Below are 144,179 nucleotides of genomic sequence, written 5' to 3' on the forward strand. Positions count from 1 at the left end.
CTGCTATTCTGGGTTTTTATAGCTCTTAATACATCGAAGATGTCTAAGCGCTTCTTAGATAAATCTCTAGTATAATGTTGCCAATATTAATTCTCAATAATACACTGTTGACCATATACTTGGAAAAAATTCTTACCTCTTTTCATGAAATCATAGTGACAATTTAATTAATCCTTGATATACAAAGTTTATTATCTTCTCAGAACTTTATTTATCAATCTATACGACCCTTCAGATTGATAAATAAAGTAGGATAGGAAAAATAAACTTTACTACTGGAGATTTTAATTAGGAAACTTTAAATTGTAAACACTTTTTAAAATACACTGCTTGCAGTGTTTTAGTTCAAGGTGTATCCTTCACGGTAACATAACATGTACATTGACTGCATTCCTATATACCCTGTCATTCCGTTATCCATTTTTCATAATTAATAATGACCTACTTACATAGATAAACTGCAACAAATTTGTATCCCTTTATCATGTACATATTCATTTAAATAATATGTGAAGGCTGACTATTAAAGCCGGTATTGCGTGGGCCTAATATTTGCAAGCGCTCGATTAAAAAAATAGATCCATTCAATTTCATTCATGTATCAATGTCATCATTTCGATACATCTATTTCTACACATTGTTATTAAAAAGTGTTAGAAGAAGCAGCCGGCAATATTCTTTCAACACAAATACATTTATATTACATTTTCACCCGGGTATAGTCAAGGATGGAAAGGGCGTAGGCGTTGGTTTGGGAGCGAAATCAATAGAATCAAAAGATCTATGCAACTTTTCTCTTACATTACCTAAAGCTGATAAAGGGAAAACTATTATCGTTTCATTTTCACCTCTGCATTCATACTCAATTATGTGAGATGAGAAAAGTGCATTCACCCTGAGTGCATTTTTCACCTTTTCTTCTGCATGAGAGCACATTATATTATGTAGCATGGTGAGTGACGTATATACATAGATGTAGTTCGTGATGATCAACTTATCGCTTGAGATTTCGGTGGAAAGCGCTTCATAAGCACCGTTTTATTATTATCATTGTTATTATTCAGCTAAGAATAGCAAGAAGCGGTGCGTTGATTTTTTGTTTATAAAGCTTTCTTTTTTCTTAGGTGTTCGGAGTATTTTTATTTTCTTTCTTTTTTCCGAATGTACCATTACAACTGCAGCAATAACCAAGTGTGAAAGGAGTTCATCAGATTTTAAGGTGAAAAAGGTTCTGTCATGTTATTCTTTTAACAGAAAATGTATAGGTTACTGCACAGTTAAAATTAAAATTCTGTTCGCTAACAGGCCTATATCCAGAATCCTTCCTTTCAGAAAATACATGTATCTAAAAAAAACTCTTGGCACATACAAAGTCATGTCCAACTATGAAACTTCCTCTTAATTTATTTTCAAACGCAGGTGAAAATAGCTGACGTCCAAAGAAAAGGGGACAGAAGTGTTTGAAACCGATTAAAGTGGAAAACTCTCGATAATGAATCTATAAATCGTCTTTTTTCAGGTCTGCTTGTTTTATTTCACTCTGGTGTCCACTTTTTATTCCATTAGCAAAATGAACAAAATAATAATAATTACCGCGTGGATTTAAAGTTTCATTAGAAGTAAATTACCTTGAAGAAGAGGAATAACGTTTAAATTCTTCTTTCATTATATCAAGTCTTTACCAAAGTTTATTGTAATCAAAGAATATTGCTCTTGACAGCATCAAACGGATCAGCTCGACTGATCAAGTTTACCTACCTCGCCTTCTCATAATGGCAAGGTCCTTTTCCTCTGTTAGGCTTTCGGTAGATATCTTGATCTAGAGCTTACATTTCAGAATATCAATTCACTTACCGGCTTTATCATTATTTTCAGGGAAATCCTTTTAGGTATGTCACGATTGAACGTATAAATAACTTGCCTGTCTTCTCTGGGATTATATTGATTAGGTTTCGATAGAAATGGGTTTAAGGTGGATTTTGAAATCGCAATTATTTCATTAGGCCATGATTTCGTTTGATTAAGAAACCACTTCACCTTTTGCCGATCCCGCCCTCCTTTAGCAGGAAACGTGCTTACAGCGTATGTCATCATAGTTGAGATATTCTAACTTTTAGTCTTTTCTGAGAGCGAGTATGAATACCCTCTTGTTAAGAAGTCTGATAACATATTTTGAAGCAAAATTGGTGCGCAAGGAAATTCCATGTAACGTGTGTTGCAACCACGAAGGCAAACTACAGAAGGTGACCTATACATTAGCCAAATACATGTATGTTAGGAAACATTTTTCCCCTGGAAATTAATTCACTTCTGTTCAAGTTTCGGAGAAGCTCAGTGCAGTATTCGAGATTTGACCCCCCCCCCCCTTTCCCTTGAAAATAACAACAAATTCATAAATAATAGTACTATCACAGATTATTCACTTTTATGTTGCTTTAACATACCAGTATAACACCAGTATCATCATTCACGTATAATGCGAGCATGTGGATGAAAATAATATTATAAAGAATAGTAATACCACACAGGCGCGTACACAGGGGGGGGGGGTTAAACCCCCCCCCCCCCTTTGGTAATTTTTTGTGTGTAAACCCCCCCCCCCCCCCCCTTTGGATTTTTTTTTTTTTATTATTATTATTTTTTTATTAAAAAAAAAAAAAAAAAAAAAAAATTCCCATGGTTGACCTAAAAAAGCTGACCTTACCCCCCCCCCCCCAACGGAGCAAAATGTCAAATTTTCAAATTTCGAGACCAAAAAAAAAAAAGTGTCCTCTTACCCCCCACCCCCCCCCCCCCCCCCCCCCCCCCCGCTCATTCAGCGGTCGGCTGAGTCGTCGGCCCGATTTCCCGATTTATAAATGTTAAAACCCCCCCCCCCCCCCCCCTTGAAAAAATCCTGCGTACGCGCCTGATACCACATATTATTAACTTTCATGTTGCTTTAGGTCCATGCTTTAACACACCAGTACAATACCAGGGAGGATGAAAATTATCTTACAAAGAATGCCTGTCATCAACTTCAACATTTATAATTAGAGCTTGTGAATATGAAGTCGATGTAACTCATGCTATTTAATATGTATGATAAGTGATAATGAAAAATAATGTATTGTTGATATGTAAGGGGTGGTAATAATGAGACAGGGTGACAGAAACGATATAAACATGCAAATAAAAGGGGGAAAGGGGCACACTGATCCCGGGAAAGTAAAAGTCTCTTTACAGCTGTTGCAAGAAAATAGCGGAGGCAAGACGGAGAATAACCAAATCTATGACAAAGTCCATGAGAAGGCCTATGTGAAATATTTGAGCAGTCACGATACATTCGCTGCTACCTGCGAATGCCCTTAGTACTGTTTAAGTCATACATGCCACCCAAAGTTATTGTATTCACACCATTTAATTGTCGATATGGTATGCGCACAGCAGCATTGTGTTCAATACGACATGAGCATTCAATTTCTGGCCAATGTGATTAAGAGAAATCGAACCGGAAAATTAGTTATTTTCCTTTCCTGTCGGTTGAGTCGCTTCACACTGTAGATACATTGGATATCGAAATAGAGAAACCTTCTAATAGCTTTACAATCGGCTGTAGAAGAAATTAGACATAGATATTAGACCAAGTACTAGCGTTATAAGGAAAAGGAATTATAAACACTTCCTTTCAGGCTTCTGATCAGCCATGCTAAACACTCATCCCAAAATCTTGCTCTCCTATTAATTTATTTCATTCATATCTAAATTCTCCCTTTTTAATCAACATTTAATTCATTATAAATTATCTATTAGCAAAAAGTTACAACTTTGTAATGCAACGCATACGAATGTTCTTGTAGATACGAGTTGCTAATAATATTCAGACGATGAATATAAACACCCTTTACATCTCTAAGCCCTGATTTCATGGGCAATATGACTTTCACATTAATCATCCTCTACAGTTTTGCGATAAAGTTCAAACAAAGGCAGGAAGACATTAACTCATATTTTGTACACACATTTAGTGCCTTTCTGTCTCTCAACAGGCGTATCAATAAACCTAAACAGTGAAGCTCGAAGTATCAAATATAAATGCCAGGAGCGAAAAGGATGTTAGTATGGCCATCATTATCCCAGAGAATTCAGGGAAACCAGTGTTGTTTCTCAATATTGCCTTACCGCATGATGTTCACGAATAGTTCAGCTCACTTATATAGTTTCATGATCATCAACAAATCATGTCCTTCAAACTGCTTGTGGACAAAATGAAACTTCCCTTTTGAAGAATAATCATGATGTGATATAATATTACAGGAAAAACTCGCATGTTCTCTTTCCGCTGTTATTTCCCTAGGATATCACATTGATATGCTGCGAGTTTTGTCTACACATAATAAATTATATCTTGATAATAATTATCCATATGATATTGAATTTCATATTGCGGTTGGCAAACCCATCTATTTTTGTATACAAGACATTGAACCATCGAATATCCTGCTAGTTTCGTGCGGATTCACTTCAACAGCGCATGAGCACTGTAAGTCTTTCAATACCTTCATTCGCTGTATAAAAGTTCTGATATCTAACCTTTTAAGTTATCGTCATTACCCATATTAGCATCGTGATGAAGATAGAATTCTAAATGAAAGTTTAGCACGAGAAGATGCTAAACTTAATGATTTACATAGCTCCATTACTTACTTTCAGTACTAATCATGGTAATGGATTAAACAAACATATTCTTAATTGAAGACGACACGTCCCATCCACATTTTGTATGGGGGTCGCCATAGCAACGCACATTCCGCCAATTGTCCACAGTGTCAATCATTGTTACGAGGTATCAAAATGGTTTCACCTGGCGTTGGATTAATAGACAATAATGATAAAAGATGTGTGAGCAAAGGTGAATGTTCGTCAAAATTGGTACTTTTATTGATTACGAGACAGAGCTTAAACGGTTACAGGTGTCAAGACACTGAAGGTCGATTGAAGATGACTTTATAAAGGAAAGAGTTTTTTTGTAGTGCCATTAAGAGCGTTTGTACATTATGGTGGCCGTTAATTGAAACAGGTGAAAGAAATAATTGTTTCAGACAATGGACATTTTGGAGAGCTCTGAACACTTCGGCATTTCCAAATATCTCTATTTGTAAATGCTAAATCTTGGCAATACTTGCGTTTTATTTTGTATTTCAGTGTATGCCATCTTGTAACCCACTGATTTATTATCGGTATACAAGTCTAAAAATGATAAATGAGTACAAATTTTGCAATGGGATAACAATTTATGATGGGAGATGTCTACAGTATACGCTTGGTGCCGCAGAAAGATGGAGTTTTAAGAATTTTAGAATATTCATCGATTCCCGTAATTAAAATCAATTTTCGATATTACCAATATGATTAGTTGGACCTGAACTTATTAGGAGGGGTGAGCAAGAAAAGGGGAGATCGCCCTTACATTAAAAAAAAAGTGTTTGGAAGGGCCGTACACCCCAGTCCCCCCCCCCCCCCACCCCCCCCCCCCCCCCCCCCCCCCCCCCTCCATCACATCCCTGAGCGAGTCCGGCAGCCAGGCTTGAGTATGGAGGAGCGTGAAGTGACAACATAGCAGGTGTTTGGTAATATTCAGTTGACTTAATTTTGTTCTACCATACATGTTGCAGGCTTATGTCAGAATTGAAAACAGGTGATTATTCTTTGATGCATTTATCATCCTGTTTGTGTTCCTTTCATGAAATCAATTCTGTTTCGAATTTTTACAAGCGCGTGTTCAATAATGATCGGCGTTAGAAAGAAATGTCCCTGACCTTCCTCCCCCTTAACTAGTTTCGTTGTTTCTCTCTGTTAATCTTGTAAAACAGTTTTTTCACCATCATTTGGCTTCCTCTACCTGCTCTTTTTTTTCTCTCTCTAGAGCTCTCTCTCTCTCTCTCTCCTCCCCTCTCCCGACTCTCTTTCTTCCAAACCCGCAATCGTCGATCTACCAGATCTAATTAATTCGATGTAGTTAGATTGTGATTTTCTAGATGACTTCCAAATCACAAGACATGTTACTGTCAATACGTGTGAGACTTCTTGCTCTTCGCAAGCCGATGCATCTAGTAAAGACAGATCTATAATAACCATGGTAACAGCAATTAAAGGTTTTGTTCAAAAACGGATACTGCAAGTAAAAATAGAAGACCAGTTTCTATGAGTTGAATGTCTCTAATAATCATCAATGATCTCTATTTCGTAAATAGATTTTCACTTACCTATTGTATGCACCACAGAAACGTATGTCCAGTTATATCTCAGTACAATATCCACCATAGCTTGAGCCTGAAGAGTATCCGACGGGCAAACTCTCAAGAAGTATTCATAGAGGGTCTTATCGCTCAGGTCACGACTAGTCGCAGAGTACGCAACCTGAGGAATATTGAAGAGCTGAAGGAGATTCTGGACCTGGATCGCAACCTCACTGGACCCTGGCCCTATCACTGATGTGATTTGCTTTCGGGAGCTTACGAACTCGTCGCCTTCCGTAGTCCCACTGCATTCTGGCCGGGTACTCTTCTCGTCCGGTCTCTCAGACTCAAGATTATCGCTTATGAATTGAAGACTCTGTTCAAGGGCCACTGAGGAATACCAGCAAGAGTCCCTGATCTCGCAACCCAAAGTGACGTCCTTGAGTATTTTAGGGTCCTTGTTGATTTTCGCTAGGGTATGAAGCATGACTTCTACTCGATGGATCCCGTACTGTTCCCGTACCCGGCCGCATTCGCGTGCCGTCGCTTCCACTTCGGTCGTCGGCGGGACATGGACCGAGAACAGTGCTCCGATGATCAAATCGCCGTCCACGCGGAGAACTTTCCGGTCGCTCCTCGCAACCCCAGTCGATGTCGACATCAAGGTACAAATCATGATCGTAGATATTAAACTCAGATTTATCCATCGGCAAACGTTGAAGGTAAATTCCATGTCGTCGTGAGATGACTATGAATCCACTCCGGAGAAAGTTTATTAAGAATTTAGCCTGAACAGATTGGGTGAAAGCCACATTCCTACTTCTGCAACAGTACGATTACTTAATATAGCGAAGGAAGCAAGAAAAGAAAAGAAGTCAAACCTACCGGTGCATAGAAGTTAAACTGTCATAGTCAGTCTGTGTCCGCAGGTGTCGCTCTGTCATGTTTGTTAGTAGGGCTACATTTTCTGAATTCCCAGCTTCCACCTATGTATACCAACGACTGAGGAAGTGTCGATGCATTTATTTCTCCTAGGACATTATAATCCTACACAAGCGGAAAGAAAGAAAAATCGAGCATGTTGTCCTCTCTTACTGAACCAGAAGAAGCGGAAATTTTGCCCCATCCGATTCCCTGGCGCGCTACGAAGTCGGAGAGCGAGAGCGCGGGCAATAAAATTTAGTTTGCTGGGAGAAAACTGTCGTCTGCTAGATGAGAAGCCAGACGAATGTGATTGGTTGATTGAGTACTGTGCAACCGACCGACAATTCCACTTGCAAGAGATGATAACATACAAAAGGTGAAATGAAAGTTGTCTTGTATCGCACTCGAGAGGGCGGCATCGGTTTCCTACGGACAGAGCCATCTATATACAGAGCCATCTATATAGATGGCTCTGCCTACGGCGGACAAAGCCGGGACAAAGTGTATGATCGAATCTCTTTGATAAACATAGCTATCCTTTATTAGATGGTTAATAAATATATATAGATAATTATTATTAAAAAATGGGATCTCTATGGTTATAATATCAAATGACACAGTAAAATGGCAATGTGTTAATTATTCATATGCATCATGAATTGAAAACATCCCTAAAATTATTCATCAATATGGAATCAATATGGAATCAATAATAATAATACAATGTATTTCATGGAAGTTCTGAAGAACGTCAATAAACACATTGACTTGTATAACTCTTTTGATTAAAAAAAAGTTACGCGCTAGGTTTGTAACCTCCTTCGAAGGAATTTACAAGGGACTTTACTTGTTAAAATCGTCAATAGCAGTGAACAAAATCAAACATCCGACCATTCTAATAATACAATATTTTTGGGATCGGGTTGAGTGATAATTATGTACCACTAAAACGAACTCTTTTGGGTATACCTTTCCCTAAAATAAACAATGCATCATATTAATAATGAAGGAATGAATACTTAATTAATTAATTTAATTTGAATATGATATGACAAAGGGAAATACTTGTACTTTGATAAAGTTGTTTAAGTAATGACACAGTACATCTTTCATCCAATAAGAGGGGACATTATAACTAGTTATCGTCATTTTAGCTGCAGTTCATAATTTAAATGGCATCAGCGGGGATTGACAGAACCTTTTATCGTTTTTCCCTTGAATGTCTTGAATTTGAAGAAAGAAATAATATGATGAAATTAAATTTGTACAAAATCATATATTACACATTGATTCTGGATTCAAAGATTTTCATTCAAGCTTGAGAGAGTTTATTGTTAGAACTGAAACAAATTGCTCATGGTAAAAACTGAGCTGTAATGTGATCATACATAATACATATTCCCCATGTTTGCGCGGACCCCACGCAACGAATCAGCCAATGTATGATGATGAATGATGGGGGTTTTTGTCTCTCTTAATATCAATTGTAAAAATACATTCAGATATAGACCAATCGGGTTACTGCGTACTTGTTGAAAAGGACCTATATTTTATTGGACGGGAAAAGGCAGACTGTAACATGAAATAAGTCTGCAAAACATTTTAAAGGTGCATGATGTCGATAGTTAATATGTGGTTTGGGAAATAACGTGAATTCTTATTCGACTCTATTGATGACAGAGCTACACCATCAGCGTGTCCCGGGGGTGGCTTTGGGGTTGAGCCCCTGACGCCCCCTCCCCCCCCCCCAAAAAAAAATGAATGTTATTTAGACACCAACGATTGTAGGACAAGAAGCAGTAAATAATTCGTGGCTTGGCAGTCTTGATTGGGTACTTGAAACAAATAAACCTGAGATCAAAAGGTCCCCTGTCAAAAATAAATAGCTAGCCCAGGCTCGCTGGATAGCCTAAATGAAGACAAGAATAGCTGAATGGAGCTCTATGCCCAAGCACGCTTGCCTATTATGTTGACCACTGGGTGATTGCAGACCAACTAGGCCACTTTCATAATGTAACCAAATGTATGCATATGCCTTTGTAAAGCGCCACCATACGAATTCTTTTATTCACCTGTTACGAATAAAAGGTATCTCAAAAGTCAGAATTCAAATTGCATATACTATTTGTTGCTACAATGACAACACGTCATATATAATTTGCACACTGCATGGCTATCGAAATACAATAATTCGTAACAGATGAATTGAATAATTTGTATCGAGGCACTTAGGTATACATTTGGCTACATTGCGAAAATGGCCTTTTTAGCCCCTATTGGAATGTCAGCTATAAATGAGGGTGGGTGGATGCTTTCAATAGACTTGAATGTGAAAGACCCTTTGTTTCCCTTTTTATTTGAAAAGTAAAACCCTGCTATATATGTTGCATGTTGAAAAATTGTTTACAGACTTGAGAAAATATAGGATGGGACTGTAGAGAGTGAATGAGACAAGTAAATTAAAGTTGATATGTAAACAATATTGTTAAAACTGGCAAGAGGGGACTCTTGATTGTATTTTAAAATGGGGCATAGCTTTGTGGCTAACGCTGACGACAAGCGCAGATAGCTTCAAATGTTATGCATACCTTTCACGCAAAGGTTGTTCTTGACAACCAGAGAGCTTGCCAGAGGCAACCAGTAATGTATGCAGACTGAATTCCAAGTATTCTAGTTCATTCATCAATAACAGGTTAATGGAATAACTCGACGTCACTAGGTCCCCAAGAAAAACTTCGATACATGCATGCATACAGTGGCGTACGCACGATTTTTTCAAGGGGGGTGATTTCAAGTAAAATGTAAAAATCGCGGCGAAAATTTCGAAACGACTAAAGCCAGCCGCTGAATAAGCGGGGGGGGGGGGGGGGGGCAAGAGCACATTTTTTTTTTTTGGGGGGGGGGGCTCCGGATATTGGAAAATTATGTCGTCAGATATTTCGTTCAGTGGATGGGGGGGGGACACTTTTTTTATGCCTCCTTTCGCACACACATTTTTAAAATATTTTTTACAACTAACAAAATTCGAGGGGGGTTAGCCCCCGAAACACCCCTCCCCCTCCTCCCCTGGGTACGCGCCTGCATGCATAATTTTATTAATAAAATATGTTATAAGTAAATGAATTAATAAACTGAATAAACGTAACTAGTCGTGTGCAATGACCTCGTTAGTATAAAGTTAAATTCGAACTTCCCCTGGATTTTAACTCATACAAAGAAAGACAATGATTTGTGTCCAATGCTGGAAATAGAATGAGGGTTTAAGTGCAATAAAACATTAATTGCATGGAGGACAACAATTAAAACCAAGAAGCTATCCCGGAAGCTATACAGTAATGTTTGCTTCGTATCTGTCATTAGAATTTTCTTTCTCGCTCGCATTTCTTGCGAGCCGCGCAAAACGATGAGGTGAAACAGTCATCTCCTAATCCAGCTATTTTTCACTAAGAATTACGGTTTTTCAAAACCCGTTCCATTTCCCCGATGACAGGTATTATAGGGAGTGATTCATTGACGGGATACTAATGTATTGATGTGGCACTTAGCTAAGACATCACTCATTCCATTCGTCTATAGATCGGGTAAAACTCCAAAAGAATTATTTTGAATGGAACAGCAGAACATGGCTCATTCAGTGAAATGTGCAGGTCACGTGACTTTTCTCACTGCTTTCAAACCAAGTATGACTTGACAATAGATAATGTATTTCGATTTTCCTAAGAGGTATGTCACGTTTGTCCGTGGCTATAGCAACGACATGGACTACAGTTTACAGCAAGGTTATGATAACGGCGCCGGGGTGCATCAAGGGTGCCCCCCCCCCCTAAATTGCAAATGATTGAGATATTTACATTTTATTTACAACGAGGAAGCAAAATGTTGCAAGCTCTTCTGCTCTTTGCAAAACGGGATAAGTACGAATATCAGGATATATAGAAACAATGATTAGAAAAGTCGCTCAATATAGTTTTCCCCCAGATAAAATGCAGTTCTTTTGGTTTTTAGGTGTAGAAGCCATCATGATAATGTTTGTAATGGCTCCCATGGTTGATAATCAGTTTTGATATCCGCCTCTCTGCGTGTCCCATTGTCATAACAGGATCTTATGACTGATCACTTTCTATTCTCTCACTCTTTGCAGTCTCTCATTTTCATAACGCATACAATGCTTCCAACTATTTTGCCTTTCTAACGTGATGGCTCCGGGGTTTCCCCTCATTACCACCATTTTTCTCTCTCTGATTTTTTGCTTATATGCGTTTGATTGTTTTTTTTTACATTACCCCGGAAAAGCGAAAAGGGATTTTTCTCTACTGCTCTCCACCTAACATCAAAATGTTTATTTATGATTTATGAAGCAAATCAGATCAAGGATAAGCCTATGAGGTAAGTAAAAGTGTAGTCATGATCGTGATTAAAATAGGGGAAAGGATTGGATGTATTGTAACATATCAAACTTCTTTCTTATATGTTTTCCCCCTTTTTTCCTCTGCCGATCCAATAAAAAAAATCTCTTGGTTTTATTAAATAATTAGAGCCTCTCGCACAAATGCACTAGCGACTTTTCAAATTTAGGAAAAAAACTTCCCTAAATATACAACTGCATTTCTGAATATTTATAAAAGGGTATCGGGTATACATTTCGTATTAAAATCACCTAAATATAGATTTATATTAAACATCGTATATTTCCCCTCCCACTCTCTCTTTCTCTCCCTCCCTTTCTCTCTCTCTCTCTCTCTCTCTCTCTCCCTCTACCTCTCTCTCCCTTCTCTCTCTTTCTCTCTCTCATTATCTCTCTCGACCTTCTCTCTCTTTCTCTCCGTTTGTTTTCCCCGGCCATTTAATAAGAAATTTGACGTGCTCTATTTTTGCTGTGCTTTTGGGAATTGTCATTGACAGGTTGTAGACTCCGTGGGGTCATGAATATTTCATTAATCTACCGACGAATAACGGATATAGCATGCATGTTAAGGTGACAACTTATTTGAAGGAAGTTAACATCCTGCACAACTTTAGCATTATTTAATGCAAATTTTACAAGAATAGTTTCGCTTTTTCAGTCCTTTATATCTAATTTATTAATGCATGGATGTAATTTTTTTATTTATGTTAAATAGTCATAAAACTATGATCATAATAATGCTGAGAGGCCCAAATGTTGTTTTGGTTCACAAGGAAACAGATTGGTATTAAACATTGGGTATACTATACTATAGCTTGGTACGAGCTCACTTATCTCTGAACCAACCTAATTTAAACTTGATTTCCCCCTATAAGATTATATTTTCCACTTTTAAATGACGATGAGAAATAGTTTATCAGATGATAGTGAAATGCCAACAGTTTGTACATCAGTAACCTAATGGGATTATAACTACCAATTAGCATCAAGTAAATATGTAGACATTTAAATTTCCATTTCTGTTTTTGCTGTACGTTTTCCCCTTTACTAAAAAACATAAAATCCAGGTTTATATGATTTATTTTATGATTATGCTTTATAGTCATAAACATGATGATATCTGACACTTCATTAGAAACTTTGAAAAACTTCATTAAAGAAGCCATAATGCTGAATCAAACTATTAAAATGTCCTAACTAAAACGCACACAACTTTGAGCAAGTTATGCAACCAATGAAATATTCTCGTTCTTATATTATGAGAAACTACACTTGAATTTTATATTTACATTTTTTCCAAAGGTTGCACAATAGCATATTAGGCATCATTATACTCATGGCAAATAAAAGATAAAGAAGCGCCTACCTTTTGCTGTTAATCCATTTTGTGAAAAATATGAGATATTCCGTGAGCATAAATTACCAAGAAAGTGTATTGTAAATGCCTGTTATTAATAATCCGTGTCTTGTGCACCTGCTAACAGCTTTTAGCGTTGCTATGATAAGTTTTGCGCGCCCTGTGACGTAATAATCACATCGCGCGCAAGGTGCTTATCTGTTATCATATCAAACTGCTATATTAGTTGGTAAAGGCAGAATGACTAGCTTGCATAATCATTATCAGTTTCCTCTGTTAATTGTACAAAGTAACATATGTATTCATTGTAGTCTCTTCTGCAATCATAATTGTTGTCAAATTAATTACCAACAGTGAAATTTATATATATTAAATCCATATTTCGACAGAAATTAAATGTTCTGTAAACTTCGCAAACCGACTTTTTGTAATATCATTATTTTTGCCATCTCTTTAGCTCTCATTTCGTTCTCTCTGTGTGTTTTTAATGGATAGAAGACGTGGTAAAATACTTGAAGATATTAGTTGGGGGCAGAATAAAGCAATGGATGATGGGAAGAGAAGCAGGAAGTTGAGATGACAATGATGAATGGGAAATGATTCGGCAGCGGCGTATCCAGAAATGGATAAACGGGGGCGGAGTCCTTTCCCTGCCAGATAGAAGGGGGCCAGGGGCGGTGTCCGGTGCGGGGGCGGTGTCCGGTGCGTGATATAAACAATGTAGACGGAAATAGACGAATAGAAAAAGGGTTGACAAAAAGAATGGTGACGTGAAGAACAGCGAAGTAGGTGAACAGTCGTGGTGATAACGACTCGAACGTCAAGGAAAACGCTACGAGAGCAGGAACTAAATGAATATTTAGTTTTCATAACATGAACGTTTCTCCATTCTCTGACACCCCCCCCCCCCCCTTCTCTTTCTCTCTCCTTCTTTTTTGTCTCTTCCCATCTCTGACATGTTTTCAATGTTTTTTTCTTAATTCCACTTTTTCATTTCCACTTTTTTCTTTTCTCATGCCTCTTCCTCTCTCTCTCTTTCTATCTCTCTCTCTCTCCCTCTCCCTCTCCCTCTCTTTCTCTCTCTTTGTTTAAAGAGAAATTGAGCAGCAAATCACAAAATTTAGGCAAATTCAGTGCTTTATTTTATTCTTTCAAATTGCAATTAATTTGATATATTCAACAAATTACCTTAAAAGTTAATATTTTCTACTTAATGAAATATGGTTTTTCATTTTTACTGAAGCACAATTTCTTGAAATGTCCTAAAAACAATGGTGTCACTAATATTCAACATTCATGGTTATAAATGTACATGATTATGATGCATACGAATTTGACATCTGGAATCAAAATCAAAATAACAATTGCACACATCAACATGCAGTTACATGTTTTTTTTTGTTAATTACGAGGAAGCAATTACATGTTGAACTATTTTTTTTAAAAAAACCGGTTTCTAGAGGCAATTTATTTCAAGATCTTGCATGAGTCAAAAACCTAATAAACCATTTTGAATGATTCATTTTTACATTCTGCATTATGCAACTGGTATGAAAAAAAGTTTTGTTTTTTTTTTGTTCAAAGAGAATGCAAATAAAACCATGCGAAACCATATATCAGTTTTCACACAAGTCATACCGGTATATAATTCTTTATCACATGTATACATCATAACTTTACCAGTCCTACTTGAACACTAATTACATTTCTTCAGAGTCAACTACATTGTTATAATAATCCATACACTTACCATATTATTATGATTACAAGCAAACAATTTTGAATTTCACAATGAAATGAACTCATGTTCACGTATTAACAATTTCAGTTTCATAACTCCTACATGTACGTAATCTTCTTTGCCTATTCAAAAAGGTGGATTAAGTACCAGAGTGTCAGTTCCTGTACAATACACATATTTATTTTTTCCATTCATTTCTGTACTCAATCTATGACATTAATAAATGATATAAGACATAAGCATACTGTTAAGCAATTCCAACTGAACTAATGAGGTATCAATCTGGAATAGCAATGTCCTCATGTGGGTTCAAATTAATCAAAATAATACTTTTTTTTCATAGCAATATACAAAAAGGTAGTAGTCCCAATTCAAATGTGTACATTTTAAAAAAGAAGACCATGCAATGAAGTATAAAAATATAGACAAATCAAAGACAATTAACAACATCACATCAGGCAAACTTATCACTGTCTAGAATCCACCTGTAGCACTTTGAATAATTGAAATATAAAATGGAATGCCAATACATGAATGATGTACATGAGATAAAAAGAAGTTGTTTAAAACGGGTGCCATGCTCGTCTCTATATGGCCTATGAATATATACTTCAATCATCTGTTGTTATTATTTGTTATGGTACACATACATGTATGACTGTTAGTGTTCTTAAAAGCACATCAGGTTTAAAGGGATCCGGTAACTTTATCTCAGATTCTGAAACAAAATTCTGGATTTAGCTCATGATGTAATGATAATTATAAACCTTTAGGTCAGTCAGGAGCCCCATGACTTTTACAAGCCGATCGTCTGTCTGATTATCAAGATATTTATGATTGGAATTACAAATTTTGAAAACCGTTCGCCTGACGGTTTTCATAACACTACAGTCTATTGGGGAAAACGAGTATGGTAAAACCGGTCACTCAAAGATTTTTACTTTTTTGAGGCACTTCTTGATCATTTTGAAGCGCAATTTTTTTATGGCTTCAATATTACACCATATCACAGACACTGATAACACTTAGGGCCGTGTATCTCAGATTTAACATTGTTAAACGATCCCTTTAATACATGTATAATTCAAAAGATGGTGCCTTATAGTCCATAAAATAGAGACTATGATTGTAATAGACAGCCTCACTTGTCCTGCCCCTTCTCATGCAATAATGACCAATCACTGCAGCACTCATTTGCAGTGGAAATTAAGCACAAATTACCCAACACAAAAGGAAGATATCCACGACAGGGACAAGAAATTATGTTTGCTACTATATACCACAATAAAGTAACATCGTTAAATACAATATATTGAATGTATATCATTTCCCTGAAAGAAAACAAATAGAGACAGAAGTGTTTCAGAAAACTAACATGCTTAAATTTTACTCTGGCTCACTAGCACATCTAGCGATCAGGGCAGAAAGAGGTGTGGGAACATGGCCAACCCCCCAGGTGAGGGGGGGGGGGGGGGAGGGTAATGGTCACTTGCCATAAACTGCACTTGTTTTTAATCTTTATAAATATGATTAGAGATATTCAGTATCATGTGTAGGTAAATAAATAGTGGTACGTGCCTCTTGGAACCTCTTCTAACTTTCCATTCCACCCCCCCCCCCCCCCCGAAAAAAAAGAAAGAATTGCCCCCATTTTAGATTGCCCTTGGCAAGTGGGTTAGTAGCACCCTGTCATGTACTGGTGTTTGACTGGTATAGGATCCATTGATATCAGGTGTAGAGTGATCCTGTGTCTTTCATGAAAGATGTCAACTGCTTCTGCTCAGCTGCAAGTTGTTGAGATACGTCCTACACAGAAACAGAGAAAGAAGCAAGGAGACCAGTATGATGAGGAAGAAATAAATTTGCAACATAATGAGGTGAAAAACAAAGACAGGATAGAAATTTGATAGACTAGGGGGTGTTCCACAAAGATTAAGATCGACTTTAAGTTTGACTTAACTATGGCAGGCCATTCATGCCACTGTTTGCTCTCACCATTTACTGGCATTCGTCTCTCAAGGAACGTACAAATAATGGTCACAAATCTACAGAATTTATATTTTTAGATAATTCATTATTATTGAAGGAAAAAATATATTATCTAAAGATCATAATTGAGAGACCAATGGTGAGAGCAACCAGTGGCATGAATGGCCTGCCATAGTTAAGACTTAAGACCAACTTAAAGTCGATCTTAGTCTTTGTGAAACACTCCCTGGATTAATATGATGAAACAGCAAGAAGAGAAAATACAATTACTTGCTGCTTGCTAAACTTTTGAATGTAGACTATTTACCTTCGTGAAATTTGAAAGGATACGGGGAAACATGCTGAATATTCATAAATGAGTGGCAAAAGCAAATCAACTTTCTCAAATTTCACTCTGTTTAGCATAAAAAGATCATATAAAAAGATCACACCTTTATTCTTCAAGACCACTTACAATTTGTCTGTTTTGTTCCTGCTAGGAATGCTCACAACTGTTACTTCTACTAAAAGACATGCTTTAGGTAACGTTTTTTTGTTAAGAACAATATCGGGTGAAATTTGAATAATAATTTATTGTATATTTACCTTTATGTATGGCTGAAGAATAGAGCAAGACAGTAGAGGCATAAAGGATGCAATAAGAAGAGCCAACGGTTCTCTATCAGATACAAATGTGACGTACAGCACCCCTGGTAATCGGCTTACTTCACAGTACGTCAAAACTGAATAGGAGACAAAAATAAAATAAAAATTCATGATAAGATAAAAGAAAAATTAGAAGAGCCAATGGCTCTCTATAAAATACAGAGTGAGAGATAACAAGAGAACTAGTGTGATGTACATGTACAGAATCCGTGGTAATCGGCTTAATACTTTACAGTATGTCAAAACTGAATAGAAGATTAGAATAAATGAAATTCACGATAGGACTAAACACAAATCTTAATTGATATTTTTAAAATAGAGCAAAATATAATGTTAAGGTTAATCAAATATTTTTGTAAAGTTGTCTTATTTTGTATACGGACTTGGTGAAAAACAGCTTTGCGCCTGAAAGCAGGGTTTTTTAAAAACCTCTATGGTGATACGGTGGCACTGAAATAAATGAAATTGAATAAATTACATACAATCCTTTTTATGTTACAGAATACATCACAAGGAGGTGGTAATAAACAAATAAAAAAATCAAAAATCAAAAAAAGCGATTAAAATTCAGATTAAGAAAGAAAGGATACCTGACAGATAGAAACAGATCTATATAAAATGTCATTTTCCACACAATGAATCAGAATGGGTGCACAAAATTATTACGATACAAAAAATAAAATTTGGCTTTTCTATGTATTAAAGCCTAGTGCTGTAAAACTCTATTTCCAGGCAATAGAACACTAACTGACATTTTACACAATAATTGGAGCTCTAGACAAATTGAACATTATTCTCTTTCTTAATCCTCTAATAATTATTATTTCAAGGAGGAAAAGACCCAAGTATTAATCTTGCTTCAGAATAGCTTTAAGCAATCAGCCTGCTAGCATGGTAGCTCCCTGCCAGCCATAAATGAAACTGATGATATAGATGGAAGATGATGGATTTGGGCAGCTTAAACAGATGATCCATTTCCCTTATTTGTCCAATGTTCATATGGCATAAGTGTTTTTTTGCTCTGGGAAGTCAAATGCGCATTGCACAGGTGCTTATCAAATACAATTCCCTCATGGTGCGTTCACACCAGATAAAGTTATCGTGAACATGATGGAGAAAAAGCACAACAGAAAACGGATGAACTAAAATGATTTTCTACTCAAGTATACATATTCAACATTTATTTAAAGGAAATATTATGGAGGGCAAATGTTGAAAAGTATCACCTCTGAAAAAAATATTTATTACCGGTATGTTATTTTAAAAAAAGTATAATTAATTTTTTGACATAAGTGTAATTCAAGTAATAAATGATGGGGGAAAAAGGGGGGAAAAAGTATAATTGTACGTGTATGCTGTCACATGTTGTTCTAAGGACAATAAACTAAAATTCTTTAATGAAATTTTTCATAAATTCATAGAGATGATGCACATTCCTCTTGAAACAGCAGTAGTTAAGCCCATTTACACTATAGTGCCAACATCGCAACTTTACAAACACAGCAATGTTATGGTGGATGTTGCTTAGCAATTACTTTTGTCTACCTCCAACGTATCATCAATACAGTAAAACCTGTATAGAGAGTTGGAGACCGCTCAAGGGAAACAAGAAAGGCAGTCTTTATGAAGCACGTGGTCTTGTATGAACAGGTTCCTCTTATACTGTTTCAATGAATGAAAATATGAGACACTCAGATCAAGGAAAAACAAAATTGTGGTCTTTATCAAGAAGCGTATTAGGAAAAATCATGTTTGTTCTGTAGTGTAAATGGGCCTGAGGCATCCTAATTCTCCATGAAATTCCTCTGGTGTGAAACCATCCGACACTTAAATAAATGGTACAGGTGCTTGTACTTGGAGAATTCCCTGATAGAGGGCTTTATATGATGGATGGGAGCTATCGTAAAGTAAAAGGACATGGCCAACGCAGGGTTAGTCGGTCCCATTTGCACAGTATGATCCATTATTCATGGTGTTCAGAGAAAGACAAGAAGGGGGGAAACAGAGAAGGAACACAGGTCACGCTGAAGAAGGGTAATTGTATTCATGGTTCAAGAAAGATTGCTCTGTAAATGCAAGGCTATAAAGTATTGATAAGTTACATTTTTAAATCTATAAAACGGTATATAATTTGAAAAAAGGAAAGAAAAAAATATGAAACCATTTGATAGAGGCAAGCCCTTTTTTTTCATAGGCAACATGTTTAAAATCTATGTCTATGAAAACTACAGATTTAATCTAAAATGCTGTTCTTTATATGTAGGATATAAGACACATTTGTAATAGGTTAGATTTGAGTGTATGTGTATGCAAACCAAAGACATATTATGTAGTTAAGGTATACTATTCAATATTTCTACGTGGTTATGAACATAAATTAAATTGTTAAATAAATTCATATTATAAATATAGTATGAGAGTAAGTATGGCATTTTACGGACAAAGAGGTCAGCCACAGTAACATCATCATTATTCATAATCTTAAAAAATAAGAAGAATTATATTTGTAACTAACAATTCATAGATATAATTTGTAGCTACCGGTAGACAAAAATAGGATTTTTAAAAAAATTTCCATGATCTTATCACTACCAAGGTTCTTGTCATTACATAGTAAAGCTTGGGCAAGTACTAACTAAGTAGGGTTAATACTCCCTGGCATACAACTGTAGGTACTGACTGACACATATGAGTCAATTTATAATTTTAAAGTGCCAAAGTAATCTGGTCCTCCAAACCACCCACTTGGATGCCAACAGCCAACAAGGCAATATTTCAACCAATTTGGACCCCCCCCCCCCCAAAAAAAAAGCCTTAAATTTTCTTCCCATACCCGTTCGATTGACTTTTAAACTGTATTTTCAAAAACTAAATAGTACTTTCAACAAATTATATTGCAATAGTAGTATGTTAGTTGAGTAACTTGAGTTATGCAAATGATGTGGTCACAACATATCTAGTCACTTATAAGTGAATATTCAAATCTCTAAATTGTATATTCTGTTTACTGGAAAGTTTATCTGTCTGGGATATATGGGATAGGCCATTAGTAATATAATTAGGAAGGCAAGCAAGTTTCATTTTCTGACTATCAGCACCCTACCCCTTACAACAAACAAAATACAAAAACAAAACAAAATCACTTCAAGGTTCTCTCAGATCTGGACACGAGAATAATCTGAAATACTGGTAGAGCAATCATCATTGTCTTTAACATTTTCAAATTTATCATCATCACTGATTGTAACAAGCATATACTTCACCACTCCTTATCATCACCAAAATAATCATCATTTGTCATTATCATCATCACTGTACTCTCCTCCTCTTCCTCCTCTCTCTTCCCCTCATCATCACTATCATCGTCTTGACTACAATCTCTTTTGTTACATGTATATACATGACACAAGAGGGGGCTCTTTCATTTACCCGACATCAATATTTAAAGTAAATCCAACCACATACCAACATACAGTGCATGTACATGCATTGACATGCTTTTAGAGAGGTCCTCCTACAACATACATGTACATGTACCAGTGCGAACAATGCATTTTCTCTCATTAGAGCTTTTTGGGGATTTACCTTGGAATTTACTTTAGGAAAGGTTTGTCTTCTTACTAGAAATGTTACTTGTAAAGAGATTACCAGATTAAATTGCTCACATCTCCCCTAGTTTGGCAAACTGAACATCTCTCATGTTTTGGGTGGCAAAACCCAAATGATCATTCCAACTGTGTATTGTTTGTAGTGTAATTCTGTCCAATTGTTTTTTATAAATATTCTTAAATTTAATTCTTAATATTCTTAGTTTCACAATGATAATAACACAAACAATTGTCATTTGTATTCCTCCATCTATCTGGAACTTGTATTCCGCAGTGAACAAAGAAAAATAGTTCAGAAAGAGTCTAAGTAAGTGCCATATTCCTGTGTCAAGCATTGCTAAATTAAACAATTAAAAAGGTAGGATTTCAACTTGGATTTGAAACTCTCTAATGAGGCCTAAAACAAAAATATGGTGCATTTCCCTTTAGGTGCCAAAACATGGCTCGGTCGGTCAGAAATCTGTTTTATTGTTTTTTAAACTTTTTTTTATATATTTTTAATTCCCTCTTTGAGCTGATATTTCTCAGTTTTGAATGCTTTAATAATTTTTTTTTCTCTAAAAAATGGTTTAAAAAAAATTCTTTTAAAAAGCCGACCGTCGATTTCAAAATATTTGGGTCGGTCGCAAAGGGCAATACAACATCTTTTTTTGTTTAGGCCTAAGGTTTCTTTCTACTCACCCTCTGCTCCTAGTCCACCCACAGTATTGGGAGGCTCTAGGTACGGACAGCACGCCTGAGCGGTCAGAGACGATGATCGGAGGGAGTACAACGGAAAACTATCTCCTCTGGAGAGAAGATCTAAATCCGTCTTCAGCTCTCCTACTCTATGGCTGTCCAGGATGATCACGGTGGAGGGCGCGGCGGTGGAAAAGAGCTGAAAACAAAAAAGGGGGAAAAGGGTTTGTGATGATTTATATTGTAGTAAACAGTGTCTGGTCGAGCATGCAAGCTTTTGTGTCACAAATACAGAGTTTGTTCTAATCACTCATCGTATATTGCATTAGATTATTAACCGAAAGTGCTTGATCCTTCAAGAATATTAATTTGTCTATCTTAATTTTACCAAGCACTCGTCTATCTGTAGCAGCAGTTCCAAAAGTTATAAGAGAATACAGAAAAATTTATATTAGAAATACACAAATAAAATGAATACAACACAAGTATATAAATTTGCCTAGGGCATCAACAAGTTTAATACTGCATCCATTCTGTCAATGTACAATGTATATATTTTTTTCTCATAATGTATGAAGCATTAGTCTTCAATAGTGAGATATATGTCTATAGCATCTTTTCTTCTCTACCCCAATCACTATACAGTGCAGTTTAACTAGAATTAAATTACCGTATATGTTTAATGAATCTTCAAAATTATACCTTGTTGAGAGTAGTCTGAACATTTCTGCTTTTAAAATAATTTGATAGTATTACAATAAATAAAATCCACTATAATTCACGGAAAGCTTTCAATACACTTTGATGCATATATATATAGAACAAAAGAAGAACATGTTCGGCAATTTTCTTTTCAACTTCCGTTTTGCTCCCAGAAAAGGAGATTGTCTCCAAGACTGGTCTTACCTGTTGCACCCATGAATATGTTTGTTGGCTTGAGACAGGCTGCTGGCATTGACACAACGCTAGCTCTGGCCTCCCCTTCCGTCTGCAAAATAAACAAGAATAGTGAGGTGAACTTTCACTTATATTTTTCTCTTCGATTCGCATCTAAAGTTTCTTTAAAAAATAATCAATAAAGAAGAGATGCAGTATAAACAGAAGAACAAAAAAAGTATATGAAGATGATGATGATATTAATCATTTCAATAACAAGAAGAGTGAAGTTAAAATCAATTCTTAGCACCCTTTGTAGCTTGTTTATCTTTCAAAACTTATGATACAATCATTTCTGTATCATCACTGATCTTTTGGTAACAAAGTACACTATGTTGTCCATTTGGAGCCTGAAGGGCATTCATTTACTCATGTACTTCAACACAGAGCACCCATCTCGCTCCAAACAGACGATGTGATCACTTTCATAAGGTTTTGATCCTTCATGTTTTTCACTGTCAACAATTACGATGATTCATGCCTGTATAGACTAACATACAGTAGTAAGTGCTAACATGACTAACAGTGATATAGTCAAAGGTTGCATTTTTCTCCTATTATACTGTCTATGCATCATAAAATAAACTTCAGTCTCTTCTCACCTCCAGACAAAAGCTGATGAATCAGAGGGAGCTGTTTGTTCCCTAGTATGAGATTGTGCATCACTCCCTCCACATGAAATATTGCACAGCATCTCCCTCTCATCAGGACCAAACAGACTGTCAACAAAACCTACATACAGAGTGAGACATAAAGTAGATTATTACAACATTATTACAACTTGGGTTGCCAACTATCACTTTACAAATGTTATACTTGTATTGTCATATTATTTGACAAAGAAAGTACAACACAAATCAGAGGAACAAAAAATTAAGAAGCATAAATAATACAAGTCAACTTTGAGACAAGCATAATATTATCTTTACTGTAAAACCGGAAACTGGTAAGTGCAAGAAACTTTTGTCAATTTTGCAAGTGCTCCAGATTAGTGGATGATGTAAAATTATGGAATAAAAACACAAAGTCACTAGGAAAATTAAATTGGGCAACAACAAAGTTGCAAATGCTTCAGATATTACGTTGCATATTACCAAGCATAATGTAGTACAAAGAATAAGCCAAGAAAAGTTTACAATCACATTAATGCATTTTTTTAATCATTATTTGTTTTACCCCAAACTACCAGTACTGAAAGTGGAAAGAACGCTCGTGTAGATGTGGTTTGCTGGACATAAATGTACTTGGGGGTAATCTTAAAATGAAAGAATGGCTAGATACTGTATATACCAAATTCAAGATATCAACTTGTAATTGTAATTGTCAGAAGTGTCAGTACATCACAAAAATGATTTGAAATAAAAGTTTACAAAATGTCTGATGCCAAGACAAAAAAAAATCTAAACAGTATTTGAATCAACAAATTGGAAAACTTGTACAATTGTCGATCTACAAGTAACTGCTTTTTACAAATTTACTCAGACAAGAAATGATATTTACCTGTTGCAACTGGGCCTATTGCAATCAGAAGACATTTACACTCCAGCTTTTTAGCACCATTGAGGAGCTTCTCGTCCCATCTAAACACAGGAGCCCTGTATTAATAAAATAATAAAAAAAAAGCAAAATAAAATCAATGAATATCACAAATTTTGGTCAATAGAAATATGATTGACACATACATGTATGCTCAATGAATCATCCTCACATTTCAACCCGTCTCTCCCTATCACTGGCTGCCATTCGTTTAATGATATTACACAACCTCCTCCCTCCACAAATAGCAGTAACCATGGAAGAATCCTGGATCGATGAACAGGCTTAGACCTACTGTACAACATCGTAGTAAAGTAAAGTAAGCAAGAGATTGGTGCTAGAAAGCTTGCAATTTTTTGTTTGATCCAATACCAAAATCATATTACAGTCAAACCCTCTATTTGTTAGGATTTTTTTCAGCATCCTTAAAAGGTTAAGTAGTTCACTTAAGTTTAAGTCTTACGTAACTTTTTTTTAAGTTTGAAAAATTCTCATTTATTTGTAACGTATTGGCATTGCCATTGCACTTAAGTTAAGCAGGGCTATCAACCCTCCCGCATTTGGAGGGAGTCTCACGCCACCACGCTCATTCTCCCGCCGTCCCAAAAGCTCGTAGCGGGAGACTCCCGCCACCACACCTTCCTCCCGCTCTCCTGCCAACGATGTAGAATCTCCCGGTTTATGAGAAAACCGGTGCTTATGTAGATGCGTATCCGTTTATATCAATTTTTTTTTAGCAGGTTAATATCCATTCTTAGCAAATGAATTTTAGCCCAATTTTTTACTAATCTTAATCATAATCATATATTGCATTTTCCACCTGAATTTGGATCACACCCGACATCGGGAAACCTCCGTTTAGGGCTTCGATGTCGACGTCGTCGCTCAGTACAGTCTTTACGCGTTTACGCTGTAGTCGTGCACCTCAAACTGAAGCTATCAGTCCAAAATTATGCAGACTTTTCGTATGATTTATGGTATCGTGCATGCGCGTAACAAAGAGCTAAAAATCTTAAGAATTAAGAGATCGGGAGGCGAGAGGGCCTTGCCCCTCCCCCTCCCCCCCCCCCTCCCGCAAGAAGAGAGAGAGTAGGAAAAGAAGAGAAATGGAAAGAGGAGATAACGGGGATGGAAGAAGAGGAAGAAGAAAAGAAAAGGAGGAAAAAATTAAGAGATCGGGGGGCGAGAGGGCCTTGCCCCTCCCCCCTCCTCCGCTAAGAGAGAGAGAAAGAAAGAGAGAGAGAAGGAAAAGAAGAGAAATGGAAAGAGGAGAGAACGGGAAAGAAAGAAGAGAACGAGAAGAAGAAAAAAGGGGGCAAGAAGGAGGTCCTTGGGGCGAGAGGGCCTTCCCCCTCCCGCCTCCCCCCCCCCCCTCCCGCAAGAAGAGAGAGAGTAGGAAAAGAAGAGAAATAGAAAGAGGAGATAACGGGGATGGAAGAAGAGGAAGAAGAAAGAAAAGGAGGGAAGAATTAAGAGATCGGGAGGCGAGAGGGCCTTGCCCCTCCCCCCTCCCCCCCCCCCCTCCCGCAAGAAGAGAGAGAGTAGGAAAAGAAGAGAAATGGAAAGAGGAGATAACGGGGATGGAAGAAGAGGAAGAAGAAAAGAAAAGGAGGAAAAAATTAAGAGATCGGGGGGCGAGAGGGCCTTGCCCCTCCCCCCTCCTCCGCTAAGAGAGAGAGAAAGAAAGAGAGAGAGAAGAAAAGAAGAGAAATGGAAAGAGGAGAGAACGGGAAAGAAAGAAGAGAACGAGAAGAAGAAAAAGGGGGCAAGAAGGAGGTCCTTGGGGCGAGAGGGCCTTCCCCCTCCCGCCTCCCCCCCCCCCTCCCGCAAGAAGAGAGAGAGTAGGAAAAGAAGAGAAATAGAAAGAGGAGATAACGGGGATGGAAGAAGAGGAAGAAGAAAAGAAAAGGAGGGAAGAATTAAGAGATCGGGAGGCGAGAGGGCCTTGCCCCTCCCCCCCTTCCCCCCCCCCCCCCTCCCGCAAGAAGAGAGAGAGTAGGAAAAGAAGAGAAATGGAAAGAGGAGATAACGGGGATGGAAGAAGAGGAAGAAGAAAAGAAAAGGAGGAAAAAATTAAGAGATCGGGGGGCGAGAGGGCCTTGCCCCTCCCGCCTCCTCCGCTAAGAGAGAGAGAAAGAAAGAGAGAGAGAAGGAAAAGAAGAGAAATGGAAAGAGGAGAGAACGGGAAAGAAAGAAGAGAAAGAGAAGAAGAAAAAGGGGGCAAGAAGGAGGTCCTTGGGGCGAGAGGGCCTTCCCCCTCCCGCCTCCCCCCCCCCCCCCTCCCTCCCGCAAGAAGAGAGAGAGTAGGAAAAGAAGAGAAATAGAAAGAGGAGATAACGGGGATGGAAGAAGAGGAAGAAGAAAAGAAAAGGAGGAAAAAATTAAGAGATCGGGGGGCGAGAGGGCCTTGCCCCTCCCCCCTCCTCCGCTAAGAGAGAGAGAAAGAAAGAGAGAGAGAAGGAAAAGAAGAGAAATGGAAAGAGGAGAGAACAGGAAAGAAAGAAGAGAACGAGAAGAAGAAAAAGGGGGCAAGAAGGAGGTCCTTGGGGCGAGAGGGCCTTCCCCCTCCTGCCTCCCCCCCCCCCCTCCCGCAAGAAGAGAGAGAGTAGGAAAAGAAGAGAAATAGAAAGAGGAGATAACGGGGATGGAAGAAGAGGAAGAAGAAAAAAAAAGGAGGGAAGAATTAAGAGATCGGGAGGCGAGAGGGCCTTGCCCCTCCCCCCTCCCCCCCCCCTCCCGCAAGAAGAGAGAGAGTAGGAAAAGAAGAGAAATGGAAAGAGGAGAGAACGGAAAGAAAGAAGAGAACGAGAAGAAGAAAAAAGGGGGCAAGAAGGAGGTCCTTGGGGCGAGAGGGCCTTCCCCCTCCCGCCTCCCCCCCCCCCCTCCCGCAAGAAGAGAGAGAGTAGGAAAAGAAGAGAAATGGAAAGAGGAGATAACGGGGATGGAAGAAGAGGAAGAAGAAAAGAAATGGAGGAAAGAATTGAGAGATCGGGGGCGAGAGGGCCTTGCCCCTCCCCCCTCCTCCGCTAAGAGAGAGAGAAAGAAAGAGAGAGAGAAGGAAAAGAAGAGAAATGGAAAGAGGAGAGAACAGGAAAGAAAGAAGAGAACGAGAAGAAGAAAAAAGGGGCAAGAAGGAGGTCCTTGGGGCGAGAGGGCCTTCCCCTTCCCGCCTCCCCCCCCCCCCCCCCCTCCCGCAAGAAGAGAGAGAGAGTAGGAAAAGAAGAGAAATGGAAAGAGGAGATAACGGGGATGGAAGAAGAGGAAGAAGAAAAGAAAAGGAGGGAAGAATTGAGAGATCGGGAGGCGAGAGGGCCTTGCCCCTCCCCCTCCTCCGCTAAGAGAGAGAGAAAGAAAGAGAGAGAGAAGGAAAAGAAGAGAAATGGAAAGAGGAGATAACGGGATGGAAGAAGAGGAAGAAGAAAAGAAAAGGAGGGAAGAATTAAGAGATCGGGGGGCGAGAGGGCCTTGCCCCCCCCCCCCCCTCCTCGTAAAAGGGAAAGAGAGAGAAGGGAAATAAGGAAACTAAAAGAGGAGAGAACGGGAAAAAAGAAGAGAAAGAAGAAAGGTAGGTGAGATCAGTTACAATTTTTCCCGCCAACAAGGTGCAGATTGGAGGCTGGCAGCCCACTGGCGTACTAATAGGGGAGGGGGGGGGGGCTTGGGAGTGAGGGGGGGGGGGCAGTTGCCCCTAAATTTTCCATGAGGCATGAAATGTGCTTATTTAGAGGCCTACATTTCAGGGTTCCGGGAGCAATAGAAAGAGAGAAAGAAAGAAAGAAACGTGACCTACCAGCGTCACAAAATAATGAGGTATCAAAATATGCTCATCTAACTGTAATTAAACGCCCACCCCCCCCCCCCTACCTTCCGGGGGTTTGCCTCTAGACCCCACGCCAATTTACTACGCTCTATCTGCTCGTAAATACTTTATCCCCCCCTAAAAAACGTTCACCGGGCGGGGCCTACATGTAACACGTCTTTGTTTTATTATTATGTGTATTATGAACACATGTATTATTATTGTTATTATTATTATATTGTGCATTTTCTCGACTATAATAAGGATATAATTTCTTTCTTGCTTTCGTTTATTCTTTTTCGGACTATCTTTCTTTCTTTCTCTCCTTCCTTCCTCCCTTCCTCTCTTGCCTTTTTTTTTTGTTATTCTCCTGAAACAAAGACGAGGTGGAGGAGAAAATCAACTACAAAAATATGAATTATGAAATCTGAAATCACCAGAAAATGATGAAAATGATGAGGATGTCTAGACAATGACAACACTGACGACGATGATGATGAGGATGATAATGGTGTTGATGATTCTAAAGAAGAAGAAGAATATTAAATAATAATATGATGATAATGACGAATAATAATAATGAAAAGCTGTCAATAATGAATAAAAAGAAGAAAGAAAAAAAGATGAAGAAGATGGTGGTTGTGATGGTGATGATGATGACAGACGCGGATCCAGGATTTATTGGGGGGGGGCCAAAATTTGAAATATTGGTACGTTAAATGGTGACGTGTGCTGTATCTGGCGCTTGGTCTCGTTTAAGGAGGGGGGTGTTGCGAGAGGGGGCAAAAGCATATCCCACGCCTGTCATATCGAAAAATAAAACCCACATCTGTTTCAGAACGTGGGAAGGGGACGGCTTTCACCAGGCTTTCACTCCCATCGGAGGAACATTCAGAGATTTATAAGTCCATACTGAGCATTATAATGGCTATAACAAAATTAAAAAATCGGAAGAAAATGTATATTTACACCTATGGAGTCGAGGGGCTCCGTATACATGTTTTGTTTGGTAATGAATTAGGTTACTTTATGTTGGTTTCATCATGGTCATGTACGCTAACTACCCACTCGCGTAGCTAGGTTTTTATTCTAGGGGTTAGGGGGACTTGTAATGAGCAATCACTTACAGAGCTAAGCGCGCTCCCTAGGGGTTGGGTCCAGGGACCCCTCCTTGTCTGAATTTTCAAAAAATGTTTCTTTGTCTGCTCCTTTTTCTTCCTAATTTTTGTCTGTTCTCTCTCTCTCTCTCTCTCTCTCTTTCTCTTTCTCTCTTTGGCCGGCGTTTTTGTTTTGGAGGGGGCGACCCTGGCTACGCGCCTGTAACTGCCTCGAAACCCGCCCTAAACGCTGAGTTGTGTGGATCCTTCCAAGTATACGTCGGCTCTTGCAGGAGCCGTAAGGGTTCAATATTCATCGGCGATCATATCAAATAGTCGTGTATCTCAGATGGCGAGATACTGGAAATCAATAACAATTTTCAATACAATTAATAACTATTTCAATAGAATCAGACTTAATATTTTATGTGTGAAAACAAGTCATTGTTCGATGTCGTACGTGATAATAAAAATGTCGGGCTCGGTATTAAGTTTTAAAAGTCGACTTTATTGACGTGTACTATGATAACTAACTATAATATGTTTTATACTAGTTGTGTTTTATACCCTTCAGAACCAGAGTGAAATATGCTCATCTGACTGTAATTAAACACCTGAAACCCCTGAGCTTACGGGAGCTCCACCGAAGAGCTCACCAGGGGCGGCCGATCGACCTCCAAAGTGGGGGGGGGGCACCAAGAAAAAAGAGGCACTTTCTGGAGAAAAAAAAGGGGCACCGACAAAGTGAAATCTCAAAGCGAAAATATACAATTTTGTATACATTAGTATATACCCCTACATTGTTATTACAACAATCAGGGATGATTTCAATATTTGTTTGACTGTATACACCGTACAAGATATTGTTTAAGCATCATGCTTCGCAGTTGGGTTTGATTTGATTGTCTAAAAAATTGCATGCGAGCGAGGAAAAATGTTAAGATGTGTGATAAAAAACCCAATCCTAATCTCATAATGGAAGACTGAAAAGACCTTTGCCAAGTAACATAAGTATATCATCTATAGATGCGTAGCGGGCGTAGCGAGCAAGCTTTGGGGGAAATTGCTCGTATAGTCCCTTGAAATTATCTAGGGCGCGTTTAATGATGAGAGGAAAAGGGACACTTATAAGGAAAGAAAAGGAGCATGTGCCAAAGTACAATGAGTAATTATCATAAGTGAAAATGGGGCACTTCTTACACCCTCAAAAAGAGGAACTCACCAGGGTGAAAAAAGTCAGTCATGACAATAGGAAATGTGCATTTGTAGACGGAAAAGGGGCCCCCATCAGATTTTGATAGTGGCATTTCTAAGATATTATTATATATTGTTAAGAGGAAAATTATCAGAGGTGAAAAGAGGCACTTATCGTACCTGAAAAGGGGTAATGTCCAGATATGAAAAGGGGCACTGATGTGAATGAAAAAGGGGCACTTGTAATAAAGGAAAAGGTGCATTAGTTATGAAATAAAATGGGCACCGATCCGATTTTAAAGAGGCATTTATCGGAGGTGAAGGGTCACTTATCTAAGGTGAAAAGGAGTAACTTCTCGTACCTGAAATGGTTCATTTACCAGAGAAGGGGCAGTTATTAGTAGGGGTAGGGTGTCTTTTTAATGGGGCACTTATCATTAGGAAAAGGGGCACTTATTAAAAAGGAAAAAGGGCACATGTGAAAATATGAGGTGCGCTTATCCTAGTTGAAATACGTGTAGTTATTAAAATGGGAAGGGGCACTTCTTACAAAGGAAAAAGGGGCATTTGTCCAAGGAAAAGAGGCACGTATCTCTCAAATTTAAATAGGACAATTATCTAAGGTAAAGGGAGCATTTATCAAAAGTGAAAAGAGGCACTTCTCGTACCTAACTAGAGGCACTTACTAGAGAGTAAAAAGGGCACTTATGAGAATGGAACATGGACCCCTATTGCAAAGGTTAATGGGAACTTGTCGAAGGAATAGGGGCACGCGTCCAAATAAAAGGGGCACTTATCAGAGTTGAAAAGGGGAAGGGGCACTATTCCTATGTAAAAAGGGGCACTTTTCGGGTGCTTGAAAAAGTGGGAGCACTGTGCCCCCCTGCCCCCCCCCCCCACCCGAGAGGACCACCTCTGGACCCCACCAAGGGCCCTAAGGCCCCTGGATCCTCATCTGATGTGACCGTAATTGAATGCCTAAAACCCCTAAGCTTCCGAGGGCTCCATCCTTTGACCACCCCCCCCCCCCCCCCCCCCCCCCCCCGCCGGGTCTCTGGACCTACGCAAATTTACGCTCCACTCGCTTCGCTCGCTACGCTCTATCTGATCGTTAATATTCCACTTTAAAAAATGTTCCTCGGGGCCTGCATGTACTCTATGTTAGAGTGGTGGTGGTGCATAGTTTTCTTCTGCCCCCCCCCCCCCCCATCCAAAATCCCAAACTGCTTCCGGCGCCTGCTAGTGCCTTGCCGTGCGTGCCCCATCTGTGATCAAGTTTAGAAAGGATGTAGTTGACATGATTAAAAACAACATAATTTTATTACTGTATAAAAGATTGAACAAAAATAAAAGAGTATTCGACAAGGCATTTAACAAAAAAGAGCACCTGAAATTGCATCATGTACATCATAAGTTCACAACGCTTTCTTTCATACAAATACACAAAAAAGTGCAAAAAGCTTGAAGGCATACTATTTTTCAAGATGTAATAAAAACAATATTAATAATGGCGTATTATGATACACTTACATGCTAATGCAAGATAATTTTTGCGTTCTTTCTGCCTGCAAAAAAAAAAATAATATCCATGCTAAAGTTTATTGGAAAAACATGAATATTTTGAAGAGATGCTGGAATTTTAATTTCCGTTATCTGTTAAAAAAAAGTGGGAAATATTATTTGTCTAAACATTGTTTTGATTCATTCATGATATTTATTAACAGTGTCATGAACAGGTAATCTAAATATTATGTTCATTCCTTGGTGGTTATTTAGATACACTCAATGTATATATATTATGATATTAGAAATATGCAACAACATTTCCTTATAAAAAGATATATCGCAACTGAACTTTTTCCATTTTCCTCCAGGCCTGTCTTCTCCCTCTTATCTTCTTTTTTCTTTTTTTTTTCTTCTTCTCACTTCCCTTCCCTTTCCCTTCCTTCTCTCATTTTTTAGTGGCGAGGGGGGGGGATACGCAAGGGCCTTTCGACCCCCACTATCCTTGTTTTCCCCCCTTTTCTTTTCTTCTTCCTCTTCTTTCTTTCCCTTGCTCTCCTCTTTCCCTTTCCCTTCTTTTCTTTTTCTCTTTCTATCTATTTTTTGGCGAGGGGGGGGGGAGGCCTCGGCCCCCTGGATCTGCGCCTGGATGATGATGATGACGAAGATGAAGATGAAGAAACAGAAGAAGCATCAGAAGTAGGAAAAGGGGAATAAGAAGATGAAAAATGAGAAACTAAATTTAAATGCTGATAATGATGAGGTTGAAGGTAATGAAAGTCGAGGGAGGAGTTAGAGAAGGAGGTACCAGCGATGAGAACTTTGATGGATATCGACCCATTTATGTTTGGCCTATCCCTGACCTCGTTGAAAATGGGTCAATCATTAATATTTCCCATCAAGAGTCATACTGGGAAGAACAGAGGTTTCAGTTTTAAATAATTGTCGGAAAGATCAAAGTATAAGTAACTTGAATGATATGATACGCATGTCATCCCGAAGTCAGGGATATTCATCAAACATCAACCCAATCATCGATGGATTTCTGTAAACAGACGTCAGTGATTGGTCAAACGAAAAAAGAATATGCTTGACTATTGAATAAAAATAAGTTTCACGTGTAGACATGTGCACTCCTATAGAACAATCAGTGAGAAGATTTTTGTTGTGTGCTTCTATTATAGTCGTCTTTTTTAAAAATATTTTTATAGAGAAATTGCTCCTAATGCTGGTTGACATAATTAATATTTTTTGCTCATGGTTAGCATGCATAAATTCACAAAAAAGTCCTACGCAGTTAATGTGGGGTCTGCTCGCTGTGCAAAAGAACCGCTATTCATAACGCGGAACTTCCCATACCTGTAGGACCGCTGTTCATAAAACGAAAAGGGGTTCACTGTTCATAAAGAAATAAAGACCGTTATTCATAATGACAGCTATTCATTATGTGAGATTATGATGACACGACTTAGAAATAATCTAGGCGTAAATAGTCAAATCTGACTGAACGCCATCAATATAACCAACAACATTATGTGAGATGAGGGTCGCTATTCATAATTCACATTGAGGGTCATTACTCATATCATAAGGACCGCTACCGCTACTCAGAATACGGAATGAGGGTCGCTATTCGTAAAATTAAATAAGCAATAACAATAATAATATGCATTTCTATAGCTCCGTCTACCTAGATAATTCTATTCCGAGGCGCATTTATTATTACCCCGGCTTTAGCCTATAGCTGCCGTTTATACAGCGCTCCAGCATTTCAAGGAATTAATTCATACCAGGTACCCATTTTCATCACCTGGGTTGAGTGTGGCAAATGTAGATCAATGTCTTGCCAAAGGACATTAGTGCCGCGGCGGGACTCGAACCGCGGCCTTACGACCGACAGTCCGGCGACGTATCCACTCGACAAAGGGAAATATTGGAAGGGGTACACCCCCACAGTAGGGGCGTCACACGGCCCCGAAAATTTGTCTTATTTTAAAAGTTTATTTCCCTCCTGTGGTGACGTAAAAGTTTGGTAGCGCCCAAAGAGGTAATGCAATCCGAATATGAACCAAACATTTATTGTCCTTTTTAGATTAATTAATATGATTACTAGGATCCTGAGGTATGATAATTCATGGAAAAAAGAAAAAAACTGAAACTCTTCATTGGCTGAAGAGCTTCTGAGTGCCTGGATATGGCTAAGGTTATATATTTTTTAGGTCCAGAAGTCCTACTGAAAGCTCCTTTCTACAAAACATTATTGCCGTATAAACTATTACTAGTTTCTAAAAGGCTATGATAATGAGTCGTAGTCTGGATAAGACAACCACTGGAGAGGGTGAAGTATATTAGCTAGATTATGGGGATGTCTCTATATAATTATCAAAGCTAACAAGTCACATATACTTTTAAAAAGACATAATACAGGGGACGCCACGGTTCGCATAATGACTTACGGTCAAAAAAAAATCGTATCTCATTTGGCTTAAAATCTTAACATCTAAATTCGTTACTTAGGCTATATCGAAAATATATCGTGCAATTTCCTATATTTACGAAAAGCTTGAATATGGTATATAACTTGAGTCCTTTCAACCCCCTCTCTGTCGATTCCTTCCTTTGATGATGAGGGTGAGGCGTGATAGATCAGCCCCTTGATGGCAACGCTGCTACAGCGACACCGACCCCCCCCCCCCCCACCCAACTGTGAAACACACAGAGGCTATACGCCATCTATGAACTACTTGGATGAAAGTTGTCGGTAAATGTATGTACTTATGAAAAATACTACGGGGAGGGTGGGCCGGAGGTCGCAGCGTGGTCGCATTGATCGGGGTAGGGGTAGGGGGGGGGGGGGGGGGGGGGGAGAGATAGGTCGCGTATATTATTGGGGTCCTCATTTTTTTTCTTTATTTGTACACAAATGTATGTTTTCGATAAATGTTTTCTACAAATATTTGGGGCCATGTGGCGCCCCCGCCTACGCCACAGCCGTCGGGGTGTTCAGTATCCACCATTTTGCTTTCTTATCATCATTTTATTTATTGCTTAATATTTAACTTTTTTTTACGAGTAGCAACCCTCATCCCGTATTATAAATAGCGACCCTTTTCCAGTATTATGAATAGGGACCCCACTCTCATGTTATGAATAGCGTTCCTTATGAATAATGGTCCTTTCGAATTGCGAGGTGCCCCCGTTAATGTTATGTAATATAAATTTGTTATTTAATATTTTATATTATTTTTCTTACATAATAATTATTATTCTTATTTATCGGATATTAATCGGATATGCCTCGAGAGTTAAAGCCAATGAGTACCCGTTAAACGAAAACCTCATGGATCAGGTAAGCAATATTAAAGGCCAAGTCCACGCTAATATCAGGTTGATTTGAATAAACATGTCAAAACCAACAAGCATAACAGTGGCAGTAATGAGTGAGCCGATGATGTCACACACTCACTTTTCCTTGTACGTGTTTTATCATATATTCAATTTCAAATATTTAAATTTTCTCTCCGATAATGTAAAACATGGTATGTCTCATCGTGGGAACATCTAAAATAATCATTATTTTAACTTATTGTCATAAAAGGGAGAGCTTCTTTAATATCACGTCTATCAACATTGAAATACATTTTATACATCAATGATCAACTTGATATTATGGGGACTTTGGAGTAATTCTCTCGACCTATGAAGAATTGAAGACTATTGCGCTGCAAGCCTGCTGCCAGTTAAAAATAAATCAATAAACAGTTGGATGGATAGATAAACAGATAGATAGGCAAATAACTATCTAAATAAAGGAATAAATAAACATATGAATAGATGAATATATATATATATATACAGTATATATATATATATATATAGAAAGATAGATTGATAGACAGATAGATAGATATATACCTAAAGAAGCAGACGAAGAGAGAAATTAATGGACAGATAGGTTGATTGATAGATTAATAGATTGATTGACAGACAAACAGATAGGTAGAAAAATAAAAAAGTTACATAAATAGGTAGATGAATCATTATAATACACAGAGAAGAACATTTTGATAATGTTTAATTAAGTCCTGGACTCGTACCGCCTCTGTACCCGTGGGAACCTGTCGAACGAGAAATGTAACACATTTGGCGATGACGACGCTGAATTTGGTGAGAATCGTACCCTCTTCCTGACCACTGATGCGGCGTCTTTAAATCAAAGGAAACTGATCGCCTGGCGAAAATCATCCAATTACGATGGGAACGAAAATTAATCTCAACAACAACAATAACAAGTCTGGAACTCTTTCGAACAGTAAACTTCCTTTTAATCAAAGAGACCGATGTTATGGTTCGGAATCAGCAAGGTAAGTGTATTACATTTTTGAAATAAACGAATGCATCAGTCTTCAGGATATGGTGTATATATAGCCGAGATTCTGAGTTCTTTGCCAGTTTGTTCGTCGAGCAATATTATCTATAACCATGGCTGCTGCTCAACCTCAACCTTTGCCTGTCCAAGATGAATTTGACTCCATCTCCCTTACTGAGATTGGGGCAAGATTCAAGTACGACAGGGCCGCTACCATCGCATGGTGCCGACGATATGGCCTCCTAGCCAGAGACATGGTATGCCCCGACTGCGGAGCTGCATGCCATGATCAGGTTAGAAACAGGGCTATCGACAGCATAACCTGGAGATGCTCTTACAACCAATGTAGGAAGGTCGTCAACATCCGAAAGGGCAGCTTCTTCGAGATGTCACATCTCGAGTTGTGGCAGGTGATCGGCCTGTCCTACGAGTGGGCGTCGAGCGCCGGGTCGGCCAGGGGTTTATCACAACTCAACATGGAGAAGGAGTTGGGGATCTCCAGCCACACGGTTGTGGACTGGAAACAATTCCTGAGGGATGTTGCAGTCAGCTACTTTACCAATCACCCCGAACAGATCGGTGGCCCTGGAGTCGTCGTGGAAATCGACGAGTCCTTGTTTTGCCGCCGCAAGAACCATGTGGGGCATTACAGAGAGAATTTATGGGTACTTGGTGGCTATGAACAGGCCAGAAAGAGAGGATTCTTAGTCCGAGTGGACAGGCGGGACGCAGCCACATTGCTACCCATTATTGAGCAGTGGGTGGCACCGGGATCCATCGTGTGGACTGACATGTGGGCTGCCTACAATCAGCTACCCAACCTGGCAGCTGGGTACCAGCACGGTACCGTGAACCACACCCTCCACTTCGTGGATCCCAACACGGGTGTGTGCACCAATCGAGTAGAGGCCATGTGGTCACGGGCCAAAGACAAATTCAAGGCGGGAAGAGGGCCGACCAACCGGGACATGATTGCGGACTACCTTGCAGAGTTCATGTGGGCCCAGCGGTTCGGGGAAGGATCTGCCTTCTACCATCTCTGGACGCAAATCGCCAGGGACCTCTACCCAGTGTAGAAGAACAAACCCAACGGCTCTTTTCAGAGCCACCACACACTCAAGAAAGATCTCAAAGATTACTCAAACAATTTATATATGATGATGATGATGATGATGATGATGGCAATAATAATAATAATAATATCATTATAACATAATAATATAATTTTCTTCTTCTTATCCTCCAGCTCCTTCTTCTTCCTCTTCTTCTTCATCATTATTTTCATCATCATCTTCTTTTCCTCTTTTCCTCTTCTCCTTCATTATTTCCATCATCACCTTCTTCATACATGTATCATCATTAACACCATTATCATAATCATTTCGTCATCGTTGTCATTATCCAGACATCATCATCATTTTCTGGTAATTTCAGATTTCGTAATTATTATGTTTGTTGTTTATTTTCTCCTCTTGCTCCCCTCCACCTCAAGCCCCCCCCCCCCTCCCCACCCAGGGGCGTCGCTAGACCTTTTTCAGTAGGGGGGGGGGGTGTAGAGGCCAACGATTACCGATGAAACTAGTCACCAATTACCGAAAAATATATTAATGCCAATGTCTTAATGACTACAAATTTAACCCTATAAACCCGTGTCCAGGAGCTAAATTGTTTTTCAGTTCCTCCCCCCACCCGCGCAAAGCGCGAAAGCTTTGAAATTTCATTAAATTATTAGAGAAAGAAGACGATTCGTTGTGTTTCGTTTTCGACTCTTAATCCTTGACTGAATTTTCAAAATGTTTCTTTGTCTGTTCCTTTTTCTTCCTATGTCTACTTATTTTCTCTCCTCTCTCTCTCTTTTTTTTTTTTGGGGGGGGGGGGGGGTTGGGCGACCGCCGGGATATGGAGGGGAAATGCTGTAGTTGTCAATATCGTTTTAATGTGTAATGAGCAAAAGAATTTTGTGGGGGCGGGGGCGGAACAAAAATCTGCATCACCACCACTCTTACAATTTACATGCAGGCCCCGCGGAACGTTTTACAAAGTGGGGAGAGGGGGAGCTAAAGTTTACACGATCAGGTAGAGCATAGCGTACTTTGGCGTGGGGTCTAGGAGCTGAGCCCCCAGAAGCTCAGGGGGTTTGAGCATTAAGAAACGGTCAGATGAGCACCAGGGGCCCCCTTTCTTTCTTTCTATTTAACATACTTTTTTTGAAGAGTGGGGGGGGGGGGAGAGCTTGAGCCCCGCTGTTCCGCGGGCCCTGACATGTATGCTTCTACGTAAGCCCTTTTTTTGCATGACTGTACATTTTGGAATTTGCCTTTTTCTAACAATAAACAAGTATAAATTTCAAAAAAGTGAGAAAAAGAATCCCGAAACAATCATGTAATTTCAGCTCATCTTGGATAAATCACTGTTACCAAATTAGAAATAAACCAAGTTTGATTTTATTTAGGGGGAGCATCTGTACGCCAGTAAGACTAAAAGTTAATCAGCCGACATCGAATAATCAAATAATCAAATAACTATATATTTGTTTATATAGATAGATAGATAGATAGATATATAAAGATAGATATATAAAGACTTTCAATTAATGTCTATTGTTACACTCCCCTCACTATTTCCCGGCCCACTGTATTATTATTTTTTTTTTCTTCTTATAAAAAGGCATTCATTTTCTTCATTCATTTGTTTCTTTCCGTTGGCTTACTTTTTATCATAAAAGTCGGTGTCATCAGCTAAATTTAACTGTTTTCGCTTCTCTCTCCCCCACTATCTATCTTAAGCGCCGTTGATATTGACATTTTTTTCCTTCATTCATTTTTTTCTTTCGGAATGCAGCGTATTGTAAATATGCTGTTTACACTTGTTGTTCGACATTGAGTTCCAAAGTTGCCAGCTGGTGGTATACTTTACAGGGTAGGTCCATTCTGAAACCAATCGTCTGAATTCTAGACTAACCCAACGCTCAAGTCTCAAGGCGTAAATATTCACTTCTGAATGACAAACGCCTATAAACTAAAACAACAACAACAGCTCGCCTAACTGTGCCAAAGCTCTGTTGATACAGGGATTAAGTCCTTAAAAGTCTTGTATTGACAGAGGATAAGTTCACCAGCCGAAGGGGGGAAGGGTCTTGTGTACTTAATGATAATGACTCAGAAAGTGCTTAAGCCCAAACTAAAGTCTAATTAACTGATTTGTCTCTAATGGAGAGTTTTCGTCATGTTCCCATCCTCTCACAATATGTGCACTATTTGCTAAATTGATAAATATAGTGGAATGCGTAATGTTTAGGAAATTAAAATCATGTTTAATTTTCTTTGAATGGAATATAATTTTAATGTGATTCAATTAAGGTTTTTATTATTTTCTAATTTCTTTTTGGTCAAAAAATACAAACCATTTTTACTGCTTTACTGCTGAGTTTTTCCGGGGGGCGAAAATGCGTTTTGCCCCCCCTCCCACACTTTGATTGGAGGGCGACCGCCCCCCCCCCACTCCCTGCCCTCTCCCCACCTGCCCCCTCCCCCCAGTGGCGGATTCAGGGGGGCATGGGGGCCCGGGCCCCTCCCCCTGGGAAAAAAAGAAATGAAAAAAAAGAAGGAAAAAAAAGAAGGGAAAAAAAGAAGGAAAAAAAGGGTGTAATAGATCATTTGCGGTTAATCCCGCCAACAACGTGTGTAAAAGGGTGGGGGCCGATAGGACCTTGCCTCCCCCCCCCCCCCCCCCCAAGCAAACCTATAAGAGAGAGAAGGAAGGGAAGGGAAAGGGAAAGAGGAGAGAAAGGGAAAGAAAACAAGAGAAAGAAGAAAGGTAGGGAGATCAGCTGCGATTTTTCCGCCAACAAAGTGTAGATCGGGGGAGAGGGGGGGGGGGGGGCTCGGGGGAAATTTAATCGTGGTTTATTTCTAATTCCATGACGCTGGGTTTACACATAACGCTGAAATGACATAATTTTCCGAGATTTGTTCTCATTTTTTAGTAAATTATACTTTTTGATTTGATGCGTTTGTTGTAAAATGACAAATTCCTAAATTTACAACCAGGCAAGAAATATGCCTCTTGAGATGCCTACATGTCAGGGCCCGCGGAACGGCGGGGATCAGGAGCTTACAGCTCCCCCCCCCCCCCCCCCCGAATTTTTTGAAAAAGAATATTAAAGAGAAATAGAAAGAAAGAGAGCAAGAAAGAAAGTATAGTTAACTGCCAGTGTCACAACAAAATATGGTATCAAAAATGCTCATCTGACCGTAATTAAACGCCTAATACCCTTTAGCTTCTGGAGGCTCCGCCCGCTTGAGCTCACGCCAATCAGTTTCCTGCCAGTGTCACAAATAAGGTATAAAATTATGTTCATCTGACCGTAATCAAATGCCTAAAACCCCTGAGATTCCGGGGTTTCCGCACCCTCGACCCCAACAGGGGCCCTAAGGCTGGACCCTGAATGCTAGTTATCTGACTGTAATTTATTGCCTTAAACCCCTGAGGTTCAGGGGGCGGACAAGGTATCAAAATATGTTCATCTGACCACAGGCGCAGAGGGGGCGGTGGGGGCGGCCCCCCCAAAAAAAACCGGCCAAAAAAGAGAGGATAGAAAAGGAAGAGGACGTAGGAAAAAAAAAAGGAGCAGACAAAGAAACATTTTTTGAAAATTAAGACAAGGAGGGGTCCCTACACCCACCCCCTAGGGAGCTCGTTTCGCTCTAGAAGTGATTCGCACGCTTCGCGGGCTCATTACCACCCTCCCCCCAATATATAATCCTAGCTACGCGGGTGGGTAGTTAGCGTTCATGATGACGGTGACACCCACATAAAGTAACCCGAAGTAACAAAACATGTAGAAGGAGCCCCTCGACTCTATAGGTTTAAATATACATATTCTTTCGATTTTTTTTCTTCTCCATTATAATGCTCTGTATGGACTTAAACATCTCTGAATGTTCTTCCGGTGGGAGAGAAAGACGTCCCCTTCCCACGTTCTGAACTAGATGTGGGTTTTATGTTTCGATATGACAGGCGTGGGAAATGCTTCTGCCCCGGCTCTCGCAACACCCCCCCCCCCCCCAGAAAAAAAGGCACTTATTATAATGGAAAATGGATAATGGAAAATGTGAACTTGTCAAAGGAAAGGGGTACGTGTAAAAATAAAACGGGCACTTATCAGAGGTGGAAAGGGGAAGGGGCACTTTTAAACATTAATAGGGTTCTTGTCAAAGTAAAAGGGACACTTTCCCTACGTATAAAGGGGCACTTTTCCTACGTATAAAGGGACACTTCTTACAAAGTTAAAGGGGCACTTTTCCTATGTAAAGAGGGACACTTTGGGGGTACTTGAAAAAGTGGGGCTCCGGGAGCGCCGCCTCTGCCGCCCCCTAAACGAGACCAAGGGCCAAATACACCTAGCGTCACCATTTTACGTAATTTAAATTTGGGCCCCCTAAGAAATCCTGGATCCGCGCCTGTCATCATCACCATCACTACCACCGCGATCTTCTTTTTGTTTTTCATCTTCATTATTGACGGCTTATCATTATTATTCGACATTATCATCATCATTATATTCTTCTACTTCTTCATCTTCTTCTCGGCTTCATCATCATTATATTCTTGTTCTCCTTCTTCAAAATCATCAACACCATCATCATCATCATCATCATCGTCGTCAGTGTTGTCATTATCTAGACATTATCATCATTTTTTGGTGATTTCAGATTTCATAATTCATATTTTTGTAGTTGATTTTCTTCTCCACCTCGTCTTCGTTCCAGGAGAATAACAAAGAAAAAAAGAAAGGTAGAAAGGAAGGAAGGGAGAGAAAGAAAGAAAGAAAGATAGTCATAAAAGAATAAACGAGAGCAAGAAAGAAATTATATCATTATTATAGTCGAGAAAATGCAGAGTATAAAAATAATAACAACAATAATACATGAATTAATGATACAAATAATAATAACAATACAAATAATTAAAAAAAAAAAACACAACCAGAGGCGGCGTTTTCGAATGCGAGAGCAAATCTGTATTTGTTGATATAACCAGTGGCGTAGCAATTTTTTTTTTTTTTTTTTTTTTAAACCACCCACCACTCTTACGTGTTACATGCAGGCCCCTCCCGCGTAACGTTTGTAGGGGGGGGGGGGGGTAAATTGGGGTAAAGTCTAGGGGTGGGCGTTTAATTACAGTCAGAAGAGCATATTTCGATACCTTATTTGTAACACTGGCAGGACACTAATTGGCGCATGTCTAGGGGCGGATCTCCTAATTCTTTCCCCCTTTTCCTTTCTCCTTCCTCTTTTTTTTTTTCTTCCTTTCTCTGCTCTTTCCATTTCCCTTCTTTTCCTTCTCTCTTTCTCTATTTTTGCGGGGGGGGGGGAGGCGGGAGGGGGAAGGCCCTCTCGCCCCAAGGACCTCCTTTTTGCCCCCTTTTTTTTTATCCTTCCTCTTCTTTTTTTTCTTCCTTTCTCTGCTCTTTCCATTTCCCTTCTTTTCCTTCTCTCTTTCTCTATTTTTGCGAGGGGGGGGGGAGCTGGAGGGGCAAGGCCCTCTCGCCCCAAGGACCTAATTCTTTCCCCCTTTTCCTTTCTCCTTCCTCTTCTTTTTTTTCTTCCTTTCTCTGCTCTTTCCATTTCCCTTCTTTTCCTTCTCTCTTTCTCTATTTTTGCGGCGGGAGGGGGAAGGCCCTCTCGCCCCAAGGACCTCCTTCTTGCCCACTTATTTTTTCTTCTCGTTCTCTTCTTCATTCACCGTTCTCTCCTCTTTCCATTTCTCTTCTTTTCCTTCTCTCTCTCTTTCTTTCTCTCTCTCTTAGCGGAGGAGGGGGAGGGGCAAGGCCCTTCCGCCCCCCGATCTCTCAATTCTTTCCTCCTTTTCTTTTCTTCTTCCTTTTCATTCATCCCCGTTCTTTCTCTTTCCATTTCTCTTCTTTTCCTACTCTCTCTCTTCTTGCGGAAGGGGGGGGGAGGCGGGAGGGGGAAGGCCCTCTCGCCCCAAGGACCTCCTTCTTGCCCCCCTTTTTTTTTCTTCTCGTTCTCTTCTTTCTTTCCCGTTCTCTCCTCTTTCCATTTCTCTTCTTTTCCTTCTCTCTCTCTTTCTTTCTCTCTCTCTTAGCGGAGGAGGGGCAAGGCCCTTCCGCCCCCCGTTCTCTCCTCTTTCCATTTCTCTTCTTTTCCTTCTCTCTCTCTTTCTTTCTCTCTCTCTTAGCGGAGGAGGGGCAAGGCCCTTCCGCCCCCCGTTCTCTCCTCTTTCCATTTCTCTTCTTTTCCTACTCTCTGTCTTCTTGCGGGAGGGGGGGGGGGAGGCGGGAGGGGGAAGGCCCTCTCGCCCCAAGGACCTCCTTCTTGCCCCCTTTTTTCTTCTTCTTGTTCTCTTCTTTCTTTCCCGTTCTCTCCTCTTTCCATTTCTCTTCTTTTCCTTCTCTCTCTCTTTCTTTCTCTCTCTTCTTGCGAAAGGGGGGGGGAGGGGGGAGGGGCAAGGCCCTCTCGCCCCCCGATCTCTTAATTCTTTCCTCCTTTTCTTTTCTTCTTCCTCTTCTTCCATCCCCGTTATCTCCTCTTTCCATTTCTCTTCTTTTCCTACTCTCTTTCTTCTTGCGGGAGGGGGGGGGGCGGGAGGGGGAAGGCCCTCTCGCCCCAAGGACCTCCTTCTTGCCCCCTTTTTTTCTTCTTCTTGTTCTCTTCTTTCTTTCCCGTTCTCTCCTCTTTCCATTTCTCTTCTTTTCCTTCTTTCTCTCTTTTTGCGGGGGGGGGGGGGGGGGGGGGCAAGGCCCGCCCGGCTCCCGATCTCTTGATCTCCTTCTCTCCCCTTTTTTCTTCTTTCCATTTCCCTTCTCTTCCTTCTCCCTCTCTCTCTCTCTCTCTTTCTCTCTCTCTTAGCGGCCGGGGGGGGGGGGGGGCAAGGCCCGCTCGGCCCCGATCTCCTTCTCCCCCCTTTTTATTCTTTCCATTTCCTTCTCTTCCTTCTCTCTCTCTCTCTCTCTCTTTCTCTCTTTCTCTCTCTCTTAGCGGAGGAGGGGGGGGGGCAAGGCCCGCTCGGCCCCGATCTCCTTCTCCCCCCTTTTTATTCTTTCCATTTCCCGATCTCTTAATACTTTCCCCCTTTTCTTTTCTTCTTCCTCTTCTTTCTATCTCTTTCTCTTCTCTTTCCAATTCCCTTCTCTCTTTCTCTCTCTCTCTCTCTCTTTCTTTTCTCTCTCTCTCTCTAAGCGGAGGAGGAGGGAGGGGCAAGGCCCTCTCGCCCCCGATCTCTTAATTCTTTCCTCCCTTTTTTTCCTTCTTTTTCTTCTTCCTCTTCTTTTTATCCCTTTCTCTCCTCTTTTAATTTCTCTCTTGTTCTCTCTCTCTCTCTCTCTCTCTCTCTCTCTTGCGGGGCAAGGCTTCTGAATAAGCATGTTTTGCCTGACTCATCAACAACAATAAAAACAAAACAATAATGATAATATTTGGCATACAAGTTATATCTATCACTGCGTGTGAACGAACGAAGATTTTTAGTTCTTTGTTACGCGCATGCACGATACCATAAACCCTACGAGAAGTCTGCATAATTTTGGACTGATAGCTTCAGTTTGAGGTGAAGGACTACAGCGTAGAGACGTTACTGAGCGACGACGTCGACATCGAAGCCCTAAACGGAGGTTTCCCGATGTCGGATGTGATCCAAATTCAGGTGGAAAATGCAATATATGATTATGATTAAGATTAGTAAAAAATTGGGCTAAAATCCATTTGCTAAGAATGGATATTAAACTGCTAAAAAATTGATATAAACGGATACGCATCTACATTAGCGCTAGACCGAATTTTCCGTCTCTTTCGTTCGTTAGCCTCTTATTGGGGTAGGGTCGGCTCTCTCTTTAGAGACGGAAGCCGTTTATACACATGTCCTTGCTAACGCCACGGCCAGTCCTGGTCGTAGCGTTTTGCCCCCAAAATCCCCCAAAATGTCATTTTACCTCGAGCATGTTATAATGTAAATTAGGCCTAGGCTATAATAAATCAGTTCCACTTACCAACTTGACTGAAATAATCAGTTTAATAGTCCCTTTTTAGGAAATTATGGGTCAAAATCGAAATCCATTTTGAAAATCTTTTTCAACATGGATTCCGATTTTGACCCATAATTTCCTAAAAAGGGACTATTAAACTGATTATTTCAGTCAAGTTGGTAAGTGGAACTGATTTATTATAGCCTAGGCCTAATTTACAATATAACATGCTCGAGGTAAAATGACATTTTGGGGGATTTTGGGGGCAAAACGCTACGACCAGAACTGGCCGTGGCGTTAGCAAGGACATGTGTATAAACGGCTTCCGTCTCTAAAGAGAGAGCCGACCCTACCCCAATAAGAGGCTAACGAACGAAAGAGACGGAAAATTCGGTCTACATTAGCGCCAGAAAACCTCCCGCCAGAAGAAAAAATTAGTGCTCCTTACCACCTCATGTCACTCATGCATAATACTAATAGACCCTAATGATAATCATATTCCTCTGCTCTGGACCTCTAATTTCTAAATCTTATAGTAATAAAAATTCAAGCCCCAACTATCATGGAGGGGGTAATATGATTTTGCTTGGCTTTTTAATTTTATGCCCATGCCCACCCATGGCCATGCAAGTAACTTGAAAGATCAGAGATGTGAAAATGTTGTAAATATAAAATTACTTACAAATCAGGGTTTACAAGCCTCTGACTCTCCTCATCAGAATCATCGTCCTCTCCTACTGCTCGACTTACAGGAAAAACTACCTCACTCAAGCGGTTCATTTTTTAGCAAAGTCACTCTAGTCTCTACGTCTTTCTCTGGTACCTCCTAGAGCTAGCTGCCACTACACTGTACTGCAATACAGCGGTACGGTACGGTATATCGGTCGGGGCAGCACAGGCGTGATTTGAAGCTAGGTCGCGGTGTCGCTCGATCAATAGCACCCACACATTGCAAATTGAAAATATAAATCGTGCGGAATGCAATGAGCAACCTCGTCTCCAACGATCTACAGGTTCACGTAGTATGTATTTGAGTGTTCGGTTAGGATGTTTGTTCCCAAGTTACAGGGCATAATGGGCACTAATATTTTGTTCTCACTGTTTTATATTTCCTTTTTTTCCCCAGATAACAAAATCTTGCCCAACTTTAGAATTTGATAATTCTCACTTACTCCCCAACCCCATTGAATTTGAAAGAAGTATTGTTTTAATCTCTCTCAAGTGGCATATATATGTGGATATAGTTAAAGGGGTGCTCGATTATACTGTTGATCCATCCCTCATAAAATGGGGTAAAGAAAAGAAATAAAGAGATAAAAACAGAAAGGTAAAGGAACAAAGAAACATGACCCTACCCACAACACCATGTCTCCCCTAGCCTCAAATATATGCGTGGCTTTTATAATGCCCCCTCAGTATATATACCAGGACCCCGGCCCAATGCATGTTCCCAAAATGTCCGGTAAAGGGGTACTTTTCACGCACTAAAGTCCGGCTCTTAGTACACAAAAATCTGGCCCGTATTGACTTTACACACCAGACTTAGGGGGGTGTTTTCAAAAGGAGGGAACATGCATATGCGTACCCTAAATAACACCGAGTAGGGGGGCCGGGACCAGGACCCAACCTATATGTCACTGCACCTTCTCTCCCCCACTGTCTCCACCCCCCTCTCTCTCTTTCTAATACAAACGCCCATGAAACACACAATCTACTGCATTCCCAACATGTCTACTTTCTCTCTCTCTCCTTTTTCCTCTTCTCTCTCTTTCTCACTCTCCACCCACCCCCTGATCTCTTTCGCTCACATATAACTACTCATGACACAAACACACAATCTGTTCCCAACATTTCTACTTTGGTCTTACAGTGTGTGTCAGCTACTTTGATTTATATCTATGAGATATAATACATCATAAAGAAAACAGTATGAAGCAATGATTGTGTTTAAACTGAATATTCCACATTTTATTTACAATGAATAACAGCTTTATTTATATTTACAATATATACAGTAATACATTAGGGTATTTTCCATATAATAATATACAGAAAATTGCAAATAAATGCTGCATGTATCATATTATGTTACTCTTTTGAAAGTGGAAAGTGATTTCCAAAGTCCAAGGTACAATTGCATGTTCAACAACTTTATTCAAAATTCATAAATATGCAGAAAAATGGAGGGATAGGCCCCTGAATGGCGACTATGGGTAATTAGGTCGACTGAACTCAAAATAAAGAATAATCCTGCAAGATTCTATTCAATCAATTGTTAATGACAATGTTTGAATGTAAATATCATATGTTTTGAGGCAGAAGGACGTATATATCTTTGCTACATAAATATTAAAACTCGCATATTTCTATTACATATAGAGTTAATGTCCTTCTGTCTCTCAACGGACGATATAAGACTTTCCATGAATGCACAATTGGCTTTTACGTCCTATTATCTCCAAGATGAATCAACTCAGATTGCTGAAACCTGCATTAAGGTTGAGTTTATAAGAGAGCATCCTTGATGAGCTGTTTCTTGTCTGGAGTCAGTTGCCGTGGGAACTCAATGTCAAAGGTTATGATGAGGTTGCCCTTCAGAGCGGGGTTCTTAGAGATTGGCATACCTTCACCAGGCACCACCTTCCTGTAGCCAGGGCTGTAATAATAGAAAAGAAGAAAAACAGGGATAAGTATTGCAAGCCTACTTTTACATGTTGCATCCACAGGAATGTTCACCACTATCATTCATTTTGGCAGTTAATCAAATTGTATTCATACCTTCATACGTCTGACTTAACGAAATCAACTTATTATTTTTTTCATTGGAAATATTTAGTTTCATCCAGCAATGTCGGATCCACCATTCAGAACGATCGCAACAATAACATACAACACTATGTGTTAATGATCTAAATTGTTATATGAACTGCAATTATATAAATTAAGGCCTATCTTGCACATATAGAAATCAAGAAAATTACTTATATGTTTAACTCTGTTCCCTCTAACATATATGTGTGATTCCAATCATCATGTTTAAGTAATTACACAAAATTATCAATGTTACTGGTGTATCATATTACTCTAATTCTCAAATAAAAATGATACATATACATGTATAAGATTAGCAAGGTGCCAAATCCATCAGAAATTAAATGCTCAAGGTCAAGTGCAAAAGATGAAATCATTATGATAGGTTTCGTACTTGATAATATCATTGATGGGAACATTTAGCAACCTCCCATCCAGGGTTGGCACCTCTACGCTGCAGCCAGTCAGTGCCTTGCCCAGGAGAACCCTGGACACAAAGACCAGATCATCATCCGCCCGCTGGAAGCGAGGATGCGGCTTATCCCTGACGATGAAGATGATGTCGGCAGGTACGATGTTGGGTCCCTGGTCAGCTTCCTTCGGGAAGGTGATCCTTGTACCTTCCCTCCATCCCTTGTGCACTGTGATAGTGAGGATCTTGTCCCTTGTGCTTGATGTGTGCCCATCTTCATTCATTACCTTAATAATCAAAGAGAACAAGAAGCTCAATTAGATACATGTACATGGATTTATCCACTAAAATTCTAGAATCTACATGAATAGTATACTAGTATGGGTACTCCTTTACATTGTTAAAAAGGTACTAAAATAACCAAAAAAAAGATTAAACTGTAGTATGATTATGAAATTATAATTGAAATTTTTCTCAATATAACACTATTACTTTATATTAGGGACCAGCATACTTTTTACAGAGGCTAGGAAATCATAGAAATGATCCTTTAGCTACACATCCTGAAGATGACTTGTGAGAAAAGGGGCAACACACAACTTATTGAACAAACTTTGATTTTGGTATGATAGTGTATTGTCTATAGATTGCATCCATAGAAAACGTGGGCATGTCAACGTCCCAAAAGATATTACTTTCATTCATTCATATTGTCATCTTCTTTGAATAATGATGACAGAAATTCCTAAAGAGATAGGAATTCTCTCTTTCCCTTTCTGTCTCTGTCTGTCTCTCTCTCTCTCTCTCTCTCTCTCTCTGTCTGCCTGTCTGTCTGTCTCTTTCTCTCTCTCTCTCTCTCTCTCTCTCTCTCTCTCTCTATGGGAGGACCCTGTTTCTTTCAGCCCTGACCTAATAGACCACTAATCTCTACTTACTCTTCTTGAAATCTTCATCTTCTTGGTACAACCATGGTAGATCTCTTCCAGAGATAGGACTAGGTCTCTCTCTATGGGAGGATCCTGCTTGTTTCGACCCCGCCCTAACAGACCACCAAACCCCATGCTAAGGTCTCCATCAACGCCATCGGTAAATTCTACAAAAACAAATTATTCATATGAAACAAAAATCAACAACTGCAATAATGTCATAAGACAAATATTATTTGTTTTTAAATTGTTAAGCAATATATGAATTTCAGACAAAGCACATACATCTAGCAACACATAAATATGAAATTTGAATTAACATGATAAGCACTTCCTGTTTGGAGATTTAAATTGATTGAAACAAATTATTTTCTCAAATAAACTATAAATATATCCCAAGATATTACTTCAGCCTCATTTAGACAGGGAATCAGTAAACTGCCTCACATACCAACAAACAAAACAAACATTGCAGCAAAAGTATTGTGTATATGAATTCAAGAGGCAGTTTGGGGGGTAAAAAGAAAATAGCAATATGGCACTGATCTGTGTCTTTAGAGACACACAAATGTAAAGTAGACTATGCTCATGTCCATATAATTTTTCTGCAGTGAACTTTTGTTTAAAGAAGTTTACTGCCTCATGCCTTGATAGAATCTCACCATTAAATGGATTGTTTCCACCAAAGAATTCCCTGAAGACTTTGTGTGAGTCTCCGTGGAATGTGTAGCCTTGTGTCCAGGCTCCGCCATCTTCATCTGCTCCAGAAGGAACCCCATTCTTCAGACCTTCTTCACCAAACTGGTCATAGACAGCCTTCTTCCTTGCTGTAAAGAGAAGAAAAATCATCTTGATTTGAGTATGCATTTTGTCACTGAACAAACAAACTGATGACATGTACCTGTGAAGAGTCAATACACACTGCAATGTAGATGTAGATGTACATGTATATGTAATTCAATTTGAGAATAATGAAGCTTAAAATACATAAAAGCATTATTTTTATTTAAAAAATTAGCTTATTTTTAAAATCCACACTCCTGAAAGTTTCACTTTGATAAGAAATAGATGTTTATACTTTTAAATTCATTACATTTCATTTTGTGAGAGCCCCCCTCACCCCCCCCCCCCAAAAAAAAGGAAATATGAAACAACGAACAAGAAAAATAGTACAGTACAACTTGGTTGCATTCATATGAAGCATTTCTTTTTCTTCATCCCTTTTAGGATCCTTTTCAATAGAGATCATGAAAACGGAGAAAGAAAGAAAAGGTATGTTTTCAATTGATGAATCGGTACTTACGATCACAGAGAACATCGTAAGCTTCTGAGACTTGTTTGAATTTCTCTGGTGCCAAGATCTCTTGGTTCTTATCTGGGTGATACTTCAAAGCGAGCTTGCGGTAGCTAAAGTGAAGGAAGAGAAGTAAAATTATTTCACACAATGAACACAGTGTAAGTGCAAATACACAATTCTGTGTCTCTTGCAGAAATGGCTCTTTATGGAAGTTAGATGTCACATGTCTATGAAGCTAAAGCATCCTCAAAAAAAGTCATATTGCAATTGGTAACTTTTTAATTGTAGTCTAAATTAATGTAGATCTAGAACCCTAGACTAGACTAGCCTGGCCTAGCTAGCACTAGCATTTAGCAATGACAAATTAATAACAAAGAATCAGTTGATGAAAAACAAAAAAGTACAAGTTTAGCAATTAACAAAACAGGCAGCAAACACCACTTTCCATCAAGACAGACAAGAGTAGATCTACCCGTTTCAAGAATAAATTTACCATTAAATTCTCACACACTGACACGCACAGTCAGTCGGCCCTTGATTGAAGTTGAATGTCTAGATTTCTTATTTAGAGTCTATGAGAAGAAGAAAAAAGTCTCCTGTCTAACTCTAAGACCGCTAAGACTAAAGCCTGGCCCTATATAGCACAGACCTTTAATTGAAGACAACATTTGATTTGTTAACCAAGTTTTCGTTACACCGAAAATAGCAGCCACACACCGACTACGGCCGCAAAGCCCGCCGGTGCTAGGCCTAGGGGCCAACTGCTGCGGCTAGTCGCTACTCGCCAGTTCTACCAGTTCTCAGTCCGAGCACAATTCCCACTCCCAAAATAGATAGAAAATTACTCACGCTTTTTTAATATCTGCATCAATTGCCGATCGAGTCAAGGCAAGCATTTCATAGTAATCAATCCCCATTTTCGTGCTTTTATGTTAGTTTTTGGTAGAAATATAATGCTTATTCTTTCCGGGCAGATGATAAGCTGCTGCAGGTCGGATCAATGTTGTTTGGATTGTTGCTACGCAATGACCCCGTTGAACGAACGCGTTTACGCATTGTACACCATTTTCTGTACCATACCGGTATCGGCTTTGTACAGTGTACTAATGTTTATGGGGTCACGGTGTGGCGAGGCAGGAGCAGGGGAGGGGTAATGGAGGTACAGTCAGGGGCGTATGCAGGATTTTTTTCGAGGGGGGCTAAATTTGAAAATCGCAACGACTCAGCCAGCCGCCGAATAAGCGGGGGGAAGAGCACATTTTTTAAATATTTGTTTAAAAACAAAATTTGATGTTTTTTTTTCTCCACATAAAATTAAATTAAGGGGGGTTTACCCCTACCCCCCCCCTCCCTCCCCTGCGTACGCGCCTGGGTACAGTGCTACTATTTACAAAAGATTAGTGATCCTTCCCAATTCGAAAGAGTGCCTCTTTTTAATTCTTATAAGTATACGCCCATTTCATTGCTGATAAGTGCCCCCTTTTCAGCCTGAAAAATGCTCCGTTTTAGTTATGAGTTTTATAAGAACTAAAACTGAGGGCCTAAAAGACCCTTTCTAAATTAAAGGGGCACTTATCTAAAAACAGGCTTCATTTCCTAATAAGTTTGCCCTTTCCCTTTTAAAAAGGTGCCCATTTTTAATTCTGACAATTCTGACAACTGCCCCTTGTCTAATTAACATGCCCCTTGTTATTACTGCCTTTGACCCAAAAAGGTTTCACAAGTTTTACAAAATGTTATTTTTCAGCTACTTTTTTTAACTTAGAGAAATGCAGGTTGCATATTTGGCGGGACCCCGCGCTAAATGTTAATAATGTGATCACCGTTTCGAGTGTCCCTTAGTTCCAAAATACAACTGCTTTAATACCGCGGACAATGAATGAGATTTATATTATTACAGGAAACTGCAAAGCATATGAACAATATTCATTGTCAAACATGTTGAATATAGGCATTTATTACAATAGGTAACATGGCGAGATATATTACTCCCCCCCCCCCCCCCCCCCCCCCCCCCCCCCCCCCCGCCTCCTCCCTCATTTTGAATATAGCTCCACCACCCCTGGCACCATGTTTTTTTAAATATAGGGCCGATAGGTAAAACAATGATGGGTTGGCCTAAGGAAGTGTGACATGCTAACAAAAATGAGTATTCTCGAGATACTGGTATTCGGTATATAATTTCGCTAACCATCTTAACCAACCCGGTGCATGGAGAGAGAGAGAGAGAGAGAGAGAAATAGGGGCACTTATATTATATCTTAGATACTGAACCAAACAGATAAGAGCAATGTTTTTTTTTTAAATCATAATTTCAATTCCGTATAATAATATGTTGAGAAATATTAAACTCATTTTTTGTTCTTTTAGTATCAGTCTATTTCTGAAGAAAAATATCAATGCTTGTTCTAGTTTTTGGGATATAATACAACTGTGTTATGCGGTAACCTTTTCCTATTATGTGATTGTGATATATTTTTGTCCTATACATTGTGAAATTATGAACTGAACTATGTAGTATTTATGTTCGTTTATCATATTATAAAAAAGCTTTGTTATAATTATTTTGCAGTTTCGTATAAACTATGTTATGTACGAAAAAGAATCTGAGTTTTGAGAAATAAAATCAATGAATACAAAATGTAAGGGATTGTGTGGAAAAGGTCGTATCATTTTTTCATGTCCCTCTCATCCCTCCATGCTGGTGGGGCCGTTTAAGAAATAAACCAAACCTTTCCCTTTCTTTCCTTTTTTCATTTTTTCTCCTTCTTTTTTTATTTAATTGTCTTTAGATGAGGGACACGATACCCCTATATTTTAGTTACGCCTATGCCCCTGATGAGTGAGATCAAACTATTTCTTCCAATGGGGCGGGGGAACTACGGAGAGAGAGAGGGGGAGAGAGAGCGCGAGGGAGAGAGAGAGAGAGAGAGAGAGAGAGAGAGAGAGAGAGAGAGGGGGGAGAGACAGACAGACAGACAGAGAGACAGACAGACACAGGGAGACAGAGAGACAGAGAGACAGAGAGAGAGAGACAGAGAGACAGAATTTGGGAGATGACCACGTAGTTGTGTAGTGAACGTAAACTGGTAGTGAACCCTACACATTTCATTCACCTTTAATATTCGCCTGCTGTCAAGCAGTTTATTTATATTATTTTTCAAACAAACTATGTAAAACAATACGAAATAAGTTTTTTTTAACTCAAATTATTTATAAAATATTAAAATCTTTCGATAAATATAATTTTTTAACAAACATAATTGGAAAAATGAATTTCAGTATAAAGATTCAAAAAGAAATAATCAAAACGACTGCATGAATTTACTTGGTTACGATTGATAGCAACGAAAATGGCAGCGTACATGGCCTACGAAAAGGACTAAAACAATGCTGTAAATACGTCCAAAAGAGCCAAATATTTGTATCAATAAGGATTCAAGATGGATGGAGATATAGCTGGTGTGAGAATCATACCTCCAGTTATAGATTTTTTGGATGCAGAAGCAAACACCGTACATTGCCAAACTGTGACAGTCAAAAATATCAGCAAATGCAGCAGACAGATCAAGTTCCACGGACCCAGCACAAATGTAAGCCAGCGCAGTAGGCGCAGAAACGTACGACGAACCGCTAGCGCGGGGGCTAGCTAAGGCTCCGGGCCGGGGTGTCAGACTTAACGAATTAGCGGTGGTTGACTATAAAGAGTCGTAATGAATCTATTGTCATGATTGTCATAATCTGAAAATGAACTTATTTATTTGCTGTAAAGACTGAAATCAGGAGCTTGCAACTTGAATTTGTTAAACTGAATCTGCAGTGAAACTGAAAGTGAGACTGAGTGAAACTGAAATTTGAAAAATGAGAGTGAAAGTGAAAATGGAAGAAGAAAGGGTGTCCTAAATTAATTTCACAGCTAAAAGAAAATAAAAACAAAGTGAAGAAGTGAGTTTTGTAATGTCATAACTCATATAGGCCTAGTCTATTCACCCAGTATCTAATCTAGATTCTACATTCTGCAAAACAACATGTTTTGTTCTACTTGTTGCAGCAAAGTGAAAGCTAATTCAGTAATATTCCACTTCCCATAATCAATACTGAAGTTGAGTGAAACTAGAAAATTTATCCCCTTTAAAGCCAATAAAACTAAGCTTTATCAATGAAGAATTAGATCTAGGCCTAGGTCTATTGAGATATTGTCATTATTGATTTATAACCATATGGGCCCGAATTCACAAAGGAGGTTTGTCGACAAACCTCCTTTTGTTATTTACAAACCAGGTTTGTAAAAAAAACGCGTCAAAATGCATCATATGACATACATAAACCTTGTTTGTCGACAAACCTCCTTTGTGAATTCGGGCCATGTTGTTTGTCTAGACAGGATGTTTAATCAGTTGGTTGATTTCAAACAATAATCTGAAGAAGTTTACAAGCAATTGTAGTCTGAATAGGTCTCAAAAAGGTTAGGGTATCATCAGATTTCGTTTTTGGATGTAGCTGTGATCTGTTTTTACCTTCACATTTTTCTGATCCTGTTTAAAATTATTGCTAGAAATACAAGATAGTTATTAAGAAAAGAAAAATGTGAAAGTCAACTTGCCAACCAGAAGTTAGAATTATACTTTATAGCATGACTTTTTCTGTAGAGTATTGCATTCCACTTATTTGGAAATGAGAAAATCAAATACAGTTTCATGCCGTTTTTGTGGGTAGACTTGAATTAAATGTGTGCTGTGTTTATATTTTAAATTGCAGAATTTCAAGCTAATAGTGAGTAATCCTGCTAAACCTATAGCACCAGGACTAGAGGTGACAGCAACAGTTGAATACCGATCAGATGCAGTCGGAGATTACCAAGACAGGCTTATTTTGCTGGTAGATGAGGATGTTATTGAAGTGCCCGTATCAGCGTGAGTACATCCAAACTCCTTATATTCTATTCAGCCTCTTGTTTTGATAAGATAACTTAGTGAAATGTTTTGTTGCATGAAACCAGAAAAATCAGAATTGAGATATCCAATGCATACTTGCCCTGATGAGCTACACTGTAGTTGCAAAAATTATTACAAATGTTTGTTAATTGGCCATATTTAGTCTTTCTTTACAAATTGGTTTGCTTGCTTGCATTGTTTTTTGTTTGTTTTTTGTACACATAATTGTGCCTCTGTCTGTTAATCATATTCATTGCTGCTGAAAAGACCCTGCTTGTCCAGTTGTACATTTTCATTCTTTTCTGTAAATTCTATTTCTTGGTTCTTTCAGTGTCAACCTTGACATGAGGCATGATTTAAATATAACAACACTATTTGTCAGGTACTGTACATGTTGACCTCAAAATCATGCAGTTTGGTATATCTTAATTTTCATTTTCTAGATATGCACCCCAGCCGGTGCTAGAGCTTGAGAGCCCTCTTGATTTTGGGACCGTGGTTCGCAACAGTAAGGTTTTGAGTAAAGAGATATCTCTCTACAACCATGGTTCCTTGGCTGGCATGTTTAAGATCAAGTACTCTGGTAACGAGCCCTTCACAATATTCCCTTTACAAGGCATTGTCAAGCCCAAGTCTGTACAGACAATTAAGGTGAGTAGCTATCTTGTCTTGTTTTCTTCACTATTTTATCGCCACTATTGCATTTAATGAATTCTTTTGGAATCAAATGATTGAGTCTAAGAATGAATAATAACAGTATATGTAAGCAACAAACCTTTATGCTTTTTATAGAATTTAGTATGGTATACCTACAGTACATTTACAAAGTTTTACACAGTATTTGAAATATAGATGGATTGTGATATATATGTACTATAGGTTAAAGTTGAACATTATGTTATAATTATTTCCTTAATTAAGGAGAAGCACAGCTGTATATCAATTGTAAAGGAATATTATGAACTAGATTTTCCAACTCCAATTCATTATTTAATCTCTTTCAGATTGAGTTTGTTTCCAAGAAGAGTGGGAAACTCAATGAAGAAGCTGAGTAAGTATTTTCACGTCATGATAGATGATAAAAAATGAACAATGAAGTATGTATCTGAAGTATCGCTTTAACTAAGTATGGCTTTTTCATAGATATCTGAGTGCATTTAAATCTCTCCATTGCAAATACCCATCAAGGTATTTGTTGGAATGCTTTTTTTTGTCCATCTTATTTTGTGCAATTCAGACTATTGATGTCTAAATTCTGTAGTTTATAGAAAACATTTCTCCTGAGATGGTAAATTAAGCAATATACATGCAATGTCTCATTTAATTTTATTATTGGGTCATCTGCTATGAAATTATTGGGAAACCATAAAACCTCTTTGCGGAAACCTTTCGGTATCACTGTCTATTAGAGCTAGATACAGGTAAAACAAACAAATAGACAATTTTAAACCGCAAACCTTATCATTTTAACAGCCTCAAATTGTCAGCTGTGAGTCAATTGTAATTACTTTCAGATACATGTACATCATTAAGACCCCATCATAACATTTCTATTCTTTTAATCCCTTCTCCTAATCAGTGTTACCCTGGAAGCGCAAGATGCCACGACCCTCCAACTGAAAGCCAACGTGGTTGACCGATGTCTTGAGCTGATTGACCCTCGGTCTGGTGATAGCATTCAATGCATGCCCTTTGGTAGTACCTACTATGGTACTGACAAGACAAGACTGGCCTACCTCTACAACAATGGTCCAGATCCAATCAACTTTGTGACGGTACTGCAGGAAGATGCTCTGGGTACTGAAGCTGTAAGTTGTCTTTTTTATTTTTTATTTATTTTCCTTAATTTTAATACTATTCTGCCACTATATTGGACGCAAGTGATTTGTGTGAATTGTTATTCTCTGTCTCAATGCTATGCCTTTGCTGATACAAGGAGATAAGAGATGGTATTCTTAAAAATGATGTTTTATTTGAATAAGGACAGACATGTTATTTGTCATGACAAATCTAAATTATGGCGAATCGTTTATGATTGGCATGATTGTACATAAGTTGCTGAGCATACAGTTAGTGCAGAAGGAAAAAAATGCCAGCTTTTCAGAATACCACCCCAGTTCATTTTTCAGTCAACTGCCATTTCCTTGCAGATGATGTTCCCATATATCAACCTGATGAAGAGGCTGGTACAAAAACTTGCTTCTTGCAGGCATTTACTAAATAAGATTATATATCAAAGCTCTATGAGTTGGTGGGAGTGTCTTATTTTGCAGTTCTAAGGATAATGTAAATGTGAAATGTTTGTTTATTTTATTTATAGGGAACTGACCTCACCAAGACCACGGTAGCTACCCTGGCTACCAAAGGCTTGGACAAGGTCAAAGCCAACACCTGCCCGGTCAGTACACTGGTCAAGACCCTCCCCAACCAGGGGCAGCTCAGACCCTATGAGAGGTGCCCTCTGTACTTCAGGTTCAGTCCCCGCTATGACACGGCAAGCCAGGGATGGAAGGGAACCTCAAGCCCACCGCCTAGGCAGGACTTTGCCCTCTACATGAACATCACGGTCGTGGGCAGTAGTAGTGGCTTTGGAGATGGAGAAAAGAGTGACAATCGCAGAGCGAACGAGGGTATGTATTTTACTGGAATCGTTCTCAGATTTGACACTGAATTACGCGTTCTTTCATATATCTTTGTTGGAAATGAACCAACTATATCATTTTCATTGTCTATTATATTTGCACAAATATGGTACTTTACTATGAGTTGTAAGATATGCTTGTAAAGATGTTAGAAATGTTTTCTCTCAGCATGGAAGGATCCAGGGTTCTGGAAACTTATATTGTAGGGATAGATAAGTCAACTGTCATAACAAAATCTACATCATGATAATTCTTTGGATAACGACTTAATTCATAGGTGGAAGCATACGCAGATAGATAAGCCTTGAAGATATCTGCTCAATAACCTATAGCTATAATATTTACAATCCCTTCACAGAAATGAAATTAAAGTTACTATATGCAGAATACCATCCTATTGATCTTTTCCAATGTGTCAATTGATAGCATGAACTAGAGAAATACAACTGTTTTTATAGATTAACTTGAACCTTTTAAATTCTGATTTTACATTCTAACCATTCCCCCCCCCCCCCCCCCCCCACTCTACTCCCTGTACAGTCACCACATTGGAGGTGGCCATCACAGGCACAGCGCTACCGGTCCTCCTCAGCCTCGCACCCCAGACCAGTCTAGACTTTGGAGAGTGTTCCCAAGGGGAGCATATTGACACCCTCTGTAGCCTCATCAATGAGTCCACCATGTTACCGGTCTCGTTCGTCTTCCAGCCGGTGGCACAGTTCGCTGTGGTTCCTTCGTTTGGCAAGCTCAGACCTGGCGAGGCTCTGGATATCATCTTCTCCTTCAAACCAAACCAGTATGGATCCTTCAAAAAGCAACAGGTTTGTTAAAAATAATAATAATAATATGGATACATATATATATATATATATATATATATATATATATATATATATATAGGCGTGAAGAAAATGGTCTAGGAACGTGAGACGTAGCTGTAGTTGTCATGTCAGAGTTGAGAATTCTCGCACTTTTATATATATATAGTTCCGGTATCCGCCAGGCTCTGACGCTCATGGCGCTTTACACATTTTACCCTGGTTATAGCCGAGCTGCCAAATAACTAGCGCTCAAGCATATCAAGTACCCATTTACACATGGGTGGAGAGTGGCAAATGTTGATTAATGTCTTGCCAAAGGACTTTAGTGCCGCGACGGGGATTGAACCCCTACCTTGTGATTTGCAGTCAGGTGACTTATCCACTAGACCACAATGATTCTGTTGTGAATTTTATGTTGTTCTTCTTTCTTAGTCTACTTTCTCATATGTTTTTTTTTGTTGTTTAATGTTTCGCATGTATTCCTTACTTTTCCTCCTATATATTTTTCTTATAAATTTTTATTCTACTCTACCGTCTTTGCACTCTCTTTCATTTTCCTGCTCATCAACCATGTGGAATGAAAGCATCTAACATTCTTGATTATGTAGTTAAAGAAAAGAAGCAGTGATACAAATGAGAGAGTTGGTATTCTTAAAAATAGAAAATATAACAACAGTTTGGTAATAACATACCTTGTAAATATCTCCATGGATACATACAAGTAATAACAGTTATTAATTTTAATCATGTTGTATTCAATCATATCTATTTCGTCGCCGTTTTCACGAAGTGACGGTAGTGAAAAAAAATTGCATTCACTTTGCGTGACGATTTTCCTCACTACCGTCACCTCGTGAAAACAAGGACGATTTGAAGAACTTGAAGTGAAAACTACTCAATTGACCTGATATATTAAAGCATCATTATGATAAGGCAGAATTCTCCTCTAATTCATGAGCTGTCACTTTGTTTTTACCAGCATGCCTATCCCATTAATGCCATTTACTCTTAAAATAATGAGAATTAATAAATGATCAACAACAAAAATATGATCAGTACTGAAAGTAACTCTATAGAAATGATGAAATCCCTCTTCTTAGCACCATGCATATTTGTATTTCTAAATGATATTTTGTTTGTGTTTTGCAGATCATTGATGTATTGGGCTCACTAGCTGATGAACGTGAAGGCGAGAATGGCTGGATCCAGCCTAGTAGTACAATCCAAGCCTCTATTCATACTCTAAATGTATCACTCAAAGGAATATGCAATGCTGTCTTCAAGAAACTGGAACCCAAATTCAACCCAGGTATTCCTCATGCGAAATTTACAGAGTAGTGTAGTATTTTCATATTCCAGATGTAACATTTACATCTTAGATACACATTTTTCTTTTAAGTCAAACAAACAGAAAACCAAAGGAAAAGATTCTTTTTTTACCCCTTGTATTTCGGCTGATTTAAACAGAGTAAAACAAATTTATTAGCTGCTTTTAGATTGTGGTAAGATAATCTTTGACAAGAATTTACAAAAAAATGTAAAAGAATTAATTTTACTTTGAAACTAAATTTAGCATACGACTAATCGCCCCCTTCCCCCTCCCCCACCTGAAGTTGACCAATTAGCCAAAATATTGACTTCACATTTGTATTAGGTATTTTACAAATTCCACTTGTGAAATTAGGCATATTTTAATGTTTTTACTTTTTATAAAAAAATATTTGTACTACATATGTATCTTTAAAAGGTATCTGTAGAATGTTTGCCAATAGTGCTCCTTACTATATGAGCTGTTTCCTCATTCCCAAATGTGTAACGAAATTAGATAAAAAGATGTATTAGTCGTGTTAATCATAATTGTAACCTTACTTTGTCATTCCTAGGAATCACACCACTGGTTGTAGGAGAAGTAGGTCAGTTCATTGATGTCAAAGTGAATGAGGCAGAGGCTTATGAGCCCCGGGCAGCCATGTTAGGATCTACAAAAACCAAAGGACTTCATTCTACCAAGTCCGCTGGTCATGTTAGAGACGGCGACGCCCTGGTAGCGTACCCAAATGATAGGGCAAGGAGTATACGACCAAGTTACAGGAGAGAGCAGTACAAGTAAGGGAGCAATTCTCATGAAAATTATGATTGCATTCCAATTCTTGTTTTATTTTAAACTGTCTGGATTGAATTACATGTGCTCTAGCTGTAATCACTGCCTAGATAATGAGATATGCGCAATACTCATTATTATGTTATTATATCTGTGTAATTATTTGATTCATTTGGACGCCTGAATCAACAAGCTAACATAAGCTTCCTACAGGTGCTCCCTTTTCCTTCTACTCATTTTCACAGTTTGTTTAAATTAATTTAACATAATGCTCATGATTTGTATATTTTAAACTGTTTGTACTTTATCACATGTATTTATTTGTTTGTTTTTTAACGGAAATTAATTCTTTTGAATTGAATTGAATTGAATTGAATATGTCATTCCTATTAAATGATGATTTGTTTTGCGATTCAGAAATAAAAGGAATTCTCATTTCAGTCAGTTGCATTCAATGGTACATTACCAATTAGTTTATTACAGGGAATTGGCATTGCATAGCAAGATATTGCATGACTTAGCATGGCATTTGTTATCAACTTTTTTTTAACATAAGCGTTCTATTGTCACCTAAAATGCCCTAACAACCCTTCCATTTATTGAAGAAATGTAGACAATGTTTAATGTTTAATACTGCTCTGCAAAATTCATCAAGTCTTTTATTCAAGATTTCTCACCTACGAATCATGATTTACCTGTCACTTGCTCTTGCGACATTTGCTCCAGGCTTTATTTTGTCAGCCATATGGGGTTTGGAGCCATTTTTGTTTGAGCATATTTCATATATAAAACAGAAGTATTAACTCCTGCACTCTCTGTTCTATCTCTATCAGAACCATCTTCACCAAGACAGAGAGACACACCTATGTGGATCCTGACTATGCCTATGATGAAGAAGAACTTGCAGATGTCATGGCTCACAAGAACAAATACAATGACTACTTGAAAGACAACAGAGGGAAGAGAGTCAACAAACTCAAAGCAAAGTAAGTTCACCAATTATGCTTCAAATAAAAAATCATGTAGTAGTACCGTAATTAACGGTGTATAAACCGCACCCCCGACTTTGAATTTTTTTTGGCGGCAAAAAAATGCGGTTAATACACCGTTAAATATGGTAGTAAATATACCTGTGAGAACTACATTTTGTTTTATATGACAAGTAACAAAGGTTTGAAGGTTTCTTGTGAGTCTAATTTGCGAACATATTGGTTCTTACATTACACCTATATTGTATATTAGTTCCTGGGTGATATTATACTATTTTATTTCAGTAGCATATTGTCCAAACCCTCAAATATAATCCTATGTGATACAAACATCATTAGCAATACATGTGCCATATCACTGTGCATATTCATTGCAGAATGCAAGTGAATTAATTGCTAAACCTAGAAAGCTTTTTTTTTGGGGGGGGGGGGGGGGCAGTATACTATTTCTATGTCTTTTGATGAAAATAGATTTATGTACATGAATTGCATAACCTTTTCTTTTTTAGGGTAATACTAATTACTAAGTACTGGTATAACTAATTCATCCTTTTCTTCGTCTCCTGCAGAGAATTCAAGGAACTGAACAACAAGGCCGAGATTGGTATCAAGCCTGCCTCTGGTCTCCGCCCTCCTAAACTCAATGCTGATGAAGTCAATGAAATACCGAAATGTGAGTTGAGATATATCCATTGAACTTTGTTTTTCCCTACCTTGTGTATTACTTGATGTAAGCTGTAGGTCCGAGAAACTTTAATGTTTCCATCAAAGTTATTACTTACTCACTGAAAGTAGAGAGAAATAGAGCTACAACACTTAAATCGCCCCTCGTTATTGGTGATAAGTATGGATAAAGTGTGATAGAATCTAAAGAATTAATGCATTTCAAAGGCAAATCAAGGAAAGTAAAATATAATTGTCATTGCTACTTGTTTTGAATTTCATCATGTATTTAGTTGAGAAAGCCCTAAAATCATATACTTCCATGTTTTCATAAATGAACTGCAATTTGTCATTCATATTTGTATACATGTGTATGCTGATATTATGGGGAAAATTATCAATTTCATTGTCAGTGTTGGCATAGTGATATTTATAGATCAATATAGAAAACAATAAGTGATTTTCATGACTCCAAATTTTTCTACATTAAACAAGAATCTTCTTCTTATTTGTTCAATAGCTGCTCCGTTTGAAGAGAATGGTCCCTATGACATGCTGAGCTCAAAGAAACTCGGTGACCGAGAATTATCCTCCACCAGGCAACCTAGTACAGGAGGACTCAATGCTGTACCAATGACGGCACAGGAGAAAAGTGATTGCAAGAAGGTCTTATCTCCTCAAGAGCTATACCAATTAGTCATTGGTGAGTTATATACAAATGATGCATGAGTTCATTATACGATCTATCCGCACTCGAGTTGAGCCTGTGTGTATCTCATCGCACAAAGCCGTTAGGCTGAGTTTGATAGATACACACAGATAGATAAACAATAATAATTTAAAAAATATCAGTGACTTTTAATTTAGGCACTATAAGGAAATATAACAAAATTCAATTATTAAAAAAAGGATTCTATTTCTGTTCCCGAATTACAAGACTTTTTTTTTTTTTCATTTTAATTTACTTTTTGAAAGAGTACAATTGTTAGTTTTCACATTACTGCCATAAAATGTTTGAGGAATTGTTTATGTTGATTAGTCTACTTTGGGGTGAAAAGTACAATGAACTTAGCTCTCTCTTGTATACCCAGTAGTTGCTGAATGTACATGTTTGTGCATCTAGAATGAGACACTTTGAATTGAAATCTCTCTGTTTCTTTGTATTCCACCAGGACCACCAACGATTGATTTCAGTGAAGTTTGTCTCAAGTCCACCAGTGTTAGACAGATGAACATCATCAACAATCTGGATCAGTTTATTCATGTGGTTGTAGAGGTTAGTATATATAGATATGTATACCGGTATACAAACAATTTTAAGAATATACGGTATCCCTGAGTTTCTGTTTATTGGATGTAAGCTTGTGTATGTTGTTAAATGGCTCATAATGCAAAGAGGAGGAGGAGAAGAAATTCTTCACTTGCGAAGCAGACTATAGGAAAAGATGTCTTTATATCCAATTCTATTTTTTTTGTAATTCATGTAGGGAGAAAACAAATTTGGAATTCTACCATACCTCGATTTCTGTGTCTTGAGGATGTTAAACTGTTCTTGAATTTATGAAAGTTTACCTGTAAATTTCACATTATCTCTCTTTTTTTGATATGTTGTCACTTATTCAAACTCCCCACCATGTCTACTCTGTATCTTTCTACATTTTCTACGTTAATGCATACGATTAAATTACAATGTAAATAAGATGTGTTTCAAAAGTCAGTATAATTTATTATTATCATTATTCTCATGTTTGTTTATTTTCTTTTTCCATAGATTGATTGTCGTGAGCTGAGACAGACTAGCCCCCTCTCTCAGGTAGTTCCACCCAACTGTAAGGCAGAGCTTCCTCTTATCTTTGAGTCCAACACAAGGGGAAAGTTCACAAGGTACACTATCTACTTTCCATTGTAGCTAATCCTAAGTTGGTATCTTGTCATTAAATGTATCATTCGTTTGAGTTTGATTATTCATAAATCATGTATTCAAACATATTTTATTTTATCATACAGAGAACAATAGTTTATTGATTAGGCAGCTGTAGTAACTTTGATTTATGTTGAGAAAATATGATTATATTCATATCACGTTTCATTTGATTACATGCGTTATACTATTTATGACATAGACTTGTTTGGAAATACCATACTTCCTGAACCAAGTTCGATTGTATTCCTTGTAACTAAATTAACAAGAGGTGAGGAACAAAATGTTTCAGTTAATTAAATCATTAAAAAAAAATGCTTGATTACTGTAGCAGGTATTGTGTAATATTTGTCATTTTTATTTTTGTCCAAGTCAATACCAGTATTGATGTTGTCTTCTAAGATTTTAAATTGTCTACAAATTCAAAAAATGAAGATAATTATGTACATTGGTTTCTTGAGACATATGATGACCATGACGATATTCGATGAGTATATAAATTCTTTCTGTTGCTATAGGAATGTGAAGTACACCATCAACGGCCACCATCGTGATCATGTGACCGTGTATGCTGATGTAGTACCCGTAGCCTTGGAGCTCTCTACTGAGCTGCTAAAACTAACCCCTACACCAGGCATGCCCGCTGAAGCAGGTACGAAGATTAATCATCACAGAGAATGGGAGAGACAGACGGTGAGAGAGAGAGAGAGAAGAAAAAAAATTAGAGAGAGAGATCATAAAGAGAGAGTGAGAGAGAGACTTAGAGAGTTAGAGTTAGAGAGAGTAAGAGAGAGAGGGGAGAGAGAGATAGGGAGGGAGAGAGAGAGAGAGAGAAAGAGACAGTTAGAGAGAGAAAATAAAATGCATCGACCAAGAGGAAATTATGCATACCGGTACATTAAAACTGTATGAACAATGAAGAATTGAAAGTCTAAAGAAAGTCTGAAACAATTGTATAATAGGGCAAATGAATCGGGAGGAGAGGGATGAATGTAATGATGGTTTAAATGAATTAGTAAGAGGGTATGATTGTTAAGTCATATTAATATTTTGATTATTCTTGTCAGGTTTGCGGGATGTAATCCGTCTTGAGAACAAGAGGAACTATCCTGCTGAGTTCACATGGCAACCCATCCTAGGAGAGAGAGGTACAGCATTCTCTATCAGACCAGCCACAGGTATGTGCTTCTATTGTATTGTATTTTGGTTTAGTTTGGTGTTGTAGTATATTTCATTGATCCAGTGTTGATAATAAACATATTCAAAATAATAGCCATGAGGCTGAAAAAAGTTGAAATTACAACAACAAAAAATAAATGAATTAAAAGGTAAAAATGTCGACTAGTACGTAAGCGAGAATATATTAAACAAGTTTTGTTATCTAATACATTGATATAATTATAAAATTAATAAAGACTCGGCAGAAAAAGACGGAGAAAAAAAATGAGCAAGATAAATATTTTGTGATATTTTACACATAATCGATATACAGTACATACATGAATATAAACACAAATTTGTGTAAAATATACATTTTTAATGAACGATGGAATCTGTTTGATCAAATGGTATCATCTGTGACAGGTTAGTAGTTTAAAAGGGCCTCATGGAAGACCACCATTATTGGTGATAATGAGTCACCCTGTCTAAATAAATATATAAAGTAGTGGAGATACCTTCAAGTTAAAGTTCATAGATTTCAGTATGCATATGAGAAATTTTTAAGTAGTAGAAAAATATAACCTCTTTGTTATAGTGGAGAAGGCAGTGTCCCCAACTCATGGATATATTTGTATCATCGGCTAATTTTTACAGTGATACGTGCATGTACGTTCTGTGATTTACACAACTGGTTCGTCTAATGCTGGATGTTGATAACGTTTGTTTTACAGGTACTGTTGAAGCCTTCAAGGATCTAGAATGTGAGGTGGTCTTTCATCCATCTTACCATGCCCCAGAGGACGGTGTGTTTGCTCTACAGGTGCATGGTGGTGAGACCATGAAACTCAACTGCCTGGCTGATGTAAGTCACCCTCAATTGTAAACTTTGGGGGGTTTGATGCAAGTTTCTCCTTATTTTTGAACTAGTATATTTTGATTTAGAACTGAAGACTATGTGGAAATGTAAAGTACCAATATCTCCCCCCCCCCCCCCCCCCCCCCCCCCTCTTATCTAATTTGTACACATATTTTTTTATGAATGTTTTCTTGAAGATGAACTCACTGCTTCTGCTATTATTGATTTCCTTTTTTTAATGAATGAAATTGGAATCTGAACATGCAAAATGGACAAATATAACTTGCCACTTAATATAATGACGCAAAACTTATCTGATAGCTATGGTGTATTGAATTCCAACTGGCAAATAATTATTCAATATATGATATTAAAATGTTGCCAGCATTACCAACATAATCAAATAATGAATGATGCAAAATACTCAGGTTTCCTTTCCCAACCCTTTTAGAATTAATTGTCTAATGTTGTTTTGCCTGTCCATTCTTTAGCTTGGAGTGACCCAAGTGATGTTTATGGAGAGAAGGGTATTGTTTGGTCAGGTTCCTCTTCATCTCACTACAACTAGGACTGCTGTACTACACAACAGCAGCATCAACCATGCATACTTTCAGGTCAGTATAAACAATTTTAATTAGTCTAAGAAGGTTGAACCATTTTGTTTTCTTGGCCTCGCATCCTGTGTGGTAATTCTTTTGATTCTTATTAATTAGCATTGTACACTGTTTGACTGTTTCAATCTTGATCATTAGTGTCAGTTATTTTTGTTACTATATAGAGTCATAATGAAAGTCAGTGATAAGAGAAACAATTTGTGGAGCGCCAGGAGTGTCAAGTTTGACAGACATGAGCGCTATACAAGAACCCACTATCAATTTTATCATGATTAAAGGGTCTAGGTTTTAAATGTACAACAATGTTCCCCCAAAAAATCCTGCTAAAAACTATTTTTATGTTGACACCTTTCACTCAAGTCAAATGATGATGGTATCGAGTACCCTTCTAGTTGCATCTCCAGTAGACTTTAATTGATTTTAAAGACTTACATATGAAGGTGTGATCCATATGTTACTGATAACATCAAGCAGTGGACGGGAATGTCATTTGAGCAGCTAGCTAGAACAGTTGAAGACAGGAAGTTATGAAGAACCTGTGTCTCAAGGTCCATTTCATTGTTGCCCCAACAGCCTCTAAGCTAAGGGACATAGATACATAGATATGAAGGTCCATGTTGGCATTACATTCCTATTTCTGAATTGTATTATATTAGTAATATTTTATTTTGTTGCTTTTAAGCTATTGAACATGTTGAATAATTTTACTTAGTTAGACAATACCACCTTTGCGCTTAGAAATGCCCGTATTAAGCGCTCTATAAGTGTAATTATTATTATTAACAATCCCTTCTGCACCCATTTTCTCCCACAGGTTGTAGATCCAAACCCAGTCCCCGGCCTGAACGTATCACCGGTCCAGGGCGTGGTACCAGTGGGCGGGACCACAGAGCTCAAGATTCATCTCACTCCTAGCGCAGTGATGAAGTTTGATACCAGACTGGAGGTTGCCATCAGGGGGTGGAAGACGATTGAACTCAGGATGGGAGGAACGGTGGAACCTCCTCTCGTCGACATCAATGTGGTAAGCAATTTTTTCTTCAAACCTTTTCTAGCAGTTTTCCTCATTTCATTATCTGCCCCTGTGAATTATTACTTAAATAATCATTAGACGCAGCAGGAAAATTATATGCATGTGCTATGTCCATTTTTGTGTCATTACCAAATGTTATTTGATGTAAGGATCCTTTAGATAGAAAATAAGCTCTGTCCCTAAATTAGCAACAAATTGAAAAGTATAGAATTACCGGAGTGTTGGCTCATTCAGTAGAGCGTCCGCCTCACAACCGGGAGGTCGTGGGTTCGAACCCCGGCCGCGTCATACCAAAAGACGTTAAAAGATGGGAGTTGTTGCTACCTTGTTTGGCGTTAAACAATAAGGGATAGAGCAACGTCGATCTGGTGCTGTTCAGTGGCTGCCGGGCTCACGATCAATTGGGCAAAAAGAATTTCCGTTTCGATTTAATAAAATTTGGAGTGGACTATTAGGCTATTATTATTATTATTATTATTATTATTATTATTATTACTTTGCTATTCATATTTGCATTTTGAGAAAAAAATTTAGACACATTTATGTAAATGTGTATTCTTATCATACGAAACACTGATGAGGCAGTATAGACAAGTATTGCAATAAAACATCAATGATGCTATTCTTGATGCAATTTATAAAATCATCATTTCTTTTTTACACATGAATATTTTTTCCCTACAGCCATCTTTCCAGATTGGAGGTGTATACTGTGGATCTAGCTTGACTGTTCCCTTTAAGATTGTCAATCGAGTGCGAACCAGAGCCAAGGTAGTCTTTGACCTGTCACGCTTCAGAGATTTCTCTCTCAGATTTGATGCAGATGTCATGGAAGGTAAGCAAAACATTTCTGCTCTGAACCAAATGAGAGAGTCAGATCGAAGTCACATACAGTAATACTGAGTGAAAATGCTCTTCTGGTCAAACTAAGGCTTAAAAATAAGGGTTAATCATCTCACTGATTGTATTTAATATACATCTTTTTTTATCCTTTCCATTCTGGTGTCGAAATGGTACCTGGGAGGATGCAAACATAGATTTGATTAGATAAGTATAAATCCACACCGTCAAAATTGCTGACTGTCCAGATTGCGATGTGATACCAGGGTAATAATACAATGTAACACGCTGTGATTACTTACTTCTCGTGGAAAGGTTGTATTTGGTGTAAACAAGAACTTATTCTTGAGATCATCATTATTTTAATACGTTGTGAATTTTGATGTTCTGTATTTTCCACATTTGTCATTTATGTTATGGGTCCACCCAATTCCCTCAAGCCATCGGCTTTATTGGGTGCTAATGATCCAGTACACTTCTCAATATATATATTGTATGTGATATTTATGAAATAATAAATTGAATTGAATTGAATTAATTGAATTATTTTCTTTCTCCTGCAGAGTCTGAAGACACCATGAACCCTGGTGTGTACAAGGTCACGGTGGGCGGTGAGCAGACCATCGACTGTGAGCTCAAGTTCAAGCCCACCGAGGTAGCCTCTTACGACTTTGTGATGCCTGTAAACATCAACCAGACCGAGGCTCCCACCCCAGAAGGCACCCCCTTCCCTCCCACCCCGGCCCCATCTTCAAAGAGCATCCAGCACATCATAGCACCACGCCCGGTGGTGGTGGCGGTGTCGACGCCCAAGAGGAGGATCATAGCCACCGCCATGAGGCAACCCTTGCAGATCTCTACCACAGAGCTGTCCTTCACACTGCCTTCAGGATACCTGGAAATGGGTATGTTGTTCATTCTTTCTTACCACACTTGATGTAGAGTTTTGTACTCATCATTTTATAATATCTAGTATGAACCCAAGATTCATCTTACAACTACCTCAACATTTTCTACACATGTGTCTAAATATAAGCTTCCCCTACCCTACAAACAGGTATTCAAAATGCATTGTGAAAGTACACAAATTTTTTTTAGATTTCCTTATGTATGATTCATAGTGGAATAATACATTGATAATTATGTGAATTTACCCCTCGCCCCAACACAAAATAAATTACCAGCACTTATTACATATAAGATATTGATGATCAATATAGTGTAAATTCTTTACTATGCTGCAGGTGATGTTCCTGTACTGCGTATCTTTCTCATAATAGCTAATATAAAACAAAACATGTGTGTGTTGCTGTGTCTGTACTCTGTAGTTTAGGAACACCTAATCATTCACCTCATCCCTGTTTATATTCCTCATAGGTCTGGCAGAAAACATCCAGCAAGGCCAATCCGTCATGCTGGTCAACAACAGTGCCAAGAGACTTGAATGGTCCTTTGACCTCAGGTCATGTGGTAAGGCCATGGAAGAGGGCATCTTCCGCTTTGTCCGCTCCAACGGCGTGCCCTTCCTGACCTTTGAGAAGGGTCGGCAGGAGGTCAAGGAGAGCCTGGACCCGGGAGAGGTTTACACCATGGGATGCATGTTCTGTCCAGGTGAGGAAGCTCTTAATTGTGTCAACAATCTCTCTCTCTCTCTCTCTAAATTCCATATCGATTGACTTTGACAATCATGCTGTTCCACAACCCTTGGCTCCTAGCCTTCTCTATTAGCACCACTCCCAGTTCTTTCACTCCTCTCTCTTCTAACAATTTCTGTAGACTGTCCATCCAAAGTATCCTCCTTCTTTCCCTACTCCTCCTTCTTTCCCTACTCCTCCTTCTTTCCCTACTCCTCCTTCATTGTATTGTCTAAATATCATATATCTTTTTGTAGTACACTAGACATTGTGATTGCTGATATGTACATGTAGTATGCACAGTGGAGGAGATGGGGAAGCAGAGAATGCTAGCTGATGCCAGTAAATTTTGTTTTGTCATAGGGCCATATAAACTGCATTTTCTTGGTTTGAACAAGAATACAATTTAACTTTAGGTATGTATCAGATGTTTAACGAACCATCTCTTGTCTAATTTAACAGAGGAACCTGGTGAGTTCCAAGCCAAGATCCCCATCATCTTAGATGGAGCCAAGGACAGACCTTACCAGTACCTCAACGTACACGGCATCCTCAAGTCACCCCAGCTGACCTTTGACCCCTTGGCCATCGTTCTAACCCCTGTGCCACTCTCCACCAAGGTGTCGGCCGACTTCACCATCAGGGCTGCAGGCTTTAGAAGGTAACAGGCAATTCCATTCATTCCATATGGGACCAAAACAACATTGCTGGCATATTGACTTTACACATAATTGTTGACAAAAATAGCAATGTGATCGTTATTCCGGAAATGAAAGTTAGTCAATTTAAGATTTTTTTTTTTTATTTGAATGAAATAAATAAAAAATAAATTAAAACATAAAACTGACACATTGCATGAAATCTCTCTTAATCTCTCTAAGTCTTAACATGTCTGTATGGACTCTAAGCTAAAAGAAATGCAAGGTTTTTGAACTGTCAAAGACACTTTTTATCATTATCTTTCATGCATTGCTAAGTCCTTTGAAATCTGTCATCTTCTTACTTCACAGACTCTACGGCCAAAAGGTTTTCTGTCTTGAGCGTAACCCTCCCAGACCGTCAACCATTTAACTCAATACACTGATGAAATCCATGATGCCAAATAAAAAATCCCAAACCATGTTCAAGATTTCATTCTCTAACCCTCAACTCATAAACAACTGTTTAATTATCATCCTTGTTACAGGGAGACTGTGATTGATGTTGAACTTCCTGAGGTAGAGGTAGCAGACGGCAGCAAGGTATCTGTCTTGAGTGTGACCTTCCCTGACGGTCAGACCATTCAACCTTGTAGCGCTGATGAAGGTCATAAGGAACCCTTTGTTCTCAAGTGCAAGGTGACCTTCAGCTCACCCAAGCCAGTCTCCTTCACCATGCCTATCAAGTTTGTGGACTCGGTTGGTAGCAGGTTAGTATCAAATATGAATATTAATATTTAACATTTCAAATAAGTCTTACTGCTTTTGACTGCAACAATAAACAAATATACACTATGCCTAACATATGGTGAATTAATTGTAATTTCAAAGAGTATGTGTACCTCACCAGTTGTGTTAATGTTCCCATAAAATATTTTAGCATTTACAGGAATGTCTATGTAGAACATTTTCCAGTGGATTAACTCTGCCCCCTCCTCCTTCCTCTCTCTTACGTCCTCTCTTCCTCTTTCTTTCTCATGCACTTTCTCTATGTGTATACGTGTCTCTTTTCTCTCTAGAAAACTTTATAAGCATTCAATCATGTAAAGAGATACAGAGATAAAGTCTCATCCAATTCTCAAAACTCTCCCATCCTATCTCTTTTCCAGATTCTCCATCCCTGTGACGGCCACCGCCGACAACTGTCTCTTGGTGGCCTACCCGTTCGTGGCCAAGCACCGGACAGACTTCCAGATCGTCACCGAGCAGGGCCACAGTCTACGAGCTCACAAGACAGCCTCCAGAGACTCCCTGACTTACATGGGTGAGGCAATGATCATGCCTGTAGAGTCGCCCAGTAGACCAGGTACCCATACCAGTACCAGCACCAGCTCCAGGTTTGGAGCCACCACGTCCACCTATGAAGAGACTGAGAGTGTGACAGGTAAAGGTTCAATTGCTTTTTAAAGCCCCACCGCACTAGTTTGGCCTGGAGGGATTTGGCCTCCCAGCATGGTCACTGACAGGTGGTTATCTCATCAAATCAGCTCTCAATTAACATAAGAAAAAGAGGATCATGGGGGAACAATGGTCACCCATTAGGCATCGTTTGCTATATAGAGGGCGCAAGTAGCTATAAGTAGTGCAGTGGGGCTTTAAGATATGGGTGTGACAATTGCTCAGGGCTTAATTCCTCAAAGGTAAAGGGTTAGGATTAAGTTTAGTGTTGGGTCCAGAGTTAAAGTTAAAAATTGTCAAGGAAATTGATGCTGATCAATTGCTACAGGAGCATGTGTCATATAACTTTGATTGATTTTTTTTTTGGGGGGGGGGGGGTCAATAGACATACTAGAGCTTGGTCATCTTGCATCTATCAGAGTTCTTGCAGTTAAATCTTGGTGAGTGCAAGAAGAAAAAGTTCAATAAACAACTTTTCAACGCTGTTCTTTAAAATTTCTCTTAATTTGTATTTCATTCTTTGCATTGGCTGCTCCTCAGTACAGCTGTAGCTGCATGAATCTTGTATAGTCCTTCTTCATTGAGGACGTGGTCCTCAAGCTCATCTTTCTTGCTATACCAACAAAAAAAAAACACAGTTCTTTGGAACATCAATCATTTCTTTATTATACTTCTTCATTTCTCAGGAATAAACTTCCACAAAACATTTGTAATCTATCCCTTGCAGAATCCACATATCGCAGCACACCTCGAGATGGCGCCGTAAACCGTGTCAACTACAGCAGCTCAGCTCCCGCCTACGATGACTCTCGTATGGGACTGGCCTCTCGTTCTCTAGGCTCTGCAGCCTTCCCTAACGAGGACTCTGAGGAAGGGATCTTCCATTCTGAGGTGCTCATGGGGGTACAGAGATGGATCACGCTGCATGGCTGGTCAGGCGGACCCTTCCCAGTCTCACTCCCTGAAGGACTTAGGAGGTATGGCATTAGGAATGTTTAGATACTGTCAAACCTAAATTATGACATTAACATTTGTGAACTGTTAATGATCAACTGTGATATTTTAAATCAATTTTAAATTTCACAGATGTTTCATGCATCGAGATATCTCTTCTTTTTGTTTCCTTTTTTTTTCTTTTTTTCTTTTTTTTCTTTCTTTAAAAAAAAAAAAAATAGATGTCAGGTTCTCTTGAGGCAACTTCCTAATATTTTAATTGTCTTAAGAGAACCACTTCCTTAGAATAATTATGACCCAGACAATTTATCTTCCAATAAAAGTTGATAGTTAGGGAATGGGGAATGATTATCTATTGCTGGAACTACTCAAGAGGTTATTCTTTTTAAACCAAGACAAACTACATGTATATGAGAAAAAAATCCCTTACAAACTATGTTTGTTTTTGCAATATTTTGCTCTCAAGAAATTTTCGAAAAGCAGATTTTAAGGACAAAAAGACATTCAAAAGGTAAGGCAAAGATTGTCACTGTCTGTATTGCTTAAATGGAAACATGTGGTATTCTGTACTGTCTAGTTTGAGTTTATTGTAAAAAAAAAAAGGTATTAAATTGTGTTGTTTGCAGGAAGTATTGTTACTGTGAGTCATGCTGTGAAGGGCAGGATTGAACATCTATAAATATTGCATCAAAATCAGCCATTGAATGTAGCTTACCTATTAAATCATATGGATCATTGGATTACATAATACTTCAGACAAGAAGTTTGGTTTGATCAAATGCAACATTGGAAAATTTGAATTCTCTTTCCCATCTGTTGATCCAGTAAACATATCGTAAATGTGGATAGCAGTGTTGTCATCAAGTGTCTCATAATTGTTCTTGTCTATTTTGGATGAGTTTGGGGAGTTATCATATGCTGTGTCCTACAATAAGTCACTTATGGTAGTATATGCTTATTCAATAAAAACTGGTTTCTGTGTGGGTTATTAATCAATTGAAAGTTATTGTTTGGGCGACTAATGTTATGGGGTGTGAGGTATGGTGTACTTGCCCAGGAGATTAGGATAATTGTTGGTAAAGGGTTAATAATGTGTTTGTAAAGTGCTTAGAGATATCGTCCTTGTATTATCTACATACCATATATATATATATTATAGAATATTATTATTATGTTGTTCAGGGATGGTAGACCAAGAAGTCCAGACATGATGAACAATAACAAAAATTTAAAAAGTATATAATACATGCAAGGACCACTGTTTGAGCCAAACAGTACTCATATTCAAATCATTTGGAAAGCATATTGAATGAAATCAAACAGTATAACATCTGATACAGAAAACTTTCATTGGTTGGGGTAATCGTAGTATTAAGCTTCTACCAACCTTAACATTTAGTAGACAAGCTTTCGTCCATTCTTGTGTACTTTCTCAAGCCAAGTGATTCTTCACTTCACTTCTTCACTCATCACAAGTAATTATTCATATATTCAGATTAAGATTAAGATTCAAATTTTATTGTCCACGTTAAATAACAGAAATTTGGCCTCCTCTGGCAGGAGATAACAATGATTAACATAAGAACACATAAGTGTGCACAAAACAAAAACATCAATTAGATTAACAAACAGTTGGAATACATTCTGACAAAAGTAAAGACCTAAGTTATGGAAGAGGAGATAGCAGAGTAAGATGAGAAGGGCTGAAGGAAGCTGAGCAAGAAAGAACAAGAATATAGGTGAGGGGAAGAGAGAATAAAAAAATATATAACATTTATTCACATTCTTCTCCTGTATCTTTAGTGGTGTGTCCAAGGGATCAGCAGCAGAAGCAGCTAGGGACAAATCAAGCCAGAGCTCCCCAGCCTCCAACAACCAGAAGAGAAGCTACACCAAGACCATCTATGACCTGATGGCTCATCTGAGTGGGAGGTTGGTCCCTGGTATCCCCATCAACCAGGCCCTACCAGGAGACCCTACGGAGAGGGTTCTACAGCTCCACTGGCAACATTCTACTCTACTCACATTCTTAAGGTAGGTTGACACTGTGATATAGTGGTTCATTCACTTGACTCTCTCAAGAGCATAGAATTGGTGCCTGGTGTATTTTTTCTTCAACAAGATAGAAATTCTTTTATAGTAGTCTGTCTTGTCCAAGGTGTAAATGGGTACCTGGTAGGGATTTTTGTATAACTTACAATGCACTGATCACAATTTGCCAGATCTAAGTTGGGAAACTAATTTCAAATAACAAATTGTCCACAGAGCATTTGTCACTAGAGCATGTGTAAATACACCCTATTCACTATGATTTTTTTTCTTTAATAACTTCATATGATTACAGCAAAGTTAAAATGCTCTGAAGAGAAAAGTCTATCTCTTCACTTGCAATCAATTAGGATTTTGACTTTATAATCAGCATTTTTGTGGAGAATTAAATAAACCTGAATAGGTTAATGACTTAAAAGGTCTTATGATAACCTGGCTGTCTTCTGTATTCCTTACTTATAAAGCACAAGTTTTACACGACTAACAAAGAGATATTTGAGTCCCTCATTAATCATCTCTTAACCTCTGTTTCTACACACAGGAGCCAAGGAGCTGGTGTAGCCGGCATCAAACCAGAGTATCTGTTTGAGCCTCAGGATTACCAGCGATGGATGAAGCTACAGGAACAGGTCAGGGAAAAGAAGAAAGCCATGCAGGAAGGCAAATCAACCGTTGCTATCACCATTGAAGAAGAACCTCTGGATGAACACCTGTTTGAGTCTGTCTCCAAGAGGGCTTGGACTGACCTACTTCTGCAGACTATCAAGGTTTGTTGAAGCAAGGATTGGCATTATTTCTGCTTACTGGGGAGTATCATGGTTGACTTTGCAGAATGTTGACCAATGCAGCAACAATATTGTGATGAAGTGGACAATTTATAAGAATTCTTTTAATTAGCTATAATGATTTTAGATAGAACTGACTTATCCTTCATATGTTTCATTGAATACTGACTATGATGTCAGAGAGTGTTATAAGTTGTGATCTTAAGATCTAAAAGTGTTTTGAAAATTATTTGACTGGAGATTATCTCCCAAATGATAATTATGCTTGTAAATACTTGAATTGTGTTTTTTCAAGCCTGATTTTGCATATGACACATTTTATTTTGAATACGTGAGGCAAATTCCATATCTCAAATGTCACCCATGGACACAAATACAAATGCATTCAAATCTTTCTCACAGGTTCTGGTCTTAGCCAGGATCACACCTCGTCAGTTCCGCACCCTGCCTAGCCCAGGCCATGTAAGCCTTCCGTCTATCAACCATGATCCCCTGTGTAGTAACATCTACTCTGTAGGAGAGCGTATCCTTCTCTCCTGGCTCAACCATCACTATGAACACCAGAGGCATAACATATGGAGCAACTGTGACAAAGGTAAGAATTTTAGTTTCTGTTTTTAACTACACATAGTTCATGTTTCTAAAAAATTTTAACTTTGATTGAATGGAACATATTGCAGATTCAAGTTCAATACAGCTGCTTCATTTTCACAATACACCATATTTTTAAAGAACAAAATTATTGCATTGAACATTAACTTTCCTAAGAAAAAAAACATGTTCTGGACATTGTTTGATATAGTTTGAATAGCAATGAACACGATTCAGTGTCAGAATTTACATTACTATTGAATCTTTGTTATCGTTAGATTGTTTTTGAAGCATTTTTCTTAATAGAGCATTCAATTCTGTTGCTAGTAGTTTACCTATCTAGCATCTTATTTCTCTCTTTTCAACATCATTTTTTTGATTTATTACAACAACAAAAATCTCTCAAGATCTTAGCGTAATATTCTTAGGTCACCCAGAACCTTCTAAAAATTATTATAAAACTCATATTCATCTTACTAGACTTTTCATCAGTATGAATCTTTATGAAGACTAGTAGAGAATCCTTTTCGCATGACATTTACTTCTGATAACGATGCATGTTCTTATTTCCTCTTTCGTTGATTCTATGACACATTTTTAGCCTTTCTGACGTTATACAATCCTCCTCCAGGTATTTGCATGATTCAGTGTTAAAATCTGTACCTCCATTATCCAAGTAACCTAAGTACCCAATCCTAGCTTTGAACCCCAAACCTATTTTAAGCCTTGCCTACACTTATATTCCCTTTGATTCGTAATCTTATCAGGATATAGCTTGCCTGTATTAACTTGGGACCCTAACCCCATCCCTACTTCCTTCCAGAACTTGGCTAACTGCTGACATATGGTTCATATTCTTGCCTATATCAAGTATACTTTCAGCTACAAAGATGATATACAAATATTAATATGGTAGTAGTAAGATTTAGTCACTGGCACTTATGAATACACCTTATCTTGTTAAGGTATCATAAATGGTTTTGGGAATGGTTGATGGCTTTATAACAATTTACCCTCTAAATAATACATCATCCCTGAAAGAAAATAATGAGGATTTTTAAATATTTTTGTTATAGCAACTTCCCTGTAGTTGAGTGTAATTCAACCAGTATCTCATTCTTATTTTCCTCTTTCCATTTAGTATTAAACATCTGGATATTAATCTGGTGATGGTATCCTATAATATTTATAAAGTAGTAAAAAGAAATAACTTGTGTTTTTATATAGATACTGACATAGTTATTTAACAAGGGATGAGAAGGAATAGGAAAGAATATAAAAGGGAGAGAAGGAAAAAGAGAGAAAGAGAGAGAGATGGAGAGAGAGAGAGAGAGAGAGAGAGAGAGAGAAGAGAGAGAGAAGAGAGGAGAGATGAGAGAACAGAGAGAGAGATAAGGAAAAAAAGATGGGTGAATAGAGAGAGCGACAGAGAGAGAAACATGATGGGAGAATAGAGAGAGAGAGAGAAAAAAAAAAAAAAAGCAAATGGGAGAATAGAGAAAGAGAGAGAGAGAGAGAGGGAAAGAGAAATGGGAGGGAGAAAATCATCATGTAAAATAGGGCCATGGCAACCTAATTTATAGTCAAGACTTGAAATTAACAAACATAAAAATTAGTAAGGTTTAATTGACCTAAAAAAGCTTGCCTAGCTGGTATATCAGACCGTACATATGTGACTCAGTATTTATACAGTATTTATACATAAACAATTCATTAAAGTCAAATGTCCGCTCTCCTGCTTCACCTGTGTGATGTTTGATATTTAAAAGTTTAAAAATACTATGAGAAGAAGAAAAAATCATTTAGCATGTGTTTTTTGAAATGTGAAGTTTGTCTTGCTCAAAGATATGTACATGCACGTTTACATTTATGCTTTGATATGAAAAGTGTTGCTTCTTTGGATTGCAAATAGCCTCTATTTTAATCAGTTTCAAGTTATGTGTGACAGAGTGTTTTGGTAGATTTTACTGATTGATAAGAGTTAGAGTAGAGCGGAAGAATTAACAAAGGTATAATAATATAAACCATAGATATGTTATAACTTAAGTACAAGTGCAGTGAAGAACCATAATGCGTTTCTGTTTTATTGAAGGATATGACAGAGTTTTTAAATTGTGTAACATGCAGAAGCCTGAAGAAAAAATGCAAAGTCCTAAATAATCGTTCATGTTGTTTATATATATTCTCATTTTAGCTTCTTTGAAATGATCAACTGGCCAAAATAGTTTTAATGGTCATATTTCAGGACACTGAGAACAGACCGTCATATGTTTGACTTAAGATTCAAGATCATGGAGAACATATAAAGAGGCTACCTGTCTATAAACAAACAAATGGTACTGGAACTTGATTTGTGTTCTGTTTACCAAGGTTATACTGCTTTTCAATTCAATTCAATTCAATTCATCATTTATTTAAATCATAAAAGCATAAAATAATATATATACATAATCTTACAATTCTGGAAATCGTGAAGAAATTGGAGACTAAAAGGAAGTTTTAAAAACTTGTAAGTAGTCCCCTGACATAAATAATGAATATCAAGATTACATGGTTGTGATCTTTTCTCGTGTTTCATTCTGATTGGTGCATGTATGGATATCTCTTTGTTTCAGGTGGTGTGCCTCCATCGCGATGGGTAGTTAACTTTGATTATGATCTCTTGGATGGTCTGGTCTTAGCTGCGGTCATCGCCGCACATGTCCCATTCCTGGTAAGTAGGGTTCTTTATGATCAAATGATAATAATGATATGGGGTTCTTATATAGCGCTCATATCTGTCAGAGTTGACACTCCTGGCGCTCCACAATCATTACCCTGGCTTTAACATGGCTGCCATTACGGCACTCTAGCATGTCAAGGGATTAATTCCTGCCAGGTATCCATTTAGACCACCTAGGTCGAGTGTGGCAAATGTAGATTAAATGTGATTGTACAATTATAATATGTTCAGTTTAATGTAATCATTCAAATTTATCCCTTTCCATACTGCCTTTATATTTTAATGTAATGGGGAATCAGTCATAGGGATATATAAATGGAAGAAAACTTATTGTATGGAATGGATTAAGCAACAAAATAGATTATCCGTGCAATTCTCTTTTAATTTTCCTGTTTTAAAGAGGGATTGATGGTTGAAGACGAGTAAGCTTCCGATGCATTCCACACATATTTATGTACACTAAACTTGACAAATTATTTCACTAATATGTTTTTAATTTTTTATAGCACATTGGTATTAACTTTTTGAAAATTTTCATTCATATGTAAAAATACAAAGCTTTTATTCATATCATTCACTTGACAGCATTACATCACTGATATTCTTGTAGAGCAAGATAAATTTAATTCTGTCATTTCTGGCCATATTTCCCCTGGCACAGATTAAGACCCATCTTCAGGGCATGTACACACACCCTTCCACAGCGGAGCAGTGCCTTCATAACGCTCTCAAGGTCGTCACTGCTTTCAGGTTCATTGGACTCGATTATGACATCCAGGTAAGATCTTAAATATGTCAGAGTTTAAAAGAAACAATCAAATTTGTTATGCTGAATTCATATCAAATGTATTTCTATGTGTCTCTTTGTATTTCCCTATTTTTGTATCTTGTTCAGCTTTCTCTAAGAATTACTAAGTTAATTTCCTCATTTCAAAGTGGTATCACAATATGTTTTCGTTTTGTTACGTTTTCTAAACTGATCTGTACCAAAATACTTTGTTTCGCTGTTCAAGGGGTTAGACTCGATTATTGAACACATGTACCATTACCTGGCCTCTTTTACCAACCAATAGTTTCTCTTGTATATAAACACATGTTATTGAAATGTCGAGGCTTGCATCAATTGAACCTATTAGTGTATAACTGTGTAAATGCCATTTTTAACATTTCAAAAGAGTTTTCTGCTTTAAGAGCTAGGTATCTATTTGCTTTCAACGAAAGTATCATTTGTAATAACTGTGACCTATCAATCTTATCTTATCTCCAGGCCATAGACATCACGGATCCCAATCCTATCTCACTGATGTTACTATGCCAGCATCTCTATCAGAGGTTACCTCAGTACATGCCTAAGACTGCTGTTGAGTTCACCACCTCACTGCATTCATCTGTTACTAGACAGGTGGGTACATCTATATGCTGATAAGATTCTTGATCTGTATGTTAAGGTTGGAATTAAGGATGAGATTCATATCGAAAATTCCAATTTAATGATAGAAATAATTGTGGCTTCTTGTATAGCACTCATGACCACACTACAAGATGCTCAACTAGCACTCCAGTAGTTTTCTCATTTAGTAAAGAGAACAAATTTTGTTGCCTACAGAATTCAAGGAATTATTTCCTATTACATGTTGGTACCTCTGTGGAGAGTAGAAAACAGCTTTGTTTCTTTCCAAAACAACAGGAGTATATCATGCTGAGGCTTACGTCCATGACTTATGCATGTCCAGTCAAGTTTTTAAATTCCGAAAATGTCTCAAATCTCTCCTCTTTGAATATGATCAAAAACTTCTTTGATACTTTTGATGTACAGCGCTGTGAAACAACAGTTAGTTTGTAAGAGCACTATAGAAATGACTTTATTGTATTGTATTGTATTTTTAAGCTACTTGATTATGTCACCTTGAGCTCAATCTCCACCAGTTAATTTGAAATGCTTGTACCCCTTCATCTTGCCTCAGGTACGCCTGACAAACCCCAGCAACAAGCCTCTGACCTACCATGCCATGGTGGCCGGCCGTGATGCTCGAGACTTCACCATCCCTCGAGGCAGTCAGGTCATGATCCAGCCCAAGGGCAAGCAGGACCTTCCTGTGATCTTCACCAGTCGCTTCCTGCGTCCTGCAGAAGCCGTCCTGGTCCTGGTTGGTAGGAGGGTAGGAGCTGCATGTGGGACTACCCTGGTCTTCAATCTCAAGACTGCTATTGATAACATCACGCCAACGGTAAGCTGACTAATAATAATAAAAATAGTGCTTATAAAGCGCTTACCACCAAAGTCTCTAAGGGCTAAAAGCTTAGTCAACCTGCTATACAAAGAGCCTGTATTATCTTTGTTACACATTGTACTCCTCGAATATCAAATGTTTTGTTTAACATTCGTTGTGGAATATAAATATTCACATTCCTATGTCCTCTAGAGAAAAAAGTGTGTTATTTGCAGAGAATCAGAAGGGTATTATGTCAATGTTGAGGTAGGTGAGTTAAATGCCCTTTTTGTTCTCAGTAGATTGCTTTGATTGAAGTACATTCATTATTCATTTTACACAATGCATATGTCTTGTGCTGATGACGCGTTTAGACAAACACCCTTTTATGACTGTCCATATTTATTTCATTTAAAAATCTGTTTTCTCGTGAAGGCCACCATCAAGTGTGAGTCGCCCTGCTTTGAGCTTCAGAAGGTTGACGTTGCCATCGTGAACCCATTCGATGAGGCCGGTGAGTTCCGCATTGTCCTGGTGGAGGCTAAGACTCCGTTCCCTGGCAGTGACTCCAAGCAGAAAGGCCTCTTGAAGAACACCAAAGGCACTGTCAAGAGGGTCCGGTCCAAGACTGACCATGGCCAGAAGAAGGAGAAAACACCAACTCCACCCAAGGTGGAAGAGCACAGCATTGACCGCAACATGTTTGAACGTAAGTTGCGCAGTGACGTAAAATATTAGAGCCAACTTAGATTGGGAGTAACCAAGCAGTTTGTTTCTGGATTTTTTCTTCATTATTTTAATTAGTTCATTATTTGTAAGGTCTGCAAAACTGCATCTTTTAGAGTTGTTAAAGGTCTAGATTAAGTGATGTATAATAGGCATTTGTTCCATTAAAATCCACTTTCAGAGCAAACAATAATGATTCTAATACAAAAATTGTGAAGTGCATAATAAATAACATGATGTTCTGTATAGGCTCATTTACATAATGTGTGACGTTGCTACATACTTCAACAGTAATAACTAACAATATAAAGTAAGGATTAATATTTTTTATTTTAGCTGAATTTACTGAACATAAGTTGTGAGAAAAAACAAATAATTTTATCTCCCAAATCTTTGACAGAAGAGACTAGCGACACCGTTGGATCCTTCTACTGCCCTGATCAAACCATCAAGCTAGACGGCAATGGACCAGGGATCGTTAGCATTGACTTCTTACCCTTCTATACCGGGAAGCGTCAGTGCTCTGTTCTCTTCATCAGTGAGGCAGTGGGAGAGTTCCTCTACTCGGTGGAAGCCACTGCTACCCTTCCTCTGCCCTCACACCTTCCTTATGTACCTACCAAACACAGTGTCAGGATCAGCAGTGCAGCAGCAGCAGGTAGGTCTAAGGATTACACTATGAACTAAGGTTTCCATACAAGGAAATTTAATTTGAATACAAAATCACTAAACTGGCCTGAAGAGCTGTATTAGTTCTGTATTATATATGGACAATAAAATCTTGAATCTTGAATCTTGTTTGTTAGTGAGTTCCTGCATTGTTTTTTTTTACTCTGTATATACCATTCAGGTTTTCATTTGAATTTAGTTAACGAAGTGTGAAAATGGACAGATGTTCTCATGTATACTGTGCTGATGACAGTAGTTTAAAGTTAACCATAATTATTTAACCATCTCCTCTGTTAGAGCTCATACAACTCAATAGCCCAATGCAAACCTTGTGTGAAATGTAAACTCATCTCAAGTTCTTTCTATATCTGCCTGTAAAATACTGCATTGGTAGAGGAATCTTACAGGGGTGATCTTAGATGACTTATGGAGAAATCCATTTTGTGACATATTCCTTCTAATCAACAACTATATATATATAGCCACTAATACAAATAGATGCGAAAATGTTCTCATCTGTCCGTTTTTGGATCTCTTGAAGCGGACTTCAATTTCTTTGAACATCCTGTAAAGAATAATTCTTTCATCTCTATTGGATCTTACAGGTAATGGCAGAGGTCTATATGGTGGAGACGATCGCATCATCTACTGGCGTTGCGACAGTAACTCTGTCCTCAACGAAGAGGTCATGGTGCCCATCACCAACTCGGCCAGAGAGAGGGCACTGGTCATCGCCGCCCAGCAGCGCATGACGGACACCGAGATCCGCCGGCGTCAGATGACCGGCACCTTGGCGTGTGGCTCAGTCACCGCGGCCATCGCTGCCTTGGGACTCTCTGACGATCATGTGATCAACAACAACCCTTCCACCGTCTCCTTCAACGTGAAGCAGGAACAGAAGAAGTCTCCCGAAGGCACTCGCTTTTCGGTGGAAGTCAACTCCAAGTTCTTTGAAGCACAGCAGCATTTCTTTGTGCCCTCTCCACTCTCCAAGAAGCCCAAGTCGGCTGGGGATATCGTCAAGAATGGTCACAGGGTTGAAAGGTCACCTGCTGGGCTTGTAGGGACTTCAGGTTAGAAAACAATCCCTAGCATTCTCCTCCATATGATTGCAAATTGATATGAATTAATAAGTACTTACAGATGCGTGTACTTGAAAAAATTGCACTTTGATTTGTTGTTCCATTTTCATCGCAATGTAAAGCAGGATGTTACTCAAATTTTCATAAAAAGATGACTGTCAAGGGCCACTTATAATCCAAAATTTTCCTAGACACTTGCCTTTTGCACTAAAATTGCATGCCCTTGTTAACCCTTGTTTTTTGGAATTGAAATCAATTTGTACTTACTTATTTTACATTGTTTCTTGTCTTTCAGGTGTGATCATAGATGATGGTGTTATACCCTTACCGATCCGCTTTGCACCCAAGGGGGCTGGTCATTACCCCTGTCGTGTGGTGTTAAGATCTCCTAATGACATCAGGGTGTATCAGATTGAATGTTCAGTCAATCCCGAAGGAACAGTGGCTCAGATTGAATTCACTGCACCTGTTCATCAGTCCGTACCACAGAACATTCCTGTTGTAAGTTGATTAGTAAATATAAAGACAGTATCTACAACCTCAATATTTGTACTTTTTAGTTTTTAGTATATTATGAAATTCTAGCATATCATTCTATATTTGTATTTACTTCATGGCTGGAATGCTCCCCAGGGAGTGGAAAATGTGCATACATTGTGTGCGGGTAAGCCTGAATCGGATGACCGGGATGATAATATATCTGTAAAGTGCTTAGGCACATCGTTGTATTGATGCATTGGGCGTTATATAAAAGCGGAATATTATTATTATTATCAAAAAGAGCTTTCACTTGTTGAATATTTGTTATTAATATATATATTTGTACAATGGTATACAGTGCTTTTCTTTTGTCTCAAATTTGCATGTTGTTGTTTCTACAAGGAGAGAGTGGAAGAATTCTTCTGATTTTGTTGTGTACCTGGCAAAAGGGCACAAATTATGGCCAATAGGCATTGAAAGGAAATATAAATGATGTACAGAATTTCTTAACTATCATTATTTAGACAATCATGCAAAACCATGATTGATAAGTCCAAGCTACAATATTTTGGTCATGTTAGCAGTAGATCAGGAGACAACCTTGACAAAATGAACATTCAAGGTACCTTTGAAGGAACAAGTAGAAAAGGAACACCCAAGCTAAGATGGAGAGACGGTCTTAGGGATATCACTGGCCACCCTCTCAATACACTCTACCGGATTGCGGGGGACAGATGCTGATGGAAAGGTCTCATTACATTGGTCACAATGAGTCAGCCATGACCTATGGGACAACAACGACAAAACCATTAGACAATGTACATATTGAACTGTCTTGAGCATATGTAGTCTAAGAAAAATATAAACCTTAAAATGCTTAATTCAGAAATTTACATCATGAATTGTGATTCATTGACACATGACATTATTTTCTCCATACCAGGTGAATCAAACCAGCGTTGACTGGCCTCTGAAGATCAGTATTGATGGTGTAGGGTTTCATGGACCTCCATTCCTCCTGGCCAAAGCAATGCAGATCACCTACTACCCACTCATGTTTAGACCCACCTTTGAGTCCTTCATAACGGTAAGAGTTAGAATGGATGTTGAACTAGAGAGAGATTTGGATGTTGAACTAGAGAGAGATTTGGATGTTGAGAGCCAGAAGGGCATACATAACATTAGCTAACACCCTTCTGGTTCAGAGCTGACAGTTTGTGCCGGTGAGGCTCATAACATATAAAGTTGAATAGAAACCTAAAGTTTTATTGAACATGCACTTTATCTATCTAGAAATGAAAAGTACCATTGCTTGTTCAGGTTATGATTGTCTGAGGTATCATTCAAATCTAAGACAGTTAAACTCAGCATTATAATGCCTTCACATGTTTTGAAACAAAAACAAAAGGGAAATATGCTTTGCTTTAATAGTGGTTCTGATGAAGATAATGATGAAACATTAGTATATATAATATATCAATATGTGCAAGAATTATTTAACAATTGCCTATATATTATGATACACTTTTAATATTTCTATTTGGTTTAGTTAAGTTTTCAAGGCAAGATCGTGTTTTTTTTTAATGTTTTTTTTTTTTACAAGCCAGTGTTATTTAAACATGTACTATGCTAATTATATGCTCCTTTAGAAAAGAGGTGGAAGAATAAAATGGCTGAGTTCAGTCACATTCAGAGTAAGAACAATACATTATTGTACCTTGGCATGCTAGCAGGCACATATTGCACATCAATTTCAATTTTTTGATAGGTAGATAATAGTAGTAGTATTATAATGATATTTGCACTTGGATTGTGCCATCTGTTTAGTTAAACTATTCCAAAGTTAGAATAAATTTAGGAAAAGATATAGACAGAGTAAGAGAAGAGAAGAGAATAGCAAGTAAAAGAAGGGTTATTATACAGTGCGTCCCAAAAAAAACTATACACTTTTGAAATAGCTGCCGAATAAAAAAAAATATATAATTCTGGGGGAAAAGTTTTATATGTATGGAAAGCTCATAAACTCAACTTTCATATGACACCAAAAAGTCCAAAAACAATTCATGCTTGGGTGAGCACTGCTCACTTTTGTAAAGGGTATGAAAATTAGGTTGCGCAGGAATTAGCCTTCCAATTTGTGAGAGGTATATTCTTTGGAGCTTACAAAATTGAGGGTGATATGTAGTATTCATGATTTGCTGAGTGAATTTCATGGTTTATTAAACCAAACTTTTATGTTGTATTGTAGCATTTTAACTTTCCTTCTCAGACTCAGTGGTGTGTTCATGGGAGTATTCATGTTACAAACTGTTATTTTTTACATCTGTGACTTTGAATAAAAACCTTCACCCCACATTTCAGTTACCATTTACCTGAAGAATAAGTAGCCGACATCTTGGACGTTCCTTTTTTCAACAAACCATATTTGAATATTCAATTTACATAATCCCTACCTGGGTATTAAGTAAATCAATGAGATGTTCAACTAATCTTACAAAAATTGAAATGTGGGGTGAAGGTTTTTATTCAAAGTCACAGATGTAAAACATATCAGTTTGTTACATGGAAATTACAACATGTACCATCACCCCATCCTGACTCCCATGAACACACCACTGAGTCTACCAGGGAAAGTTACAAGGCTACAATAAAAAATGCAATTCCTGTTTACTCATGCATTAAATGTTATTCCCATAAACCACAAATTTCACTCAGCAAACCCAAACTCATCACAATTGATCATGAATTGGTCATATCATCCTCAATTCCGTAAGCTCCAAAGGATTTACCTCTCACAAATTGGAAGGCTAATTCCTGCGCAACCTAATTTTCATACCCTTTACAAAAGTAAGCAGTGCTCACCCAAGCATGAATTATTTTCTGACTTTTTGGTGTCATATGAAAGTTGAGCTTATGAGCTTTCCATACATATAAAACTTTGCCCCCAGAATCATATAATTTTTTATTCGGCAGCCATTTCAAAAGTGTATAGTTTTTTTGGGGATGCACTGTATATACAAACCAAGCCTCCATGACAATATGTAGATCTTACTACTAGTATTCACACGAGTACAGCTAATAAAGTATATTGATTCTGCACGATATCTTCACCTGTTATTACTATTTGTCGGTCACATATCCGATATTCACAGCATGCATTGTATAGTTTTGTCACATGTTGTATTTGATAGTGCATGCATGAATAGGAAGTTATTTGACATTTTATGAGTAATATTTGTCGATGCATGCATGGAAACTTCAACAATTGCATGGTTGTCTTTTCCAGTAGATCTATAAGTACAGTACCCACACATTTTTTCATCAGAGAGAAATGTTGCATGGAATGCTTTTATATATTTCATATGCACATTTCCAGTTTTGTACATTTGTTCATCATTTCACATACTTTGTGCTACTTTATATATTGTATTAAATACATGTATCAGCTGTTCATAGTCATAACGGCATTAACTCTGGATGAAAAAATGCAAGTTAACAATCTCCTGGCTCCAAACAGCAGATATACATAAGTTTTGTTAGAATCAAATTTTATCACATCCAATATATTTACTGATGTATTAGAACAATATTTAAACATGTATACATACATATTAGAAGAGATTGGTACAAAAACAGAAGGCAAGTAACAGCAAAACATTAAACTTAAACACATGGGGTGGTATTCTGATAAGTTAAGCCGGGACTAAGTCTAGACTAAATGAGAATTTTAGTTCACACTTCTATGGAATGCTAGGTTTCATCTTCCTCCTTCAATATTCATGACAAAGAAAATCTACCAAAGACTTTGTTGAAATTCAGTTCATACTCATATTATCTTTTTCTTCCCATTTCATTGCAAAATTAATTTTTTGGACATATTTCATTGAAGGATTAAAATAATTTGTACAGGGTAAAAAATTGGCAACAGGCACAACCGGAATACCACCCATGTAGTCTTGAAATAATTTACTGTAGCATTAAATATCAAAGATGGTCTGTGGTAGAAATTCATTTATTTGAGTAGATGAAGTTTTAGGGAGATAGAAAAGAGCTTCATGTCATAACTTGATTTTCTTTCTCTCCTTCACTTACCAGGGTAAGATGATGATGCTGAATACTGATGATGGTACAGAACATCACTTCAATCTACAAGGAGAAGGCCAGAAACCTCTAGCTCTGGATCATGTTGAGGTTGAGTGCCAAGCCAGACAGAAGTAAGTACTATCAAACCTGGTTGAATGAAGACCAGTCTATATAGACCACTTGTTAATAAATACCATGACTTCTGGGACCCGTTTCACTGACTAAGCCTTTTTTCAATGACAAATGACAAAAATCAGTGACAAATATGCTGATAACCAATCAGAAGCAAGGATTTCAGTAGCCTATAAGAAAAACTGTAATTTTCACTGTTAGAAACTTTACTATAATGTACAGTGGTAAGGAAATCATTCTCATTGTCATGATCCACATTCATAAACATTCCTATACATGAAAATGAGGGTTGTGCATTCCATTAAACGCGGTTTACAACACAGTTTTCCTCTGTCTGCTCTATATGATCCAAACAGCCCATCTACTTGTAATGTACATGTAATTCATAATAAACAAATTTGATTAATAAAGCCAATCCCTCTGTAAATAAGACAGGCTTGATAAAACAAAATTAGCATTAAATGTCTTGTAGAAGTTAGATTTTAGTGATTTTTACCATGATATTAAAGACATATTAATGAAATTAAATTAAATTAAATGCAAAATGACTGTTTTGTGCTGTTACAGCAAACATGCACAGAAACTAACGATATTCTCACCATGTTTCTTCTTTCAGAGTGAAGCGTCTGATCCGTGTCCCCAACGTGACTGGGAAGAAGATGATGTACCGAGTAGTTTCAGATCTTCCTATCGTCACTGGTGCTCCCACCATCACTGTACTACCATTGAAAGAGGACGAGTATGCCATCACCGTATCACCATGGAAACGAGGCAAATTTGAAGGCGTCCTTTCTTTCATTGCTGGGAGCACTCAGAATTTGAGGTAAGAAATGAGAATGTTGCATCATTGAAAAGTAGGTCTTCATGAAATGGCATGGTAAATGTGAGTAAGCTTGCCTACAGTACACATATGATTCATGCTTGTCTTAAGGGTTTTCATGTAATTTAGATGAGCAGTGAATGTATGAATATATTTTCTTGCAAATCCCCAACCTCATTTTCTCTAGTTGTATATTATAGTTTGCTTGTCTGTCAGTGCAAATTTGTCATTGAGGCTTTGACTATATGCAAGTATGTTCTGTATGATTTTGTATTGAACAAAATGTATGATAGCACATTTGTTAGCACAATAAGATTATAACTACAAAATACATCATTGCTTTATGATCAAATTCTACTCTTAATGAATTTCTTCTTCAATGTAGACTATACAACCCTCACCCTAGCCCTAAACCTTTGACAAGATAAAGCCTAGAGCAAATTTCAGATTCCAAAATGAAGCTCCATTTCAGTGGATTTTCATAAGATATGATTCGATTCACAAACAACCCCATTCAACATATTACCGTAAATCTTGTGACCTTGATACAGCGATGAACCTGGTGATGGTGACTTCAGCTCTGACCAGCCCCAACGTGAGCAGCGCCCTCTGAGTGGCAAGTCGTCTATCAGCAGTCTGGCCTCATCCTCTCAGAACACTGGAGTGAGCAAGGTCCGTGATGAGACGTCGGGCTACCGTGTGTGGTTCTCATTGGCTGTCAAAGGTCAGTATATATTACAATATCGGCTTAATTATTAACTCTCAAAATGACATTGAATATATATAACACATATATTAAAATAGCAAGCTATTGAAGTTTGCTTTAATACCATGGGGAAAGAAATATGTGAAGGTTTGTTAGCATATTTGCCCCCCCCCCCCTAATTTTTGTTTAATACTGGTAAATTAATTAATTAAAGAAATAATACACTACAATCATTGTTTGCAATTTTGCTACTTTTATTTCTGCCATGTTGGTTCATTGAATCTTTATGGTGTGCTAAGAAAATAATCAAGACAATAGATAGCAAAACACTACACATTTATGTAGGCGTCTAAAAGGTTGTACTCGGCATTAACTGTCACTATTAAATAGCTCATAATATGAGTTTTGTTATTACTGGAGTGAAAATTTGACAATAAATTTAATAAATCATACAATTCATTTACATCATGATAAATGGATTTGTCATTATACATGTATAGTTCCTTTCATTTGTATTTATATATATTTCTAGGATATTGTGTATGATTCCTTTTAATTTGTATGATGTTTTTAATGTTTTCAATTTTGTAAATTCATTTGAAATTTAGCCTTTGGCTACAATGAGTGAATAAAATACCTTGAATTGAATTGAATTGAATTTGTGAATATCTTACCAATCCTACTTTCTTGATGCAGCCACGCCCCCACCACCAGAGCGTGTCATTGGTATCACCTGTGCTGCTCAGTCTGCATCACTGATGGAGGTGGAGATCTTCAACCCAACCAAGGAGGAGCTTACCTTTGATGTATCCATAGAGGGGGAGGGGCTTCGTGGTGACCCCAAGGTGACCTTGAAGCCTGCTCAGAAGAAGTACTATCAGCTGGTCTTTGCTCCTGCCATCATCGGACAATCAACAGGAAGGTGAGAAGCATGGTTGCATATTACATAAATAATAAAAATAAAAAATATTCCGCTTTATATAGCGCTTAATACAAATGTCTCTAAGCGCTTTACATTACCCCGGTCATTGGATTCAATACTTAGCCACACACACTGTGTGCACAATCTCCACTCCCTGGGGAGCGTTCCAGCCAGGTGTTACTTGATGCTCAAAAACTGTTTGACCACCAATGACAGTCGCATCCTACCGGGTACCCATTTAACACCTGTCTACTCTTGCAACAATTGCTCCATGTCCTATTTTTTATACACACCAACTTGTCAAACTTCACCGATGCCTAACCCTCACCCTTACGTTAAATTTGTTCTTAACCCTTTGCTTACTGGAACCTGTCGGTCCCTGTAGTAAGCCTATGGGACCTATACAATTCAGTAGTCAACGGGTTAAAGTTTGATAGCCATCAAAGTCCTAAACCATATCTTTGGAGAAAATATTAGCTGGATCAAATGTTGCTGGAGCAAATGTGAGATCACAGAGAAGCAGACTACTGAATTTGGTCCGATGTCTCAAAACTAAGCAGAATTGCTGCTAGAAGTTTCAGCATTAAAACAGTTTAGATTTAGATTTAGATTTTAGGATGTAGAAATGTCATCACTGCTTATATATATTCATCTATATTTATCTAAAATGGTTACAAAAATATCAAGATCAAGTAAATACTCACTCACAAATTTGAATATTAGACGATCACCCACCTATGCAATTCCATTGAGATGTCATTGATTAAGAAGCTAAGGTAAAATCTTTGAAAATTAGACCTAAAATTGATTGTGGGAGTGCTGATTCACAGCACCTAGGTGACTTATAGTGTAAGGGAACAAGGATACTAATCTCTTCACCAACCTTTGCTTCCTACAGTCTGATCTTCCAGAACGAGACCATTGGTGAGTTCTGGTACTCACTGAACCTGACAGCGGAGACCCCCGCACCCACCACCCTGCCTCACATGGAGTGTGAGCTAGGTAAATGGAGTCGTCAGTTCATCCCGCTGAGTAACCCCACCGAGGAGACCCTGGAGCTGTGTCCTAGCTGCACCAATCAGGAGAACTTCACACTGGAGCTGGATCAAGAGAGAAAGGTTAGTTCATAATATTAACCACTGCCTTGGTGCCTATGACAAGAGTCTAGTTAACTCGACTTTGACAAAAGGTAAATAATATCTTGAAAACCCTGGTTGCATATGTATAGGTGTGAGGATTAATTTCTCATGGGATTAGTAGAGAGGTGGTTCAATTAGCTACCACATTATCACTATACTATTACTCACTGATTTATACACATTGACATGGCTGTCTTTTAAAAAAAATAACAACTCTTGTAAATGTCTTTTCTCTTCTTGTTCTTCTATTCAGATTGTCTTGGCTCCTCACTCAACCGAAGAAGTGCCTCTTCAATTCATGCCTTCAGCCCTGGGCCAGTCTACTCACACTGCAAAGATAACCTTCATGTGTGAACAGGTAATGACTCTAAACACACTTCTGTATCTGTGGACTAGTATGAGTTCACACACTAGAACATCAAATGAATTAGCAATGAATGAATCCTTTCGATTTGAAACCCTCACAATTTGTTGTAACGTGTGATGGGGTGGGTCTTTTAGATTATTTTCTTGTAAATGCTGTATGATTACGATTGTGATAAAGTAACTTTTAAAAAGGATAGACTTATTAAGATTGAATAACATGTACATACTTTGGAGTCAAACCAGCAACAACACAGAGATGAATTCTGTACTGTAAATGCTTTAAAATCCTCTCTATCTTATCAGCAATTATGTGTGTCTGATTATAAGTAAGATGTTGTTGTTCTTCCAAGCAATGCCCTTGATGACTACTGATAGCCAGAGCCCTAACCATAAGAAATCATTATGGCTTTAGGATCTGTAAATACATGTATATCACATGGCTCCATGAATATAACATTGTGACTTAAAAAAACAGAATTTAATAACATACCTTTTGTTTATTATCCTTCCTTCCCAGCTTGGTGACTGGGTGTTCATAGCGTCTGGTACCGGTCTGACCCCCACACCCCTGGATCCAGTCAGCGTGAGTGCTACCCTGGGTTCCAATACCTCTCTCATCATCCCCTTCAGGAATCCCACCTCAGAAAACATCCTGGTTGATGTTGTCCTCTCTGGTGAGTACCTGTAGCTCTGAAGGACACTCATTTCTAAACCATATATTCTTGTAATATGCTATTCTCAACAGTGGTATAGTTGATTTAACCAACTTTAATGTTGCTAACTTTATAATGAATCTAACATTGTTTTCTAAAGAATAGTTTTCTTTCATCTTCAAAACGAACAAAATTCATTACCTGTTATTGGAAAGTTATCTATCAAGAGGTACAATGAAAAGGAGAGAATAATTATCTAAAACTTGTCTCATGAACTGTTTTAAATACTAGAGTACCCAAAATATCACTTACCAGGGTTTCTTCCTTATGTTAAAGGTTAAACCAATCTCTTAGATATTGGCTCCTGGGTGCTCAATGGTCATTAAACAAATCTTTTACAATTTTTGATTGCAAGAACTCACTGTAACTCCTTAATTTTAACTATCTTCATACAGACAACACAGAGCTTGCAGAGAGTGCTAAGGGCCGTCTGGATCGGAACCGTATCAAGCCTGAATCAGCCTTCTGCCTGCTCCTGAAGAGAACTGCCAGTATCCCTGTAGGTCCAAAGGCCACTCTGGACATCCCCATCACCTTCGCTCCTGATCGTATGAACCTCCATGAGGCGCTCTTTATCGTCTCTATCAAGAGAGAGAATGGAGAGCACTGGGATTACCTGCCATCAAGTGACCCAGATCATCCATCAGCGAGAAGGTAGGCACTAACCCACTTCAGTCCTGCTTTGAAAGCAGCATGAATTCTTTAAGAATGCATCGTTTCTTCTTCCAGTATGGATACCATTTTCTTTTGAGGAAGGTGGAGAGGCTTCAGTGTGAAAGCAGTCCAAATCCAAATAGACAGCAAAATAATCAAGAAATATTTATCAAAACAAGGACATATTGAAAATTAAGGACATGTTTCTTTACATGCTTCTGCCGAATGGACAGAAAACATAGGAAAGCCACCCACTAAAGGGAAAACTTGAGTTTGTGCAATATATTTTCTAGACATTTTATAATTTGTGCATGCACATCTCAAACACTCTTATTTTCATATGAAAATTTTGAACAGCATCTTTCTACCCATGCATATTTAAACTCGATCATCATATGATTCATTTTAAATCAAGACAGTCATTCATAAGTTGACACGTACTTGTTTATATCTTCCTGCAGGGACCATGACAGGCGTGAGAAGAATGGTGGTCTTCGAGACATCCGATGGCTCTACCCTATCAACGGCATCCCTGAGTCCCAGCCCAAGGTGGACCGTGGTGCAGTGGTCAGCTGCCAGGCTAGGAGTAGGATTGAGGAGAGGTTAGAGGTCTCACTGACCGGTGCTGTACCAAGCTCAGCTAGTGGCTCTCAGATGGTCAAGACTAGAGCGGTCACTCCTAAGGATCAGATCCAGAGTGTGGAGGAAGATGGGGTGGTGGCTGGAGAAGGTAAAAAATAGTTTTATTTTCTGTTTTGGATTTCATGTTGACGTTTCTTCTTTATGCTATTAAGGTGGATATATGTTTCTCTTTCATTGATCTGCTATCAGCTCTGTTGTCAGTCTTAACAAGAAAAAAGAAGGGAAAGAAAGTAATAGTCATAGGCTCATATTCATAGGGAATTTGATTTGATTTATAGAGCGCCAAGTGTTAACCTTTTGATTCAATACAAGTTATTGTAACTTAAGACCCATTTCCACAGATGTGGCTCATTTGTATATACTATAAGGCATAAGTTTCACAATGACATCATGTTTTGTTTGTTCATCTAGTTACAGAAATTTGGTATTTTTCACAGATTGGCGATTGAGGCCCTATGTAAGATCAATAGATTAAAGTTAGGTAATCAGGTTTAAATCTGGATTAAAGTAAGCACACTTTAATGAAATGTCAGGTCTCTGTATTCACAGATGTGACTAATTAGTATATATGTAAACAAATTATCTGTTTTTAATCTCTCAGGTAACACCCTTGCCAGTGAGTTCAGCTATGAGCTTCTCTTCCCCAACGATGAGGCCAAGGTACAGCTAGAGAATGCCGTCTCTCTTCAGCTCATACGCAAACAGAGGGAGAAGCTCTCAGGCAACATGACACTCGTATTCAACATCATCTATGCACCATTCAAGACTATGAAGTATGTTCTGTCTTCATTTTTAACCTTTTTGTCCCAATAACTCAAAGGAAGTGCTATCGTTATTAGCTAAGATTTTTAATGATTAGCATGCAGTTGTTCTTCATTTCTCAAAATAACTATGAGATGTCAATACCTGACCATGCATTGTTGATGCTATTGTCAACATGATGTTGTAAAGTATGGGCATAATGTTTTTGTTTGTTTGTATTGTTCCACCAATAATAAATTATTTATCTAATTGTTAGAATACTTTGTTAAATTTATGGTTTTTCATTTCTACAATTTTGAAGTTACAATACAAACTTTGAGCATAGAACATAGTGTATGAACATATAATATCAATATCACTTGCAGATTAGGAGTCCATCCTTGGCCCTCTTTACATAAATGTGTCTACAAGTAATCATTTTTATTCCTTTTTCTTTCTTTTTGAGGGGTTGGGGTCCTGTTTTTTATTGCAAGTTTACTTTTTGCTCTCCTACAATCAAATCATCGAGGTACTGCTTTCAAATGAATCGACTATTCCTGCTAACTTGTATTCTAAACAAAAAACTTGCATTGTCTTACATCTTTCTTCCAGGCATGATGTCCAGCTGTGTGTGAAGGCCACTACGGGAGGAGTATGGCGCTTCCCTCTTGGCTTCATCTCCTCTGAGCCTACCGCTGATGATCTCATCACCATAGAATCAGTGGGACTTAACAAACAAGCCATGGTTGGATTCAGACTCACTAGTCAAGCTAGGTAAGTCTAAAAGGGTAATATTAAGACTTTTAAGACTGTGTGTTGAAAATCTGTCAAATGAGAAGCAATACGGGAGTAAGAAAGTACCATCTACATTGTATCTGGACGATCGTTTCTACATAGACATGTACATGATGCAGTGGTCAGTATTTGGTAGGATATTCTTTCTTACTTTTTTGCAATAACTGAGATGAAAAGATGAAACAAGACCCTCACCATGTTCCGCAGTTGACCAAGACAGCTCATATAGTACAGACAACAAGAGATTATCTAACTTGTGCTCATGCTGAAAGATTTCACTGTACTAAGAAACTCAGTATGAGTTCTTCTTCAATCTGTTATTAACCACACTAATATTTTTACTCTGCTTACTTTTATTTTGCATACAGTAGGATTTCCTTTTTAGTTTTCGCAAAGATATATTGATCTTCAAATGCGTTATGCTTTCCTGTATTATACACGCTTTTTGTGATTTGTTCTGTAGGCATCCAGTGGGATTCCAGTCCTACTTTGTAGCTGAGAGCGATGTAGAGTTCTCAGTGAGTCCACAGACAGGAGAGCTCAAGCCTCTAGGTACACCTGGTACTCTCATCACTGTAGGGTTCACACCTAAGCTCTATGGAAAGACCTATCATGCCAAGCTCGTTGTACAGGTAAGGAGCTCATACAGTTATCCTCTCTGTCTTCTCTCACATGTTCTTAGCTGTCAGGGTATTCAGTTATATTTCTATCATTAAAAAGTGATGATAATGGTGTAATGTATTTTTACCCAAAAATGTATAAAAATGTTGTTTTTGTTAACTTAACAGGCTTATTTTATTCATTATACTATGAAGTGTATAATGTACATCAACAAGAAACTACACACAAAAAAGTAATTGAACCAACAAAATAAATGTCTTTCTCTTATTCCTCCTCTCTCTTTGTTTTTTATCTTGCTCTGTCTCTGTGTCTCTTTAAATATCTTTTCTGCTTTGTTAGTAACATTGTATTTGTAGAACAGAAGTAAAGATCTGGAAGGATGGAATAGGCAAAGAATATATCTGCCATTGCCATATTTTATGAACAAAAATACATGTGCTATTGAATGATTAATTGTTAGTTAGGTGCACTGTAACTCGAATGCAGTTACTCTAATAAGCAGACTACAAGAAAAATTGACAAGCTAAACATTGATTCTCCTGATCCCCACAGACTGCCGACATGCAATGGACCTACCAGATCAAGGGTGTGACACCAGAATACACCCCACCCACAGGACAATCCCAGAAACCCATCCAAGGACCCCACCCTAGTCCAATCAGACGAAACAAACCCAAGAACTTCATCCTGGATAACCTAAGCCTCACCACCACGGCGGTCTCATCGCCCATCAAAGGTGCTCCGGTTCTCATGAAGACTAATGGGATTTAACCCTGTGGATACCATTGGCAAAGAGACTATGAATCAATCTGTTGTTGGTGTTCAAAAACTTCTGGCTTGTTCAATGCTGTCGAGCACCGATTACCAGCCATGCAAGTTAAATTGATATAGCACTGACGATATGCATGGATACAAGGAATGAAGATTTAAGGCAAAAAATGCTTCTATTTTACATCTAAAAAACACAAGTGAAATGGACTTTTGGATGATCATATATTAAGCTCCTATTAATTACTACCGAAGGAAATTCAAATGCAGTGCCATTGGAAAAAGGACAACTGAAGTCATTATCAGAGGCATTAAGAGGTGATCAATTCACAGTTCATCTTAACATGACTGTAACTATATAAACCATAATGGATCATAACATAACATACTGTAAGAAAAAACGTATGTGAAGAATAAAAGTGAATTTCTGGATTAGCTAGCATTGCTGAAATTGATTTGTAGTAGAAAGCTTAATCAAAAGTATGCACTATCCACCACTCGTCTTGTAAGAAGTATTATGATAGACTAAAACAATTATATTTTGCTGATTTCTAAGTGGATATGTCTTGCAGATTTCAACATTCCAGGCTTGCTTGCAATAGGATGTGTTGAGTGTACAATATATGAATAAAGTCACACAAGAATTAAGCAAACAATAATGTCTTAAGAGCTCAGTTGTAAATTTCATGAATTTTCAGAATAATATTAGTATTTAACTTATGTCATGCATGCAGTGTACATATATATATTAAATAATAGATTTGAATTGTTAGTCATTCAAAGTTATATAACATGAGAGCAATTGAGAAATCTTTGTAGAATCATTGTTACAGAAAAATAGAAATTTATATTTCTAATTGTAATATATTTGTGAGCAGATTCTTGTCTGTAATTCATGGCCTAACCATTACAGTCATATAGAACATGTTCCATAAACTTGTGTATTGTATGGTAGGATATAAATTTATTTTGATGATATGCTTTTGATTTAAGTTACTTACCTTGCATAATATTGTGATATTTTACGAAAGCACCTATGCACACTGAACTTGATGCAAATAAATTTCACTCGTCAATGATTATTATGCTACAACTGGACGTTGATGTAAAGAGTAAACAAATTTTAAAAGAAAATATTTGCAATGCTGTATATAGGATATGATCAAGTGAAACCAGTGCTGTGACAACTGTTTTCAAAATATTACTATCAATTTTAAAGGTTATTTATATATGATTAGTGGTGTCCAGTGTGATGCAATATTTGACTTGTGTTTTCTGTAGATACGGTAGTTCTTTATTTTTACTGCGATTGATTTCATTTGGGTGCAGTTTTATTTCAAAATATATCATGATGTACTACAGTGAAGCTGTTGTTCCTCCAATGAAAACTATGCTATGTATTGCTACAATCCGTCCAATAAGGCAACACATTTTTCCAGTATTCACTCATTTTTCATCAGTTTTTGTTGCTCACCAATAAGTATAAAGATTGCTCTTCATTGTAATGTTTTTCTCTTCCACTGCTCTTACAAACATATTTCTTGTATTAAAATCTCTTAAACCTCGATTCAGTCAGTTTGGTGCAAAAATATTGTTCACCACCGTTAAGTATGAAAATTTGCAATGCACAATTACATATCCTCTTCCACCAATGCTGTTTTATATGTAAATGTATTTGGTTCTATCTGCCAAGTTTCTGAACGCTTACAGCAGGATATATATCTGTAAATAAGACTGATGGCAAATTTTAGTACAGTCATTTTTGTTTCAACACCGTAAAGTATAAAATAGCACTGCCTTGTCACAATTCAGCTCTTCTCTTCCCAATTGATATTGGTACTAAAATATGCTAAGATTTCAAAAGCTTTTTATATATGTATACTTAATAAGAGTGAGGATATGTAATGTAAAGTCTGTGGTATGCCTTGTGAAATGGTTTTGATATTCATATTTATTTAATTGAAAATGTATGTATATATTTTATTACCAGATTGTTATTCATGCTGTGACAAGTTGAAATTTCAAGCAATTAAATGACCCCTTGAAAATGTATCTAAAGATGCATCTGGTACATTAAGGGGCACTAAATGAAGGAGACACAAACTGAAGGTTGAATGAACAACTTAAACATGAATAAGAGTCACACCACAGTGTATTGCATTTAAACTGTAAATATTTTATTGTAAAAGATTGCCTGCATATGTTTGTCTATTGTAATGTACACAACTTATTTGAAAATAAAAAGTCTTACTAAATGGTACTTTGGAGATGTCTTCTCTTGCTTTTCCCCATCATATTCAGATTAGACTTGAATATGTACCTAAGTTCGACCGCCTTTCAATTTGAAATCTTTTTTTAATACTATAACACAATTATTTTAAAGCTTGTTCCAAGCGCTTCAGAATTCTTTTCTCAAAGCATGAGTAGTTTTGTACTGTTACATTTCTCCTTTTTTTTTCTTCAAACCAAGTAACAAAAATATGAAAATGGCAAGCATTGACAACAGTTGCTTATACATATCAGCAATATAAAAAAAATATATACCAGTTTATGAAATAATATACGAAATAACATGTTAACATGAGACAAATGATATTGATACATACCAGTACTTGTAAATAAATGGAATGAATTCAGACCATAGATACCAAATGTACATGTTCAAAGAAAATCCATCAAAATACAAAAACCACAATTACTAAAAATAATATATTACAGGAAAGAAGAAAAAAATTAAGTCTTGTGTTACAGACAGTGCCAGGTTGTTTATGTATTTAACATTCATTTACAAACCTAGACATAGAGTATAACCAAAATCTCCATCATACATCTTAACTGTGTCTACTCTTTTCCACTTTGATTTCTAACCTCTTTAAAGAATCCTAAAAACTGTAACTTGAAATGCATACTTGACAAGATACTGAGTATTGGAAACGTGCTACTGGGGCCCGTTTTTCGAAACGTCGTAAGTCTAACTTCTTGACCAAATCAAGAATCAGCGTTAGTTAGCTACTTGTCCTGTACGTGTTTCACGCAGCCCTCTTTGCCAAGATCAAAGACAACATCCTGACATCTATTCTTGCCGATAGTATCAATTTCACGAGACGTCTAGCTAGTAAGCTTTTGGTGAAACGGTTTTAATAGGAAGATCAGAGACATCTCTGTAGTTGGCGGATAAAGTTATGACTATCTTGTCGTTAGTTTTGAGAAACTGGCTTCTGAACTTCTGTCATAACTGAAGATTTAAACTCCGAACTGAAAAGTTGACCTCTAAATCTCTTTGCAAGTCACCTATGATTAAAGTTGATAAACAGCAATATTTTCTCGATCATCTGGTCTAAAAGAGTTTTTTAATGAGCAGATGAATAAACCTAGAAGATAAAAAACATCAAACTATTTTTTTTAATGACAAGTATTGAGTTAAAGGCCATTTAACATAAACAACCTTTGAACTTTAAATTTAACATCCTGCACCAACCTGATTTTTACCTTCTTTTTTCTTTAATTTCTGAACAATATGCTCAATAAAGTTATCAGTGACTCATTCAATTTGACACACATATTCATACCCTGTACATGTATGATAAATAGTACAATAATTACTGTTATCAACAGAATATACATGAACCTGCAAAAACGATTCATTTAAATCCAAATGCCGACCTTGACAAGTTATGGAAAAGAAATCTAGTTCTTTACAAAGCATTTCATTTTTATCATACAAGAACCTGTATGTAGCACTTCCAGGCAGGATGATCAATTATTTTCCTGTATAAAATGGCAGAAATTACACAAAGACAAATTGCATCACAATTTTAAAACTTATGAACGTAAATAGACCCAATGGCAGCATTTTTAATTGATATTTTTGGCACAAGAAAGGACACAACTAAACTACCTCTAAAATCCCTCTCTCATATAGAAATGACATTGGGCTCAATCTTTTTTCTCTCAAGGTCCATTCCTTTTCCACCTAAATTCAATTTTAAAGAAATACTTGATGTGAATCTCATGATCTCCCAAGAGCTCTTAAGTACCGCGGGTGTATTTCTGATGGGGTCTGCACCTTAATGATTACTTTCATAGTACATACAATAATATTTCTATGCCCTAAAGAAGAGAAAAAGAAAACAGGAGCCGTAATTTGCCATCCAAGATAGATCACAAGGTCCGCGGTTCCAGTCCTGTCCAGTCCTTTGGCAAGATATTCATCTACATTTGCCACACTCAACCCAGGTGAGATCTATGGGTACCTGGTTAGGATTATTCCTTGAAATGCACTGTGCGCTGATTACGGCTGCCAGAGTTAAAGCTAGGGTAATAATTTCCAAAGCTCTTTGGAAGCGCATAGAGACGTATAATGTGATATGCGCTACACAAGAACCAAATACTATATTACATATATATATATATATATATATTATTAAGATGGTGCTAGAGAGGATTTGGCGGTAGTGCTTCTAGTACAGTATGGCATTAAATAAATGATGAGCACATAGGAATTATGTCAGTAAGTACAATGTTCTTTCAGCCAAGGAATTACACACACGTGACAAACTAAAATAACGTATAAGGCTTTAACGTATTTTCAATACTACGTTCTACCGCTATAAAAATACACACAATATCGTAGTTCTTACTGTTTTTGCAATCTTTGATCGCATGTTTAATTGTGTTGCTACAGTACCATACATTTAAATAACAGACAAATACTTTTGAAATGCTTCACTTTGACTGACAATACAATGTATAACAATGGACAAGTTTGTAATATATAACAACAATGCATGCTTTATATCTACCTATGGCACGATAAACAACTGTGCATTCTTAGAACTACAAGAGCCTTGCAAGATAGGGCATAAGATGTTTAGAAAATTGAGTTATATTGCAGCATTTACATAACCCTTCTTTTCAATGCATATAAAGCAACCATATACCTTATGACCAACACATTCGTACAAAGTAGCAAAGAGATTACTGTTACAGATGTAACATTTTACTCAGTCATATGAAACATTCTGATAAACAAATACTGATATTCTGATATACAAATTCTAAGCAACTTAACGGTTCATCTTACCTTTAAAAAAATAATAATAATGAGAGTACTTTTGAACACACATTTGATTGTTCTCTCACTTTATAATTGTGTTTGAAGAGTGAACAAACTGAAAGACATTCTTCTTAAATTGGAAAATTTACCGAGCCTTTTTCGAGTAATAATTTGAAAACGTTCTTTTTCTCTTGAAAGTACAATACTTACTTTGTAATACCCTTAAATGTAATTAATCTTACTGGTGTTCAAATTGAACTTGCTCAAAATGATATATCTTAACAAATAAAAAAAAAATAATAATAATTGCATACCGGTAAGTAGAGAGGAATGAGCTATATTCAAGGTTTCTGAAAAGGGTTTCTCTAAACCCCAATAAAAAGGTGCTTTACTTGATGAAAAGCATAAGCCTACAAATGATCTTATGTCCTTTCACTATTCAATCAACTCAGCACAACTCAACAATCGGTATACTGATTTCAAGATTATTTTCAATTCAACTTGAATGAAAACCTTGTTGTAAATAAAACTTATGTACACCACAATTTCATTCAATGTGTTACAATTGTATTTCAAAATACCATTGATTTCCGTTAACTTTCTGGGTATAACATCCACTTTACATGGGAAATTCCATGAGTGCAAAATTGGACGGTCATCATACTTCAGTAGATACAACTTTCTCACATGACGGCAGGCATAAGTGCTGAATTTTAGTCCAATGACAATGTCGTTAGTTCCCTGATCTCCAGTAGAAACAGGTTTGTTGTTTTTGATTAGAGATAAGTACATGCTGAATGAAGTTTGGAATGCTGGCAGCAATGAATGTATGTGAGATGTCTCATACTGTCTTTATAAGACAAGTAGCTTGGTTTTCATCCCTGTCACACGTTTCTGAAGGAGATCAAAAAAGAAAGATAAGAAGAAAACATTAGTGTCATCAACTCAAATAAAGAAAATCTATAAAGAATACAAGACAGGTTTTGATAAAAATGCCATTCAAATTTATACAATGATTGACCAATTTAATGCTTAACCCATGGGGTTAGATTTGATTTTGGTATAAAAAATTTCCCCATAGATCCCAGCCGAGCTTTAGTATTCAATGTAAAATCACCAATCATATTTGACTGATTTGATAAGCATCAATGAAACATCGCCAATTTAGCCTAAGTTCTAGCATTATAACATGCTTTTAAATATATAGACTATACTGTGCTTATAAATGACAATTTCAAATGCATGTACTAGCCATGTCACAATATCAAATAGAACCTTTCTAAATGGTCTACTGACAGGTTTATCTCTCTCATTAACTCATTCCTTGCTTTCGTCAGCAGATGGAACAAGAAGGGGATTGCCACATTCAACCTTTGTCACACAAGCAGCGCACATGACATACTCAAACAATGTTGTGGTCCAGGGTTTAGAGCCATGGTGAATAGACCAGGTTACTAACATACCGGTATTCAAATTTTATGTATAATTTTTAAACAAAGGTTGTTCTTGAAAACCTGAAAGCTTGCCTGACATAACAACATGTAATATAAGAAGACTGGATTCCGAGTCATTGTAGTTCATTCAAGCACACTGTGACATTGGCTTCAAATCTAATCATTTGCCTACAATAGTTACAAGGATAAATATTATTGTCAAGGGTGTGTTCATACCGAGAAGTAAGCCATTGGTTGAATGACATCGGTGTATCTCCTCATAGCTTCCATGATATGATGAGGTTCAATGGCACGGTACTGACTCAAGGCAGCTAGAGATGAACTACGATCCTGTGAGATACAATAATACAATAGAACAATATATAGCTTCCATGATATGATGAGGTTCGATGGCACGGTACTGACTCAAGGCTGCTAGAGATGAACTACGATCCTGTGAGATACAATAATACAATAGAACAATATATAGCTTCCATGATATGATGAGGTTCAATGGCACGGTACTGACTCAAGGCAGCTAGAGATGAACTACGATCCTGTGAGATACAATAATACAATAGAACAATATATAGCTTCCATGATATGATGAGGTTCCATGGCACGGTACTGACTCAAGGCAGCTAGAGATGAACTACGATCCTGTGAGATACAATAATACAATAGAACAATACATAGCTTCCATGATATGATGAGGTTTGATGGCACGGTACTGACTCAAGGCAGCTAGAGATGAACTACAATCCTGTGAGATAAATACAGAACTACATTTATAAAGTTTCAAGCATGATTTGATGAGATAGGGCTCCATAAGAGTACGATATACATGTTCTATGGTCTATTTCTTTAATGATGACCTGTATGCTAATATTTTCAATGACATGATGTTTGCGATGTCCATGGCCAGACGAATCAATCACCATAATATCAGAGACTACACACTTCTTAAGTTGTCTTTGCAATCTATATGACACATAGACATGATACTAAATATACAACAGAGAAAGAAAGCATTCATTTCCTTTTGAAATAATTGCATCACTTAACTATAAATGTATGTTTCATAAACATGAAAACACATATTTCTGTTAGTGTACCTTTTTCTTTTTCTTTGATTTTGACTTTGAAGTCCCTCCTGGTGTTAGAGGAGCCTTCGTCTCCCCCTGCGACTGCGATGAACTATCTGAGTTGTTGCTATTATTAGAAGCACTCAGGTTGCCTCCATTGCCATTGCCATTGGTGGAGGAGAGGAAGGGTGATACCATTTTGTCTGTGGGGGACTTAGGGGAAGAAGGGACAGGAGACTGTGAGGGAGTGGTGGGAGGGGTGTTGGCTGACTTGAGTTTGGCATGGTGGGGGTGGGTGGCTAAGGGTGAAAGGTTACTGAAATAGATAGGGGTCATAGATTTAGAGATGGGGTCACAAGGTGAAACTAACATGTCCCTCTGGACTAGCAAAGAGAGATCCACAATCTGAGGATGATAGTAAAAGAGAACAAAAAGTTATTGTTAGACATGTAATTTTAAAACCAATATTTTGAACATGCATTATCCTTTGACAGAGCAGATGATTTCACGGTTGGTTTTGGTAGAGCTCAATGTGCTAGAATGTTTGGTGAATGCTGCAAAACAGAACCTTTGACTTACATGTGCAAAACCTAAAGTTACAAGGTAGTAACACCAGTATAATGTGCACCATTAGTTGTGTGTTGTTTCCTTTCTGTTATTTAAATCTTACCATTTTAGTCTCAAAAGTATCATTCAATTACCTGAGACATATACACCACCTAACAAATAAACAAACAAAAACACACCAACTGAAACAAACAGATAATGATCAGCCCCTTCCATTCAATCCATGACATAGAAGCATTAAAAGTAACCTCATTGTATTTAGAGAGACTCACCTGTGCTACCGTATCATGAGCCAGGAAGCCTACAATCTCCATAGCAAAAGCATTGGGTTTAGGCTCCAGGTTGCCTATGTCTAACCATTCCTTGAACTTGCTCGCTTTCTTGACTGAAAAGGGAACAAAATTATATGAAACATCAATAGACTACAAATGCAATAGGTTTAATAGAAACAGACCAAAATTCTTTTTTAAATTTACTCATAGAATCTGTCTTTTACAATATAATGAAGTGTGTGAAGAGTGTATGTTCATAAAGTTTATTTATTAGTTTATAAAAAACAATATTATATTATAATCATTATAAATAACATTCCAGTATTTCAGCTGTTTTCACTTTAAAGGTGCTGGAAATTCTCATTGCTCCCCTATAATTCAAGAGGTACTACAACTAAACATCACAAACTTACTGAAGTTCATTCTCCTAGCCTCTGCATACTCCTTGTAAGAATTCAAGTCCATTCCTCGAGCCTTCTGATCAGCTCTGTCCTGTCTCTCAAGCTTGATGGCATCTACCTCGTCAGATTCCAGCAACATAGACAGCTCCCCTGTGTGGTCAATACTGGACAGGATGTCCTGACATAGCTTTCGTCTTTTGGCCTGTGTTGCTTTTAGCTCTGAAGAACAAAATTAATGTTCAGTCATACAAACTATAGAAATTTTGTTAAAGACTAGCCTTTAAAAAAAGTGAATATCGTAAAGATTTTGCTCAGCACCTACTCCCCGCCATCATTCTCATCTGCATAATATTGTCTGGCGAAAGCCATAAAGGATGTGAACACTATGTTTAATGGCAATGCCCTTCTGGCTCTGAGTCTGAGCAGTGTATTTCTGTTCATTATCACAATCCGATTATAAACTTCTTCTCAATATCTTGACTAGATCTATCTTTTTCTCTGTTTTTATCTCTTTTTATTCATATTATCTTTTAAGACGACTTTCTCTTTTGAAATACATTTTCTAATCCTACCTTGATCGCTCTTGCGATTCTCTTGTTTATTTCTTTATCTCCAATTTTGTTCTCATCATCTCTATCTCTCTCTTTCTTATTCCTCTCACTTCTTTCTCTGTCTGTCTGTCTGTCTCTCTCCCCTCTCTATCTATCTATCTATCTATCTATCTATCTATCTATCTATCTATCTATCTATCTATCTATCTATCTATCTATCTATCTATCTATCTATCTATCTATCTATCTTTCTATCTATATATCTTACTCTCCCTCCCTTCATTACTTCTTACCATCTGATATATCCTCCTCCTCCTCAATACTGATTTGTCTGCTAATCTTAGTGCCCATATCTTTGAAGCTCAGGAACTGGAACAATCTTCTCAGTTTATCGTGATCCTTTCTCATTAAGAAAATGAAGTCTTCAATGCTGGTAAACCTTGCCCCTCTCAGGATACAGACGTCTGCTGCCCTCTGCAGCTGTAAAAGAAAATAGGGTGGAATTTCTTTAAATATCAGGATCATGAAGCACAAGCAACAACATTGAATGAAAGGCCTACATTTTCCTCAAGAGTTGTATGATCATGAGTCTTTCAGTGCGAGTATTTCCTAAGATTCTATAACATTCTATATTGTAAGCAATTACAAGAAGCATTACAAATCAGTGTTTAAAAAAAAAAGTAGAGAAAAAAAATAAATAAAAATAAGGGTCTAAAGGATTTGGTGTTTCATTGAATTCATTTGCTATTCATATGTACAAATTGCAGTATTTCAATATGTAAGAGGAATATCTCACCAAGAATTATGCGTGTTTAAAATGTATATCTGTAAATCACTTTGAGAGGTTCTGCGGTCCCGAAAAGCGCTATATAAGGCCGAACTATTAATATTATTATTTCCTAATCCATATGGGATGAAATATGATTAATTACCTGAAACATATTCATATAATTTCCTTTTTTTTTCTAAATGAAAAGATTTTTAATTTGAATTTATTTAACTGGCCTGAGAGGGATAACCATGATTATCAAAAGGATCCTTCAAAAGTAACTCAAGTAACTGCTTCTTTTATAAATCTGGCTCTCAATGTTGTTCCTCCTTTTTTTGTTTCGCCTTTCTTCTTTTTTTCTTTTTTTATGAAAAGAAATGAAAGGAGTTCCACTGTTTCCTGTCATGGGCAGTATAAAGTAATGTTGATATCTCACACTTACCAGAATAGTCATCTGATGGTGGACGATATCTTCAATCAGTGATGCAGACTCATACACAGGCTTCTTACAATCTCCCAAAGCAAACCTGATGAAAAAAAGAGACAAAAGAATTGTTGTACAAAATTAAAGCGTGTGGAAGCTGCATCTGTTTAGTGTCAAACTGTATTTCTAATAATATGAGAAGTTAAATGCATATTGGTAATGATACAAGTGCACTGCTCTTTGACTGTTCTATAATATTAAATACTGCCATCTCTGTCAATGTGGATGCAGTCTACTATCAATGAAAAGAAATTAAATCTTATGTCCTTTAGAATTTTCAAATGACTTTTGTTTTATCTATCAAAATGTTGGAGGATTTATAGAAAAAGATATATACAGTAACAGTGGAACCATTCTAAAATAGAATTTCTTTCATATTCTTTAAAGGAATGTTAAAATGGTAACAATATCTTTTCCCCATTCCTGAAGTATGTGAGACACAATCTTATTATACACATTTTATATTGTTTTGGGGACACTGTGACTGAGTGAAATGCTGCCACCTTGTGGCTGACTCTATGTATCTTTCATCTTTCTCTCTCATAAACTGAAGCATCGTTCTCTGAAAAGAAGATAGAAAATCGATTGATCTAGTCAGAGATTAGAATAAACGCAGCCACAAAAAAAAAAAATTATCTTCAGAATATTTACTGAAAAGAGATGTGTCTGAATATAAAATTTGAAAGTAACTAATTCTGTAATTTAGATGTCGATTTTTTTAAAATAAAATAATCTAGCGGGCCTACTATTGCATTTTCAAAACAAACCTTTTATAGCAAGAATTTTCAACAAGTTCATGTTTTATCAACATGTACCTACAACAAGTTTATCTCCATCATGCACTATCACCTAATTTAATAACTAATGCATGTTTAGTTTCTAACAATCATTTAATCCTCCTAGATTCAATTTCTAATATAGAATTGAAATCAACAGGTAGGGTCAATTACATATATTTGCCAAAAAATTACTGAAAATTGAATTGCATTCCTCTAATCCCTGTTTTACTTTTAGCATCTGTCAAAAGTGATGGCCAATTTTATACCACAAAATAATCCTCAACAAGCCTATTAAAGGATATAATGAGCTTTCCTTATATCCCTTGAGTATTCATGTTTTTTTTTAAAGCAAAATTCATGATCTAATAATACAGACATTTTCAGAGGTAGTATGTAAACCAGTTTTCAGTAAAGATCATATGACATATCCTCTAAGAAGAAAAGTTCCCCTTTCAATTTACCGGTACAGCACTAAAAACATTCCTAACTTCAGGTATTGGACCAAACACAAAGTCTAATCCTAATCCTAACCATATACTGAAACCTAAGCTAAATAACAAAACGCCCTAACCCTCAATCATTTTTTTGGTGAAATTATGCCCTAACCAAATAGTGAATCATAAAAAGGAACCCATTCAATTGTACAATCTAAGCTTTTGGACTTGTGTACACTTATTCTTGTAGCTGCATTTACAAGATGGAAATGAACATATACTTCACATCATTAGATTTATTTTGTCTTTTTTATTTGGCTGTATTATCAAATAGTATTTTGACGAATTGGAATTGAATTAAGGCATTGTAAAAACCTTCCACCAACACAGGCTTAGGTGAGGAAATCAGTGATGACATCTTATGTGTTATATTGGCATGGCCAAGTGTTTGGAGGTATGTTACTAATAATGTTCAATTCTCGGTAATGACTTTTAATCAAGTTTTCTAAATGACCAGGGTAGTGAGTACCCTGTTAGAGATGAAGCGATCGTGAGTGGGGATTAGTGGGTATGTATGTGGTGGGGTCTGGAAACTGGCCAGTTCACGCTCATTTTTGTGCATTTTGCTCTATTTTTCACCCTGTAAACTTAAAGGGAACCAATTTTTTTAAAAACATTAACTTTAGCTTTCCAAAAATATGAATGATATAATAATGATACACGTATTAATAAAATCAAGAAATCTAAAAAAAGAAATATCCTAAAATAAAACCAAGTACAAGAAATGCATTAGGCCTATTTCAGAGAAAAATATAGATACTTTCCTCCTCAATGAATTAATCATTCAATATTTTGTACAAAACCATTGCAAATACATGCATGCACTACTAACAACTACAAATTATACTCTGATTTATTTCCGTATGCATTATCTTCCTTTCTTGTTGAAAACATATTGACATTGAAGTGAGTTCTTTCAACTCCGAGTCAGAGTTTATTGCTCTAGATTCCAGTAACTCAATAACTTTACATTTCTTGGCACAGTTAGTTTATATGACATTCAATAAATGAGAAGTAATAATGTGTCCAGGGGCTTTCTGGCGAAGCATCCGTTTCAAGGAAATGATGACATCACTTTTCCACTTAAACATTGGGATGTTTACAATATGAAACATTTGGATGTTTACAATATGAACATTTGGATGTTTACAATATGAAACATTGGGATGTTTACAATATGAAGGAGTATCAAACTTGTATGGAATATGGGGGAGGGTTCAAGTTACATAATAAATAATTAGAAAAAAGGTCAGAGGTTTATAAAAGAACATAAAGAGAAAGATAGAAACAAAATGAATGTAAAGAAATCTTCATGTAATACTGGAAGAGATGAAAGATAATAACACAGAATATATATATACAGAGGGTTAGACTGTTAGAATAATAACGATGAAGACAATAAATATGATTATGATAATGCACAATTTTAAGTCAAGTTTCTGTATTGTGTACTTTGTTATCACTCCGATCAAGACATGGAATACTATACCTGGGTCTAGAGAGGCAATGGTAACAAAATGCCTTAATTTGCCAAGGCTATATAGAAACAGGTCATGGACCAAACCCCTAACTTTCTGATTAAAGATAAACTCCAGTTCTGGTAATGCGATTGCATTGTGAAAGAAAAGGTGTGGAAAGGATCAGAAACATTTGATCATGTAGCATGTAAGTATTGGTGTGCACTGCAAGGTTCTGGAGTCATCAAAATCATCATAAATTTGGCCGAGTCTTGGTAAAGTAACGAGCACTGTACACAGAAAGCTATATATGGGACAACACACATGGTGTCAGGGCTAGTACTACCTTGATTTCCTTGTCTTTCTATGCTCATTACTCAGCCAGTATACATTTTTTTTTCCAAAATTGTTTGGCACATGTCATTTATTTGTAATCTTGAACATTCAGTGTAAGTTTTGTTTGATTCTGTGAGAATTAATTTTCTTTTTTTTACCAAAACTGGAGTTTATCTTTAAAACTCTGAAGGATGACACACTTTTTTAATAGTGCCCTGATTGAGCAGAAACAGTTACAATCACTTCATATTTGACCAAAAGAAATGCCGCCACCAACAAAAAACAAACAAGAAAGAGAAAAAGGACACCATTGAAAAGAGAGAAACTGAATAGAACTCTCACGATTCCTTCAGAAGCGCAAGCTACCAACAATGTAAATTTCCCAGAAAGCTAATGAATTATGAGCATAACAAGCGATTCAACAGGGTGCATAAAGAGAGAGGGAGAAATGACCCTATACCACCCATCTCTCATATCACACTAGAAAGTATTCTCTTTCCTTCATCCCCATAGTTTGATAGTCCCTGTGGTTTGACAGCTATTCCTCCCTAAGGTATACCCCAAGTTTCTTCTCTTAAATCTTCAACTAACACTCGCTCGCTGCTCGCATGGAGCAAAGCTGGTATAACCACACATAACTTACAATCCCACTCTTCCTTCCCTCCCTCGTCTGCCAGTCATCATTAATCAACATAGACGGAAAATTGCTGCATTTTTTCTATAAAAATCCTTATTTTCTGCTGACATTATCTGAAAAAGCCTCAAACCCTATAGTTTAGTGGTTTAGGGTCAATGACCATACGAGCTCTATTTTTCTTCTGATATTACTATTTTGATGAGCCGAAAACGATTTGATTCTGCTTGATTTGATGGAACAAAAACCTACATGGGAAGCATTTACGGGGTCAACAAACGGGAGATGAGGCGTTTTCCAAGAAAATGATATACATTGTTTCCTGTTTCTATATATCTTACTCTCTCTCACTTCCCACTCTCTCTCTCTCTCTCTCTCTCTCACCCATCTTCTCTCTTTTTTCTCTCCCTTCCCCCCCCCCCCCTCTCTCTCTCTCTCTCTCTCTCTGTCTCCCTTTCCCTTTCTTTCTTCCTATCGTCATTTCTTTTTTTTCTTCCGGATAGGATAATTATCCAAGCATATCTATTCACTTATTATGTGGTTTGTAGTTCTATGCAAAGCACAGATTACTCAATCCCCACAATAGAAAAGCATTGTTTACAGAATTACTCAATTTGCTGAAGACCCTTTCTCTATGAACCAATTACTTTATTTACTTTGAAACTATTGCATCATCACGACCATACATTAACAGGTATTACATTTATCACCTAATTTTCTGTAGTAATTGAACGGAATGGAGTGACTTTGTGCTTATCATTAATTCAAGAATAACGACATTGCAAATGTTATCTTCTTCAACACAACTTTTAAAACGACCGGGGCCCTAGGTCAAAACTTGTTATCAATAACAAATGGCACACTTTTACAATGATAATGCCCTCAGCCGATCTAATGCAATGATTGCTGGAGCTTTCATCAATTGTAACTTGTTATTGATAACAGGATTTTATGCAACACGGTTTAGAACTTTCAAGCCAACTTTTAACTTTTAGGAACTGGGTGGCACATATGAAAGCCTATGGAATATAACAGCTACGTAGTAATCAGGCTAACAATTTGCCTTTCTCAGTTAGAACCTTTTCTTCATTCAAATGGGCCATACTGAACAGAGAATAGAACTTAAATCTAGAAATAAAATTCAAGTTGAAGACCAGTGATTAAACCAGGAACCGGACTTAGTTGAACAACCTCTAATCATGATAATGACCTTCATAACCTTGGAACATTCATTCCATTCACTTGAGTATTTGCTCATCAAAAGAAAAAGTGTTGGCGTCTTCTATTTATTCTTTGTCACCTATATGTACACAAAGTTCAATGTCACGCAACCAGGATCTGGAAGTATCTTTCACATTATCATTCAAATTCATAATGTTTTTGATGGTTCTTACAGGACAATCTTAATGGGTCCATGCATAGATCAAGAAAATAAATGGTCTGATAGTGTATGCATTTACACGTAGATGTCTTGAAATTGCTTTATCTAAATTATCTGCCCAGAGTCAAAATTGCACTAACTCAATATTGTTAAAGGATAATTATTAAACAATCACCCTTTGTCACTATAAAAACTATTTTTGAAGAGAAAAAAACACAAGGACAATTACAATACCCTTTTGAACATCTAATAGAATTTATGTTCAGCTCTTTTCCAATATTGTTTAAAAAAAACAAGGTTGAAATATTTAGTGGGGAAATTTAACATGAATGGAAGTAATAGGGTTATATGGCAAAACAGTAAAGAAAGTAAATAATTTGAAGAGGGAAAAAAACAATGATTCATATATGGCAAGGGCATAATGAAGTCAGTCAATATTTGTATAATTATTATCTCCTTTCCCATTGATATAAATCAAGCACATCAAAACACTACAAAATCAATATTTGAATTAACTGTCAAATCAATTAAAACATATGTTTCCTATTCTTTGATGAGCTATATAGACTATCTCTATTGTGTCATGCGTGATGGCAATGAAATCAATCAAATGTAAACAATGTTAAAGCTATGATTCGGCCTTCAATTCTCATTACTGTAACAAAGGTAATGCAGTAGACTAGATTAGCAACAACAAACAAAATATTGCTTAATCATTATTTCAAATCATACATGAATTTCAAAAATCGTTTCCAGACTCTGAATTGGGAATTTCTGTTGCTTAAAGTAAGCTCGCTTCTTTTTCTGAAGGTCCTCATAATTTTGAATATGAAAATGAAATATATGTTCACAAAGACTTCTGGAAAATCAAGTCAATGGCAGTCTCAGTAACCTTTCGTATGTCCGATGTTCAGATTACATATAATGTATCATTCATTCATTTTCATTTCTCGTTCATTTCAATAGATGACGTACAGGGCCATTAAAGTTGACTTTTAATTTTTGTATCTAGATTTTAACTTAAGTTTCATCTTAACAAAACCAGGGAGGTGGTGATCTGACTGCAAAGGAAGCATGTTTTTACTTGTATCTGTTTAAAAGAAAGCTTTGGACCTATGGCTACATAAGTCCAATGTTTTCACTTGTATCTGTTTTAGAGAAAGCTTTGGACCTATAGCTACATAAGTTTGATCTGCAAAGGATCAGATCAGGGCGCTGTTTCATAAAACTTGTTATCACCGACAAGTTACAATACCTGGTATAAGCTACTGAAATCCCTGCATTTGATTGGCTGAGAGCAAATTTGATATAGATTTATGACATTTGTTATTGATAATAACTTTTATGAAACAGGGCCCCGACCTAGTCCATTGACTCGCTTTCAAACCCAAGCTCAAAGTGGTTTTGAACCAGGTACCTATCAAGATAATAATTATATCGCTGAGCTATCAGAAAGGTTACCAGTTCGGATTCAATACTGTCTCTTAAATGTAAAGGATTTTAATCATTTCCGACTGATACAATTTCACCTTGACAACGACTAGACCATGAAGAACCTTCAGCAAGAGCAGCCCAGCTAGACGCCTAGTTTGCAAACATAGAATCATCAACAGCCACAACAACCCAGGCATGGCCAATTTGAAGAATAGCAGTGGTCAGTAAGCATGACAAACCACACCTTTCTGTGTTAACGATACGTGACCTGGAAACTTTCCATCAAAGCTTTATTCACCTCCCCCTGAATCGCATCATTGAATGCAATGATGGGAATTGATAAAATGTGGCTATTATTAATGAATTTTGATTCGTTTTTAATTACATGGTATTGTGTGACATTTTGCTAGGACAATGCACTTCCAGCTTTTTTTCATTTTTCGTTTATTTTATCAATATTTACAACAACAACTGGACAAAAAATAATAAATAAATGTAAATAATGAAAATCTTTTCAAAATCAAAGCCTAAAGGTAACTGTGTACTGTCGGTTTTGGCAACTTGGATTTGGTGAAACTATAGGTGAAACATGTATTTTCTGGGTAGATATAATTGGGCAATGTCACACATGAATTTAACAACTCAGTTTCCCCATTTTAAATACTTCTTACCTATTTAACAGAAAATTTAAAAAATCATAACTTTCTAGCAATTTTCAATGTTCAAACTTTTACAAATATATTCCTCTTCTTTTGTCTTCACACTATTCAACTTGCTAAAAACATTGGCTTTGCATGCCCTATCAACAAATTATTTCTTGACTCATAATATGCATTATATCTTTTAAGGTAAAAAGACATTCACAAAATAGAATCAAAATAACTTGAAATGATGTGTTTCTTTGTTAAAAACACACCAAGTATAAGGGCATTAATACAGTGTTATTCACTCTACGCAAAATAACACCCTTCTGGCTCTCAACAGGCTACCAATACTACACAAGGGCTTTAAGTTTTGGCAGTTGTTCAAGAAGTTAACTCTTCTAAGAATAAGAACTCCCTCACTTTCCTTCTAAACAATTTTTGGAAACGTTCGTAATTAAAGAGGTCCACGTCCCAAACCTTTAAATTATCGTTTTCCATTAAAGGGATTGGGTAACTTTGCCTCATATTCTTAAAAAAATCCTGGATTTAGCTCATGCTGCAATCATAATTATAAACTGTTTGGTCTTACATGAATCCCGTGTCTTTTACAAGCCAATCGCCTGTCTGATTATCAAGATATCTGTGATTGGAATTAGAATTTCAGAATTTGTTTTCCTAACTTTCCTAATGTTTTTTAACACTACAGTCTATTGGGGAAAATAAGTATGGGGAAAATAAGTATGGTAAAACCGGTCACTCAAAGATTTTTACTTTTTTGAGGCACAAGCGCAATTGTTTTAGGGCTTCAATTAATATTACACAATATCACCGACACTGATAACACATAGGGCCATGCATCTCAGATTTAACATTGTTAAACAATGCCTTTAACATTCTATGAAGCTGATGTGTTTAAAGAATTATCTCCCCTGCTTTGATATGAATTAAATTTGATCAAAATAGAACATATTTTTAGCTACGACAGTTGCACTGTTTACGTCTAAGTTCTGTATTCCCAGAAATCCAAGAAAGCTAAATGAATTTGTTCTACTCTGATGGAATCCCTGCAGTGCAGCAAGATTAAAGGTTAACAAGAGCTAAAACAGTCAAGTAAACAAAATAATTTCAGATTATTAACTTGAAAATGTAGTGTAGGTTCTATGGTCTACAAATAGGCTGACTTTAAAAGTTAAAAAAAAAAGAATTAAGGTATTTATTTTTAAACATCCAATGCAGGTTTGAGAGACAAATAAATTTGGGCAATTACATAAAAAGAGAATTCACTCTGTCTCTGTCACAGATTTCAATATTTTCTGTTTTTCACCATTACTTTGATTATTACAATAAATATGATTAGCTCAAAAGTGTAATTTTCTGAGAAAATATGACACTTAATTTTCTATAATGTGATTGTATCTTTTTCTACAATGAATTCCAGGTCTTCCCTTTCAGACATGCTATTTATAATTACACCTGGATGGAACATAAAGACAGTTTTAAACATTAAACATCTTACTTTAAGGGAAGCCAACAGCTGTTTTAAACACCAAGGGAGGTATTTCAGAAGACACCCATGCTCAACACGACACAAAACCAATGACTCCTCTTAAATTAAAGTCCCTAGAGTGATAATACTAATGAGATATATCAACGACATATGCGATTCTAAAGAAATTGGCGATAACCTATTCAACAAACTTTTGTACTTGGAAGTGTTTATCCTTACAATAAGTCAGATGGTTCCAATTAAAGAGATATCTGATCACCCTTTTTTGTGTATTTCTTTGAATACAACTGGTATTGTGAACAAAATTTGAACTCCCCCCCCCCCCCCCCCTCTTCCCAACCAACCTTGGTTTTAAAGTGACACTACTAGAAAATCTTTGGCCCCTGTGAAACCTTAATTCATTTGGTACAGTGATAATTTACATTTCACTCACAATAAGTGCTAGAATGCACATCAGCAAATCGTTGCATGCTGTAAGAACCATGTATTGTCAGTAACAGCCTTGTTGCAGGCAGCCGATTAATTATTCATATATTCAAAATTCGTTGTCAGAATACTCCTCCAACATATCATGGCACCAATATGTGAGAATAGGGTAACTCAATAGTGCTTGCTATGGCCAGGAAGTGGTCTGTAATTAATGAGACAATTAAAGTGCCAGGTACAAAGAAACATGGAAAATAACCTTGAGGCTATGAAAATGAATACAACACAATTGATGTAATGTAAGAAGTACCCCAAAAAATCATTTGAAACACTTCATACTTCATACAAACAAGCTGCGTCTCTCATGCTAGACAAATGAAATATATAAACACTCCTTACTTATCTTTAAAACAACATTAAAGATAAACTTGAGTTCTGGTAAAAAAAAAAAAAAAAATTAATTCTCACAGAATCAAACGAAACTTACACTGAATGTTCAAGATTACAAATAAATGACATGTGCCAAACAATTTTGGAAGAAAATGTATACTGGCTGAGTAATGAGCATACAGACAAGGAAATCAAGGTAGTACCAGCCCCGACACCATGTGTGTTGTCCCATATATAGCTTTCTGTGTACAGTGCAATTACTTTACCAAGACTCTGTCAAATTTATTATGATTTTGATGACTCCAGAACCTTGCAGTGCACACCAATACTTACATGCTAAATGATCAACTGTTTCTGATCCTTTCCATACCTTTTCTTTCACAATGCAATCGCATTACCAGTACTAAAGTTTATCTTTAATCTTTTTTTCCTATTTGGTGTGATTGTACATATTCCCGGTACTCATGTCATTGCCCTTTACAAAATACAAAAATTTCAATCGGAAGATGTAGCATTTCATTATGTAGTCACATTTTCATAGCACTTAATACAATGTTTCTGAGCACTTTACATTGTACTTATTATTACTCTGGCTATTGGATTCAATTGCTCATCCACACATGATAGTGCACACACTCCGCTCCCTGGGGAGTATTCATGCATGATCCTTTCCCTTTTTATGTATGTGATGTATCTTCTTCCACTGTCCAAGTATTGGAATACATTATATTTCATAGAACTAGTTCATCAGGTCATCCTTCATTTCTAATGACATATAGATACGGATATCCCTAAAGAAGAAAGGAAATCTTTAAACATAATACACAACCACTCCCCTGATGTCCTGTCAACAACAACACAAAATGAGGGAGGGGAAAGAAAATTGGATCACTCAAAATTTGAATGCAAAGTTGACTTGCCTACTACTTCAATTTCATATTCAATCTACTCTTTTAAATCCAATTCAACCACATCCAATAGGACAAAGTAATTGACAAAATTAGAAAATTCAAGCAATTCAAGTCCCATTATCTGGATGGTTGCTTCCAATTTTGATAAAATCTCATAAAAATATAAAAATTTAGATCAATGCATTCACTCAAGACCTTACTGCTAAGATCAAATTAACCAATTACACTACGATCTGACAGAATAGCCTATTATTTCAATGCATCAAGTGCTATTTGGGGGAGGGGGTAATTGAAGTGGCAAGAAACTGCAGAGGTTTCAATTATCATGAGTACCATTATCTTTATCATAATAATCTTTTTCAAAATAGAAAGACGGTTGACCTTTTTCATATTTTGATTTTGCATTTATACGGACACTTTGGATGTAAATGTCTTTTCTTAAAATATTCTGTTTCAATGTTTTTAATACTATAAAGCCTGAATGATCTCAGGCTGAAATCTATGAACAAATTGAGTGTTGTATCACAATTAAATTGCAAAGAATGGGTTAATACATGCAAATTTGAAATAACACATCCAAATTTAGATTAGTTATTCTCTTCTTCTTCTTTACTCATAAGAGGTTAAGTGAGAGTTGTCGTCATCGAAGATACTGAAGGAGAGTTTGATGACATTCGTTGAAGGAGAGATAAGTGAAGAAGGAAGAGAAAATTAACCTCTTGGTTTCCTCTAAATGACAGATCACTTGGTTACTTCTTATTAGCTTCTACATTCCAACAACAAAAAGCAATTTTCAGTGAGAACCTTAAAGACCTTCTGTACTAGTGTAAAGGAGGGGTTAGACCACCCTGCAAGGTCACTGGACAGGTGGTTATCTCATCAACTCACCTCTCAAATAACATAAGCAAAAGATGATCATTAATGGTCACTGATTAGGCCTTGTTTGTTTTATAGAGGGCGCAAGTAGCTACAAGTAGTGCAGTGGGGCTTTAATGAGAAGTGAATATGTGCCTGTTCTGAGTAAAGGACATTTATAAAAACTTGTAAACAAGAAAGAAACAAACTCCACTCTCATTTCTATCAACAACAGAATCAAATCATTTGTTTCTAGAAAATGCAGCTAACGTGCTATACAAGGACAAAGCCGTACATATGTATCAACACTTGGGCCTCTTTTAGGCATTACATTTACAGGCTATTGGAGTAAATTCTTGAAAACTCCCTACATGTAGATCAAATTTCTTAGAAGTGTTTTCCATCCTTTACATTCTACTATATGAAGCCAGAAACACCTGCAAACTACTTGAAATGAAGACGAGCCAAAGAGCATGAAATCAGACGACTGCAAAATATTTGGCATCCAGGACAAACAGATGCCCTCAATGTCTACATTGTTTTCAAGTACATTAGACAGCGATTCAGTCATGTGCTTGTTACTGTCTAATCCCTATAAAACAACAACGAAGTCTGGGCGTTAATACAAGGGACATCTTCTTAGTCAGTCTGAGCTTGGACGTCAGAAAATGACAGCTCCTCGCTAATCCGCCAAATACTAACATGATCCTTTTCACCCAGCTAAAGTGCATGCAGCCAAAAAATGACAGCAATCGGCCAAAAGATGCCAGCTGAATTGTTAGCAGCATGCATGTTAGTTATTGCAGAAATTTGTAAATTTCAGTGATGAGACTCTTAAATTCCCCCAACCTCTCTCCAAAAAACTATAGATATTAAGTCAGCTAACAATGTGGTAGTTTGATACCTGAAAGGTACAAGATTGAATACAAAATACTATAGACTTGAGGATATGAGACATGATAAAGCACTCAAAAAATCTCTTCTTCTTGGATTACCATTTACTTCACCTGGGTCAAGGGTGGCAAAAGTAGATTAAATGCACCTTTATATTGGCTTTGGAGAGCCAGGATAGAGAAGAGAAGAGGTGCCAGTTTTGTGTTGAAGTATCTAACAGATGGTAGGAGACGAATCAAAAGGGAATTTTAATGAGAGGAAGGAAAATGAGAAAAGGAAATGGGTGGGGGAGGCATTGAACATGACCAGCAGGAGGAATACTACACATGACACATATAATCATGTAGTCATTGTAGCCCATACTAGCAACGATGACAGACCCACCAACCACAACAAATCTAGATACACCAAGAGCACCTCTTTCATTCCTTGACCAGATGCAGAGTGTAATGGGACAGCAGGATACAATCTAGCACAATCTGACAATCAGATTAAAGTTATTCTTCACAGAGTTTTAAATTAAATCTAATGTGTGTCATGGAGTTTGAAGGGGAGCATGATGGGTGTAACGACTGAGCTGCCAAGTGATAATAGGGTTCTCCACCACAAGGGGGAAGTAATGGATCGGGATCATAGACAACGCATCATCAACTATTGAACTTCTTAATGTGAAAACATGGGAGCATTCACACAGGCAATTTAATCTTGGTCATCTTGACATGTGTGAACTTCTTAACTAATATTAAAACATGAGAACATTCACACAGGAAATTTAATCTTGGTCATCTTGTGTTTACACTGTTTTTCATTTCCCTACAACATCCTACATCACTGTCACACATTCTGAATGGACCTGGGTGGACCCAGTCTGGAATGAATCTGGACCACGATCATTTGAAACTGCTTTGAAAATAAATTACTGTAAGCTAGCTTTAGCTCCAGCAAGCATTGCTTTCCCATAGAGTTAATTCTACTAGGTAGGTTCTACACAGTAGAGACCTAGGTTAATTAATTAAGATAACTTTTACTACAATTCCTTGTCTGAGGGCATACACAATAATAATAATAATAATAGAGTATATTTATATAGCGCATTGTAAATTTCTCTATGCGCTTTACAGTTTTGTACAATCATAACAATTTATATATATATAAACAACATTAATACAACAATAAATAACAAAATAGATAAGCAAATGACAAACAATATTTATGAGAAAGTAAACCAATTAATGCACCTATAATTACACCTACAAAATTAATTGACATTACATATAATAAATTCAACAAACGGACAGACACTCATCATGTTGAATCAGCCTCCCAACCTCCCAATGGCCTGGAGTTCAACCATAGAACCATGGGTGGATACAAAGGTTGCCCCCCCCCCCCCCCAAGCACCAGGCAGAACCAAAATCTGGCATATCTGCAGTACAACTATGTACAAACAAATAAAAAGTGCACCCAATCAACTTTTGCTGTCAGAGAATTTTTGTTTTGTTATCAGTAAGCTACATGTATCAGAACTTGAGAACATAATGGAATATTTTCTCAAATATCTAGCAAAATTTGGACAATCTGAGGATATTTTATTTTTATGCATGTTGATAATTCTTGTGCAAATTTGTGAGCAAATCTGGTCCTCCTACCACCACCCCTCCCCCTTATTTCTAGTGATGCCCTGGATGTCTGCCATGTTGTACCCTCCCGGGTATATAGACCCTTGATACATAGAGACAGATAGATAGGTGAGAGAAAATGAGTTGGGGAGAGAGAGTGAAAGACGGGGAGAAAAAGGGAGAGAGAAAGAGAAGGGAGAGAGAAAGAAAAGGGGAGAGAGAAAGAGAAGGGGAGAGAGAAAGAGAAGGGGAGAGAAGGGGAGAGAGAAAGAGAAGGGGAGAGAAGGGGAGAGAGAAAGAGAAGGGGAGAGAGAAAGAGAAGGGAAGAGAGAAAGAGAGGGAGAAAGAGGGGGAGAGAGAAAGAGGGAAGAAAGAAAGAGGGAAGCGGGGAGAAAGAAAGAGAGAGAGAGAGAGAGATGAGAGAGAAGAGAGAGATGAGAGAAGAGAGAGATGAGAGAGATGAGAGAGAAGAGAGAGAAGAGAGAGAGAGAGAGAGAGAGAGAGAGAGAAGAAAGAGAGAGAGACACACAGAGAAAGAGAGACCACAACATGAACTATCTTTCATTCAAAGAATTGATGGGGATGTCATCTGCAAACATGACCTTTACAGAAGTTCTCAAACTGTCGCAAAATGTGATGAAATATGTCTATTCCTGCTCCTATCCATACAAAAACTGGCACATATCACTCTGCGTGCTCCAGCCATCGATATTGGTTTATCTCAAAAGCACAATTTTTTTGAAAAAGCGCTATTGTTTCATGATGTTAGCGCGGATCACATCTTTGAATACAATTAAGTAAATTTCAAAGACATATGTTACCACTAACAATGGTTTCTACAAAAAGAAATAGAAGATGACCTTTAAAGGGCAAAGGTATTTTATTTTCAGGTTCAATACCTTTTCTTTCATCACATCAGACTTACATTATCAACCTTTGACATAAGAAATCAAAGAACAGTTTTTGAAAGGTCACATTTTTTTAAAATACATTACTGAACAAGATTAAAGATTTTTCTCTTTTTTTATTTATGGCATTAATGATAATCTTGAGTTCTGAAAATGGTGAAAAGAAACATTGAAACAGTTTCTATTCAAATTCATACCAATTGTTAAGAAGTACAAACAAATGACTCTTGCTACATGAATTTGAAATACTTTTTAAAAAATCTACTTTTTTTAATTCCAGTACAATTGTATCTATAGATATGTTGAGATTATGTAATATTCACACACTTTGACAGGTCACACTGCTTTTATTACTAAATTAGTTGCTAGAAACAAACTTGGACATTATCAAGTAGATGTTTGAAAAGTAAAATGACATCAAGCTATGATTACCATTATTCATTTTGTTAGAATTGTATTGCTCTTAAAAGCAATTTTCATTGATCACAAATTACACTTTGCAATCAGAATATGTGGCTATAATTAATTATTTCCGAATTGATTATTGCAGGGTGCCCTGGAATATCCTGTTACAAAACTGTAACAAGACATCATTTCTTTAAAATATCAAAACAAACATTGTAGAAGACACAGCTGGCATTTGTCTTTCCATACAAATAAAACTCCTTTCTTGATCTACATGTGTATATCTTGATTAATAATGAAAGATTCAATAACAAGTACACAAAATGAGGAAATTAAGACAGTAAACATATGTCAAGTTGAAGAAAGCTGACTGCTTTTTCTTATTACAAATCAGGAAGTTCTAGTTTGAGCTGAATCAAAATATAGAGATAAGAGGACATAAATATGTGAAAGCAAACACATGGAGATGAAGGACCTTTGTGAAACTTGAAGAAGCTCTGATTTTTTGTTTAAAGAAGAAAGACATGAACTGCATGTACACAACAATGCAAAAGAAATACTCTTGCAAAAGGAAAACCCATAATGAGTTGCGTTGAAAGATCAAGATTTCTTTTACATGGGTTCAACCTTTTCCACATACAATTTTCCTTTCTCCAAATGATTTCTCCAAATGATTTGGACAAAGGGCACAGAACTGTGACTGCTATCTATTTTTAGTCAATTCGATAATTAATTGGTCCGAAAAGAAGTATATTTCTAACAAATAATTATTTTTGTAACCATAACATTACTGCGTTTATCAGCATTTTACACTGATAGGTATCATATGAAAGCAAAACAACTGCAATGGAATTGGTTGATACTTCAAACTTGATAGAAATTACACATATCACAAACTACATCAACAAAGCTACCCCTATGAATTTTATGGATCAAAGCCAAGGAATTGTAGAAATAAAGTGCACATAATGACCCACTAAATCCTTCCGATATTGGAAGTCCAACCAAAAATCTGTCAATTTCCACAAACCTCTCTATCCAATAGATATCAAATATATAGAGAGGATTTGCCAGGGGATGATGTTGCATTTTTGAGGCATTATAGGAATTATGAGATGAAGTGACAGAGAGATGGGATTGCAAAGGGAGTGCTCAGTGGCTGCCCCCTCCCCCTCCCCCTCCCCCTACTGATCGTGTTGACTGTCAAAATCAAGCTCACAAAACCTAATAACCATGCTTTATTTACTACATACGACAGTGATGATGAGGTTGGCAATAAAGATAGGATGACAATGATGGTGATGATGATGATGATGATGACATGATGATAATGTTGATGATGATGATGATGATGATGATGATGAAGATGATGAGGATGATGAGGATGGTGATGATGATGATGATGATGATGATATTTATGGTGATGTTGATAGCGATGATGATGATGATGATGATGATGATGGTGATGATGATGATGATGATGGTGATGATGATGATGATGATGATGATGATGATGATGATGATGGTGATGATGATGATGATGATGATGATGATGATGATGATGATGATGTTGATAGTAATGATGATGGTGATGATGGTGATGACAATAATGATGATGATGATGATATTTATGGTGATGTTGATAGCCATGGTGATGATAATGATGATGGTGATGATGGTGATGATGATGATCATGTTGATAATGATGTTGATAGCGATGATGATGGTGGGGATAATGATGGATATGATGTTGATCATGATGAAACCGATGATGGTGATGATGGTGATTTAATTACATTCAAATCGGTAAAGGCAATGCGAAGGATTCCTTCATGTCAACAAAATGGGGAGCATAGAAGGAAGATACACTTGTGGCATGTTAAGCCTTTAAAAACACCCCTCCAAGAACTTTGATGTTGCATTGCTATCAACACTTTGCATTATGAACAACAACAACAACAAATTATTTCTATTTCAAGCAAGAGATATAATGAATGTAGGACTGATTCGTTCCAATGAATGTAAAACCTTTTTAGTTATTCTGACATGTAACATGACAAACATGTGACTCGATTACTATTTGACATATTGCATTCATTGTAGTACATCCTCCATCTGATTTTTTCAAACTGCAAGAAAATTGATATTTCCTGCAAACCCTTTCAGTTCAAGAAAACGCATTTTCTGATCTCAATCAGGCTTCATGCACCCCTCCCATTCCACAAGGCTCTTATTCTACTCCATACATCTAATATTGGTACATCCTAATCACAGGCTAAAGCAATTAGTGTTTGGGAACTAATCTGGCAAACTAACATTTCCACTTACATTAAGGGGGTGATAAACGGAACACATGCCTCACGTGTCTTTGTCAAGATTTCATTTCAAAGACATCATAATTTCCAATCACTTCTCCCGAAGGCTGAAAGCCAGAGGGGAATGAGATAGAAATGGACTTCATATGGACTTAATCACTATTGATTTTTAACTTCGCATCTCATTACATCATACAAGCATGTGGAAGTCATCTTGTCATCATCATTAACCTTCCAAAGTCTTCCATGGTTGGAGGAATCTTGGCTGAGTTACAAGAACGTCAACATGAAAAACAAGTTGGACTTCATATAGTTACATAAAGATAGGAGAATTTGACAGATTTCCACTAAAAAACTGTTAGTTCACAATAATTCAATTCAGTGTTGTGCCAATCACTTGGTTAGGATGTTACAAGAAGAAACCTTTGTCTTGAAAGGTTTTTTTTTTTTTCCACAGTAAAATTCTTAATACACATACAACAATACTTGGAGCTCTCTTCTTCTGGGACAAGGCGAGATTGTTACCAATTTATTGGAGCTGTGTTGACTACTCTGGTAATGCCTTTAGCATGACTACTGTGGAAAACAAAGGATTTGACTGGTGTTTTCAAGTGAAATTACAAAAATATCATCATATCGGCTTCTTGTAGCTGTTCATACCTGCAACAAATTGAGCTCAATCAAGGTGATCCAATATTACCCTCACAACTATTGCACTCACAGGATTCACAGAATTCATTCCCATCCTTTCACTACTCATGGGTACAATGTGGTACATATAGATTACCATCTTGCCAGAGGACTTCAGTACTGTGCAGAAGCTCAAAACCTCACAGTATTCACTGAAGTCTTCAAAAATATTTCACCACAACAACTCTGCAAGTGCCCCAAAACAGAACAAAACTATCAGTTAATTGTAAATATGTATATATTTCAGAATCGATGTACTTGGACAAGATTTGCAAACAAATTTGCATCACTGACAGATCAATGTAGCTTGAAATGGAAACGCTAATTGCTCCATTCCTAATTCAACTCCTGCTTCTACAGACAAACTCTACTATCCTCATCACCAAATTACCAAATCACTAAAGCAACACTCTCCATATCCAGTACCATTAGCTTTCAAGTGTGGTTAGGCCCCTAATTGCTCTCCAGACACTGTCAGGCCCCATTCACACTCACCTCACAGGTGCTGTATTAACTCTTTATGCGCCACTTAAAAAAACCCCCTGTGCCACATTCTTTTAGGGTCACACATTTCGAGGGAATCTTTATTGACTCTGCTGAATCAAGAGGCTATAACTCTTCACTGGATGATCATGATGAAAAATATTGTGCAGCAAAGTTGTAGACCGGAAAACGTGCTTTTCGATGAACCGTCATTTGTTATATTTTGAATTATCATTTTTATAATAATCATAATTATATAATGTTTAATTTTTCTTATTTACGGCAGTTTTTTATCCCTCTAGAATTTCTTATTTAGCAATGATAAGACATCTTCAAATCGAATCTATTAGAAAGGTGGACTTCTTACCTTTCTTTACATACCTTGCTCAAGTATTCTAACAATTCAGAAGGTTAGTATTTAGGTTGTTGAAGAAAAGAAGTTCAATAGGGAGAGACTTGAAAGTACCCCGCTCAGCCACCCTTGACAATGGGCTAATCTGCCCATTGAAATCCCTATTACCCCAGGTTATTGTCAATGTCCGGTTTAGCGGGGCATGAAAAGGGACGTCGTGGGGATGTTTTTCTTTGTTGTGCCATGATAAGTCAATAAGAAATAAGAGAATGTTATTGATTTTGCCCACTGGTATGAGCATGTAAAAATGGTATAGGCATAATATATTATATGTGATATACATGACATAATCAGCATCTTATTGAAATGTCTCATTATGAATGTTCACCGCATCTGTTCTCTCACCTTCTTTACCCCTCAATAAAATTGATTTCAAGTACATTTATCACAGCCATAGATATACAAAGAAAGAATGAATCAATCTTAAAATATAAACTATATTGCATTGTTTTCCATTTACTTTATTGTGAGAGAGCTTATTATCAGAAATGATTGACGAGTGGAGTATGCAATGAATAAAATATGGAGAACGGACGTGAGAGACATTATGAGAGAGAAATAGTGATATGAAATGAAAGGACTTTACTGTGAATAAAGATTATAAGAGAAAGAGATAAAGATGACGGCAAGACAGGATACATATTGATACGAAAATAACAATAATAATGAGATAGAGATGACGGAAAGAAAGAGAGTAAACACTGATAGCATAAGAATGAATAAAGATAATAAGAGAAAGATATAGAGATGACGGCAAGACATAGGGTACATATAGATAGGAAAATGATAATAATAATAAGATAGAGATGACGGAAAGAAAGAGAGTAAACACTGATAGCATAAGAATGAATAAAGATAATAAGAGAAAGATATAGAGATGACGGCAAGACATAGGGTACATATAGATAGGAAAATGATAATAATAAAAAGATAGAGATGACGGAAAGAAAAAGAGTAAACACTGATAGCACAAGAATGAATAAAGATAATAAGAGAAATATATAGAGATGACGGCAAGACATAGGATACATATTGATAGGAAAATAATAATAATAATAAGATAGAGATGACGGCAAGAAAGAGAGTAAACACTGATAGCATAAGAATGAATAAAGATAATAAGAGAAAGATATACAGATGACGGCAAGACATAGGGTACATATAGATAGGAAAATGATAATAATAATAAGATAGAGATGACGGCAAGAAAGAGAGTAAACACTGATAGCATAAGAATGAATAAAGATAATAAGAGAAAGATATAGAGATGACGGCAAGACATAGGGTACATAATTATAGATAGGAAAATGATAATAATAATAAGATAGAGATGACGGAAAGAAAGAGAGTAAACACTGATAGCATAAGAATGAATAAAGATAATAAGAGAAAGATATAGAGATGACGGCAAGACATAGGGTACATATAGATAGGAAAATGATAATAATAATGAGATAGAGATGACGGCAAGAAAGAGAGTATTACACTCATAGCATAATAATGAATAAAGATAATAAGAAAAAGATATACAGATGACGGCAAGACATAGGGTACATATAGATAGGAAAATGATAATAATAATAAGATAGAGATGACGGAAAGAAAGAGAGTAAACACTGATAGCATAAGAATGAATAAAGATAATAAAAGAAAGATATAAAGATGACGGCAAGACAGGATACATCTTTCTTTCATTAGTTTTATTCATTCTTATTCTATCACTGTCTACTCTCTTTCTTGCTGTCATCTCTAGCTCTTTCATTAATTTTTATTCATTCTTATTCTATCAGTCTACTCTCTTTCTTGCTGTCATCTCTATCTCTTTCTTTCATTATTTTTATTCATTCTTATTCTATCACTGTCTACTCTCTTTCTTGCTGTCATCTCTATCTCCTTCTTTCATTTTTTTTATTCATTCTTATTCTATCAGTCTACTCTCTTTCTTGCTGTCATCTCTAGCTCTTTCATTAATTTTTATTCATTCTTATTCTATCAGTCTACTCTCAGGGAACACTTTTATCACTAGAGTCTTCGTCACTGCTCGATTCGTCGGAATCAGAGTCCATGCTCCATGCTTCCATAGTAACAAGATCTCGAGCCTCCTCTACACTAAACACACGTTGACGTTTTCCAGCAGGTGCCATCGTAACATCAGTAAAAAAAATCCAAAGAAAACCGCTAAATACACGGTAATTTCGAATGTAACACTATGAAGAAAAACAGTTTACCGGAAAGTGTGCGATGTATACAATGTAAACAATAGTAAACGCAACGCGTGGCTACACACTGCGAGCGGTATTATGAATGTCTAATTGACTCGTATACATCTGTGCAAAAATGCGAAGTTGGCACGCCTACGTCCGTGCAAATCGGCGAACAAAGCAAACAAAGAGTTAAAGTGGGTTAAAACAGGTGTGAATAGGGCATAGGTGTGCAACAGGATGGGAGAGTCTGTCTAATGTTCTATAGTGTGAACACATACCTAAAAGAACATGTCAAAAAGAATAGAAAATGATAGTCCTTTTCACATTGAACTGTCAAGTACAAAGAGAGTGTGCATGTGTGTGTGGGGGGGGGGGAAGATTCTTGAAAATACATTAGTGTTGGTTATTCCCGATATTGGATGTTTGAATCTCGAAGGGTACTGATAATGGTATGGTATCAACATCAACAAATTATAACTTCAATGTTACTTGAACTGGTGAACAAATAGAATTCTCATTAATCTGATTAAAGAGGAACATTATATTTTCTCTAACCAGACTTTGAACATTTTTCAATGACATTTTTTTTTCTTAACACACAGATACAAAGTTTCCTCAACCATTAACAAATATTGAAACTTTAGAAAGATTTGTCAAAGAAGGTACCTTTAATTAGGAAGAGTAGAAATAGATACACCAATAAAACTGATACACGAACATATGTGCTCATCCTCCAATTACATAATCTCTGATGCTATGTTTATTAATGAAATTGTAGAATCAAGTCTTTTAGCACACCCCCCTTTTTAAGTATGTTACGAACCCATAGGGGTAACTGAGGAAGGGTAGAGGTTTCCTGCCGCTGAACAAAGCAAAACTAAACACATAATCTACGTGAAACAAAACTCCGGAAACACCTCGTTAATGGTCATTAGTGGAGAGCCAGCGCTCAGGCCGTTGATTGCCACACAAATAGACGGGATCTTATGCATTTCGAGGGTCAGTTAAGTTCGCAATGTCCGGCCAACTGTAACCTAATCGCCTTTGCTTTTGTGAAATTGTTTGTTTGCGGCCAGACGAGATTGGGCATGGTGCCCAAACGTAGGGGGTAAGGAGGGGGGTAAGGAGGGAGGCAATGCCAGGTGTGAGCTGAGGAGATTGTTATCGCCAGAGATGACGTGAAAGATGACGAGGGGAAGATTGTTTGCGCTCCGGAGGCTCGACTCGCAAATGAGAATTGCTCTCTTCCGCGGTGCTGAGAAATTCACCTCCCTTAAGAAAGGGTGGATTGAGTTATAAATAAATCATCATTTACAGCAAAGTCCTATGAGACTGCTCATCCTCCTACATTTAATTAAACAGTGAAAGCCTTAGTCTTGGCATTGGAAATTCATAATTATTAGTGTCAATCATAGGTACGACATGGTGTACATTTGAGACACTACTTCTGTTAGAAATTATCCCTTTGTAAATTCTTATGGCTTTCATTCAAATTTAGAGAAATAATCATGTTTTGATTAAAATCTGCGAATCCCCTTTTATTGTCACATTTCTACAGAATATACAAATATGGTGCGCAATAATTATTGCAATAGATAATCTTGCTGATGTAAGGAAACAATCGGGGGTTGGAAAAAAATATTAAAGATAAATATGGTAGAAACACAGAGAAAAGTTTCATAAAATTGTCAGGTAAATGACCCGAATGTAAATATCATACAGTAGTATTCAATCAGATATTGAGTCCTGATTTGTGTTAAAGTTGTGCTGTAAAAAAGGTAGAATATGTCTACATCTTCTCAAGATAATAGCACTCTTGCCTTCTCTTCCTTAATCTCTCTCAATCTCAAAATGCTTATTTTTCTTCTCTTTCTCCCTCATTTCAGCCTGAACACTGTTTAGTATTATCGCATTCATAGCTTGCTTTCTCAATACCTGCTGTGAATGAAAGCTTTTTATGTTGTATTAAATGCACTTGTGAGACAGCTATGAAAGTAATATGGAAATGCCATGGAAATGCAAGGAACAACAAGTGATTCGATTCGATTCTTCTTCTTCTTCTTTAAGATAATCTGCCTCCTTCCATACTAAAGATTCTTGTAGATGCCGTATATATTTGGCCTGATTGGGGTGTGCAGGTGGACCACCGGGGTTTCCCCCTACTCTTATACAAATAGTGTAATGGGTTCTTAACGTGCAAAGGTGGTGACTCTCCTCTAGTCACAGGGCCTCCATTTAACATCCTATCCGAGGGATGGACTGACTTCTTTCCTGAATTTTAATGCATCCCCCCCCCCCCCCTCCCAAGTTTTCATATATCACCCCCCCCCCCCCCTTTCAATACCTATTTCAAATTTGGTGAAAACATGTACTCTGTCTCCTGCCCATCAATATCCCACTTTATCCTATCCTACTTTATCCTATCCCTCCGCTCCATCCCTCCATCTTCTCCATATCCGCATCTATTTTATGCGCTAAAGATCATGTTGTAACCATAGCAACCACTGTCATCCCTGGATGAGCCTACTATCATCCATCAAGGCAGTCAAGCGCTCTGGAACCAGCTCTCAAATGATGCAGGACAAGGGACACTTACAACGCATCTTTTACATCACTTTACATCGGGCACAAATATTAAGTAGGATAAGATCTGTCGCTAGTTTCGCAAATTGGGGTACCTTACACGCATAGAGTTAAGCATGGGAGATTCGTCAGTACGCAAAACGAGCAACAAATAATTATGTCTTCATCCAATACATGAATATTCAAAATTAAACAGATTATGAAAAGCAACACAGATTCACATAAATAGACAGAAAGCAATAAACAGAGAGAGAGAGAGAGAGAGAGAGAGAGAGAGAGCGGCAGGGCGGAGGCAGGGGGAGGAGACAGACATACTTTGAAGTCAAGGGCGAGCTTTAAATGTTTTCAAACTTTTCCTTTTCTGAGAGGCATATATATATATATATATATATATATATATATATATATATCGTCCTTGTTTTCACGAAGTGACGGTAGTGAGGAAAATCGTAACGCAAAGTGAATGCAATTTTTTTTCACTACCGTCACTTCGTGAAAACAGCGACGATATATACCTTGAGCCTTTTTCTTCAAAGATAAAAACTCACATTAGCTAATGTTTTAATGTCAGCATTTCACCATAAGAGAAGAGATGGGTTGAGAGAAAGAGCATTAGTAGTGCAAATAAAACTGGGTGATATAGCGAGTGACCCAAAAAAGAGAAAGATAAGAAAAAGAACTGGAAACAGAACTCAAGACAGACGAGATAGACTTTCAAGGCATTCACACTAGAAAGAAATAAGTACAAAATTCAAATAAAGGATAGAGGAATAAAGAATCATAATATAGTGAAAAGGTATGCACATAGGATAAGAAGAGTCAAACATCAGAAAGAAGATTAGTTCTGGCGAGGTCTGCTTACATCAAATGTGCAGGGTTAGCTATTTTGCTCGAGGGTACAAAATAAAAGCTGGCCCATCACATCAGGGGGAGCTCACACAAGCACTGCCCATGTAGTGTTCAATTGAATATGATATTCAAATATGAGAGATGGACCCCTGACTGTTTCACTAGTGTTAAATCAGAACTACATGTGTATGTTCAAACCTTTGTTTGAAATACAATGCTCATTTCACTAAAGTTAGATACAATAAACTACAGGTATATTACTTATTATTAAGTGTATGGTTTTGTAAAGATATGCAATAAATTTTGCTAGTTTGAACGGGGGATGAGAAAGATTTAGCATGATACATTATAAGCTTTGGCAGTACGAATACAACCACTCTATTTCTTGCCATTTCACTAAATACATGTAAATCATTGCGTCAATTAGTACTGTGGGACTTAGCTCTTGAAACTCGCAATTACTTTAAATGGCATCCCTGTCAATTTGTGAATAATCGTGGCATTTCTCTTTGCTGAATCTTAAAATAACATTTGTCCATTTTCCAGTTTATCCGCGAAGACATACATGTATATCATTCCTGGTCCGATTCTAGGACTTAGTAGATTTTCTGCAACATTTAGCAGGATCATTAATTGCCTATGAAATTCTGTCCTTTTTTTTTGGTCATCAAAAGGATGACTGGGGGATGGAAAGGGAATAACGGAAAAGGTCCAAACTTAACTTGCTTTCAGCAAAGCGAGAGCTTATATACTTTCAGAGAAATGTGTTTCTAATCTTGACGGGTGTGTTTCTAATCTTGACGGGTGTGTTTGCCAAATATAACCTTTCATGTACTATGGATTATTCATCTCTACAGCTCTCAAATAATGCTAGATGTACCTGTAACTTCTCTTTCTCTTACTTACTTTCAAATGTTGATATCACTCCTTTTCTACACATCTAAATTCTTCTTTCAAACACATCTTTTCATTTTCCTAAATCTTTTTTGCTGCTTTCTTTTTATTTTTTCAATTATATTTTCTAATTCGGTGCCTTTATTTCTGTGATTACCTTACTAATTCTCTCATCTTGGCCTCCCCTTTACCCCCACCCCCACCCTCTCTCTCTCTCATTGTCTTTCCCTCCTTCCCTCTCTCTCTCTCTGTCTGTCTCTCTCTCTCTCTCTCTCTCTCTCTCTCAGATCCTTTACTTCTCTATCTTTCTCTTAACACTTTTCTTTTCACTATTTGTATTTCACTTTCTCTTTTACCCTTTCTCTATCACACTTTATGTTTCACTCATTCGTTTTCACTTTTTCTTTAACTATCACTCTCCATCTTTTTCCCTATCATTTTATACCTCATTCTTTCATCTTTCTCTCCACCATTTTATACCTTCATTCTCTCATTCTCAGCTTCTCCTCCAATCATTCCCCATTGCCCTTTCCATCCCAGCTGACTGTTCTCTTTCCTTCTTTCCTCCTCCCCCTCGCTCACTCAATCTCACAGCATGCGCCAACCAATTTCAAGCATCGATAGCTCCAAATCGCCAGTCAATGTTCCGCTCTGAATGCCAAACAATGCAACATGCGCGAACGACACGTGTTGACACTCCCAGTTAATGACAGTTTATTCTGTATAATGTCCTCTCATTTAGACACGTTCGGAACCTGGTACAACTTGAGCTTCACAGCACAAAGAAAAGTGCACGGGACTGGACATCATAACCTATTCAAATTTACAGTCCATGTGTCTCCGCAGAAATCAGCTTGGTAAAAATTTCACTCCAATCTTTCTCCTTACATGTGCACTTTGATTTTGCTAAACCAGCTTTATACCTGCTTTCAAAGTTATGATGATGAAAATAATCCAGCAAAAAGGGTACTGTAAAGGGATTCCATAAGATTTCCTTTTTATGTTTGATATTGTTTAATAGTTCATTGCTGCTTACACCACAGTAGAGATCCTCTAGTCAAGACATGGGATTGCTGGTGATTGCACATGCAGTTCAATAGCCATTTTCGTAATGTAATCACATTTATGCATGCATGCCTTTGTGAAGCGCCTTAGAATGATGTCATTCACCTGTAAATCAATGTATCTCAAAAGTCAGAATCCCAATTACATACATTAGCTGTTGCTATGTAGGACAAACATTATGCCTTGCCCTACCTAAAAACACATAATATAATATACTGTATGCAATTTACATTCTGACTATTAAATACGATCATTCAGAAGTCATAACTATTTGTAACTAAATGTAACAAGTGAATGAAATCAATGAAATCATTTGTATCGAGTAAGGCTGCGACGGGTAGTCGAATGCTCGAGTACCTGCACGGTTGACAACTACTCGGGTACGATTTCTCGTACCCGAATATTCGGCCGCAAAAAAAATGTCCAGGCCCACGCTTACCCGTGCCAGGGAGAGCGGCAGCCGCTGGCATGGTACCGTCGGTAAAAATGTTTCCCAACTCACCTTTCAGAAACTGGGACCAAATGTCCAGATTTCTGTTTGGACTTGGAGGAAAATGGATTATTCTGCCATCTTTGGTTTTTAAAACAGCATTGTTTACTGTTATTATTCTTATTAAATCAGCGCCTTCAACTGCAACTCAAAGTAAAATTGGATGCGTTTTCGGTGAATGGACCTGGGAAACTGCTAAGTGGTATGGTAGTGGCAAAAAAAGAGAAAAAAAGAGAAAAAATTCAAAAAAATTCAAAAAAATTATAAAAAAACATGGCGTCCAAATATTCGAGTATTCGCTTGTGAGCCTGGGAGTGTACTCGGGTACCTCATTACACTGTTGTGCACAGCCTTAATATCGAGGCACTTCAGTATAAATTTGGTTACATTACGAAAATGGCATATTGTACTCATTTACTGCCACACACAGCTACAGCACTGGTTGGTTCTGATATCTCACGGTAGTATATATTTGTGATATTCCAAAGGTTTCAATGATCCTGAGTTGGTAGGGAAAATAGGGGATGAATAATTTACCCACTTACTATCTTCTAAATACTGTGCTACTTCACCGGTGGCCAGCCTATGCGCTATCATCACACTTTGGGTGGAATGTAAAAGTTTACATGCATGGAAGGTCATTTACATTGAAGAAAAAAACAAAATTGAAAAACCATTTCACACTACTGTAAAAACGTTGGATTTTGATCAATCTGTTTTTCGTGGCGGGTTGTGCGCAAGCACCACTTGTCGCTGCTCTGCACGCGTTAACACGGAAGCAAGTAAAGTCACATGAAACAAGAATAAGTCAAAGGTGTTTTAAGAGTGAGATTCCAGTTTTTTGTTGTGTTTATAGGTAGTTGCCTAGCAACTTCCGATAAAACTCTGGAATGTGAGAAAAAAACAATGGTTTTTGCTTGCAGTTTAAATGCCTCGATGCTTCTCAGAGGGATTTCCCACCAGCGGCCATCTCCTAACTTTGTAGATGGGTAGATGGACACAGATTACATTCATTACCCAAAGTCTACAGTGGGCTGTACCAACTCATCTTCAAATCAATCTTGGGTTGTTGATATGTCAGTTGGTGCAAAATTTTCTAATTTCCTAATTTGCTGCAACACGATTGGCTAAATGCACTGATCAATACTCAGTTGTATACAATGCAGAATGTACTTATGTTTCCTCCAACTTTCTTGAAGGTTTTTTTTTCCAAGAAGACAGCTTTCTCAACGATATTTTAGTCGCACAGGTTTAAAAATGGAAATGTTATTGATGAAAACACAAATGGGTTTATTTCACTCCCCTGAGCAAAAAATCCTTTGGGATTGGTTTCTTTCCAAGAATTCTAGATCTTTCTAAAAGAAGGAACTGTATGTTATAAGCAAGAGAGTTGGGTTCTAAATCATTCTATAAAACAGGGAGAAACCACAAGTAAGAATATCTTATGCCAACCAAATGTCAGAGTGATGCAAATGTACACTATGATGGTGGTGATTACTAGTATGGTTTATCTGTTTTTATGTATTTACTTGAGATGATAATAATGATTGATTATGGAAGTATGGTGGTGATAATCATCATATGGTGATAACAAAATGAATGATACAGTGATAATGATGATGATGATGATATTGCTGATAATGATGATAATGATGATGATGATGATGGTGGTGATGGAACACCAACAATTCTGATAGAATACAATAATGTATTTAAGATTAATATTTTCCTGATGATGATGATGATGATGATGATGATGATGATGATGATGATGATATGATCAGTAGTTGTTACTTTAGCTTTTCGAAGTTCATTGCCGGTAGCTTGATTTTTTTTACATGGCAGAGTTGATATACTTGTTGAATGACTGAGTGTTCAATTATACCATCAGAACACTACTGAACTTGAGGATAATTGCTTCTCTTAATTGAGGGTTGTCATTTTATCCTCCATCCTCACATTCTCTCAGCCTCCTGAAACCTTCAGCAGCAGACATACCAAATGCACTCTTTTCAACTTCAAATCCATGCCATTTCAGCGAAGCCTCTCAAGCGTGCGTCTATTCTCGGCCTCTTCGCGAGCCACGAGGGCTCTCACGCCATAACACTTTGTCACTATTTTTCTACCGCTCGTAAACCACAAAACTCACAAGCTCTGTCTAAATTTCAAGCCGATTTCAAGCAATTGCTCCCTGGTACTGACAGAAAAAAGCAAGGAAAATAAACATTGCCTACATCAGCAGGTGTTGATAAAACAGATAAATTATTTATTAGACTGTGTCCATATGTAATGTAATATTGTACAGTAAAGTGGGCTTCGCTGGACTTGCATACAAGATTTCTCTTCGTTTCCATCAAATTTGAAGTTCAGTGCACTTCCCACTTTTCTATGTTCTTTTCTTTGTTTTACCAAGCAAGACAGAACATATATCGTCTTTAAGAGCCCGAAGGACATTGTCTCTGAGTTTAATAGAGTACATGTATGTGAGTTAATGCCCTTCAGGCTTCAAACAGAATTATCTCAGCCCTTCTTCAAACCAATGTGAGAAAAAGCTTGACATTATGATGTTTGATCTTGATCTATGACTATCATAATAAAAATGACTTAAGGAAGAGCTACTTCGTTAGTTTTGCACAGAGGAAATATTTGATGACTTTATGAGATCATTGGAATAATGATTTTACTTTGTCAAAATATCCAACCTTATGACATGGTCAAGGCTCAATGTATCATTACCCTGCCCTAAGATGCTAAAAGCATTCATGGAAGAAGTTCCTACTGTGTACTCATTTACTACACCTGGATTGAGAGTGGCAAATGCAGACTGATGTCCAAAGAACATTGGACTTGAACTGGGGCTTACACGTAATTGTCAGAGACTGATCCAATATGATTTATCTCTTCTTACTGGACTTCTTTTGTTTTTTTATAATAATATGTATTTCAATAAAATGATTTATTGATATTTTATGAAAAAAATTACGAGTCACTATCAGTTGGATAAGTTCTTTTACAAATACAAATGAACTTGACTTCACTTGGAGCTCTATTAGACTTATGACAAAAGTTTAGAAAATATGAACAATTGTCTTGGTAAGAAAAAAAGCAAACATACAAGAGAATATATTCTATTTTTATGACTTCCATAATATCCATCAACACGAAAAGATAAATCATATTTTTATTAGAAAATGCTCTAAATTCAAATATCGACACACCTGATTAGCTAGCTTACAGCATTTTGAATACAAGGGTTATTAGCGCACCTGATCTCTATAAATCCTTGCTTTCCCTCAGAAAAGATCACAGGAAATCAAATTATTCACTACATTAATTTCACAGAATAGTAAGCCCCCTCACTTTGAAACACTTTGTTATGATCGATGGAGATGAGGATGGGACAAGAAAAGAGCTGTAATTTTGTGTGTCTAATTTCAGAGCACGGTCGGCTAACTTCTTTGTGGAGCCCTCTACTGACTCATCAAGTATATGGGACATGATAAATGGCCTTTGTAATACAGACTAGGTCATAGTCATTTTTATCTAAGTTCTCTCTTTAGCCCCAGGAGATTTTTCTTTCCTTTCTTTCTTCTTTCTTCTTGAAGCTGACAAAAAGAGGGCAAATTCAACCCTTTGAATTTCTGCACAAAGACACTCAAAGCAATACAGGAAAAACAAATTTGAAGGAAAGAAAACTTTGAAATATTTTTGTTGATTTTGCATGCTTTATTGCTATTATGTAGAACAGTTACAGGAGTTCTCTAAATGGCCTGTGTGATTAATTTAAAGTATCACCTTCATACTATGAAAATACATAGTTGTCAATAGAAGCACTGAAAACTAAAACTTGGAGTGGACTATTAGGCTATTATTATTATTATTATTATTATTATATAAATTCAACGTACACACCAACATTTTAAAAACAACATCAATGAATGACTGAAAAAAACTCCTTTAAGAACAAAGAGAGAATTACTTCTTTAAAAATACTTTCAATGTATTTTATGCACAGAATTGGTAAATACATGTATGCTAGGTCTAGTTCTGTTTAAAGTGATACCAAAATGATGAATTTTCTGCCCTAGCGTACTGTTTATTGCAAAGCGCAATCTCATGGTCAAATTGCAGACAAAGGGTATTTTAACTCCCAATACCTAGTTCCACTTCGCAGAGAGAGATAGGACTCAATGTAAGAACCAACAGCGCAGCTAGGGAAGCAGCGAGTTACAGAACCATATACTGCTACAGCTAACCTGAGATGGCACCAAAGCATGGCTCTAACAGTAGCCCTAGACCCCGTTCTCACTCACTTTGAAAGTGGTCTTAGTTAGACCGCTCCAGAGGAACCGGTCTTGAGGAACGGTTTGCGAGTGTTCACACTCCGAGCAGTTTTTTATGGCTCAAACCGCTCCACGAGTCAAAGTGGTCTTGTTGCTATGGCAGTTCAGGTCAGCAGGTCAATTTTTTTTCGCGAGCGGAATACAAACCGTATGTACCGTACTACATGATTCGCACGGAACGTCACTTGCTCACTTCCGGTCAAAGTACGCTTCCGTTCACATTGCACGTTAGAGCGGTCCAAACCGCTCTTAATAAGACCCGTTCCTCAAGACCACCTCCCGAGGTGGTCTTCTGGAGCGGTCCAGAAGTCCACTTCCTGGACCACTTTGACCGTTCTCACTCACCTAAGAACTGCTCCTGAGGAACGGGTCTTAGTTAGACCCGCTCCAACGAAGTGAATGAGAACGGGGTCCTAAACACAAACATCCTATACTATACCAAACACAGTTTGTTTAATTTTTCGGCTGTGTGTTTTTTATATCTAATTTTTCTTTCATGATAATCTTTTAGGGATATCTTGTACTTTATGTCATCCCGAGCTCATTGAGAAGCACTAGTGACACTTCAGCCAAAAAATGTGAGAAACACTACCATGGACATCCTACACAAAAGAAGCTTGAGATTAGTAATGTTGTGTCACTATTATCATTCTGAAAATGATGTACTTTTAAAGCTTGGGTCACCTGTTCAAGCTTCCGATATATCTCCAAATTCATCCCCAGCATGGTCTCCTAAAGCCTTTTAAAGGTACCCATCACCATTCTTGGAGATAGTAGGAAAAAAAATTGAAATGTTTCTCAATTTGCCCTAAAATGTAAGAAAACCCACTAATAAGGTTTGAACATTTTCTAATATTAAATGAATTCTCAAAAATGATATAACGAGCAAAATGAACAATACAAATTGTGTTAATTAAATTTTTGAAATTACCTAAAACAAGAGAAGTATATGATCCAAAGAATTCCACACGTTTTTGTCTACCAGTACATTTTTGAGTAGTTTCTTAACATTTATTTACCAAAGCTTACAAACAACTTTAATTTCATCTGTATACATGTTGGTCATAGTGAGTACTTATTTTCATCTCCATCAGCTTTAATCACCGAAGACAGCAGGTCATCATGGAGGAGAGTTGAGTGGAGTAATTAAAGGTCACAATTTTTTGGTTAAGAATAGGGTATGGGTAAATACCTCTCTCCTATCCAGGTAAAAATAGGTTGATCGAGGGGTTACCTATTATGACGTAGGTGCTACGTGGATTGGGCAGGCAAACTGGTTGGTTTAACTTCTAAATGGGGACACCTTCAGCCGCTTTTAGACATTGCACAATAAACCACCTTTAAAACTAAAACCATTTCCAATAAATGGAAAGTTGGGTTAAACTTTGGGGTTAAAACAAAAAGTGCTATAAGCATAACAAAGGCTTCTAAATATATTTATTACCTGTATGTTTTAAAGCAATCTCCACACACTAATCTTGTACAAATCTTGCACGTAGCGAAACTCTGGTCCCACCCAGAACTTGTCATCAAATCTCAGACAGCATTTGACTGCGTGGGATTTAAGATGATGAGCTTTCCTTATGGGGCACTTCTTGTGAAGATGATGGGAGTTGTGCACATTACATAAGACTTGTCACTTGTAAGATTGAAGTCCACTCACAGCGATAACTAACACCACTTGTCGGTAAGCACCCAAATGGTGTTAAATTCCCCATAAAAACCCATTATTGTGGGCCTGTCCCACTGTACAACTTATATAACTTGCGCCCTCTACATAGCAAACAATGCCTAATCTGTACCCATTGGTCCCCCATGATCCTCTTTTTTCTTATCTTAATGGAGAGCTGATTTGATGAGATAACCACCTGTCAGTGACCATGCTGAGAGGTCTAATCCCAGTGGCCAAACAAGTACAGACAGGCTTTAAGATGTGAAGCACATTACATGAATCTCTTTCTACTTTGCTGGAGGTGTTTGTTTTAAAAACCAGTTATCGTGTCACATATGAACGAGGCCACAGGACTAAAGATCACCTGATCATCCCATCCAGACATTAACCAGACATGACACCTAGAGCTAAGAACTTCAAAAGCTCAGCTAAAGCACCTGGATTAGCCGTGCCAAGCCCAATCAACCCACCCAGAAACAAACAAACGACATCGACCTGAACTCGTAACAGGCAACGGTGGCGACAACTTTGGACGTCTGAAGGCTGTCGGACTAAAAGCGTCCGTCCGTCCCATCGAAATGTACATGGAAGAGAAAGTTTCTCAGACTAAACTTTAATATATGAAACTGTCGAGTCATGAGATGCCTTGATGATTTTTTTTTAAGGGGGGGGGGGGGTAGGGGTGCTTTTTTATAGAGATTTTGAGAAAAATAGAGAAAATACAACCAAACTCATGTGCAATGCTGCCATCTTGTATGTTGTTGTCATCAACATGACAGCTATGTAGCCTGTTTCTTGTCTTATCCTATCTCACTTTTTCATTATTTATTACTCCCCTCCCTCCTCCACCCCCACCCGCCCTTCTGTCTCTGTCTCTCTCTCTCTCTCTTTGTCTCTCTCTCTGTCGATCTGTCTCTCTCTCTCTCTCTCCAACCATTTTCTCAAGTATTTTAAAGTCCTTTCTAATTCTGGTTCAAAATGTACATTAAAATTGTACATCACAGGTATGGGTAAGAATTAAACAAACTTGTTCTTTAATATTTCACATGAGACAAATGTCCAGTACACCTCCAAAATATCAATCTTTCTTAATTATTACCTCAATCCTCATTTCTCTAATAACTGTCATGTTTCTTTCCGACCTGTTGTGCCCCGCCCCCTCCTTCAACCTTTTCCTGCTTTCTTCTCACTCCTCCCCTCCATCTCTACCATGCATGCAAGTAAACATCTCCTCTTTCATCTCCTTCAGCACAATACCTGATACAAAAATGACAATTGAAATTCGCTTTTTACCACAAATATACCACACTAGCCAAATTGATGAACAGATACCTTGATAAAAACATTCCTAAATTTATGTCATACATTTGATGACCCATCTAGCATCAATGTAACTTTAATTACACCTTGCAATCAATCAGCAGATAAATAGGATTCAACATAATCCAGAGCTTAAATACCAATGGATTATTATGAGCAAACTAACATTATTCAATTCAACCACTGTTTCTGGAGCATTTGAAGGCAGAAAAGGAGTTTAAAGAAATCCTTTAATCTACAGGAAATCTGCCTGAGGTGTTGTCAGACTTTGGGCAGTTGTACACTAGAAAACTTTCAAAGAAAAAACTAATTTCTGCAACTTATGTGCAATGAGGATTACATTTGTCACAATGCGGGAACGGTCAGATCCGACACGCTCATGTTGCCTTCATTACCGGCACTCTCCCACAGGCATCATCTCCGCGCCGTCAAATTAACCCTTGCATCCTGCCTGGTACCGGTCCGTCACTACCCCGGGAACCTGAGGGTTAATTGCTTGGGAGCATCGTGGGTATGCAGCAGGTGAAGGCAGCAAGTGTGTGATGGGATTGCGATTTTTGCTGCACTTTCCGTGTCAGCTGTTACACCTACTGCTTACTCTGTTTCTCTAATACGACTTCTTGTTCTTTCTCTTTTATTCTTTGAGTCATATTCTAACATGATTACTCAAATACTCTACCCTAGAGCAACTTGTGGTTTCTATCATAGCTTCACACAACAAACATTGGGAGAGAAGATCCGTTATTTACATTAGCTTTTGTGTCCATTAGGAATTTTAAAAATCACAAGTGGGTCTCCAAGGAGAACATTGAGATGGTAAATTTGTTAGAAATCTGTCCCTTGAAGAAATATTGTTGGAAATGAATCCTTTATCAGTTAAGATGAAGAAAAAAAAACTTCCTAAATGTAGAAAGTTAAACAAAAATTGTTACTGATTGTTTTTCTCATTCTCTCACAATAACTGCCAAATGCCAAATATGTAATTTGTAATCAAGTAAGGAAAAAAAATTGGAATCCAATCATCCAGTCAGGTTTGATCGGCCGATAAAAGGTCACAATCT

The 144,179-nt window shown here is 37.3% G+C and overlaps 5 protein-coding genes across 6 annotated transcripts; 1 reads left to right on the plus strand and 4 right to left on the minus strand.

Annotated features, from left to right (window-relative positions):
• Nucleotides 1–6,237: 6,237 nt before the first annotated feature.
• Nucleotides 6,238–7,097, minus strand: LOC756752 (metabotropic glutamate receptor 1-like). The gene has a single exon (XM_001196473.3). It carries the CDS (start codon nucleotides 6,949–6,951, stop codon nucleotides 6,238–6,240), a length of 714 nt encoding a protein of 237 aa, XP_001196473.3. The 5' UTR covers nucleotides 6,952–7,097.
• A 9,195-nt stretch (nucleotides 7,098–16,292) lies between these two features.
• Nucleotides 16,293–45,995, minus strand: LOC578937 (proteasome assembly chaperone 1). Its single transcript, XM_030995115.1, has 7 exons — nucleotides 45,668–45,995; nucleotides 24,002–24,096; nucleotides 23,104–23,233; nucleotides 22,472–22,553; nucleotides 21,569–21,764; nucleotides 17,220–17,356; nucleotides 16,293–16,451 (listed from the first exon to the last, which is right to left on the minus strand). Exons 1-7 carry the CDS (start codon nucleotides 45,763–45,765, stop codon nucleotides 16,374–16,376), a joined length of 816 nt encoding a protein of 271 aa, XP_030850975.1. The 5' UTR covers nucleotides 45,766–45,995; the 3' UTR covers nucleotides 16,293–16,373.
• A 933-nt stretch (nucleotides 45,996–46,928) lies between these two features.
• LOC593917 (dnaJ homolog subfamily B member 13) lies at nucleotides 46,929–51,460 on the minus strand. The gene is made up of 6 exons (XM_793372.5): nucleotides 51,281–51,460; nucleotides 50,438–50,541; nucleotides 49,797–49,961; nucleotides 49,144–49,301; nucleotides 48,191–48,495; nucleotides 46,929–47,641 (listed from the first exon to the last, which is right to left on the minus strand). The coding sequence occupies exons 1-6, from the start codon at nucleotides 51,346–51,348 to the stop codon at nucleotides 47,491–47,493; spliced, it is 951 nt and encodes a 316-aa protein (XP_798465.1). The 5' UTR covers nucleotides 51,349–51,460; the 3' UTR covers nucleotides 46,929–47,490.
• Nucleotides 51,461–53,757: 2,297 nt separating this feature from the next.
• Nucleotides 53,758–100,366, plus strand: LOC578750 (cilia- and flagella-associated protein 47). Its single transcript, XM_030995116.1, has 53 exons — nucleotides 53,758–54,024; nucleotides 55,190–55,344; nucleotides 55,809–56,016; nucleotides 56,370–56,416; nucleotides 56,945–57,173; nucleotides 57,686–57,995; nucleotides 58,548–58,828; nucleotides 59,978–60,137; nucleotides 60,712–60,934; nucleotides 61,763–61,915; nucleotides 62,488–62,591; nucleotides 63,102–63,284; nucleotides 63,754–63,857; nucleotides 64,353–64,465; nucleotides 65,021–65,154; nucleotides 65,570–65,680; nucleotides 66,395–66,525; nucleotides 67,011–67,133; nucleotides 67,948–68,157; nucleotides 68,851–69,001; nucleotides 69,570–69,911; nucleotides 70,384–70,617; nucleotides 71,103–71,301; nucleotides 71,827–72,048; nucleotides 72,448–72,722; nucleotides 73,464–73,713; nucleotides 74,157–74,201; nucleotides 75,494–75,724; nucleotides 76,281–76,506; nucleotides 76,927–77,119; nucleotides 77,717–77,746; nucleotides 79,731–79,828; nucleotides 80,499–80,615; nucleotides 81,105–81,239; nucleotides 81,802–82,065; nucleotides 82,483–82,756; nucleotides 83,174–83,431; nucleotides 84,048–84,515; nucleotides 84,820–85,025; nucleotides 85,948–86,091; nucleotides 89,100–89,218; nucleotides 89,836–90,042; nucleotides 90,591–90,763; nucleotides 91,442–91,667; nucleotides 92,566–92,785; nucleotides 93,060–93,164; nucleotides 93,690–93,846; nucleotides 94,281–94,539; nucleotides 95,001–95,269; nucleotides 95,783–95,954; nucleotides 96,535–96,696; nucleotides 97,181–97,349; nucleotides 97,891–100,366. The coding sequence occupies exons 1-53, from the start codon at nucleotides 53,875–53,877 to the stop codon at nucleotides 98,107–98,109; spliced, it is 9,948 nt and encodes a 3,315-aa protein (XP_030850976.1). The 5' UTR covers nucleotides 53,758–53,874; the 3' UTR covers nucleotides 98,110–100,366.
• Nucleotides 100,367–104,895: 4,529 nt separating this feature from the next.
• LOC586422 (transcription initiation protein SPT3 homolog) lies at nucleotides 104,896–108,767 on the minus strand. 2 transcript variants are annotated; one of them, XM_030995263.1, is made up of 6 exons: nucleotides 108,683–108,767; nucleotides 107,765–107,951; nucleotides 106,933–107,139; nucleotides 106,520–106,632; nucleotides 105,711–106,085; nucleotides 104,896–105,049 (listed from the first exon to the last, which is right to left on the minus strand). In XM_030995263.1, exons 1-6 carry the CDS (start codon nucleotides 108,692–108,694, stop codon nucleotides 104,939–104,941), a joined length of 1,005 nt encoding a protein of 334 aa, XP_030851123.1. In that variant the 5' UTR covers nucleotides 108,695–108,767; the 3' UTR covers nucleotides 104,896–104,938. The 2 variants fall into 2 exon arrangements, with proteins under 2 accessions (XP_030851123.1, XP_030851122.1); XM_030995262.1 differs by lacking the exon at nucleotides 104,896–105,049 and adding an exon at nucleotides 105,119–105,255.
• Nucleotides 108,768–144,179: the final 35,412 nt, after the last annotated feature.

The sequence above is a fragment of the Strongylocentrotus purpuratus genome, unplaced genomic scaffold, assembly GCF_000002235.5.
Source record: "Strongylocentrotus purpuratus isolate Spur 01 unplaced genomic scaffold, Spur_5.0 spur5_scaffold_21, whole genome shotgun sequence".
Taxonomy (NCBI): domain Eukaryota; kingdom Metazoa; phylum Echinodermata; class Echinoidea; order Camarodonta; family Strongylocentrotidae; genus Strongylocentrotus; species Strongylocentrotus purpuratus.

What these genes read in the sequence shown, in the direction of transcription:
- LOC593917 (XM_793372.5), bottom strand. Translation starts at nt 51,348, where the DNA reads ATGGGGATTGATTACTATGAAATGCTTGCCTTGACTCGATCGGCAATT. An exon ending in GATGCAGATATTAAAAAAGC is followed by an intron (nt 50,542 to 51,280) that starts GTGAGTAATTTT and finishes CCTTCACTTTAG; the next exon opens with CTACCGCAAGCTCGCTTTGA. An exon ending in TGGAAACAATCCATTTAATG is followed by an intron (nt 49,302 to 49,796) that starts GTGAGATTCTAT and finishes TTGTTTTTGTAG; the next exon opens with AATTTACCGATGGCGTTGAT.
- LOC578750 (XM_030995116.1), top strand. Translation starts at nt 53,875, where the DNA reads ATGGATGGAGATATAGCTGGTGTGAGAATCATACCTCCAGTTATAGAT. An exon ending in AGGGCTGCAGGCTTTAGAAG is followed by an intron (nt 71,302 to 71,826) that starts GTAACAGGCAAT and finishes TCCTTGTTACAG; the next exon opens with GGAGACTGTGATTGATGTTG. An exon ending in TACCACAGAACATTCCTGTT is followed by an intron (nt 85,026 to 85,947) that starts GTAAGTTGATTA and finishes TCTCCATACCAG; the next exon opens with GTGAATCAAACCAGCGTTGA.
- LOC578937 (XM_030995115.1), bottom strand. Translation starts at nt 45,765, where the DNA reads ATGAACCGCTTGAGTGAGGTAGTTTTTCCTGTAAGTCGAGCAGTAGGA. An exon ending in AATAGGCCCAGTTGCAACAG is followed by an intron (nt 23,234 to 24,001) that starts GTAAATATCATT and finishes CTCTGTATGTAG; the next exon opens with GTTTTGTTGACAGTCTGTTT. An exon ending in TCATCAGCTTTTGTCTGGAG is followed by an intron (nt 22,554 to 23,103) that starts GTGAGAAGAGAC and finishes TTTATTTTGCAG; the next exon opens with ACGGAAGGGGAGGCCAGAGC.
- LOC586422 (XM_030995263.1), bottom strand. An exon ending in GGCTAGGAGAATGAACTTCA is followed by an intron (nt 106,633 to 106,932) that starts GTAAGTTTGTGA and finishes TTCCCTTTTCAG; the next exon opens with TCAAGAAAGCGAGCAAGTTC. An exon ending in CTCATGATACGGTAGCACAG is followed by an intron (nt 106,086 to 106,519) that starts GTGAGTCTCTCT and finishes TATCATCCTCAG; the next exon opens with ATTGTGGATCTCTCTTTGCT.
- LOC756752 (XM_001196473.3), bottom strand. Translation starts at nt 6,951, where the DNA reads ATGGAATTTACCTTCAACGTTTGCCGATGGATAAATCTGAGTTTAATA.